The sequence below is a fragment of the Tachypleus tridentatus genome, chromosome 7 (genome assembly GCF_004210375.1).
Source record: "Tachypleus tridentatus isolate NWPU-2018 chromosome 7, ASM421037v1, whole genome shotgun sequence".
Taxonomy (NCBI): Eukaryota; Metazoa; Arthropoda; class Merostomata; order Xiphosura; family Limulidae; genus Tachypleus; species Tachypleus tridentatus.
The window spans coordinates 87,906,472-88,018,137 of NC_134831.1; the positions used below are offsets into that span (position 1 = coordinate 87,906,472).

The window sequence follows — 111,666 nt, forward strand, 5'->3', positions numbered from 1 at the left end:
TATAAATCTATTGTACACAGAGATTCTGTCTCGAGTGGCCTCTATACACTGCTGGCCAAAATCTTAAGGTCAATGAACATAGAGAAAAAAATATGCATTTTTGCGTTGTTAGACTAAACCACTTATTTGAGTACAGCTTCGAAAGATGAAAATAAGAAAAGGGAAAATAAAAAACCTTTTTAGCATTTATTAGGGAATATGTGAACACCATGAAAGTAGCCTAAATACTAGCTGGTCAAAAGTTTCATACCATACTGAAACGAAGCGTTAATCGGTAAACACATAACGAAATTTAGTCACTTATGTTCAAGCATTAGCGTTGTCTCCCACTGGCATCTCCTGTGTTACATTTAGTAAAAACATGGCAAAGGCTAAAACGTTAACAGAGTTTGAATGTGGCAGAATTGTCGAGCTGCAAAGCAAGATCTCTCTCAATGTGCCATCGCTGGTGAGATTGGGTGTAGTAAAACTTCTGTTGCAAATTCTTAAGACCCTAAGGGATACGAAACGAAAATTTCAAGTGATCAGCACAAGAAAATTTTGTCGGCGTTGAGAAGGAGGATTCGATGGGTTGTCCGGCAAGACACCAGTCGATCGTCGAACCAGATTAAAGCCCTTACGGATGCAGAATGCAGCTCAAGAACAATAAGACAGCATCTACGAGAGAAAGGCTTTAAAAACTGTAAATGTCTTCAAAAGCCACACCTCCTTCCACACCACGAAACAGCTCGGTTAAACTTTGCTGAGAAGCAGCAAACATTGGACGCAGAAAAGTAGACGAAGGTTTTGTTTTCTGATGAGAAAAAATTTAATCTTGATGGTTCAGATAACTTCCAACGTTACTGACACGATAAGGATATCCCACCAGAGACATTTTCTACACGACACAGTGAAGAAGGTTCCATCATGATCTGAGGTGCCTTCTCCTTCTAAGGAACAATGGAGCTTCAGATTATACAGGAGCGGCAAACAGTAGCTGGCTACGTTGGCATGTTGGAGAGAGCATCCTTATTGACTGAAGGCCCTCGCTTGTGTGGAAATGACTGGATCTTTCAGCAGGACAACGCTGCAATCCACAATGCCCGTAGGACAAAGGACTTTTTATGGCAAATAACGTGGTTCTTTTGGACCATCCAGCGTGTTCGTCCGAACTGAAACCCATTCAAAATGTTTGTGGGTTGATGGCAAGGGAATTTTATAGAAATGGACGTCAACTCCAAACACTGCATGATCTTCGTGAAGCCATATTCACCACTTGGAATAACATTCCATCCAGCCTTCTGCAAACGCTTATATCGACCATGCCAAAGCAAATGTTTGCAGTTATTCGCAATGACAGCCGTGCAACTTACTACTGAGACCTCTTTTTGGGCATTTACTACCTTGTTTAGGACTTCTTTTGGGTATGGTCTTAAACTTTTGACTAGCTAGTATTTAGACTAATTTCATAGTGTTCACATTTTCCCTATTAAATGCTAAAAGGTTTTTTTTCCTTTCTTATTTTCATCTTTCAAAGCTCTGCTCAAATACGTGGTTGAGTCTAAAAACGCAAAATGTATATTTTTTCTTTATGTTCATTGGCCTTAAGATTTTGGCCAGTAGTGAATGTTGAAAAGCCTAGGGTCAGGCCTGGTATGGCCAGGTGGGTTAAGAGGTTCGACTCGTAATCCGAGGGTCGTGGGTTCAAATCCCCGTCGCACCAAATATGCTCGCCCTTTCAGCAATGGGAGCCTTATAATGTGGTGGTCAATTCCATTATTCGTTGGTAAAAGAGTAGCCCAAGAGTTAGCGGTGGGTGGTGATGACTAGCTGCCTTCCCTCTAGTCTTACAGTGCTAAATTAGGGACGGCTAGAACAGATAGCCCTCGTGTAGCTTTGCGCGAAATTCAAAACAAACAAGCTTAGGGTCAATAAAATCCTTTGTCTGGCCTTGCCCATACTAGGCGGCGTCATTATAATACATTTTTACTTAAAGTGGGTTTCTCGTCATCATGAATTAGTGTTATTTTCTTTCTGGTATTTATTTTTCTATATTTAAAATATCATTTCTTTTTCACAAACTTGACAACAAAGAAAGAAACATTATTTCTAAAATGTATTTTTGTGTTATTGATAATTTCAGTCATTTTCACTTAGAAATTTGTTTTTTGGTTATCAAATACATCACAGCAGGCTATTTGTATCGTGCCCATGGGCATCAAAACATGTTTGTTGTTTTATTTTAATCAGTGTTATAAGTCCTCAGATTTCCAAATGAGTGGGCCACTTAGAAATTTACATAAGTTAAATTAATTATTTTTGTTATATTGAACAGCTCTAAAATTATTTTATTGTTTAGCTTTTCATATGATATCTAGTTTATGTACAGTTTAAGATATGTGATAGTCGGTGAAAAATGGCGATTTTGGTAAACAACAATAAAGCGTTTTTCTTCAATGCTGTTCAAAATCTTGCAAGAGCTCTTGCAAGCTTGTATCCTACTCCAGTTGATAAGGTAAATATATTGTTATAATTTATGCATAGTCTTTAAAAGATGTCAAAAACTTTACTGTTGTAAATTCTTACACTGGTATGTTTTTCTTATCCCAGCACTAGCCTAGGTACTACAGTCCTACACTTTAGTATCACAGTTCGCAGGGCGTGAAGCATAAGCTTTAATTATAAAACAAACACTTGGGAGATACTTTAAAGTTATACTGTATTTCTACTAAATGAACAGTATCAGTACTAATATAACAGTTTTAGTAAAAACTATTCATAATGCTAATATTACTATAAGTGTAATTACAAAAAAATATTTTAATTCTCAGGTCTTCTCCTTACCTATGTCAATGCTGTACATATTTCTTTAAAACTTTTGTCAGTTAATAAAGCAGCAGTAAAACAGATATAGTGGTAGGGACCCTGTGAAAGTAACAGTAATATATTTTCTCTGTGTTTTGAAACATATCAAACAATTTTTGATGAAATGTGATTATTCCATGACCATAATATTTTTAAGTTTCACAAAGGCTTTGTTATATTTTAACAGTGCAGAGTCAGTTTTAAAATGTTATCAAGAAAAAACACTATGTAACAAAATTTTACTTTTTCTTTTCCCTGGGCAGAAAGTGTTGTTTCTCAATTACTTATGTCTAAAATAAATGGAATAGACCTATTTTCTCTTCAAACTTTGCTTTTGTGACCTGGGTAATGAAATTTTCAAATTTATCCATTTTCCAGAACATTCCAGGTAGATTCAGTGAATATTCTCAAACTTACAAGAATTTTCAATAACTTTCTAGAATGTTGTAGAACTTCACTTGTCAAGATGTGCTCTGCTTCTGCCACAATGTATCCAGTCTGTGCGAGACAGTTGGAATTGCCTGTAACCTGAACAAATGGTGCCTCTTCATTGACAGCTTATCTAGAAGTCTCAAAGCTGTGCTGCTCCATAATGGGAATAAGTATCTGTCTCTTCCCCTGGCTCATTTGGTGCACCTCAAAGAGGAATACAATAGTGTCAAGACCTTGCTAAAAGTCTTGAATTATGATGAATGGCTGGGAGGTTATAGGAGACTTCAAAATGGTAGTATTCCTGATGGGTCTCCAAGGAGGCTTTACCAAGTTTCCTTGTTATCTTTGCCTTTGGTACAGCAGGGATACTGCAGTGCACTACAACAGGAAGTACTGGCCACAACGGACCAACTTCTCTCTGGGGAGGCACAATGTCAAGTGTGAGCCACTAGTGGACCTTCAGAAGGTGTTGTTTCCACCATTGTACATAAAATTGGGTCTTATGAAATAATTTGTCACAGCTCTTGATAAGGAGTCTGTATCCTTCGAGTACCTTTGAGCCTTCTTCCCTAAGCTGTCTCAGGCAAAGGTCAAAGCTAGTGTCTTTATTGGACCACAAATAAAGAAGATCCTGGAGTGCACAGAAATTTCCAAGAATTTCAGTAGGAAGGGAAAAAAGCTTGGGGCAGCTTTGTCGCAGTCGTTCAGGGCTTCTTGGACAATCACAAGATCGAAAATCATGTGGAACTGGTTGAAGCTCTGGTGAAGGACTATGACAAAATGAGCTAAAGGATGTTCCTGAAAGTCCATATCCTTGATGCTCATCTTGATAAATTCAAGGAGAACATGGGAGTTTACTCAGAGGAGCAAGGTGAGCAATTCTATCAAGATATGCTGGACTTTGAATGCCACTACTAAGGAGGGAAAAATGAAAAGACAATGGGAGACTTATTTGGGGGCTGATACATGAAAGTGATTTACATTAGTCACAAATCTCAATAAACTACTCACTTCTAAACATTTTTGTATAACTTTAGTATAAATACATGTAAATTTTGATTCATATGTTGTTTTATTCAGACCTCATGCAAATGAAAATGTGCAAATTTGCCCATTTTTACATGGAAAATAGGTTCATTTCTAAATATCATTATCCAGGTCATCAAAACAAAGATTGAAGGGAATAATGGCCATTTTCTGTACTTTTACAATGCAATTGATAAATAACACATACTATCCAGGAACAAAATTTGTGTTACATAGTGTAATCACTAATTAAATGTTACTGCTACTATGAGGCTGCTTGAGTCAACACAATCTGCTTGGGTTATGTGATTTGTTCATCATACTTTCTGTCCATACTGTAGTGACAATTCATGTGTATACTTAGTGATGTCAAGAAAACCCAGTTACACAACCCCTTTCAAACTTGTGATCAGCCTCCGGTCAGTTACCTCTTCCTTTCTTTGTAAACCTGACGATGACTGAAGAAGGTCGAAAACGTTGTTCACTCCTCTACGCAAAATATTTTCTCAACCCAAACGAGTCATTTTTACATATATATGTGTATACTTAGTTCATTAATAAAGTTCATTTATTAGTTATTTTTACCCTATTAAGACATTTTTATTTCTGGAACTTCTTGTTCATATTAAATAGGACACAGTAGATTTACCATTACAAAAATCAGGCAGGCCTGATATGTTAAAGCAGTGGTTTGTAAATGTTACATAACTTGGAAACCATTAAGTTAAAATGTTGTTGACACAAATATATTTTTTATTTATTTTAAAATTGTAATAAAAGTGCTTTATTAGTGTGTGAAGTTTTGTTATATGCTGAGAATCTAGTTGTACCTTTCGTATATACTGAGTTTCAAATGCCTATAAGACTGCTGTAATGAGCTGCATACAATTAAAAACATAGTAACATGAAATTTAAGGATAGCAAGGGACCTTTTGGCCCATTTGTACCATTCCATCTAAATGTAAAAAAATAACAAAAACCGACCAAACCAGCTTGACTGTGATTATGCTAGAGTGTAAAAAGGGACATTGAGAATCTTAATCCATTCATGTGCATCACTGCTTAGATGAGGAAGCATTTGTCTAACATTTATATACATATATATGTTTGTTATAAACAAAAGCTGCAACAAAAATCAAATAAAAAATTGAAAGGATTCTAGGGTACAAGTACTTACTCTATCGGTATTAATATTCTCTTAAAAAAATGTATATATATATATTTTCAACTAAAATAGTTTTGTGGCACAAAGTGAGAGTTGATACATCAGGACTGTAATTCATAGCTCCCAAGTTAGTTTTTATAAGAATTGTATGTTAAATTAACACTCTCATGATCACAAGAAACCTGTTTGAAGTAAAAATTTATTCTAGAGGTGGCTGTTGTGGGTATTAAAACTTTAATTAGAATGAAATACAGAACAACATTTTGATCTGAAAATGACCTCAAAAGTTCAGCTTTTCAGTCCCATCAATTACCATTTAACACTGGTGCAACCCCCAGTGGCACGTTGGCAGGCTCGCACCACTGGAAACCAGGTTTCGATAACCATGGTGGGCAGAGAAGAGATAGCCCATTGTGTAGCTTTGTGCTTAATTCTAAAGTTATTATTGACACTGGTGGATCCTAGCTAGGTGTACTAGTCCTGTAATTGGTCATTATTCTGTGTTAGTTTCCCTTTATCCAAGAAGAGAAAAGGTTCTAATGACTCTAACCATTAGAAGGTACAGGCAAGGCTTAACATCATGACCAGGTTAATCTGATTCATTTAAAAATAACAACTTGAGTAACTTTCTGTATTGTTAGTTATTCCAGTTGCAGTTATTCCCACTCTGTACCCATGTTTAGTTGAACTTCTCCACTTTGACCTTCAGAGCACTAGGCTGAAATCACTGTGGTGTTTTATTTTAAATATGGAGTATGGTTCCTTCATTCTTTGGTGTTTCCAAATTTAAACAACATGGTGATTGCCATGTTAATAAAGTTACAAAAACTATTCCTTTGTGTTTAATGTGCAGCTTATTTTATCAAAAATGTTAAAGAAGTGATAAATATATGAGGAAAACTGTTAAGTGTTCTTAAGTTTCATTGGTTACAGACTTAACCTGGGCTAATATAGGATTTAGTCAAATTTTAGAGATGACTTTGATAGATGTATAGCCCAAACTGAAGATTACATGGAATGTATTTTTTTATGTTTGAAACATAATTACTTTTGAATTTGAAATGTTTTATATTTAGAAATTCTTATAAAATTCCAAGTTTTAATGTTTTCAGAAATGCTTAGTAGATTTTCTCACAGGATATTAGACTTGTACAAGAATCCAAACAAAACTTTGAATTATACTGGAAATAATTTATGATTGTTTAACACGTGTACAGTGTTTGGACTTTAATTATTTAATTTCTTAATAATTTTTGTTAAAACTGAATGTTCAATGTTAAAACATTGTAAAGCCATTTTGCAAAGTATAAAGATTTGATGTTTACAGAATTAGTTGAGTTGTTGAGAATTTCTTTGACTATGAAAGTGACATATTAATGTCTTTGTCAATTGACATAACCTGTTGTAGTGAATGGTAGATATGGTAGGATTATATGAAATTTAGTTGTAAAATCTGGCTACTTAAAAATACTTTAGATAACATTTTGAAGACAGAAGGAGGATTAATTCTATTTCATATGATGAAAGTATGTCTTGGCTTTTTGAGAAATATTTGGTTGTAGGAAAACTAGTTGGTGGAAATCATTCAGGGACATTCTTTTAAGTAATACTTCTAGAAAAATTGAAATTTCAGCTTTGTGATAATGAAATCACTATTTGTAAACAAACCTGATTATCCAATATACCTAAAAGTTTTTGATAAAGGAGATTAGTAGGAAATATTTATAAATAAATGTCAGTGTTTGTGTGTATCTGTCCTTTGTATTTTTCTACATTTCATGATCAATCAACACCAAAATTGACACGGTGATACAGGATGACACGAGGAAGGTCATGAGGGGAGTAGGGGTTGATCTCCCCTTATAATTTCATATCTAATATCAGAAAACTACTAAATCAGCACAAACTTGACAATGATATAAAATGACATGAGGGATGGGGTGGAGTCTCCCATGTAATTTCATAATGATAGAATTCTTGAAAAAGTATGTCTTTATTTTTCAGTTTTGGTACCTGAATGTGTTGTTATTTTACTTTTAATGTTTATTATGTTAAGAAAAAATAAAAGCACAGTCTCCTGTCCTTTAATACAAACAAGATTTTGTTTTACCTATCCAACAGATGGGTACTCCAACTAATGAAGCATAAAAACAAGTGTAGAATATTAAATTTTTGACTTCATTTTAAACATTTTGTGTAAAATTTATTTAGAAACAGGCAGGATAAATTATAGCACTTAACATAAACCACGATAAGGTAAGAACAAACTGAGAAATTAAATTTCTAAATAATCTGTGAAGTGATGAATGAAATTTGCAATTCATAAAAGGTGAAATAAAATTTGGTATTTAAAGCAATAACATATTTTGTAATATAACATTAATTTTAGGAGTAGTAACTAAAAATTTATGAACTATACATCAACTAAGAATTTAGTCCCAATAGCCAGTTGTTTTAGAAATCTGATAATACTGCACAGCCACAGATATCAGGTTACTGTAACAGTGCACATGTTGTTTTGTTCTCTGTTTGTTGTTCAGTTCGGCTAAATAGAACTGCATGAGGGCTTTTCTGGTGATTTTTTTCTGCTTCAATTGCTTTAGATTTAATAGCAACAGGTGAGAGCAAGCAGCTAGTTCATGTTTGGTTTCTACATGGTCATGTGTATAGCTTTATTGATATTATTCCACAGTTCTTAGTGCTTCTGTGCTTATAAGTCTAGCTGTAAGACTTAATTGAAATTTAACTAAATATCACTGTGTAAGTTTATTATAGTGATCTAAAAGTTAGATTGCACACAGAGAATTAAATATCTTTTTATCCAAGTGATTTATTAGTTCATGTATTTCTCTTACCATAGGTGAGTGAATAGTTACAGCCTTAGTGTTAACTGTATCACATTCTTGTCTTGTTTTTATTAGAATATATTTGATAACTGACAATCTGGTTTATCCATTAAGAAATTTAAAAATTGCTTTGATAATATCATACAAGTGTCCTTCTCTCTCAGTAATTACCTTGAATAACAGTATAGAAGAAAACATGAGGCCAACAAAGGTGGTTATACTGAGCTAACAAAGTTAGTTGTATTAGACTAAGAAAGGTGGGTGTATTAGACTAAGAAAGGTGGATGTACTAGACCAACAGAGGTGGGTGTGTTAGGTCAACAAAGGTAGTTGTACTACCCCAACAGATGCAGCTGTACTAGAGCAACAAAGTTGGGTTTTTAGACCGACAAAGGTGAATGTACTAGACTTACCAAGGTAGTTGATCCAAACTAACAAAGGTTGTTATACTAGACCAACAAAGATGGTTATACTAGAACAAAAAACGTAGGTGTATTAGACCAACAAAATTAGTTGTGCTAGAACAAGAAAGGTGTCTTTACTAGACCATAAAGGGCAGGTGTATTAGACCAATAAAGGTAGTTGTACTAGACTCACTAAGGTGGATGTATTAGACTAACAAAGGTAGTTGTACTAGACCCACAAAGGTGGGTGTATTAGACCAATATAGGTGGTTGTAGTATACTTACAAAGATGAATGTATTAGACCAATTCAGATATTTATTTTAATATAAGCTGTGATTTGATAACATTGAACACAGCAGGCCTCAGAGTTAACTTTTAAAGTTGTTATTTACATTTTTTGCATAAGCATATTTGTGACTGCTGTTAGCAACAACATTATTCTTTGAAATTAACCACGTGTTATAATTAATTATTTAATGTGTTAAATGTTAATAAAGATATATACATATTATTTATATTTATACATTTTTCATGCCACATTTCCTTTTCAAATATTCTCTAATATCAAAATTCATCTTAATCACATCTAACAGGGATTTTGTTTTTAAAAAAAACATTTAAAGATGCTAGCCCTGGGAAGAGTCTGGTGTATCTAGGCCACGAGTCCCTGCTGAGATCAATCATACTAAAAAAAAATTGCTTATTTAATAACTTAAGGTTCAGACTGAAGCATTAGAAGCCAATAAACCTAACATTTGTGTTGATCATGGACAAATTAAGAGGATTTTTTAGGGGAAAAAATGATATTGTATGTGCTTTCTATTTTATTATGACTATTGCTGAACATCCACATGAGAATATAATTTATAACTGCACTACTGAGACTGGATGGTGTGAGTTTAGTTGGCTGGCCCATCTATTAATTATTTTAGTAAACAGTGGAATGAATGAAAGCCGTTGTTTTTCAATCCCTATATCTTGATACTTATCCTGTCTGTGCCATGTATCTTTGATGGGGCTACAGAACCAGCATGACACTGACAACTGAAAGAGTCTTGTTAATCACAATTAAGGCAACATTTTATTTTCAGAATCTTACAACATAAATGATTGAAATACATGTATCTTGGATGTATTAATACTTGACAGTAGGAATCTGTGAATCTTTCTTCTGAACTGCATACCTGCAAGTTTTTTCCTAAGTTTTATTAGCAAAACTGCAACACTAACCAGCAATTTGTTGGTTTGCTAATGTTGATTTTAATTCCTTTATACTTGCTTAAAGAATTCAATTCTGTATACTTATTTCTAAACTTCAAACTGGGCTTAATTAATTTTTCTGCACTAAGTATTATGTGCCTTTAGATGTTAAATGCAATCTAATTATATATTTTCTCACTGAATACTATTTCTCCTTAAACATCTGTTTCAATCCTGTCTGTATTTTGCTGCTGCTGTTTATGTGGAGCATAACCATCAAATAACAAAACATTTCATCCCAAGGATTCAGTTAAAAAACAACACATCCTTATAATTTTCCAGTAACAACCATCTACTAAAAATTTCTCAGGTGTATTGTCATTTGAGGCTGAAATAATACTACCATTTAATTTCCTGAGGTTACACTGATGTGCTATATGTATGTATTGATACCTAACAAATAGGAAAAAGTTTCTGAAATTTAACGAAATATTCTGGAAACAAATAAATTGAACATGAACAACAAAGGAAAAAAGAAACAAACACAAGGGAACAAACATATGCAACTTTTATTCATGAATCACCATAATAAATGTTTATATTCAGTGCTAACTGGTCAGCTTCTTAAACTGTGTTGTGATTTTGCTATCTACTGGGGTGAAGAGGAATGCTTTTCAAGTATCTTTATGGGACAAGTAGAGCAAGAACTGCACAGGACTTAGAACAAAGAATCTAATTTAAGTATCCTGTAAGATATGGATCACCTTCAAATATCTTTATGGGACAAGTAGAGCAAGAACTGCACAGGACTTAGAACAAAGAATCTAATTTAAGTATCCTGTAAGATATGGATCACCTTCATCACTAGCTATTCCAAATAACATACTCAAGGGAGAAAACCTTCAGCTCATACCAATTTGTTCAAATATCCATGCCACTTCCTGAGTGTGTGAAGATATAGGGCCAGAGTGATAAAAAGCTTCTCTGAAATAGAAAATGTTGCATATAATTTTTATTTCTGTATAAGGCTCAGAACATTTATGATGTTTTTACTTCTAATTAACATGATTGTAATAACATTGTGTAAAATTGTTACACAAAAATTAAAAAAAAGTATTTAAAGATATATTTTAAACTAGCTATGTAAGGGTGAAACTAAGTTATTCTAACTGTCACACAACATCATTTGTGCTACTATAAATGACATGATTTCAAACAACACCTCTACATTCCAATTGATTACCTTAAAACATTTTCAGAGAATAACATTCCCATGGACCATGTGCTAAACACAAATAAACTTTCATTATCCAAATTGGCCTCTATGTGAACTATACTAATAAAAAAATGCATGATTTTTAATGTCAAGTAGATGATTATTCATAGTGTACTTTTAATATAAGAAATATATGCAAAGTTTAATTTCAGTGGGAAAGTACAATGTGACTAGATAATTATCACCACATTAAAACTGGTGAGAACAAGGACTAATGGTAAACAAAGTTGATTGTTACTTTAATAAAATCCAATAAATTATTTAATATTAAATTGTGATACAAGTTTTATAATTTCACATGATTTAATGATATAACAAGATTTTATACATTAAACAATAAGATGTATGTATGTGTATTCCACTTATTATAAGAATGTTACAAATAAAATGTGGAACAGAAAAGGTACAAAATAAACACTTGATTATTATATTATTATTTACTTTTATTTATTTATAAAATGTTAATTTTGTTGTATACCTCAGTTACGTTATAAAGAAATTTTAAATTTCTTTGATATTAAACATGCCTCGACAAACTTGGACAGTTTTAATTATTGTTTGATTTTGATGATGAATTTTAATGTATCTCAAGTACATCATGTGTTCAATGAGAAATTGTAATATAAAAATACAAGTTTAGTTTTTGTGGCAAAGCATTAATTTTTAAAAAAAAGTTGAATGCATATTTTCAGCTCTTTTCAATAAATTTGATGGATCCTCAGTGAAGAATTTTTTTCACTGTGTAATATATTTCACTTTTTTTTTGTTTTTTTTAACCAGTTGAATCGTTTGTTTGCCTTATGTCCCCAAGAATCACCACAGGGAATTTTTCGCATTGATCAGCGTGCCCAAGATGCAGTAATTGCATTAGGAATTTATTTTTTAAATTCTGGATTTCAGGTGAGATTAGAAATAACAGTCATGTTACAGGTATCAATTGTTGGTTTTAACATATTGTCTGTTTTAGAAATGCTAATGTTTCATGCACTGTTTACTTGTGAAAGTCACCTAAATAATACTTGTCCCCATGCAAATTACAGTTAAGTCTACTGAAACATGAGTGAACATCATTTACATTAAGTTTAAATTTAAAGCCTTTTGTTTACGCATGTATTTGTAGTGATAACCATTAAAAATGTACTGTACATTTCAGTATTATATTACAGGTATGTTTTTGAGACTACATTCAGTCATTTTAGGCTATAGAAATATTATAGAAGAGTTTTTAATATTCCTTGTGAAAAAAATTCTAACTACTAGTACTTTTATCACATCTGTTCATTTTTGGGCATGTTCTAACTGTATAGTGTACTTAGTGTTGGAAAAATATTGTGCAAAGTGTAAAACTCATCACTTTCATGTAAACAAAATATAAAATTACCTTATGTATTCTAAATATGGCTTGTATGGGTATTGAAACTCTAATTAAAATAAAGTACAGAACAATGATTCGACCTTCTTAGGCCATCTTCAGGTCAACAAAGAGAGTTTGCAACTGACCATTGCCAGGCACATCTTACTCTCATCTCAAAGACATGCACCTGGCAACGGTAAGTTGCAAACTCTCTTTGTTAACCTGAAGATGACATAAGGAGGTCAAAACATTGTTCTGTACTTTATTTTAATTAAAGTTTAAATATCCATACTAGCCATTTTGAGAATACATCTTAACAAATATCTTGTTTCTCTGCATGTTATTGAAAATAAGAGTATATGAACCTCTCAAGTTCCATGCACAATTTTTTTATTGTTAGAGCCTAAGATTGCTTGCTTTGTAAAGTGATATATCAGCTTTAGCTGAAATGTAAGATATATAACCCTTAACAAAGTGTGTATTTTTTACAGCATATTGATCTCATACTGCCATATTTGCTGAGGTTACTACGAGGGTTAGCAAAATCCTTATGGGTTGATGAAATCCGTATTTGTGCAACAGACAGTAAGTAAAGATGTACCAAAGATTTTTCCTGATACATTTAAAAGACTTAATCCACTGCTCTCACATCAAACATGCTACTGTAAATTCAGATTTGTGGTATTAAATTATAAAAATGTGCCACTTTACAACGATAGATATTGTGGCAATGAATTTAATGAACATTCATCATTTAAACTTGTGAAATAAAATAGAAAATTTAATTGATTTATTTGGTTGCTTCTCATTTAATCTGTTAAATATATGACCAAGGTCAAAGGTTCCCAAACTGGGGTCACAGGAAAATGTCAGGAGACCATATCAAATATACCAAATTCTCAATACTGCTAAGGAACTCAGTATCCAGAGATCTGTTGGGTGGGGGTTCAGTCAGGATATGGAATATTCTGGTGGTCTTGTGCTGAGAATGTTTGGGAACCCATATCCTTGGTACTTGTAATGTTTCTCCATGTAACTATGAACACACACAGTTGTTTCAAATGTAAGTTGAATGTTTGCCAAAATATCTGTTCTGCAGATTAAACAGTATTTCAGTTTTGTGTGTATGTGTGTTTTTTATTTTTTGTATTCATTAATTAGTCTCTGAGAACTTGCATAAAGTAGGTGTGTTAGAACAGCATTTTATATCTGAAATAGAAACATACAGAAGTAGCAGTCCTAAGTGCTTAACCAAACTGATACTTGTACATATTGTTATTACATCACAGATGTTGTCATTCTGTGTAGGGTGTGTGTGTGTGTGTGTGTGTGTACGTTTCCTTTGTTATAATTATATTAATGTAGCATCCATAAAGCACTTTTGATATTCACTCATTATTGAATAAAAATTGTCTTTAAAATTCATTTAACTTCCCTTTTTATGTTTTATTTACAAAGGGAAGTGATAGAATTAAGCTTTAGAAATTATTGTCCAATTTACCTATTCATACTATGTACAGAATAAAACTATTACTTAAGTGTTTGGGTTTAGAACTTGTCTTCATATACATTTTATTAAAATTTATAATAAAAAAATCAAAACTGCCAATCTTTTATAGAAACAAATAAATTCCCCCCTTGTGTAAATATAACTAGTCAGCATAAAAACATAGCCACAAATCTGTTGTATTTATACATGCTTGCTTCTTAGTTCTAGTCTCAGAAGTTTGAAAACAGTGAATTTTTTAAGTTTATTGTGTTAGAAACTGTAAAATTACTGATACACTTGTTTTTTTAATTATCTTTACAATATTCAAGCATCTACAACCAGCAAAATCATAAATATTTATCTTAAAGCTGTTTTTTTCCTTTCACATTCTGTGTGCCGTAAACTTCCCTTTCTTTTATAGTTATTATAGCTTTGAATAACTTAACTATATCAGTTGTATATTTATTGTCTTGTATGAAGTAATAAAATAATTTTATTGGCAGTTGCTTTTCATTTTACAAAATCTCCCACTGTGGTAATTCAAAACTGCAGAGTTGCAAGGTAGGTTTGGAAACTGGCAGGGTATTTTTCATGTAGCATGTTAAAGAAATGCAAGTGTAACTTTTATAAGTATAATATGGTAAGATAACCAAGTTGTTCATAATATTTAGAAAATGTAGGTTCAAAAACCAGTGGAATAAAAAATTAGAAAGCCCATAATTAAAGAGTATTTGAAAGGTAAACACTTCATTGTGGACAAACATTCCCAGTTTGCCTCTGAGGAAGAAAGATCTACCTTTTAAAATCACAAAGGTTATATAGTTACTTATTTTTATATAATGTTTTATTTGTGTTAGTGTTAGTGTTAGTAATACATGAGAACTGACTTTGAAATCAATGGTACAGATGTATTGGTTACTGGTGTGATATATAGCTATATGACATATTTTGTAATGAAATTCTAAATTTATCTCAAACAATTTAATTTTAGTTTAGAAATATTTAATGATTATCATGGTTGATGTTTGAAGTGTCTCTGTTTCAGTTAATATACTGTTTATGTTACAAGCTTTTGTGAATGCAAATGCAGAAATAGTATAATACTGTGCATAGACTGAATAGGGTTAAGAAAGATCAAACTTTTTGAAGAAAGTGTGTTTAATGACTAATTAGTTCTAAAATAAAATATCTACAGTGTGATATATAATTTTAAATAACAAAATGTGGGAGAACAAAGTCAATATTTACTGTATTTTATATAATGTGTTTTAATCTGAATGGCTCAAGTATTGGTAGTATATATTTCACTCTGATATGCATTCTTATTCTTTAATATTGTATCTGAGGAAATGTGTCGGAAAGTAAAATAGGTTGTTCTTGTGTCGTTGCAGGAATTCCACCTAGTGAGCGATTTAGTTTCTGTTTGAATACTTTACTCTCTGATATTGCATGCTTTTGTGAAGTTGTCAGAGAAGAGGTTAGTATGTTTTTAATGTGTTGAAATATGACATTGAAAAAACAACACACTGCAGGTTGATTTTCTTTGAAAAATATTATAACAGTTTTCCTCCATATGATAGATTATCTCGACACAAGTGGATTTTCTTGGAGTACTGGCAAACCTTTGCCGCAGTTACAAGGATACTCATTCACCTAGAGGAAGTACAGCAAAAGGTTTGTATGATTGTTGTTACAAGGATACTCATTCACCTAGAGGAAGTACAGCAAAAGGTTTGTATGATTGTTGTTACAAGGATACTCATTCACCTAGAGGAAGTACAGCAAAGGTTTGTATGATTGTTGTTACAAGGATACTCATTCACCTAGAGGAAGTACAGCAAAAGGTTTGTATGATTGTTGTTACAAGGATACTCATTCACCTAGAGGAAGTACAGCAAAAGGTTTGTATGATTGTTGTTACAAGGATACTCATTCACCTAGAGGAAGTACAGCAAAAGGTTTGTATGATTGTTGTTACAAGGATACTCATTCACCTAGAGGAAGTACAGCAAAAGGTTTGTATGATTGTTGTTACAAGGATACTCATTCACCTAGAGGAAGTACAGCAAAAGGTTTGTATGATTGTTGTTACAAGGATACTCATTCACCTAGAGGAAGTACAGCAAAAGGTTTGTATGATTGTTGTTACAAGGATACTCATTCACCTAGAGGAAGTACAGCAAAGGTTTGTATGATTGTTGTTACAAGGATACTCATTCACCTAGAGGAAGTACAGCAAAAGGTTTGTATGATTGTTGTTACAAGGATACTCATTCACCTAGAGGAAGTACAGCAAAAGGTTTGTATGATTGTTGTTACAAGGATACTCATTCACCTAGAGGAAGTACAGCAAAAGGTTTGTATGATTGTTGTTACAAGGATACTCATTCACCTAGAGGAAGTACAGCAAAAGGTTTGTATGATTGTTGTTACAAGGATACTCATTCACCTAGAGGAAGTACAGCAAAAGGTTTGTATGATTGTTGTGTTTTTAGTTGTACACAAAGTATAGTTAGCATACTTGGGAAGTTTCTCGAGAACATTACTTTAAACTTTGAAAGTCTTTTCTTTACCTTTTTATGTGGAATGATAAAGATTATATTGTTCTTTTTAAAGTCACGCTTTGCAGGTCAACATTGCCAGTATTAATTGGCATGGCTCGTGCTATGGGTAGAACTACCAAGACCTCACCTCCATTACTGTGCAGAATATTCCCCCCACCATCAACACCGGTTCTCTCATCTACAGATGTCTCACAGAGTGGAACATTGCGAAAACAGCGTACATTCGCTAACTTTAGACCAATCATTCCACGTTCAATGTCTGGGTTGTCAAACAGTTTTACTTCATTGGGACTAACTAGTCAAGATTCAGGAGCAGATCTTATTTCCCTGGCCAGTTCTCGTGAAGTTCAAAGCAAGAGACCTACTTTGCAAAGCCATTCTTCTGTTCCGTATGATTCCACATCTTACTTCTTCCATAAATTTGGGTCTAGTTTTGGGAGAATGCCAGCATTAGGAGTCACAGAATCCGCCAAAGAGGATAATCCATTGTCTTTTTCCATTGTTCACCTTCAGGCTGTATTAGCCATTGTGAGTATTCAATGTATTAAAAATAATGGCGATTTTGTTTTCTTTAACCAACTAACATACACCAAGTAAGCTTTGAATGCACATATTAGTACCACAGGATTAGTTCTATAATATTAAAACTATTAGCTGTCTTAATGTGAAACAATCACTATAGGAGTGGTGAAATTGCTTACTACATCCATTTGGAATAAAATGTAAGTGAGTAAAAAAGCATTTACATAAAAGTACCATAATGAGTATAAGTAAGAACTAAATTTAGTTTTTAACCTCAACTTTCTCATCATAAAACTTAGATGGTGTAACTTGAAAAACTTAGAATTTAGAACCCTAGTGTGAAAAAATAAAACTTACTTTTGATACAGCACATTATCTCCATTCACATAAATAGCTATTCTTATTCATTGTGTCCTCTGTATGCAACAATTTTGTTTTGTGCATGTCACAAACCTTCTACCTCCTCTCCATTGGAAATGACGCATTCCATTGTGTATCTCTTGTAAATTATCATGTGACAACCCTCCATCAAGGAAAGTGCTAGCCACACTTGTTGTGCATGTGACTTCCATTCTACTGGATTATCACTTCTTGTTTGGTGGTACTCGTGTTCTAACTTTTCGTTTGTGCTCTCTTTAAGTGTGTTATTTGATTATTTTTTTTAAGTTTTTGTATTAATTTATCTCCATAAATTTACTTTTTATTAAAGAATAGTGATATTTGTGATTTGTTACATTATTCTAGAGTGGAATTATTTTGTATTTCTATCTGTTTATGGAACTTGTTAGTTTGATAAAAAAAATAAAAACGTTTTATTGTTTTTGCCAACATAGTTATGTTTGGTTATCCATTTTGCATTATGAATTTTCCATTACCACTTTGGAGGTTATTAATAGCACTTTCCACAGGCTCCTGGTTATGATACTCAGCAGCAAGATTTTCAACTTTATTTTGTTGGGAGACTGATTGACCTATGAACTGACCTTTTTTGGATCTCTTATTGAGTTTGGGGCCCACACACCTGCACTACGATTCACTAACTTTGGAAAGATAAGACATTACACTGCTATGGTTTTTGTATTATTTTTATTGTTAATATTATTATCTGTCATTATTTGGATTCCACAACATAAGTTTCATTAGATTGGTTCTTACTCTTAGTTAGGTTCAGGTTAAACTTTAGTTTTAGCTGTATTTTTCTACTATTTCATTTGCTTAAGCTCACCATGGTCTTTATTATGTTAGGACTGCCCATAATTCATCTTGCTGGAACAACTATCATTTATTTCTCTATATTATTTCCCTTCCTATTCACTTGGTTTATGTGGAACTCCTGAACCAGGGTCTAGACAAACTTAGCCCAGTATTGTACATACTTACTCTTGAACTTGAGATGAAGATGGTAACATTCTCATCCTAACCCCCTGGGATTGGGATGAAGTTGGGTTGTTGAATGCATTCCATCACACCCTAGCTTCACTTGATAGCATATCCACTGTTTTTTTTTTTCCATACATTTGAATGCACTCTGCTGTTTTTCCATCCATATATACCTCAACTTTCTCTAATGGATGAAGAGTAAACCTAATTCAGGTGTGGTTTGGTCTCCCCCCATATCAGATCAGTGGATCTGACTCTGTCATCTTAGGTTGTGTCCATTGGATCCTTTTGAAGGATGCTTATTTACTTCTCTTGCACAAATCCTTCTGCCTGTTCAGTGTAGGATTTTAGCTATTCAGGTGAGTGGAGGTAATGCACCATATCAGAAGCTATAATTTTCCAATAGGTACTTATCTCATTCTCACTTCCCATCGACTAAAAACTGGTGCTTCCATATTCTGTTAAATTTCAAAGTGATAATTTGGTAGAACTTAATAGAGGAAGTCATGTGTGTAACAAGAGTGTATGAAACTCTCATTGGTGGATAGAGATTGCATGTAAGACACATTAGAATGAGTCATTTTAATTGGAGGGGAAGAAGAAAACTTGTATGAAAAAAAAATGTTTGTATAAAGAAGACAGAGGTATGTACCTATCAGAAGTACATTTTCAATATAGGAAAATTATGACTTTCATAACCTCCACAAAATTATTAATATTATAATTATTTTAGTCTAAGAAAATTTTGCCCCCCAGTGGCAGAGCGTTATGTCTGCAGACTTACAATGCTAAAAACCAGGTTTTGATACCCGTGGTGGGCAGAGCATAGATAGCCCATTGTGTAGCTTTGTGCTTAATTCAAAACAACAACAGAACTAAGAAAGTTTTATATCTTTTAGCTGTTACGTGTATTTATATATATGTATATATTTGCCTCTTTTTTTTTTCAGGCCAAAAAGTTACTTACAAATGAGTTACTGAAATTCTTTGATGATCAAACACTGGATGTATTTATGGTGAGTTTGGCTTGGGTGTTACTACTATGACCATTTATTATGAAGGGTTTTCAGATACTATATAAATTATTTAAATGTAATTTATTGTATGCTGAGGAACAGTTTTCACCTTAAATCTACTTTAAACTAACATTTTTCATAATCACCATTAAAAAAACTCCTAGTTATTATTTGTTCTTACAACTTTTTGTTCAAAAATCAATTCAAAATACATAGAAAACTAATTTTGACAAAGATATAGGTGCTTTTGAAAAACCATCAGAAGACTAAAGATTAGATTTATATTTAGAAAGAGCTTATTATACATATATAAGACTGTTAAATTTAATATGAGTTATGACTTACATAGTTGTGAAGTGAAAGTGTTAAATTCAGCATTTTTAGAAACAGTAATTTATTGCAAATTTGCTTACACAGTGTTTACAAATCACTTGTTATATAGTTCAGTTGTGAACTGATGTCATATTACTTGAATCTTCTAAGTTTTTCTTGATGTTTCATTGAATAATGTTACATCATAATATTTTATAGTGTGTAGAAAGTTCTAGGCCTCAGTTGGGATATATATACTGCTGGCCAAAGTCTTAAGGTTAATGAACATGAAGAAAAAATATGCATTTTGCATTGTTAGACTCGACCACTTATTTGAGTAAAGCTTCAAAAGATGAAAATAAGAAAAGGGAAAATAAAAATAAAAAACCTTTTTAGCATTTAACAGGCAAAATGTGAACACTATGAAATTAGCCTAAATACTAGATGGTCATAAGTTTAAGACCATACTGAAACGAAATGTTAATCGGTAAACAAGTAACGAAATTTAGTCACTTGTGTTCAAGCATTAGTGTTGTCTCCCACTGGCATCTCCTGTGTTACATTTGGTAAAAACATAGCAAAGCCTAAAACGTTTACAGAGTTTGAATGTGGCAGAATTGTTGAGCTGCAAAGCAAGGTCTCTCTCAACGTGCCATCGCTGGTGAGATTGGGTGTAGTAAAACTGCTGTTGCAAATTCTTAAAAGACCCTAAGGGATACGGAACGAGAATTTCAAGTGATTGGTACAAGAAAAGTTTGCTGGCATTGAGCAGGAGGATTCGATGGGTTGTTGGCAAGACACCAGAAAGGCAGCTAGTCATCATCACCAACTGCCAACTTTTGGGCTGCTCTTTTACCAATGAATAGTGGGATTGACTGTCACATTTAACACCCCCATGGCTGAAAGGGTAAACATGTTTGGTGCAACGGGATTTCAACCCATGATGTTCAGATTATGAGTTGAGTGCCTTAACCACCTGGCCATGCTAGGCCCTGTAACATATGTGAATTTATTAGTGATTGTACTGTGACAACAGAGTAGAGAAGAGACAATTTATTTTATCCATTGGTTTTTAAAGTAACTTAACCAGTCTATGTGGACTAAGATAAAAAATAGAATTTTTTATTGCTCTAAATGCAACTGTCGCAATTAACTATGTGTTGAACATTTGTATATACATTTTACTTTTTTAAGATGCTATTTTAAAACAAGTGAACTGTGTGATGTTTCTTTATTACTGAATTTTATCAACATCAAATCATAGACACTTATTGTAAAGAATTGTGGTTCTTTAAAAACTGACTACCAAGATCCTTGTGTCAGAACTTATAATGGTTAATAATAATTTTATATATTTTTTGTACAAAGTGCACCTTGCTAATAAGAATGTTGATAAGAAAAAAAAAATTGTAACAATAATTTTAGTGATGTGAAAAGAACTTGCTTCATGACAATCAGAAATTCGAGTTATGTTTCCTGAGGAATAGGAAGTGTTGTTTGACAAGGAAGAAGTATTGATGTTGTTTGTAATTAAGCAGAAAGCTAGACAATAGACTATTTGTTCTTTGCTTACTATGGACGTCCAAATCCAGTTTCTAACATTATAAGTTTGCAGACAAACCGTTGTATCACTGAGGGGGAAATGATATTGATAAAGGCCTTTATGTGTATCAATAGAGTAACTAAGATATATTGTAACTGTAATAAATGAAGATTTGATTTTTGTTTTTTTTTATTCTGTAGAGTGGACAGTTAAAGATACATCCTTATGAGACTTACAGTGAAACTGTAAACTTTTTTTTATCCTGTAGAGTAGACAGTTAAAGATATAGGTTTTTATGTGTATCAATAGAGTAACTAAGATATATTGTAACTGTAATAAATGAAGAATTCATTTTTTTTAACCTGCAGAGTGGACAATTAAAGATATATCCTTACAAGACTTACAGTGAAACTGTAAAGCTGGTTCTTGTGACACTGCTACGTGAACTACTACAGCATCAAACAGGTATGTGTTAGTGGTAAGAGAACAAAGGTTTTCTCAACAGTCAGAATGTTAGGTTGAGTAAATGATATGGACATAGCTATAAAATAGCAGTTAAATTCTGCAAGTGATTTCTAAATAGCAACTCTAAACTATTGTTTCTGTGTACATTTATTGATTTAGTGTCATATACTTTCACGTTGTAACCAGAGTAATATATCTTTCAAGGTTACTTCAGTAGATATTGTAAAAAAGCAAACAACTTTTTCTTTCATATGAGGATTTTGTAGTTTTTGATTGATTAATCATTAATATAAGTGTTAAAGTTGTATATCTTTGGTTTGTGATTTTATTCATGCTCTTTAGTATGTTGCAACATAGTTCTAAATGTTTTCATACTTGTTTGAAGTTACGGTAGTAAAATGTTTTTCTTTTCAGTATCTGGAAGTAAGTCTTATTTTGATAACTTTGAATAATTGAGGTTCTTCCTGTCTTTAAGTTTCAGTTATTATTTTATCTTGCATGTGTATACTAATGACTGAATGATGCATTCAACATCTCTAAACTACTTTGATGAGGTTTTTTATTATTTTAATTGGTGAAGAGAGAAGAACTTACAGTACAGTAATTCTTGCTTTAACTTATCAGTTTTTATTAGTGTATTGTAACACTCTCAAATATCCTGTCCTATATTAAATTAATAGATCAAAATGTATGTTTTTAACATTTCATTGGTTTTCCATGTGGATTTCTCTGAATAAGGGTTTTAAAGTAATGATATATTATCATCCCCCTAAACATAAACAAACAACCATTGTGTTTTTTGTGTCCAATAAAGAGCATGACAGACAGACAAAAAATACACTTCATTAATTATGGGCAATTTGTCTATTTAACGATTGGTTATTGTTGAGAAATTAACTTTTTTGTGAGAAAAAATTTCAGCATACCTCAACTGATTATATAATTGTTTCAGATTTACCTATTCCATTCACTAAAGATGTCCAAGAATTCGTAAAAGGACTCTTTCTTTCTGGACAAACAGAACTTCAAAGCAGACATCATGACGCTAGTGAAAGGGAAGATCGTGAATCAAATTTTGCCGCTGTTAATAAGTTTAAAGTTAATGTACAGACCAATGCAGCTTGTGTTGATTTACTTGTGTGGGCAACAGCAGATGAAGCAGGTGAACATAGCTTTACAATAAAAAATAGTTTTAAATTTTAAAGTTGTGCATAGAAGTGAGCTGATGTACAAGTGGTATTTTATTATTATTCATTCTTGTAGCTTAGTAACCAGTTATCTTAGTGTCACAAATTGAAGATTGTGGTTATGAAAGAGAATCTTTTAACCCTCTTTCCCAAAATGAAATTTATTACATTGAAACTAGGTTTATAACCTGATGCCATTAAGGAAAAAGTAAATGAGGATTTGAAGCGTCTGAAGACACACTGGCTTTAATCCATGTATTGTAATCAATGACTGTTTTCATGAGAAGAGTGACTGAAAAAATTGGAATTGCTGCAATTCTGTTTGGCCATGTACTTGCCAAGTACTCTGATTTGTCTTCAATAAACTTTTATGCATTTGGTCTATTTAAACGTAATCTTGGAAACCAACAGTTACTTACAATGAAGGGTGTATAGAACTTGGTCAAGATATAAAGTTTTAGGTTTGATATGTAGTATTTTGCAGAATCTTGTCACTATAAAAATTACAAGAGTCAGAGTCAGGCAATATCTTGTAATAATAGCCATCAAATTAAGCCTAAACTGCAGTGGAAGAAATACAATGAGGACCTAGAACACTATTTTTGTAAAGTGAATTTGACCCTCGGTAATACAGTAAAAACAATGATTATTTGAGTGTTACAAATCATTTTATTCATCCACCCTGTTGGTCTGCCATTTGATCTAAAATACAAATGATTGGTCATTTAGCCCATGCATGTCAGTGAACAATTAGTAGAGATAGCTTTATATTTTTTTACAGTTCATGGAAGTATTATCAATGTAAACAGTAAGGACTGTCTGAAAGTGTGTTGCATATTTAAAAATTAGTGTTGATAAGGTAATGTATCTTACTGAGCACATGGTACACAAGCTAGTCCTGTTTCGAACCTTCTCTACATTGACATAATTCATCTGTGGTTACTGGTGAGTCAAAATTCACAGGTAGCATTTGTTGTCTTTTCCATCTGGATGATGATCTTTTTTATTTAAATGTCTAAGAAACTGTACCTTTGGCTTGGAACTAATTCTTTATTCTCTTTATAGTACATTGAGGAGTTTTTAACAAGTTCATGACAACCTTGTTTTATGTGATTAGTTTCATTCATTTGATTACTTTCAGCATAAATGAAACATCAGAACATTCCCTTGGAGATCTAGTTTGGAGAACTTTAAACACTGTGTTGCTTTTCAGAATAACATCTGAGACAAGATTCTGTGTAAACACTACACAAGATCTAAACTGAATGACAGGCCATTGATGTCATATCGTATGATTGTTTACTGGGCTTCCACGAGAAAAATAACTCTCTTAGCCACTGTGGCTAAACAAAATAATTTTCTTTTAGCCACAGTGATAGTTGTTTAGCCACAATTTTAGGTTGCCAAAAACTGTGTGGGGCATGACTTTTAATATGCATCAATTCCATCCAGTAAAAAATAGTTGTAATTATGTGAAAATCTACAAGACATTAAGTTTTGTACTACTTTTTTATTCCCCAGCAATTTTCCATGCCAAAAAAAACAAAACAAACAAAATAACAAAATAAACATGATAAAGAGGAAAATAAAAGATATACATTTCTCAAAATAACACAGAAACAAAAAAAAAGACTTAAAACTAGAATACGGAAGCAGGACTAGTAAGTAGATAAATCCAATGGCAGCTCTTTAGCCAAATCATTCTCAACATAAGATGTGGTAGAAGTTGACACCTGAGGTTCTGAAGCACATTTCTTCAATAGGGAATTGTACCCACCTCTGTCTTTGTGAGCGACCCAGTATCTGAATGCAGAGTCGAAGTTAAAATGATCTAAAGGTTTGGACTTCATGGATAAGTTCAGTAGCATTTCTGTCTTGGCCACAGACAGACTGCTCCTGGCACCTGTTTTGATGCTGTTGTACCTGCTAATTCCCCGCTCACAGTCAACAGATGTAACTGGAATTATTAATTCGATTGCTGCAAGATGAGACAGATTTGGAAAAGTTTGATGGATCTGGTGGATGTATTTCTCATAGAAACTCTTCATGTTTCTGTTTTTGTGAGCATCTTGTTCCATTATGTTCCTTAGTAGCAGCCATTCAGTCCGTGCTACATCCTCATTGACAAAAGGAGAGAAGTGCTGGATGAGTTTCTTCAGGTCATCCTCATCAGATATTGCTCTGCTGTGATATGGGCTAAATATTGAAAAAAATGACATGATGTTAGTGTCTGGGAATGCTACTTGTAGTCTTGTGACCACCTCTTCAACAAATGACTCAGCAGCTGATCTGTACTTTTCACATTGTTTATCAATATCTTTGATGTCATGGTCTCTGTAAGAAGTGTAACCACTGGCATCAGGAGCTTGTGGGAGTTCCTTCAGTGCAGTCTGTTTGTAAGAACCAGGAATGTGTACCAGCAGCTGAATTGACAGAATTGACCCATCAATAATTGCTTTAGCCTGATCATAAGATAAATCAGCTCTCTGTAGAGATCTTGAAAAAAGTCCAAGAATGCCAACAGCAACAGCCAAAAAGTATGTCATCATGACACAGTTGTAACATGACATTTGCTGGACGAGACCATGTAGCAAGGCTCGGCCTGGAGTACCACGTTCCATTGCTACGACCTGCAGGCAGCTTATCACAGATGCAATACAGTTGACTAGTGCTTGGACGGAATCATTAAAAGAGAGCCATTGTGTGAAGAACGCTTGCTTGATTTTGTTGCTTTGCTCTCTTCCAGAACCAGACACAACTTGTGAGAATATTTCAGGCTTTTTGCAAATTGGTTCAAAACTGAAATATACTTCACAAAGTATGGTACCTGGTTTGCTGTCTTTTCAACTGCCAACTGTAATCTGTGTGCCAAACAATGATTTGTTATTATCCAGGGGCATTTCTCCTTAAATTTTGTAGCAACACCCTTTTTTATTCCCACCATGACATTTGCACCATCAGTTGCAAGTCCAACTAAGTCAACATCAAACAATCCTCGATCTGCTATGACTGAGTGCATTGTGTTGTAGATAGAATCAGCCCCAGTGTTGGTCAACACACTCACAGCAAGGAATCGACTTCTAACCTCACCTAATGAAGAAAGATATAAATTATCAGTATAGAGGTGTTTCGTGCATCAATTGCTTAATCTGCTTCAAGAGCAAAAAATGGGAAAGGAGATGCCCGAAAGTCAGCCTGCATTTCAGTCTGAACTACATGATTTAGGGCACTGGACATATCATCCAGAGACTGGCTGTGGGTGTATATGAAGCTCTCTGTTCCACTTTGTGACTGAGTCTGTAGTTTCTTTAGAGAGGTTACTCCCTGTTAAAAAATGTATTAGAACTTGTGTTTTGAAATAAGACCACTGATTAAAGTAATAAACAAAAATATTTGAAAGAGTTGTCAAGCTACTTAATTTTTGATAGATATTTTCAAATTGTTTCACTTTTAGAAAATTGTCAAATTGCCTTTTGTTTTAAGAAAATACTGTAGAAAACAGAAAGTATTTTATTAATACCAGAATGAAGAATATTCTTACATTGAATACTTGTACTGAAAGGAGGGAATGAAACTTCACAGTTGGGATGGCTTCCTTTGCTTGTACAAGTAATGTGGCCATCTGTGCCTGAATGCCACCTTTACACCCAACATACACATTCACAGCAGCATTTGACATGTCCTTTTTCAAAACTTGTGATGCAACTGCACTGCGATGATGATCTGACCATGCATGCTTCACCAAGTTGTCTTTTTTAGGCTTATTAGCAGTTTTCCCAGTGGTAGCATAAATATTTGTCTTCTTGTTGTCCCTGCATAATTTGCAATGAAATGTATTTTGTTGGGAAACATGTTCCAGCCAAGGAAACTGTGAAAACCAAGTTTTTTTAACAACTCTGTGAAAATTGTGGATATATATTTTTTCACACCAACAGTCTGATCACTGTTGCAAGCTTCAGTTTCTTCAGAGATGTCTTTTCTGTTGGAAGTGGATTTCCCACCATCAGTTGATGTTGTTGCTTCGACCTTCTTTTGAAAAAAACTTGATATATCTAACTGTTTAGACATCTTTTTATCTAATCTAGGAGTTGTCATGATCTCAATTCAAACACATGTCAAACAAAACTTGGGATTTCCACTTTGATACAGACCATATGTTGGTTTGACAAAAGTCAGGTTTTCTCTGATTATTGTTTGTGTACCATGGGTAGAATCAAACATGTAGCATAAGAAATGAAAATAAAATAAATCATTAGCACAGCTGAATAATAATTTTTTTAAAATTTAATTTATTAGTTCTCATATCCCTGAAATCATAAAAATACATATATAAAGAAAATATAGATTACAGTCAGTGATAGTTTTTAAAGACGTTTCTTGTTTCTTCAACTCGCTGAGGGGCACCTCTGGTTATTCGTCATTATTAATGGCATGGATGGTGATAAAAACCACGAAAACTGTTCAAGATTGAAACTTGAGCAGATTGTGCTCAATTGTGCTTTAAATTATTCGTCATCATTAATGGCATGGATGGTGATAAAAACCACGAAAACTGTTCAAGATCGAAACTTGAGCAGAATATATCAAGGAAAACCATCAAAGACTGAAAAATTATTATCGTTTGCCACTGTGGCAAAACCAACACTTGATTTTTTAGCCACTGGCTGTTTCTTTTCACCAGTGGCGATGTGGCTAATGGCAAGAGGAAGCCAAGGTTTATATTTTCATGAACTAAGGGAATAACTTGATGTTATTGTAAAGCATTAGTTTTTCTTTTCATAACTACAATGTAACATATTGTAATTATCCAGTGATTGTTTAGTGGGAATCACTTGTCATAACTACAATGTAACATGTTGTAATCATTCAGTGATTGTTTAGAGAGAGTCCCTTGTCATAACTACAATGTAACATGAAATTATCTATTGATTGTTTAGTGGGAGTCACTTGTCATAACTACAATGTAACACTTTGTAATCATCCAGTGATTGTTTAGAGATAGTCCCTTGTAATTACTACAATGCAACGTAATTATCCATTGATTGTTTAGTGAGAGTCTCTTGTCATAACTACAATGTAACACGTTGTAATTATCCAGTGATTGTTTACTGAGAGTCCCTTGTCATAACTACAATGTAACGTAATTATCCAGTGATTGTTTAGTGGGAGTCCTTTGTCATAACTACAACATAACACGTTATAATCATCCAGTGATTGTGTAGGGGGTATTCTTTCTTTAAACCCATAATTTTTTGCATTCTGCCAGATTTATTTTCATGATTCCATAATAATTACTGCTATACCCTATAAAATTTCATTTTTTTTTTATCTTGTGGGTAAAATGTAGTTTAAATTAGATTTTAGCCAAAGATAGATAGACATTATCAGATGTTGTCACCATCCTATGGGTAAGTGGGGGATGCTTTCTGTATTCTGGCAGCACTTGCTTAGGTTTAAAGAGTTAAGCTTTGGTTAAGTCACACACTTTATCTTCAACCAGGCTATGTTGATGGAAGCTGTAGCTTTCAGGTGAATAAGGTTTCAGTTTTGTTTACTATTCTGTTGTAATATAGTTGTTACATACGTACAACTATAGCATTCAGAGCATTAAAAGAGTACCTGCTATAAATCTTGAAAGTTAGCAAATAAAATAATGCACCCAGTGTGTATGCTTAGATAAGTATTGCTACAATTTGTAGATATAATAGTAGAAAGAACTTAACCGTGTTTGAGAATACTTTACAGATGCTGTGAACAACATATTTTTCCAGTTTTAGTATCATAAGTAGACTGAACTTATTTTTTATTGTTGCTACAAGTACATATATGTTTATCTTATGACAGTAGCTATGTCTTGAAAATCTGTCATTATAACTGCACATTTTGAGTTGCCTCTACAAATGAATCAAGTATATAACATGTGAATTGAGGAACAGAAAATATAAGGTTTTTAATATGCTTTATGTTTTTGTTTTGTTTTTTCTGTTACAAGTTATGGAGAACCAAAAACTATAACATGTAATGATGATGTTAGATCAGTTTTATTTTTAATTTATATTAAATTACTTTTTATTCTTTCATTTATTTTTGTCTTCCCATCATACTTGTTAAAGTAGACAGTATTATAAGTTTTGGAAAGCCAAGATAAATAAAAAGTTAAAACAAGTTTTGTATATCTCAAGGAACTATAATTTTTAAATGAAGGTACTACCCACCCCTAATTTTGTATATTTCAAGGAACTATAATTTTTAAATGAAGGTACTACCCAGCCCTAATTTTGTATTTCTTAAGAAACTATAATTTTTAAATGTAAAAATTGCCCAGTCCTAAATTTCAACAATTTTCTGTTTACAGGTGCTGATAGCCTTTGTGGCCGCTTAACAGAAAAAATAAATTCTTCGCATGGACACAAGTTAGCCTTTGCTCATATGCCTTTAATTATAGTTTGTTTGGAGGTAAGTTGTTCCTAAAATGAAATCTAATGCCTTTGCTTTTCTTTAATAACATAGGATACACACACATGGGAATAATGCTATGGATATTGTATAAATACACGAAAATCTATTTAATTATCTACATGTGCATACATACAAACATGGCCCTTGAGTCATGCAACCTCAATGACATATTCATTTTATCTCTTTTTTTCCTACTACCCTTGAGGTCGATTTCTGTACATGGGGAGGGGACCTCCCAAAGAAGTTTCTGTATTTTCAGTTTACCTCCTCTGGGATCTTAATATACCCCTATGTGTTTGCTGTGCATAGTGATCCATGGAGGGGGGAGAGGATCCTGGTGGCTGAAGGGTTTAGCCTTGAATTCCTGTGGATGGGCAACCTTGGGTTGGTCCACCCAGGATCAGTCAGCTGGTCCATTTGGGCAAGGTTTAACAGAGTACTAGTGTTGGACGTTCTCAGCAGGTGTTTTGGACATCTGATGTTGGTACGTAGGTATAATACTCTTGAAACCATGGTGTCGCTGCAGTGTCCTTTTTTTGGCATTGCAGTTTGCCCCCTCTTAGGGCTTTATGTAGGATGGAGACAGTGAGAACTAAAATGTATTGTATGTATTATGGATATCCCATCCATGGAAAAAAAAAGAAGAAAAACGAATATTGGGAAATGACCACTCATGGATGACTGTCACACAATCACCTTCATATTCCAATTCCATACCTCAATTTCTCATTATACATTCATTGTCTGAGAAATCCTGAGAGCAGATGTCTTTCTTTTTCATTCAGAAGGGTTTAGAGGGGCTTGCAGCTCCCCCAAGTCAGTGAGGACACTGCAATCAGGAGACGTTTTGCTATAAACATCTTCACAACAATGCACAAAACACCTTTTGAAATCGAAGGCCATGGGGACTATACCCATTGAGGTTACTACCCATACTACTTTGAATTCCTCACGAGGAGATATTGTTGAGAAGGACCTAAAGAACATTCCCAAATCAGAGGTCTTTGATAGTTTCTCCATCCAAGGTATTTCTACAGTGTGCTGAATCTCCACTCGTGGAGATGGAATTTTGCTGCCTAACATTGTTCTGGTTTTGATGTTTACATTACCACATCCACCTACTACCAATAAGGCAAATTCTCTGAACTGTAAGATATGGCCTTATATTCCTAACTCTCTCATATGTATTGTCACAGATCTTTAATGTGTGCTTGTTGTGGTGGCAAAGACCATGATGTTTACAAGTGCAAACTGGAACAACACAGTATTAACTGTAGTAGTTCACACCCCTCATACTTTCCATCTTGCTCTAAGTGGGTGGAGGAGAAGGAGGTTCGATGTTTGAATATTGTGAACAATATCTCCTACTCAGAAGCTTGGAAGTTACTGTCTCCCACTCCATCTTGGACATATGCTGCTGCACTCTTTTCCACTGTGACAAATATCTCTGTGCCTCCAAGAGAATCATTTTCAAACCAAGTGAAGAGTATTTTGCCCTCCATGGTTATGAGAGTTGGTGAGTCAACATCAACACCTCTCTCTATCCCCTTCATTCCTTCCAGTGGCTCCCCAGATCAACTTTCTTTGGCTCCAGCTTCTGGCATTTCCTCAGGTGCATCTTCTTTGTCATTGAGATGCAGAGCAATTATTCTTTCATGCCCTCAGTAACTGGAATCTTTGTCCATTGACAGAGTTCTACCTGCTCAACCCAGGACAGGATCCATGGAGGTTGAAAGACCTAATATAGAGAAATGATGTGGTCATAAACTGAAGGGTTGTTGACCCAGTTCTCCATCGAATTAGAAATGACCACAGTGATACAGTGGAACTGTCAAGGTTTCTGTTCTAATATAGATAACAGTAGAGATTTGATTGATTCTCATCATCCTTTGTGTCTTTCCATACAGGAAATGTTTCTGAAACCTGTAAATACAGTCACATTTCAGCAGTCTTCTTTTTACTAAAATGACAAATTGTGTGATGGATGAATGCATGGAGGTATGGCACTGCTGATCGACCAGCACATGCCCACCATTTCTTTGAAACTCGATACACCCTTGGAGGCCACAGCCGTCTTTGTTTACTTGGATCATACCATCACTCTTTGTTCTCTCTATCTGTTCCTGGACAGACCTATGATTAATCAATCTTGATGCTGTCATCAAACAGTTACCATCTCCCTTTTTTAATATTGGGGGGCTTTAATGGACATAATCTTCTCTGGGGTGATGCTGATATTGTTGGGAGAGGTCGTTCTATAGAGTGAATACTCTCAGATCACAATCTTTCTCTGTTCAGTACTGGTTCTTATGCTTATTTTCATGCACATAGTCAGTCTTTTACTGTTATTGATTTCTCTGTCTGCTCCCCTTCATTTTTCTTTTACTTTTCTTGGAGGGTTGACAACTCACAAGGTAGTGATAGTTTTCCTGTCATTTGAGAAAGGCTGGCCGTGGTTGATGCCACTTGAACCTTGTGCCTCAGTGTAAGCTGTACCAGGCCTATAGGTCTTCTTTGACTGCTTTCTCGAAATTTGATCTTGCTGTCGTGTGGAAGCCATCAAAAGGTGACTGCATGGCAGCAGTGATTGACTATATTCTCCAGGCAGCTGCTAAATCTGTTCCTAAAACCTTGATATGTTTTCCCAGTATCCTCATTCATGATGGAATCCTGCCTGCAACATGGTGCAGAAGGCTCAAAAACTACTATATCTTTCTTAGGAATCCCACACTCTCGAACAATATTGCTTTTCAGTGGGCCCGTGCACACACTTGACAGGTAAGATGTCAAGGCCAGAAGGAATCTTGGATCAATTTCACAACCAGCATCTTATCTACTGCTTTTTCCAAAATCACATGGGAAAAGGTTTGGAAAGTCAGTGAGCCTTACACTTCTGGTCCCATCTTGCTGTCAAATGGCCAGGAAGTTGTCAATGCCCTGAACATCACCAATACTCTTGGTAAAAGCTTTACTTGTATATCTAGTATTTCTGTTTCATCTCTCATCAGATCCCAGGCAGAGTGATCAACTCTTTCCTTTTGGACTGATTGTCTCTGTGACTATAATTGCCCTTTTACACTGGTGGAACTCAAGCTTGCTCTTCGTCAATCTGGCAGTACGTCAGTTGGACCTAATTATATTCAATACGAGATGCTGTGCCATCTCCATCCTGTTTCTCTTGCTATTCTTCTGATTGATTTTTAACTGGATCTAGTAAAAGAATGCTTTTGTTGATGCTTGGTGCCATACTATTGTCCTCCCTTTCTCTAAGCCTGGAGAGGATCTCAAGATTTCTTCACTCTATCATCTAATTGTTTTGACAAGCTGTCTCTGTAAGATCATAGAGAGGATGGTTAACACTTGTCTTGTTTGATTCCTCAAATCAGATAACCTCTTCTTGCCCACCTATTGTGGATTCCAATGATAGCACTCCACTGTGGACCACCTGCTTTGACTTGAAAGGTTATTCAGAGAAACCTTTCCCAAGTGACAACATCTTGTATCAGAATTATTTTACCTTGAGAAGGCTTATGATACTACATAGAGATATGACATTTTGCTAGACTTCTACTCATATGGTTTGTATGGCCATTTGCCCATTTTTATTTAAACACTTTTTATGGACTGGCAATTCCAAATCTGTGCAAGCTCAATACTTTCTCAATCTTTCAAACAAGAATTTGGTGTACCTCAAGGCTCTGTCTTGAGTGTCACACTTTTCAGATTGAAGATTAATTGCCATTACTAGACAAATCTCTCCTACTGTTGTAAACGAGCTCTGTTGATGCCTTCCACATCTCGTGTTAGTCATCAAGCATGAGGTTTATCGAGCAGCAGCTTCAGACTGCCTTAATCATTTGTTGAAGTTTACCATAGCAAATAGTTTCTCTAAAACTGTTTGCATGCACTTTTGCCACCAATGGGGTGTCCACCTTTACATTGGTGAAGTTGTGCTTCCCATGTCCTGAGGCAAAGCTCTTGGGGCGTATCCATGACTGTAAGCTGACCTTTACTCCACAAATCAAGCAACTATGAATCACGCACATAAGAGCACTGAACATCCTCCAGGTCCTCCTTTCCATCTATTGGGGAGCAGATCAGTGTTTTGTGCAAAAGATCTATCGAACCCTCATTTGATCACAACTAGACTGTAGGTTTGTGGTCTGTGGTTCTGCCAGAAACTCAGCCTTGAAGATATTGGACCCTATCCAGGACAGAGTTTGTACACCAATTCTCATGAACATCCTCTACACCTCTGCTGTTTGCAACTTTCCTTGCTGTATGTTTCAGAGCTTTTATCTGTACCACAGTATCCCACTTGGGGTTGTGTTTTCCTTCCTCAGTGAGCCATGCTTTTTCAGAACAGATGGTCTGCTCTTATTTTTTTTGGCCTTCATATCCAGGCCCAACTGGCTGAATTGGGTCTGTCCTTGAATGGCATTGCTGTCTCCACTCATCAGCTCATCCCACCATGGTTTTATTCCTGTCTCCAAATGTGATCTTTCTTTGAGTTTTCTGAGAAAAGCGGATGGATACTCCCGATTGGAAGCACCGTCTTCTATATGCTAAACATCTATCGAACCATCCCTTCATTCTCATCTATACAGAAGGTTTGAAATCAGATGCTCTGTGGGATCTCTTCTACAGTTTCTGTGTTCACTACTGAATTGTATGCCATTTCTCTTGCCTGGATCACATAGAAGCTATGCAGTATTATTTATTCTGACTCACTTCACTCTATTGGCCCTTGAATGCCTTTGTGTTAGTTCTTATTCTTGTCTTGTCAATATTCAAAATCAGCTGACTCATTTTCCTTATCATCCATTTCTATCCAGATGTAAGCATTGCTTCACTCCGGGACTTTCTAGTTAATCCTTCACTCGTATTACTAAAACTTCATAAACAGTAGGCCATGCTGGTATTTGCAGGAATGAGCTTACTGCCACTGCAGCTACAGAAAGTGTTCGTACTCCTGCGTCTCAAGTGGTTTTTTGCTCATAACTTAAAAAATATCATGATTAGGCTAATAGAAGTATAATATATTACTAGCACACATCTACATAAATTTTTATGTAAATTAAATGACAAATAAACTGTTTATAAACAAATAACCAAAACTAGGAGTAGCAGAAAGTGTTCGTACATTTCAGAACGTGTGAAAAAACTGATATTCCTGTAAATATTTTGACACTCAAGTCACAATAGCCCACTTCTTACTGTCATGCCTTCATCATGTCTCTCAATGACAGCACCATTTTAGACATGTTTTAACCATGGTTTTACCTCTGATGCTGGACAGTGCCATTGGCGATGGTGACACTGTCCATCTTATGTTTTTAACTTTTTAAGAGCCACTGGCCTTTTTAACTCTACGTTTTTATCAGCTGTCTGAAGTTTGTTTAGTTTTTACTTTAATTCCTTTTTACATTTTACAGTGATCTAACTTTTTATTTAATTGGTTGTTTGGTGCAGATAGCCTAGTTGCTTTATGACAATAAATACCAAGCAACCAACCAACCTCTTTCTTCCTATTTAAAGCATAGTGATAATATGTGTTATTACATGTTCTATTAAATAATGTATCCGAGAAAAGTACTTTACAACTTAGTAGACTTTTGGATGGGTATAATTCTGTATATCTTTTTTATTTCATAATTTCTGAAAGAAAGGGGATTTTTGTTTATTCAGGGCCTTGGAAAACTAGCCGAAAAGTTTCCCAGCATAGCAGATGTAAGCATTGCTTCACTCCGGGACTTTCTGGTTAATCCGTCACCTGTATTACTAAAACTTCATAAACAGCAGACCCCTCAGAACACCCATTCAGGCCCACTTTGTATCATGGTGACAGATAGCTCCACATCAACATTGAAATCGGGCACTGTCTCTTGCTCTTTCAATGCTTTCGAAAAGCTGCGAGATATTGCCATAGATAACTTATGCAGGTGACTTACTACTTATCTAAGTGGAGTTTGAAGCTTATAATTAAAAGATAGTATTAATGTTTAAGTTTTTTTAAAGGTTTTATCATGCAGTTTTTTAAACTGAGCAAAATAAGTATTTCTCATGTACAGTAAAATTTGTAATGTGCATTGTACTATTTTTATAAAAAAATACACACTTCTATCATAGACATGTGCCTATATCTATGTATATTATATATTAGTACTGAAGAAAATAAAACCAGTGGTTTTTAAAATGACTTAAAAAGTCTTTTATGTTTTTGAAGTTAACTCCTTAAATCTGAGTGGATTCTCTTACCATCTGGCTGAAAATCCAGATTTACCCATCAGACAGTGACCGTGTCAAATGATATTCATGTCTCTTTGTCTGAAAACTAATCCAAACCATGTTGTTATTCACATAATTAAGAAAATTAAAATTTTTTAGGGGATGGTGATTATTAGGAAATCATGAAACTAATTCTGCTGAAATGTGCAAAAAATTATAGATTTAAAAGGGTTAGAAGCGTGAAGTAAAATTGTGAGTATTTTGAAATAAAATCAATAGAGAGGACATTTCATTCCACAAATTAGAATTTTTTTATTGTTATCATTTTGTTTACTATGTTAAATAGAACATAAGTTTCTCATTATTTTAAGTTATAATTTCTGTCAAGAGGTCATGTACTCTTTTATGTGTGTGTGTGTGTTTATGTATGTATGTATTATGTATTTGTTTTATGATTTTGGATACTTAGGGCTCTTAGAGCAGGACTGGCAGAAGATCCAACATGTGTTCAAGCTTTCTTAGCTTCTGTCTCCAATCGGCTGTATCAGGCAGAGAAGAGTGACATGTGAGTTTTAAATTTTGATTCACACATCACAAGATTTACTGATGTCCATTAATGTATGACATAGGGTGTTTATGGCTATTGTGCTACTGCTAAATATTTCAGTGTTTTTGTTTTAAGTAAATTTTTGTTAAATTGTTAGGATGCCCATGAAATCCAGTGATCTTGTTATTCTTCTGCTGAGTTTTTGTTGTGATTTAAGAAAACACAGGACATGTGGTTTCATTCTATTGTACTTTGTACTGAGCTAAAAATAGAAAAATTGGTAAATTTATTGTAATGTGAAGTGATTATGTGACTTTCTAGTATTTTAACTGTGTTCATTTGGCAAATAGTTAAGTTATTTCTGTATAGGCTTTAACTTTATCCACGATTTTTATACTAGTAGCCTGTCTACAGGCAAGATCTGTGATATACTTCTTAAAATGAATTTAACTGTTTGAAAGAATGTGAAATAAATAACTTTTACACAAAATGTAAACACTTACATTAACTTTTACATGTATGTCAGATTGGAAAGCATGTTTACCAATGCCTGTTCATAGGTTCATCTCTTGTATAGTTGTATAAAGAGTTTATTCTCAGATCAGCCTTCTTGATATGATATTGAAGGAGGAACAAGATTTCAAGCTTAATAGAACTATTACAGTTCAAATTTCCATTAGGATTATTATTAAATTGGACAGAGGTTGATAAATTTACTGCACTGTCTATCTTGAGGAGGAACTATCCATGAGTATGTTTTATTCTAAATAAGTGTGAAATTTTTCTGAGATCAAAGTAACTTTATGGTGTTATGGAAAGTAGATGAGTATGAATGGTGTATCCAAACAATGGAATAATTTGATTTCGATGCTGTTCTTTATTAGGGAGTCTACTCTTGTATCTACAAACACTATTGTTTCTCTGGGCCACATTGCTGTGAATTTGAAGGATACACCAAGAACTATGGAGTTTATTCTGCAGTTCTTTCAGCAGAGGTTCTGCAGACCTCCTTCTCCTTTGGATTCTCTTATTGTTGACCAACTAGGCTGTATGGTGATTGCTAAAGGAGATGTTAGTTCTTGTTTTTTTACTTTGTTTCATTTTCAGGATTTAACTTTAATATTTATTCGTCTTTTCAATCTACCATGATGAAAACTAAGTAAATATAATTGTTGGAGGTATCCTACGCTGTGCAAAATATTAAACCAGCTAAAATGAGATAGAAAAAATGCAATGTATAAAAATGTTTCATCACTGTTAAATTGGCATCATTACCTGATGATTTGTTCCTTAATGTTTGATGATTTCTTACATCTTTTCATGCCTATATTCCTGAAAAAGTGTTGAAGATGTTTCAGATTCTGATGCTGCCCATTTTTTAATAGCCTGTCTTATATTTATTCAGGTATATGTGTATGAGGAAGTTATGAAAATGTTTACCATGATTACCGTAGAGTCGAGTTCTGCTTACAACATAGGAAGTGCTGTTGATCGCAAACAAGGATATAGGTATTATCATGTGTATATTGTATCCATTTGTGTAACAAGTTCTTCTGCATAACTACATATTTGTTTATGTTTTAGCATCTCATGAATTAGCTTAATTTTTCTAAATAAATTATGGTGTTTTTAGGTTTGTATTTGTGGTTTGTTCCCATAATTTTGTAAATGAGCACAGTTGAATGACCTTTCAGCTGTAAAGCGTTATAATGTGACTGTCAATCCAACTATTCATTGGTAAAAGAGTAGCCCTAGAGTTGGCAGTGGGTGGTGATAACAAGCTGCCTTCCCTCTAATTTTACACTGCTAAATTAGGGATGGCTAGCGCAGGTAACCCTCGTGTAGTTTTGTGCAAAATTCAAAACAAACCAAACCAAAAACACTTAAGAATAAAAAACTATATTTATAAAATGAAGTCTGATTTCACCCTTAGAGTTTGAGAATTAGTGGATAAAGAGAGCATGTGTTGTTTATACCTGTAACCTGTAATGTCTTTATGTATTACTGATTTGATAAAACTAGCTTTCTGTAAAGTATGCACAAACAGAAATAAGAGAGAGAACTGGACAGATATATACTTTTGATATTAAATATTTGGCAACTTTCACAAAATATGAGATTTCAATAAGATATCAGTATTATCCAGCACCTGTTTGTCATATATTGTAAAAATCATCAAATTTTAAATACGTTAGTTTTATTTTAATAAAAATAAACGTTTGAATTGAGAAAAAATATTTCAGTTTATCTGATGTTCAGAATTATTTTAAATTAATGTAATTGTATCTTGTTGGAAAAATTTGCACTTCTGCCAATGCATTAGTTGAGGAAATTATATGTATCACCTTTCTTAAGATTGTTGTTTGAAACATTTCCCTATTTTCCCCATTTAGATCTTTATATCTGAGGTTGGTGTAGCAAACAACCTAACACTGTTACTGAAGGTTTGTTCTAAGAGAAGCTTGTTTGTGTGTTGTTTGTCCTCTTATTCCTCTTAGGTTTTTCCATGTGGATATATCAAATATGGTCTAATTAATTAAGAGAAGTTCACAACATGTCAAGATAACATTTTTGTTTTAAAATTCATAGATTTCACAGTTCCAAAGCTGGCTAAATGTAGATCAGCCACCAGGGATTTCTCCAGTTTCCTCTTTCATTATATAGGATATATACGTGTATAAATTGTGTGTGTAAATATATGTAAATACACACACACAAACAGTATATGTAGTTTCAATCATTACTGGCAAATTTAGCACAAAAACAGAAACACTATTTGTATTTGTAACTTGTAAAATATTAATTTTACAATAACATTTGGGTGACTTCTCTGTCATACATTGTTTATATGTACTTTGAAGACAGACAAGCTTATATTAAATGAGATGTTTTTAAGTCACATGTTGCTTATTTATTTTTGGAAGAAAGAAAAGTAAAAATAACTAAAATAGAAAGAAAGTAAAATATTATTTGAGTAATCAAGCCCAGTGCATATGAAGAGTTTTATTTTCATGTACCTTCAGTTTTTATTACACCAATGGAATGTTTTGTTAAAAAAAAACTTTTAAAAATCTTTCAATATGCATTGCACAGATATGTCTACTAGCTGTTTTTACTTATCCGTTAAAAGCTGTGGCCCGGCATGGCCAGGTGGGTTAAGGTGCTTGACTCGTAATTTGAGAGTCACTGATTAGAATCCCCATCATGCCAAACGTGCTCATCCTTTCATCCATGGTGGCATTATAATGTTATGGTCAATCCCACTGTTCATTGGTAAAAGAGTAGCCCAAGGGTTGGCAGTGGTTGGTGGTGACTAGCTACCTTCTCTCTAGTCTTACACTTCTAAATTAGGGATGGCTAGTGCAGATAGCTCTCGTGTAGCTTTGCACAAAATTCAAAAACAAACAATTAAAAGCTGTAATTTTAAACACGCGAGCAAGTCTTTGATACCTCTAAAAAGAAGTACAAAACAAAATAATTGACATTCATTCTTGACTTCTCTTTTTTGAAATCTTTACATATGATAATCTTTGCTTTTCATAACTTACTGAATAATACAAACCTAATTATTCTTGGCTTGTAATCTTTAATTTATTGTGCTAGCTAGAACCACAAATTATAGTGTAGTCATCGTTGCACATACCTTATTCAGTAACTATGAGAATTGCTCAGCATTTTTACAGTGTATACTTATTTTACTTTGTTTCTTTTTTTAGACATGTCTCACTATCTGTTATCAATGCTTTGGCAAATATAGCAGCAAATCTTCAGGGAGAAACAGAACAGTTGGAACTATTAGTTAGACTATTAGAGCTTTTTGTACAGCTAGGATTGGAAGGAAAGAGAGTTTCTGAGAGACAGCCTGCAGCTTTTAAAGTAAGAGTTTATGTGAGTCTTTAATGTTACTCAGTTTTAAAAATAGTACTGTAGTGTTTGTACATTAGCAGAAAACTGAAAATAGTTGAGAAGGAACAGATAGAAATATTTGAGTATTTTGTCACTTTATGTTTATGTGATTTTATTCTGTATTAATGTCTGCAGTTAAAGGATGATTAGTTGTGTAGTTTTATGTTATTGATCCTAAAGTTTTTGTATCGATAATTTAAGTCACAAGATTCCCAAACTGTGATGGTTCTCAAACTATCTTCATGCATTTTGAAGGCAAGATGATGTTTTAATATGAAGTTTCTTCAAAACCCATTATCAACTATTGTAATCAATGTTTGATTGATTCTTTACAGGCCTCTGGTAGTGCTGGAAATTTAGGTGTGTTGATCCCAGTAATAGCTTTGGTAAGTTATCTTATAATATTTGTAAACGTTTTTGTGAGTTATAACTTTTTGTTTGTGTTTTAAATGTACAGAAGGTCAAACATTTTCAATGTTTTTCGTGGACATCGTATCAGTACAGTACAAAAAGCTATTTGCATCTATATATACATATATGTACATCTCAAGAGAACTTAGATAAACTTTGCCAGTGAGTTAAGGCAGCTAGTTATATTCAGTGAAAGTATACTGGAAACCGCATTCTTTCTTAAAGCTGGTTCAGACACTTCTGAAGATTTCACTTGCACAATAAATTGTACAATGTTTAAGGTATGAGACATTTTATTTAAATATCAAAGTTTATTTCTTTCCAAAAGGTAAACACCGAAACTGCTGCTCAAATGAAAAAAACAACTTCTGAAAGCTATAGCAGCACTATGAACACTGAAGATGTACCATTGGATTGTGTAATAAAATGTGCAGTAATTCACCCAAGTCACATGAATGTTGAACTACAGTTGTTAGTGTTTGTGTGTGTACAGATGGTGTAATTGTGAGTACCTTTGTCTTGCTTGTTGTACAACCATTGATGGTGTTTTCTGTGGTTACCCTGTTGATGAACTGCTACTTTGAATACAGTTTTAATTCTAGGAGGATTGTTTTACAATACACTAAGGTTAGTTTGAATACAGTTTTAATTCTAGGAGGATTGTTTTACAATACACTAAGGTTAGTTTTCTCTGTCTTTTCATTCTTTGTGTACTTTCTAAATTATCTCAGTTGTGCATGGACAACAACTTCTATGGTTATTCTTGAGCAACCCAAAGACACAGAAATCCATAGAAGATAGTTGCAACTGATATATCATGCATTCTGTTTTGTACTTGCATATTTATTTAGACATGTGGCAACATGCCTTATCTTAATGGAACCATACCTTATTGGCTGTATGTGAAGATTATATTTTATAATGGTATAGTGATGTCAGCATGTTAGTCTCATAGTATACTAAGTTATATTTATATGTTTTTTTTAGTTTCTGGATGTTTAAGTTGATCATGAAGGATGTTACCTAGAACTATCATATGTCCTCTTGGGAAATGTTTACAACATACCTTATTCCATTTTTGACATGTATCAGAGATAGGATTATAGTGGATTGCCCTGACTTTTGCAGCCATCTGAGTAAACACATTATTCATATCTCTGTCACATGCCAAATACCAGTATATTAATCTTTGGTTTTATTTCAGTTATGTATTTAGGTAGAAATGTATGAACACAATTCTGGTGTTGCTTTTTGTATACCTATGTGATTTATCTGCTTGAGAAGGTTTTTAGTTTAGTTACAATAGATTGCTGTGGTTTTGATTTGACTTCCATTGAGTTTCAAGGTTTATAACACATTTTGTGGAGTTGGAACATATCTTTGTCCTCCCACCCAACTGGGATAAATGTTTTCCATCATCGATACTGTTTACTGCTGACTCCACGTTTATCATCTTGACTATCATCACTAGATAGAGGGCTAGCGACCTCATCTCATTGCCTCTTCATCATAACACATTTGAACACCATTTGACTCACTTTTACTATCTTCTAAGCTATCTAAGTTAAGTGCATCAAATCATGCATCCATAGTAATTACAGCTACTAATTGCAGCTCTAGTGATGTGGGCATGGTCAGCATGCATTTCTTGTACATACTACTTAGGTATCTTGTTGGTTGCTGAAGGACCGAGTGGCAAACATTGAATCAAACCGTATATCAACGTTAGGTGAAATACCAATAAATACTTTACAACTAATTTTACTCCCACTCACCATGCATGGCAGTTTTGAATGATCATGGGAAACATTTGTCCTGACATCAGTGAAAAGATTAACCTTCTTCACTGTGTCCAACTGAGAGTCTTGTTTTTAATTAACCTGTTCCACATCTTTTAGAATCAGTTCTTCACTTACTTTATTGATATGGTTTGAAACTGCAGAATTCCTTTTCTTTGAAATAGTGAAATTTCATGCCTTACATGTTTTAATAATTTGAAATAGGAAAACAATGAATCAGAATGTCTGATAATGTAACACTCTACAGAAGGGGTTGGTTTTAGACTCTATCTGTGTTTTCAAATCACACACTTCAACTGAATTGTTTTAAGAGCTTTTAACTTACATGGTCACAGACTGAGGGAATGACCAGGGTATGTAGATTATTATTACAACTATCTGTATGTATGCTACCAAGGACCATTTTGTATAACTGTTTTAGAATTTGTTGGTGTGTTCATAAATGAAATTTTTTATTTGTTTTACATCAACTGCATTAAAACATTTGACCTGAATAACATTTTGTTTCATATCAAACATTTGTTGCTGTTTTTTCCCCATGCACCATGTTGAGTCTAAAAGGATATTTTGGTATAATTCAACATTTAAAATTAAGTTAGTCATGAAAAATTGGAATATTGGGATATTAATGAACTCACTCTAATGGCCTGACATGATCTGGTAGTTAGAGTGCTCAACTTGCAATTTTTGGTTCATGGGATTGAACCCTATAGTATAACATTAAAGGGCAAAAAGGGATTTTTTTATTTATTTAGATAAATTAAATTTGAAGCCAGTTTTTATCGTTAAAATATTTATTAAACTTTCTCTTAAACCCTCTTAAATTAACTGCATTTACCACATCTGAAAGCAACTCATTCAAAAGACCAACCACTCTGTTAGAAGAATAAAACTGACTCACCATTAAATATGACAAGAAATGATGCATCAGTGCTATCAGTTTTTTTAAGAATCTTAAACACCTCGACCTCACCATCTCTAAATCTTCTTTTATCAAAAGAAAAGTTCAGAGATTATGAATTACCTTTGTATAACAACCTTTCTATTCCCAGTATCACCTCAGTAGCTCTCTTCTGAAGTTTTCCCCACAATTCAGTTCTCTTTCTAAGGCATGGAAGGTGAAAACTGAACATAGCACCTAAAATGTGGCCTGACAAATAATCTACATAATGGCATTATAATCTCTTCAGACTTGTATTCCATAAAAAAAAAAATTTCCTTTCACTTGCTACAGCATGTTGCTTCGATATCTTACGAGACTGATGAACCAGAACACGTTTTTAACTGTTAGGGCATTGTTATGTGATGATCAATCCCACTGTTCATTTGTAAAGAGTAACTCAAGAGTTGGCAGTTGGTAATGCTGATTAGCTGTTTTTCCATTAATCTAACATTTTAAAAGTAGGAATGACTGACAATATACAAGATTGTATTTCATTTATCACATTGTGGGTAAAATTACTTGTTTAGATGTTTTAACTTGTACCCATTTTTTTCTTTAAAAAATGATCAACTTGAACAATGAAGAGTTTTTGCAGTATTTTTTGTACAGATTGACAAAGACCGTGTCAAGTTTTGCTCATAAATATATGTTAATAAAGAAAACTTCTTTATTCTAAAACTAAGCATTTTATATTTCAGAGAATAGATATTACTAGGAAGAGCATAAAATACATCTTTTATTAGTCCTGCCAAACTGACATTTAATTGGAAATTATATAATATTTTAAATTATTCATTTAATTGCAAAAGAAGTGGTGTTTAAATAATGTTGTATTTGTGTATCCTATCCATCCTTAAGAGCTCAGAATTGAGAGAAATGTGTCATCAGTGGACAAAACAAATATAGTGTTGTTGGAATGTTATTGTCATACACTCTTCTAATTTTTGGAAACCTCTAACAGATTAGATTAAGTATGTGTTGTATAAAAATGTAATAGGCCTAATACTAATGTCTTGTAACAATTAAATATGTAAAAACCGATAGCTATATAATTTTTATTTCAGGTGTCTTGCTTGTATTTTATTGTATTGTTTCTGATTTATTTATTCACTTTGTTTCTTTAGTTAATCAAACGACTTCCATTGATAAGTAACCCTAAACCTCGGCTCTTGAAACTTTTTCGAGATTTCTGGTTGTACTGTGTTGTTATGGGGTTCACCACAGAATCTGGTGAGAGATGTTATTTTCCTTGCTTTTTTCTTAAACAAAACACTAAGTTCTAAACAGTTCAGGAGTGTCTTATCTGATATGATATTTCATGTTTGTTTATGATTTCTGATAAAAAGAAAACAAAAAATCTAAACATTTACAGAATTTGATCCGTGTCATTAACATTTCAATTGGGAATAATAAGTGACAACAATTTGGTAAATTAAAACCAAGTACTGTTTGTCAAATTTATATTTTACCTTAGTTTGTACTCTGGCTTATTATTAACACAAATTAAAACCAAGTGCTGTTTGTCAAATTTATATTTTACCTTAGTTTGTAGTCTGGCTTATTATTAACACAAATTAAAACCAAGTGCTGTTTGTCAAATTTATATTTTACCTTAGTTTGTACTCTGGCTTATCATTAACACAAATTAAAACCAAGTACTGTTTGTCAAATTTATATTTTACCTTAGTTTGTACTCTGGCTTATCATTAACACAAATTAAAACCAAGTACTGTTTGTCAAATTTATATTTTACCTTAGTTTGTACTCTGGCTTATTATTAACACAAATTAAAACCAAGTACTGTTTGTCAAATTTATATTTTACCTTAGTTTGTACTCTGGCTTATTATTAACACAAATTAAAACCAAGTGCTGTTTGTCAAATTTATATTTTACCTTAGTTTGTATTCTGCCTTATTATTAACACAAATTAAAACCAAGTACTGTTTGTCAAATTTATATTTTACCTTAGTTTGTACTCTGGCTTATCATTAACACAAATTAAAACCAAGTACTGTTTGTCAAATTTATATTTTACCTTAGTTTGTACTCTGGCTTATCATTAATACAAATTAAAACCAAGTACTGTTTGTCAAATGTATATTTTACCTTAGTTTGTACTCTGGCTTATCATTAACACAAATTAAAACTAAGTACTGTTTGTCAAATTTATATTTTACCTTAGTTTGTACTCTGGCTTATTATTAACACAAATTAAAACCAAGTACTGTTTGTCAAATTTATATTTTACCTTAGTTTGTACTCTGGCTTATTATTAACACAAATTAAAACCAAGTACTGTTTGTCAAATTTATATTTTACCTTAGTTTGTACTCTGGCTTATCATTAACACAAATTAAAACCAAGTACTGTTTGTCAAATTTATATTTTACCTTAGTTTGTACTCTGGCTTATTATTAACACAAATTAAAACCAAGTACTGTTTGTCAAATTTATATTTTACCTTAGTTTGTATTCTGGCTTATTATTAACACAAATTAAAACCAAGTACTGTTTGTCAAATTTATATTTTACCTTAGTTTGTACTCTGGCTTATCATTAACACAAATTAAAACCAAGTACTGTTTGTCAAATTTATATTTTACCTTAGTTTGTACTCTGGCTTATCATTAACACAAATTAAAACCAAGTACTGTTTGTCAAATTTATATTTTACCTTAGTTTGTACTCTGGCTTATTATTAACACAAATTAAAACCAAGTACTGTTTGTCAAATTTATATTTTACCTTAGTTTGTACTCTGGCTTATCATTAACACAAATTAAAACCAAGTACTGTTTGTCAAATTTATATTTTACCTTAGTTTGTAGTCTGGCTTATCATTAACACAAATTAAAACCAAGTACTGTTTGTCAAATTTATATTTTACCTTAGTTTGTACTCTGGCTTATTATTAACACAAATTAAAACCAAGTACTGTTTGTCAAATTTATATTTTACCTTAGTTTGTACTCTGGCTTATCATTAACACAAATTAAAACCAAGTACTGTTTGTCAAATTTATATTTTACCTTAGTTTGTATTCTGGCTTATTATTAACACAAATTAAAACCAAGTACTGTTTGTCAAATTTATATTTTACCTTAGTTTGTACTCTGGCTTATCATTAACACAAATTAAAACCAAGTACTGTTTGTCAAATTTATATTTTACCTTAGTTTGTACTCTGGCTTATCATTAACACAAATTAAAACCAAGTACTGTTTGTCAAATTTATATTTTACCTTAGTTTGTACTCTGGCTTATTATTAACACAAATTAAAACCAAGTACTGTTTGTCAAATTTATATTTTACCTTAGTTTGTACTCTGGCTTATCATTAACACAAATTAAAACCAAGTACTGTTTGTCAAATTTACCTTAGTTTGTACTCTTTATTAAACACAAATTAAAACCAAGTAGTTTGTCAAATTTATATTTTACCTTAGTTTGTACTCTGGCTTATCATTAACACAAATTAAAACCAAGTACTGTTTGTCAAATTTATATTTTACCTTAGTTTGTACTCTGGCTTATCATTAACACAAATTAAAACCAAGTACTGTTTGTCAAATTTATATTTTACCTTAGTTTGTACTCTGGCTTATTATTAACACAAATTAAAACCAAGTACTGTTTGTCAAATTTATATTTTACCTTAGTTTGTACTCTGGCTTATCATTAACACAAATTAAAACCAAGTACTGTTTGTCAAATTTATATTTTACCTTAGTTTGTACTCTGGCTTATCATTAACACAAATTAAAACCAAGTACTGTTTGTCAAATTTATATTTTACCTTAGTTTGTACTCTGGCTTATCATTAACACAAATTAAAACCAAGTACTGTTTGTCAAATTTATATTTTACCTTAGTTTGTACTCTGGCTTATTATTAACACAAATTAAAACCAAGTACTGTTTGTCAAATTTATATTTTACCTTAGTTTGTACTCTGGCTTATCATTAACACAAATTAAAACCAAGTACTGTTTGTCAAATTTATATTTTACCTTAGTTTGTACTCTGGCTTATCATTAACACAAATTAAAACCAAGTACTGTTTGTCAAATTTATATTTTACCTTAGTTTGTACTCTGGCTTATCATTAACACAAATTAAAACCAAGTACTGTTTGTCAAATTTATATTTTACCTTAGTTTGTACTCTGGCTTATCATTAACACAAATTAAAACCAAGTACTGTTTGTCAAATTTATATTTTACCTTAGTTTGTACTCTGGCTTATCATTAACACAAATTAAAACCAAGTACTGTTTGTCAAATTTATATTTTACCTTAGTTTGTACTCTGGCTTATCATTAACACAAATTAAAACCAAGTACTGTTTGTCAAATTTATATTTTACCTTAGTTTGTACTCTGGCTTATCATTAACACAAATTAAAACCAAGTACTGTTTGTCAAATTTATATTTTACCTTAGTTTGTACTCTGGCTTATCATTAACACAAATTAAAACCAAGTACTGTTTGTCAAATTTATATTTTACCTTAGTTTGTACTCTGGCTTATTATTAACACAAATTAAAACCAAGTACTGTTTGTCAAATTTATATTTTACCTTAGTTTGTACTCTGGCTTATCATTAACACAAATTAAAACCAAGTACTGTTTGTCAAATTTATATTTTACCTTAGTTTGTACTCTGGCTTATCATTAACACAAATTAAAACCAAGTACTGTTTGTCAAATTTATATTTTACCTTAGTTTGTACTCTGGCTTATCATTAACACAAATTAAAACCAAGTACTGTTTGTCAAATTTATATTTTACCTTAGTTTGTACTCTGGCTTATTATTAACACAAATTAAAACCAAGTACTGTTTGTCAAATTTATATTTTACCTTAGTTTGTACTCTGGCTTATCATTAACACAAATTAAAACCAAGTACTGTTTGTCAAATTTATATTTTACCTTAGTTTGTACTCTGGCTTATTATTAACACAAATTAAAACCAAGTACTGTTTGTCAAATTTATATTTTACCTTAGTTTGTACTCTGGCTTATATTAACACAAATTAAAACCAAGTACAAATTAAAACCAAGTACTCTGTTTGTCAAATTAAAACCAAGTATATTTTACCTTAGTTTGTACTCTGGCTTATTATTAACACAAATTAAAACCAAGTACTGTTTGTCAAATTTATATTTTACCTTAGTTTGTACTCTGGCTTATTATTAACACAAATTAAAACCAAGTACTGTTTGTCAAATTTATATTTTACCTTAGTTTGTACTCTGGCTTATTATTAACACAAATTAAAACCAAGTACTGTTTGTCAAATTTATATTTTACCTTAGTTTGTACTCTGGCTTATTATTAACACAAATTAAAACCAAGTACTGTTTGTCAAATTTATATTTTACCTTAGTTTGTACTCTGGCTTATTATTAACACAAATTAAAACCAAGTACTGTTTGTCAAATTTATATTTTACCTTAGTTTGTACTCTGGCTTATTATTAACACAAATTAAAACCAAGTACTGTTTGTCAAATTTATATTTTACCTTAGTTTGTACTCTGGCTTATTATTAACACAAATTAAAACCAAGTACTGTTTGTCAAATTTATATTTTACCTTAGTTTGTACTCTGGCTTATTATTAACACAAATTAAAACCAAGTACTGTTTGTCAAATTTATATTTTACCTTAGTTTGTACTCTGGCTTATTATTAACACAAATTAAAACCAAGTACTGTTTGTCAAATTTATATTTTACCTTAGTTTGTACTCTGGCTTATCAAATTTATATTAACACAAATTAAAACCAAGTACTGTTTGTCAAATTTATATTTTACCTTAGTTTGTACTCTGGCTTATTATTAACACAAATTAAAACCAAGTACTGTTTGTCAAATTTATATTTTACCTTAGTTTGTACTCTGGCTTATCATTAACACAAATTAAAACCAAGTACTGTTTGTCAAATTTATATTTTACCTTAGTTTGTACTCTGGCTTATTATTAACACAAATTAAAACCAAGTACTGTTTGTCAAATTTATATTTTACCTTAGTTTGTACTCTGGCTTATCATTAACACAAATTAAAACCAAGTACTGTTTGTCAAATTTATATTTTACCTTAGTTTGTACTCTGGCTTATCATTAACACAAATTAAAACCAAGTACTGTTTGTCAAATTTATATTTTACCTTAGTTTGTACTCTGGCTTATTATTAACACAAATTAAAACCAAGTACTGTTTGTCAAATTTATATTTTACCTTAGTTTGTACTCTGGCTTATTATTAACACAAATTAAAACCAAGTACTGTTTGTCAAATTTATATTTTACCTTAGTTTGTACTCTGGCTTATCATTAACACAAATTAAAACCAAGTACTGTTTGTCATTTATATTTTTTATATTTTAACACAAATTAAAACCAAGTAGTTTGTCAAATTTATATTTTACCTTAGTTTGTACTCTGGCTTATTATTAACACAAATTAAAACCAAGTACTGTTTGTCAAATTTATATTTTACCTTAGTTTGTACTCTGGCTTATCATTAACACAAATTAAAACCAAGTACTGTTTGTCAAATTTATATTTTACCTTAGTTTGTACTCTGGCTTATTATTAACACAAATTAAAACCAAGTACTGTTTGTCAAATTTATATTTTACCTTAGTTTGTAGTACTGTTTGTCAAATTTATATTTTACCTTAGTTTGCTTATCATTAATACAAATTAAAACCAAGTACTGTTTGTCAAATTTATATTTTACCTTAGTTTGTATTCTGGCTTATTATTAACACAAATTAAAACCAAGTGCTGTTTGTCAAATTTATATTTTACCTTAGTTTGTACTCTGGCTTATCATTAACACAAATTAAAACCAAGTGCTGTTTGTCAAATTTATATTTTACCTTAGTTTGTATTCTGCCTTATTATTAACACAAATTAAAACCAAGTACTAAACCCAAAACATGCTTAAGAACTTGTCGTAATTTAAAACTGTCTTGAGAAGGATGCTTAATACCAGTGTGTCAGCATGTAGCACCTGGTAAGTAATCCTACCAATATTAATCTTTGAACATCCATAGCAAGAGCAGGTTTTGCATTATAAAATGGAAAACATCCACTGTACTTCATGTCAATATTATTAATTCCTGGATATTTTCATCATTGGTATTGACTTGTTAAATAAAAGCATATGTAAGGCACACTAAACTGTTTATGGTTCTTATTTTATTATTAGAAAAATTATTTGAAAAGAAAGATTTTAAAAGATTCTAGTCTTTGAGAAGCAAATTGTCTGTGGTAAAACACATTGTTATTATTCTTAAATGTATAGCTAACAGGAAGTTAAATGGGAATAACAGTTGTATCTTGCATTTTAAATAGCCATTTTAAAGTTGCCGTCTCAGTTGTGTCTTCAGAATTATGAATGTTACTTCATTATTTTCAGGGCTATGGCTACCTGTTTTTTGATTGTAAGTTTTTTATTTTCAGGTCTATGGCCACAGGAATGGTACGAGGGAGTGAAGGAAATTGCTGCTAAGTCTCCATTATTAGTGTCTCGAGAACATCTGAGATCAGAATTACAGTATAACTCTGCCATCAGAGCTGAAGCTGTTTCTTGGGCGAGTTAATTTGTGACTATAATTAGAAATCCTCAGAATAAGATCCAATAATTGCTTTACTTAGTATTGAAAACAAATAATGTTAAATCTACATTGTTGGTGTTTTTGTTATTTAGAACATCTTTGTTTTAGAATTGAAGTCATTTCTTTTTCATTTCACACATTAGTTAATGTCAGAAAATTAACATAAAAGGTTCACATACCTATTTTTATAAACCTAATGTACAAAAAAGTAACTTGGTAATTCATAATTTGATAGTATTCATTTAGGATAATTTTTAACAAAACAACTCTTTCAGTCAGGTTAAATGAAATGAACTGTTGTATGGCATATACATGTCACAATGTACACTTAATTTTAATAGGTTTTTACTAAATATGGAAATTGTGTCTTTATGTTGTGTTGTCATTGTGTTAGGACAGCAGACTACCCCTGTTCAAGTAACTTATTTTGACAATTTAAAATCATTTTAATAATACAATGTACTCTTTACACATGAATAAGAAACTCTGAAATACAGTAATTCACTTCACAAAGCTATATTTTTGAAATTTTTGAAGTGTCATTGTTTTTAAGGAATATATATGTACACACACAACCTTGTAAAAGATATAATATTTTGTTATAAGTAATTTTTTTTCTTACTAAGCCTTGAGAATTAGAAATACAGATTGCACTAGTTATAATTTAAATTTTACTGTTATAAAAATGTACAGGTGTGGAATTGCTGGGGTAAGTTGGCTCTTTTATCCATATCTGTAATTTCATGAGTATAAATCATTTATAATATCCTTGTTGTTTCTGAGCTCTGAATAAAACATTTGATGGGCTGCTATTGTTGTTTTAGGCAGAATTACAGGAACTAAGAAACCAGCTGTTAAATCACTTGGACCATCCAACAGAAGTGACTCCACTAATCAACAAGATGGGTTTTCCACAGTGCACATACTTACTGTCTGTGTACAAAATAGAAACTTTGAGGTCAGTTTTGTTTAGTGCAGGTCCTACTTTAACTCTTAGTTGTACATACATACATAGATGTTTTAAACTTTGAGGTTAGTTTTTTTCACTGCTAGTTCTACGTTTACTTTTAGTTGTAGACAAGTACATAGTTTTGCTTACTGTTGGTTCTGCCTTAACTCCTAGTAATAGGTATGTACATAGATGTTTTAAAGTGGCATTAGTTTTGTTCAATGCAAGTCCCACCTTAATTTTTAGTTGAAGATATCTACATAGATGTTTTAAAGCATAAGGTTAGTTTCATTCAGTGCAAGTCCTACCTCTGTTGTTAGCTGTTTATTATCAAGGATAAAGTCTGGTATAAATAAATTCTACAATTGTCTGTTAAATAATTAAAATGAAAGACTTCATATTCCAAAGTCACTTTTAAAATATATAAATTTGACTTGTTGTTCCATTTTAAATATAACAGCATTGAAAATGAATGAAATATTTTATGTATTTGATGGCATTTGTCTACTGTAGAGCCCAACAGTCCTATGGTAACATTCCTTCTCATCCAATGATGCAGTATTTGGAGGATCCAACAATCCAAAAAGACAAGGCTGGAATGTGGCAGTGTATACTTGCTATTGCAGACAAGGTTTTCTTAGCATTTCTGGGTGTCATGTCTAACAAAGTAAGTTTCAGATGGTACATCCAAATAAGCAGTTGTACAAAGTCTTGTTAAAGCCCATTCATGTTTGAAGTGTTGTTAAAGCTTGTATAGCTTTGTAATTTCATGCTTTTTGAATGAATCTATAGTTGTGCAACAGCTCAAATCCTCAAGCTCTATATGCAAATGAGGCATTACATTAGCAGCATTCGCACTTGGAGATTTACTCCAAGACATTACTGAAGTTACATTCCTCTTTTACTTGTTAAGCTGTTGTAAAGATATTGTGGATTATTAAAATCTTTGATGCATTTTCATTATATTTATAAGCAAAACATTCAATAAATTTGTAAAAATTTTGAAGAGAAAGTTATTCTTACATTTTCTGTATTGCTTTAAATTGAAATTTTTATCATAAACAAATTTTATGTATCATTGTTATTTCTGATAAAACTATAAACAAGAATGGAAAGTAAATTTGATTAGTTGAAACTGAAGTCACAAGTTAGTTAAAAGTGCAAATTTTACATTTAAAACGTTGTTTAATGACTTTGTTTACAGTTAGGCTTAATCAAATGTATTTAAAATATCAGTATAAATTAAAATATAAGTTTTAAACATCATATATCATGTCAAAAATTGTGTAAAGTCATCATTTTTGTTACTATCTCTAGTTATAGTGTTTCTGCATTAAACCCTTTACTTTTTACAGGGTTTGGTCTTCTTAGGAGATTTATATCAGTTAGGCCTAAATTATAAAAAAAAAAATTTATGCCATTCATTATTTTGCAAGTGGTATTGTTTTTACTAGTTCATAAACTGAGATTAAAAAAAATCTAATCTTTATAAATGAAGAGTACTCCCAGTGGCTCTTAAATTTGTAAAATTTATTAATTTTTTTAATCCTTTCTGAAAAAAACTAAAAATTTTCCAAAATCCACTAAAATTGAAAAGAAAATTATTTTTGTCATGTTGGAATGCTGATCTGATGATGTCAACCTTGACCTGATGTAAATGATAGGTTGTTGTATGGATACAGTGAAAGTGAGAATTCATTTAGATAAGGGGCCTGGCATGGCCTAGTGCGTTAGGGCGTGCGCTTCGTAATCTGAGTCGAGCCAAACATGCTCGCCCTCCCAGCTGTGGGGGTGTTGTAATGTGACGGTCAATCCCACTATTCGTTGGTAAAAGAGTAGCCCAAGAGTTGGCAGTGGGTGGTGATGACTAGCTGCCTTCCCTCTAGTCTTACACTGCTAAATTAGGGACGGCTAGCACAGATAGCCCTCGAGTAGCTTTGTGTGAAATTCCAAAACAAACAATCATTCTGATAAGGTTTATATTTTTAATACTGAAATTTCAGAAAACCAATAGATGCAAAGTTAAAATGTCATCATTGGTGTATGTATCTCCAGAAATATGATAACTGCTCTGGTCTAATGGGGCATTTAAGAAAAAAGTCTGTTGTGATTGAGTGTGTTGTCATGACATTGTTGAATACTGGCAACTTATTGTTTTAAATGTTTTGTGTTTTTTTTGTTGATTTTATGCGAGTATGAGTCAGCATGTTGAACTGAATGTTTCCCAAACTTTCAGTAATCTGTTTTTTGGAAAAATTTCAAACTTTTACCTACCAGCCTTTCTCTAAGTTTATCCCTAAAAAGTAGTTTTTTTTATAAAAGCTTGACATTGTGAAATATTAACACACATACATTGTTTATATATAAAGTAATCAACCTCTAATTTTATTATGTATAGAAGTATTTTTTTTAAATAAAATCAATTTACTTAATCGAATCCTGGCAGCCGAAAAATGACAAGAGAGACCAAGAACTGGAACAACATGCAACTTTTCTTTTGATGAAGTTTAATCATCCACATAAACAAATACGGAGGGTGGCAGACAAATATCTGTCAGGATTAGTTGACAGGTAGGGGTGGAAAAATAAAGTTTTGTTCAGTCACTATTTATATAGTGTGAAGAATTTCACACAATCTGTGTATGGACAAGCATAAAGATTATTGGGAAATACATTTAATTACAATTAATTATTTGTAAAAAAAAATAGTTGTATAATTTCTAATGAAACATACATGGTGTTAGGTATACTTAAGTCCTTTGCCAGTGTAAGGCAAAGTGTGTGTATATATATAGATACACAGTACAGTACACACACACACACACACACACACTCCTACATATATTTATTTCCTATCTAAAAAAAACTTCTTAATTCTGAAGCTGTATTTTAGGATTTGCTACATAAAGTTTAGGCTATGTGCTAAATTTAGTCCCAAGTGTTAAAAGGTGTTACTTTCATTGTTGCTAGTCCTGTTAATAAATTTATTTACTGTTTCATGGAATAGCTGTATTGTGTCTTACATTGCCTTGTGTATGTAGGTCTGTTTTATGACTGTCACATTTTTTTAATCTTAATTTCTTCTTTTTAAACTTTAGACATTCAGGATAAATACACATGAAACAGTAGATGAATTGTATTTAGTGGTTTTTGTATCAACATTCCATACAGCCAAATCTTTAAACCTCCTGGTATGCAGAGGTAGAGGGAGGGGTAGTTCACCTAGGTCTTATTCTTTGTCTAAACCAGGATTACCAAACTAGCATTTCTCATGCATATGTCAACATTATGGAGATGCAGCCAAAATTCATCAATAATTGCACATTATTAGATATGTTTCAAAAGTGAATAGCTTTTTCCAATTACACTTCAAGAGTAAGCAGTAAATGTAACAGTAGTTATCAAACATCTGATTAGTTGTCATGGTGTAGTGAGATAACATTACACTATAGTTGTATATTGTGTAGTGAGAGAACATTACACTATTGTTGTATATTGTGTAGTGAGATAACATTACACTATAGTTGTATATTGTGTAGTGAGAGAACATTACACTATTGTTGTATATTGTGTAGTGAGATAACATTACACTATAGTTATCATGGTGTAGTGAGATAACATTACACTATAGTTGTATATTGTGTAGTGAGATAACATTACACTATAGTTGTATATGGTGTAGTGAGATAACATTACACTATAGATAACATTACACTATAGTTGTATTGTGCAGTGAGATAACATTACACTATAGTTGTATATTGTGCATACTATAGTTGTATATTGTGTAGTGAGATAACATTACACTATAGTTGTATAGTTGTAGTTGTATATGGTGTAGTGAGATAACATTACACTATAGTTGTATATGTTGTGTGCAGTGAGATAACATTACACTATAGTTGTGAGATAACATTACACTATAGTTGTATATTGTATTGTGTAACATTACACTATAGTTGTATAGTGAGATAACATTACACTATAGTTGTATATTGTGTAGTGAGATAACATTACACTATAGTTGTATATTGTGTAGTGAGATAACATTACACTATAGTTGTATATTGTGTAGTGAGATAACATTACACTATAGTTGTATATTGTGTAGTGAGATAACATTACACTATAGTTGTCATAGTTGTCATGGTGTATAGTTGTCATGGTGTAGTGAGATAACATTACACTATAGTTGTCATGGTGTAGTGAGATAACATTACACTATAGTTGTATATTGTGTAGTGAGATAACATTACACTATAGTTGTATATTGTGTAGTGAGATAACATTACACTATAGTTGTATATTGTGTAGTGAGATAACATTACACTATAGTTGTCATGGTGTAGTGAGATAACATTACACTATAGTTGTCATGGTGTAGTGAGATAACATTACACTATAGTTGTCATGGTGTAGTGAGATAACATTACACTACAGTTGTATATTGTGTAGTGAGATAACATTACACTATAGTTGTATATTGTGTAGTGAGATAACATTGCACTATAGTTGTATATGAACAATAATTGAACACATCTACATACATTCTTACAGTTATCACACAAGATATAAATTTGTTGCTAGTTATTAACTAATGCTTACCAAAATTATATTGGCAACACCCAAGTTTAAACTAAAGATTATCAGACATGATGCATGCATTCTTGTTTCAGATATATTTCTCCATCACTGGATTACCCTGGATCTTATTGTAAAGTCAAGGAACTTGAAGGGAGGGTGTTCTTGGCTGTTACAAACTATGAGCTTGTTTCTATCAAACTAAATACAGTAGATAGAACCAGGCTCTTTACTGTATTTCTGATCTTACAGATATGGTTTTGTACCTGAAGGCTGATCTTTTATCAACACCTACTCTTGATTTGATGGGAATTGCTGTTTCCTCAGATTGTTGTTTGTTTACATGTCATGTTTTATTACTTTATAGAAAAGACTGTCTTTGATAGTGTGTAGGTGTTTATCAGATGTAAATGTTGACTAAAATAAAGTGTTTTATTTCATATGACACCATTAGTGTGCACTGTTAATGGCGTTAAGACTGTTAATCATCTACAGTATCAATTTATCTTGAGTTTGTTGTTGTTTTTTTTAGCCTTATTTGATATTTAGCAGTAAGTGAGTTTTAATAAAATGTTGTGTATGGTTTTTAAATGTTTATTCATGTACTCAGCTAAATTGACCAACCCTGGAATTTGTGAAGACAAACATACATATTTTTACTTTAACTTCAGATGTACTAAGTTGGATTTCATTATATTTGGTGGAGTTTTTGTACAAGCACAAAGTTTTCAGTAAAGTGTTTCTAATAAATATTTGTCTTTATTTTTCCAAAGCCTTTACTAAATAAAAGGGGACCTTTTGTGCTAAGAATAAAAAGACTTATTTTCGTCCTACAGTTTTTATATGTTGTTTCAGTTTCCTCTAGATTTATTTGAATAATCTCCTGGATGATCATCTATTTTTCTTATTGTTGGTAAAACAATATTTTATCTGCTATTTTCTCTATCTTAATACTTTGTGGAGAAATATTAATGTAGAGTAAAATAAAAATTTTTATATCTTAATTACCATTGCAAAAACATGTATAATAATGAATAAAATATTTTGGTAAAAAACAAGGATTTTTAGTTTTTATTGTATAACAGAATGTTTTTTTGTACCACTAAATGTGACACTGTAAAGAGGCGTTACATACCCAGTAGAGTTTGATCTGACTGTCAAGGGTTAATTTCACAAAATTGTTAGTGTTATTAAGGTTTATGATTACTTATTTGTGATGGCATTTATTGAAGATTTTATTACAGTTTCTTGGTGAAATACAAAGCATATGTTTCAAGAACCATGTTTTTGGGATTACTGCTTTGAGGTTTGTGAAGTAAAGAGTGCATGCTTTGATGCTATATTGTCATAGTTCTTCAGTAAATGTGCCATATTAATTATTTCTGTGGAACAGAAGTTGAAATTCGTATAATCCATATGTAGTTGGATTGCTTTGATCTTTTGAATATTACTCTATAATCAGTCTTGGAATTTAATTTGTATATATTAAAACTATCCTACCTACCTGAGCAAATAGAAGTCTGTTGGACTTTCATGTTAACTCCTTATTCAACTGTTATGAGCAATTCTATGAGCATTTTGAAATATCTAGAATTAAAGTTCATAGAATTCAGTATGTGTTTGGAAAATAGTGCATAAAGAGATTAAAGAAAGAAAATTAATTTGAAGAGAAGAATTAGAAATATTTTATACACTGGAAATGTTTTTATTTGGCATTTGAACTAATATTAAATTTAGCTGATTTGAGATTCGTGTGAGCTTATGAATTATGTATTGTTAAGAGAAAAATTCACAAACTTTAGAATAAAATTCACCCTCAAAAAACAGCTGTAAATATAACATGTATATTAGAATGAAAATAAAATGGAACAAATTCATAACCATCATCAAAAATCATTGTACACAGATTTAAATCAACAACAGTAAAATCACTCTTTGAATTGTTAAGCTTGTTGTAAAATAAGTTAAAATCATACAGCATTACTTAGTAATCTTGACTAAAAGCAGTAACATTGGTAGTTGTTCAGTGTTTTTATTGATTCAGTTCTATCTAACAATATGAGATCTTAAATCAGGCTACCCAGTAACAGTTCCTCTTGACATAATGTGGTGTTTCTTAACTAGGTTTCCTCACTTGCTGTGGAGTGGTAAGGTGCTGAGAACAATGTTAGATATTCTTCATGTGTTAGCCACATCCCTTAAACTGGTGAGCTTAACTACTTAAATCTCTGAATTATCATAAAGATCATAACACCTAGATAATGAAGAATTGATTTTCTCAAAATGTTGCTTGTGTGTTTTCTTGCATGCTAAATAAATCACAGTTTCATGAAAATTGTTTAATAAGTACATGCAGAAGATTAACATGACATTCAAGCTGTTTAATCATGAATGTTTCATATAAATATGCATATATCTTTGTATATATGACTTGTATATGAATTACTTACAGACATTATCAATTATACTTTCAGCATTGTTTCAGTCTTTATTTTTGGTTGTAAATTGTTTTAATATTTGTTATCAAGGTTTAGTTGACTTGAATCACTTAGAGAGTTTAGAATTACTTTGTAATTTTCTTTTTAGGATGCCAATAAAGAAAATCCTGAACTCCAAGTTATAAACACAAACTACACACTGAGATTGACCGATACCTTGGAAGCTCGAGAGGTAAAATATACTTTCAGCAAATATTTATACCTTGGTATCATGTATCACTGAAGAACTAGGATTATTATTTTCATTTCTTATATTAGTTTCAGGTATCACTAAGTAACTAAAGAGGTAAATAAATTATTTATTTGTCTGCCCTGTTTTGCCATTAACCCTGTTATGGAGTTTAGTATTTGTGAGGGCTTAGATTAACTTTCTTTCAAATGCACTAATTTCTTTCAGAATAAATATCGTTGAATATTTAAATATTAATAAATATGTATTTTTATATAAAATATTTTGAGTGGCATTAGAAGTGAAAATACTTTTGTATATCAGAACAGCTGGTATGGATATTAACACTTTTATTTTGATAAGAAGAGAACGTTTCAACCTTCCTAGGTCATCTTTGGGTCAAGAAAATATGAAAATACTTTTATTGACTTTTTTTTTAAACAAATAATGTGTAAAGTTTACTGATATATATATATATATATACACACACACACACACACACACTTGTGTTTGAGGGTATCTAGTTTGATTGTTAGAATTAACATGCAGGCTGAGTTTACTTTGTTACAAACCATACTTAGAAAAATCTTTATCAGCCATTACAATCAAGTATGTTTACAAAAGTAACAAGAGGTATTTTAGTTTTCTTTTGTTGATTACTTCTGTATATAAATATGGCTATTTGTTGGAAAGGTAACTTTTTTGTATTAAACTTTGTTACTTATTCACTGTGACTGGTACATATACGGCATCTAAATGTCTTTTTCTGTTCACTGCATCATATCATCAGAGTTGGAGCTATCTAGTAAATTTATAAAGTAATCTGGGACCTTCCTGGATTTGATGACACTTGCTGCCAGAATAATTGTTGCTCAGGTCTGTAACAGCTTGAGGCAGAAATTATTGATGTACTCTCTAACAACATATATTGGAATATCAATAGACAACAAAAATTTATAATCAAACAACTGAGACAAGAATGCTAAAAGCAAGAATTCATATGTGTACCAAGTACAATAATGTAAAACTCCTAGAGACCATGTACTTCATATGTGTACCAAGTACAATAAAGTAAAACTCCTAGAGACCGTGTACTTCATATGTGCACCAACTACAATAAAGAAAGTAAAATTCTTAGAGACCATGTACTTCATTTGTGTACCAAGTACAATAAAGTAAAACTCCTAGAGACCGTGTACTTCATTTGTGTACCAAGTACAATAAAGTAAAACTCCTAGAGACCCTGTACTTCATTTGTGTACCAAGTACAATAAAGTAAAACTCTTAGAGACCAAGTACTTCATATGTGTACCAAGTACAATAAAGAAAGTAAAACTCCTAGAGACCATGTATGTACCAGCCACAGTAAAGAAGTTAAAAGTGTAATTCTTGAATCATTTGTAGATATTAAGTCATATTTAGAATATTTTTCACTTGTTATATGTGTACAGTATAGGGTAAATATTTTGTTTGCTTTTGTAGCAAGGTTTCTTCCATCCAAGTTAGTAGATTTGGTTAATTTATACAATTTTTATTTTCAAAATACAAAGATCTAATGACTGAAACACTTTATTTCAATGTTTAATTTGTTCCAATTTTCATTTCAGAGCATTGTTCGTGATTTTGCTGCCAGATGTCAAGGTATTATTCAAGAAGCTGTGAAGTGGGCACCACAAGCTACGCGATCTCACTTGGAAGTAGGTTCAAAGATATCAAAATTATTTTGTTGACATTGCAGATATTTTGTTAGCATATTGAATGACTAACAGTTGATTGCAACAGTTTGTCCAACTTACTGTGCACTCTTAAAGTTTTCTGTTTTTCTCTGTAATAAATGTGCAACTTGTTTAATAGTTTTGCTGTGAAACATGTTTTTCCTGTTTGAATTTATAGTTTTAAATTATAAACAAGTGTCATTAATAGATGCAAGTCTTATGTTTTTATGATGATTGTATGAGGTTTTTCTAAGACCTTTATTGTTAGTAGTGTACTCATATAATCAAATGCTCTTTAAAATTTTGAATAGCTATAGATTAGCTGCCTTTCTTCTATTCTATGACTTAAAAAATTGGGAGTGCCTAATGCTGGTAGTTCTTGTGTAATTTTATATGAAATCCAACAAGTTAGTTGTTTTTAAAGTAAATATTTCAGTAACTAAACCGTTGGCCGGGTGGTTAGGACAATTGACTTGCAATCTGAGGGTTGCAGGTTCAAGTCCCTGTACTACTAAACATGCTTGCCCTTTCAGCTGTAGGGGCATTATAATGTGATGGTCAATGCCACTATTAATTGGTAAAAGAGTAGCCCAAGATTTGGCAGATGGGTGGTAAAGATTAGTTACCTTACCTCTAGTCTTTCTCTTCTAAATTAGGGATGGATAGTGTAGGTGGTCCTCATGTAGCTTTTCCTGAAATTCAAAGCAAACTGATAAACAAATATATGTATGAATATTTTATAGTTAAATAATGTGTAATCCTTTTTTAAAAATTTACGAGCAGTTTATTAGATGTTTCTTGTAGCATTTACTTCAAAAGTAGTAGTTCTTCAATAGCGAATAATGAATCTGGCCAATTTTTATATCATGACATTCAGTTATACGTTTATATGGAAGCAACAGATTTAAGTATATATTTGCATTTCGAAAAACACATCATGTATAAAAGTTTTTGTTATTAAAGAACCAAATTTATTACTTAAGTGGAAAAATATCTTAATAGAATTCATTGTTTTTAAGCCAGAGTTAAAGAAACGTATATTTCTTGTTGTTTTTTGAGTAATACTTTAAAAACATATTTTCACTGACAAAATTTTACAGTGGATAAAAAATCAGCAAAAACTGAACTGAGGTTGTTTTTAGATGTATGTTTTCATAATAACCTTGTGTGTTTTTTATAGCCAATGAATTCTTTCTGCTAGTTTTGCCAAATAAATCTTTAAAAATAATAGTTTAAAAAATATTTAGCTTACCGAGTATTCTGAACTGTAACGCAGCATGCAGTATTAAACACTTGTACGTTTCCTGTATTTTGCTTAATATACTTGTTTTGTGGTACATTAATGTTTTGTTTTTCTTTTTATCATAAAGCAATACATCTCCAACTTCCACTACACATTTGATGGATTAACTCTTCACTCTGGTCTGGCCCTAGCAGTAGAAAGTATTGTACAGTTTGCTGGTCTTAATGTTATCTCGCATACTTTACCGGTAAGCAGTCTGTTTCTTAAAACTTTCTTGAACCTTTTTCTTATCACACACATTAGTGCATAACGGAAACCAAAATGGACACTTTTTTTTTACTCTTGTATCACTTGTTAGTAAAAATATAATCTATTTTACAATGTGTTTTTGTGGTTAATCTCACACTTTATAAAGAGATATTGATGTATTGGGACATTTATGCGGTTTCTGTTTTCTGTGTCCCTTGTGTTCTGTATTTGGATGTTTTTGTGAAAATATTTTGTTATTTCATAATTTTATACACCAGTTTTTATGAATTCTGACTCAGTCAATTTTGAGTTTTGAAAAAAATAAAATAATTTATAAGTTTTGGCAGTACTACCAAAAATTGTTTGTCTAAATTCTTGACTACGATTCTACATACGTGAATATTTTGACCCTTTAGACCTTGAGTTATATAATGGCAACATTTGTATTAACTATGGATCAGAACATTTTCTCACTTTTTACTTTAATTCATTCCAAACCTTATCTAATACCTTGTGAATGTTTAATTTGTCAAGAGAACATGATCCTTGAAACCTTTTTTCATGCATATATTTTTTATATATATGTATGTATATGTGTGTATAAATCTTTTTCATCAAATCAAGATGGTAAAGCTATACACTTGGAACCTTCCATAAAGAGTAATCCTGATGTCAGGTTAATAGGAACTTCCTCTCACATTCTAACAGCAAATAAATCACAAAGCACCTGAAGTTGCACAATTAATTATCAGTGCTGTTAATTGATTAATTAATTAATAGTGTTTCACATACCATGGTGTATATAGGCAAAAAAAAAAAACCTTTGTATCAGACACTGATAGTCAGTTGCCTTCTGTGTAGTCAACAGTTCAAGAGAGTAACATAAGGGAAATGAACTAAAAAAAGAAGTTGGTGACTGTTGTTGCCGATGTGTTGCCTTCTCTTTATTCAACAGTTCAAGCTTAATGAAAGATTGCCTTAAAGGTGTGAAAGTTTGATGACAATGGAAATTGAACCCAAAGAAGTGAAATAATTGAAAACAAGAACAATTAGAAACCATGATTTCACTTAGTTGGTTCCTTTTTTTTTTAACAGACGTTCAGGTGTAATTTAATTAATCATTTACTTAAACAATTCAAAGTGGTTATACTCTGATACATTAATTTTTTATTAATCATAATTTATCGACTAATTTATTTGACAGTAATCAGTGTAGTTGTTGCTTGAATATAATCAGTTATATTGATAAATTACTCTACTTTAAAAATATCCAAAGTAATCAATGGATATGCTTATTAAACTTTTTTTTTCTATTAATCACAGATTTTGATTTCCTAACTGAAAGTTGATAGAACTAATTGTAGAATGTATAAGGTTTACTTAAATATATCTTAATTCTATGAAAGAGTTCCTCTGTATGTTTGACAAGGGAGACGAGTTGAATAGAAAGAAGCATCATTATTAGAAATTATTTAAAAATATATATAAAAATATTGATAATACATTACTTTGCAAAAGTAGAGATTACAGGTGCTGGAAGTATGGAAAAACCAGTATATGAAATTGATGCTACACATGAGGTCATTCAGGACTAGGAATTTTGCAGTAAATTACCCACAAAATACTCAGGTCAACCAATAAAGTGATTATGGGATTATAGATTCTTTTGTTGAAATTGTGAAAAGTGCCACAGTTCATTTTTGGCTCTATGATTTTCCTTGTGTTTGCATGTAAACAGGTATCCTGTATGAGATTGTGGACTATGTTATTAATGATTGTGGCCACTTTAGAGCAGGTATTCCAAGCAACAGTATATCAACTGCAAGAACATTTGACACCATTATGATTGATATCTTGTTGAGTGGAGATGAAAAGTGGTTTATCCAGTTTCAAAGTATTGAATGAATCTGGGTGTAGATTGGCTCACAGTTTCATTGTCATTGTTCTTCAAGTGTTTGTATACTCACAGGTTAAAAAAAATATTTTTAAATGAACATGATTATGGCGGAGAGTGTCGCATCATAAGCTGAAATCTTTTTCGTTGAGATAATGCTTCTCACCACATTTTAGAACTAATCTGAGAAAATTGTATGTTTCACAGAATAGAAGTGGGTAAATAGTTGTAAGTGATGTGGCACCACATTAGGGTTACATTCACAAGTTCTGAATGCCCATGACCTGTACCATGATACATTTGTCAGGACATAAAATGTGGTTTGAATTTCTTTAATACTACAAACCTAATATTTTGTGCACTACCAATTTCCATTGTTAATTTTGTATTACTATTTTATACAGATTTTCATGTTACTGTTTTTGTTGGTTTTTTTTTGTTTTTTTTACCCAGACTGCTATAATTGATAAGTGGCCAAGCTGTGTAAAGAACAATTCTTCAGACTTCATTTCTACCGTAGGATTAAGGTGTCGATTTACTGGTGAGGTAAGCACAGTGGAACAATGTATGTCATCAAATTTTTATCAGTGTATCCACTGCTAAAGTAACCTTTCCAATTGGCTAGATATATCTTTCTCTCTTTTTTTTCTTTATAAAAATAAACACCCACTGCTTAGATTTTGAAAAATTAATATATTTTTATCGCCCATTCTCATTGCTGGTTTTCAGCAAATCATAGTTAGAAATACTCTGAAATGAAAATCAAAGTTTAAAAATGTTCAGAGTTCATTACAATAAAATACTTTTAAAGTTCCAAAATTAGGAATAACATTTTGAAAACTTGTACATTCATAACCATAGTATTTATTTTGTAAATAGTTTTTAATTTTTATATTACAGATTTTTGTATATCTTGTTCATTTTTGGTAGGTTTTATATTTTGTTTCCTTTTGAGCAGTTTTATGTTTTTGTCTGTTACAACATTTGTTGTGAAAAACTTACCAAAGTATCAGGATGTAATAATTCATTTTTTTATATGAAATACACTAGCACTAATTAATGAAATTAGTTGTAATATTGAAAGCTTTTGTGTGTTTTGTTTACAGTTTTTTGTGTGTATTGTACAGTACTAGGAAACCTATAACTAACAGTCATGAACCTTCAAGCAGTTTGGTGGATAAATAGCTTAGAAACATTTGTTTAAAAAAACCAGTTGATTCATATGAACTACCATTAATAATTCTATGGTCAATAAAAAGTAAATATTGTTTGCAAAGTATTAAAAAGTTAGGAAAACCTCTTGATTACTTATTTGGTTGCTCAGTTGTAAAAGATTTTGTTCAGAGAAAGTATGATCTGTTTCAATTACCAAGTTTTTTTGTATATGTGTTGTATGATTCCTGTACTATGACAGGTAAGCATATCAATTTAGAATTGTCCTGGATCATGAATATTTTTTTTATAGATTGAGGGACTGCTTCGAAGAGCAAAAGATTCAGATCTAGCAAGAAAAGAGTTGACCAAACAGTTGCTAGAAGAATTGAAAGCTAGTTGTCAACTGAGAAATAAATCAGGTGCTTTTCCAGATGTGAATATTAGTAAAAATGAAAGGATTGAAATCTCAAATCAATATTTGGTCAGTAGTGAGAAAAAACTGATCGGTTTTTAAGCGTGATGTTTGTCAGTTGGATATTGAGTTGAATAACTTGCAGAGATTATACATATATTAGGAGAGTTCTAAGTTACGATAACTGCATTTGATCTTGATCTCTCTACACTATTTGAACCTCAAATTCTTTGAAATTCATAAAATAACAGCAGACAAAAATTCTGTTTTGTCTTCAGAAACTTGGGTACAAGAATTGTTAAGTAGTTTTAATATTATTCAAACAGAGTTGATGAGCAAACCATAAGTGGCCTTATCACAGAGAGTATAAATGTGGATAGAGATTTTCAGTTATAAAAATAGACTCCTTTTGACATCTAATTATAACTTGTACATATAGTTTTTAAAATTAACTTTTGTACCTAGTATAACTTCTCTTTTTACATCTGGTTTATAACTTTCACTGTAATTTCAAAATAATACTGTTCATGAAAGTGACAGTTGGTTCTATTAACATAACAATTAACAGTGTAATAAGATTAACAGAAATGTGATTATAGGTGTTTTGTCAGATACTTAAGATACTCTTAGATTTATGTTCTTACTAACATGTTTTTCCATAATGGGTTTAATGATGTTATTTTTCTTGTTCACTACTGTTTTGTTTCATAAATGATTGTTTTTACTCTTTGATGTTTTTGTAATAAATACTCAGTCTTGTTGTTGTTTCACAGTCTTTATTTTTCATTTTTGTATTTAGATTCAACTGCTTACAAGGAGGCAGTCTTCCGTATCTGTGCTCTTCTCATTGCTACAAAGGGTAAGTTTTTGTATCTGTCTTCATTAGTAACTGTAGTGCTCAACTGTGTGAAATAAGAAAGTTGTTTCTATAGATGCTATGATTATGATATATTATAGTTTTACTACATTATTTTATTTGTATTTCTTAAATATTTCAAAAATAAAAATACGCGTGTGTGTGTATATGTATACTCCATATAATAATGAATATTATTTTTTATATATTGAATTATGTGCAAAAGTCTAAGAATAATAGAAAGTAAATCTTTTAGAGGGAAAAAAAGTCCTTAATTGTCAATATCAGTTCAGTGTCAGAGACCTCTGTTGTGTGAAGTAGAAACATTTTATGTAAATTATTTTTAAACAAATTGAAATATTCTCTGAAGAATTAGGATATTAACTTATGAAAACATATTGTGTTAGTTAATAGAATTAACAGTTTTTCTTTTAAAATATTATGAAACTTAAAGTTTCCAAAAGAATCTAGTTTTTAAAGTGTTAAAACTTCTAGATGTTCATAGAAGTAATGAGTACTTGTAATTTTGAAGTTTTTAATACATAATTTAAAATCATTTCTCGCTACATTAGTGTTTAACATTATGACTAAGTTTACTTTTAGGTTAGTAGATGTTAATTTATATCAATCGAACAGTAGTTTGTAAAACATTTATTTTCCTTTGATTTAGCATAAAAGTTTTAGTAAGCATCTTGTAACTGCTAATTTTTGTGTGTGAAAATGGTTGTTTATGTCTTTTTATCAGAATGTTATTTTTTATATACAGTGTACTAATTTCAGTGCCTGTATTTATAAACTATCCATGTTCATACGTGTTCTACATATCATAAAATAAATAAGTTGTACTGATGTTTATTCAATCTTCTCATTGGACAAAAAGTTAACTAAAGACTAGTATAATCATTGTTATCTAATGTTCATAAAAAGTGTGTATTCTGATTTTTTACTCATATTTATGATGATATTTTGGGGGGTTATTTGAATGATGTTGGAATGGTGATCTTTGTGCGACATGGTATTGAATGAGTTAAAACCATTTGATATTTTTGAATAATGATAATTCCATCATTAAGTTCTATCCATTGTGCTCTTACAGGAATAAATCGGCACTTGCTTCATGCTTTGTGTTGGTCAATAACAGACATGTTTACAGATGAGGCCATGAGAAGTTTAGTGGCTTGTTGGCAGTGGTTACTTGCTGCTAGGCCAGATATGGAACTTAAGGTATATTGTTAAACTATTATTTAAAGGCTCATTTCTAGACTCGATTTTGTTCCTCTTTTGTTGTTTCTATTTGAATAATTTCCAGATTAATTAATATTAAACACATTTTACATGTAATACCCTTAAAATATATTTTTCTTCTTTTACATCATGATGGTTAGGTTTCAAGCTAAGGATACTTGCAGCTTAATCAAGAAAAGCCTTGGAAGTTTTATTTCTTTTTTACTAATCAAATCCTAGGTACCAAATAATCACTTTCACAGCAGCTTCTGGTAATAATAATTTATTTATAAGTGTTTCTGCATGGCCCAGTTGTTTGGGTGCCAAAAATGGTCCTCTTTTAAGCCATAGAGTGTTATAATATTTGCATCAGTAATGGTATTCATTGATAAAGTGTAGTCAAGGAGCCAGCTGAACAGTTGCTTTCCCTCTGGCCTGTGATTAAAATTAGGGACTGCAGCTGATAGTCTTAGTAATTTATTTACAAAAAAACTATCTTTATAAAAGTTGTGTCAGTTTTTAACAGAATAGAAATAGTATTGTAATATTAGAATATTAACTTCTATATTTATGACCTCAGAGCAAGGGCTTGTACATAAAAAATGTATTCCATGTTTTTGTTTGTTTTCTCAAGATGAAAGTTTATGTTAATAAACCCACATGATAAACTGTTTACATTAAACTTACTTAATTGGTATCATTCCTTCCAGTGGTATAAGCAGTAAACCTGCAGACTTAGAAAGGAATAAATTGGGTTTTGATATCCATTACGGGCACAGCACAGACAGTCCATTGTGTAGTTTTGTGTTTAACAACAAACCTATAATCATAATCAGAATTTTTGTAAAACAAAACTTATTTATTATTTCTGTTTAGCTTTTATGCTCATGTTGTAAAATATTAAGTATATCGAACATCAGAGAAAAAGCTTAGTTAATTAGTTTTCATCTACAGTTCCTAGAAGAAATGGCCTTGGCTTGGCACATGACTATTGACAAGCAGATGGGTCTTTTGCCAATGACCCATTTCAAGTAGACCCACTTGCAGCTCATGAAGGATGTGTTCTGGCACCAAACCCTCCTTACATAGGTCCTCATGCTATTTGGGTAAAGGTATGTTTGTAAAACGATTATAAATGTTTGTATTTAGTGTGTGTGCTCGGTATCCATGCGTTTTTTGTTTATCATAACAGTTTGGTTGTTACAGTTGACATCTGAACTCTGAAAAGTGCTACATCACAAACAGTTCATGTATTTTATAGAAATTTTGCTGCAATATTACCAGTGTGCATGTTCCAAATATTTTGTTGGAAGACATGAGTGAACTGTACTTACTTTTAGTCTTACCGTTTTTATTGCAGTACTTAAATCTGTCGTATAGTAAAGATTTATGTGGTCAAATTCTGCATTTGATACAGATTTAGTAAAATAGTTTATTTTATTTTTTGTGAATAATTATCTAATTGTGGACCTGAATACTATTGAGTTGGTTGTTTAGTGTGGTATATCTGTCTTCTTTGTGTCATTTTATATTGGATAATTTCATTTGTTGGTTTTATGGAGTTTTTTAATTATTCAAATTGCAAAAGAAACTAATTAGTGATTATATAGTTTATTAATATAAAGTGTAATTTCTATGTTAAATTTTGAGTGGTTCTCAACAATTTGAGTAATACTGATTTCATAGAGATTGAATACTTTGTCTTCAGTTAGTAATCAATGAAAATGTCGTTGTCATCATTTCCTCTCTCGCAACCTTAAAGTAGACTTTTTTTTTTAACTATGTGATTTAACAGAATCACAGACTCTGTTGTTACCCAGTCTCAGTTAATGGAAAGTGTTCCAAGATGGATCCATTGAAACATAGACCCATAAGGTCTCATGGTGTTAACTAATCCTAGTTAATGGAAAGTTTTCCAAGAGTGGTCAACAGAAGGACGGCCATATAGGATTCCTTGATGTTAACCGATCCCAGTTAATGGAAAGTTTTCCAAGATGAGACAATAGAAAGATAGACATGTAGGATCTCTTGAAGCTAATTAATCCTAGTTGGTAGAAAGTTTTTCCAAGATAGGTCAATAGAAATGCATGTAGGATCCCTTGATGTTAAAACCAATCCCATTTAATGGAAAGTTTTACAATATGAATCCCTAGAAACATAGACTCATAAGGTCTTACGATGCTAACAAATTCTACTCGATGGAAAGTTTTCAAAGATGGATCAGTAGAAAGATAGACATATAAGATCTATTGATGCTAACCAATCCTAGTTGGTGGAAAGTTTTGACAACTAGTTAGTAAAAGGATAGATTTGTAGAGTTCAAAGTATGGTACATTTAACACTTGATTATTTAAGACATAAAATCCAGTGTTAATCATTTTTTAGTTGAAAGTTTATTTATATTAAAATTACATAGAATTTGGTGAACATTTACTCTAAATGATGATAAAACATGACTGAATATCTGACTTTAAACACAATTGGAACAAATCTTATGAGCTTAAAAACATTCTTTTTAGGAATGGATACTGAGTGATGTAATGGCATGTATTTACTTCTGAAGAGAAAGACCATCTGGTTTACTGAGAGCTTACATTTTGCACTTTTCTCTCCACTAGTTACCTTTTGGAACCTAATTTGTTTCTGCTGTCTCTTTTTCTTGTAGTGTGGCATTACTTCACTGTTTTTTACTCTAATATTATAAATTATAAGAAAGTATTGTCAAGCTTCAACTGAAATAAGGAAATAGCATAAATAGGTCTTACTATTTTAATTATCACTGAAATGCAAATATTAAGCCTAATAAAGGATACTAAATAAATTTGAACCTTGTTCTCTACATTCAGGCTTTTGGTGTTTAATTTTAAAATGTCTGTCAGCTGCTCCTAAAAAAATGTAAACCTTTTTTGAGGAATCACCTGTAACTTTTAATGAAAATTATAGAAAGTTGATGGATGTAAAAACAAAAGAAAGTCCTCGATAGTCATGGTACCCGAAATTATTTTAGGCAGGATTAAAGTAAATTAATCTACAATAACTTTTTGTTAGCTATTTTTTTGTGTGCCAACAACACCAAGTGTGGAGCATGCACATACCTGACGTGATTTTTCACATTTATCACTACCTCTACCAGCCTATTCTGGAATTAAAATTATTTTAGCTAAGATTTGAGTAAATTAGTCTACACGAACTTGGACATTTTAAATACTTCAAACAAAAGTGTTTGACCCTCTGAATCCAAAATTGTAATTAGATTTCAGAAGAGTTGATGGAGCTATGAACCAAACTTATGTATTTGAAAAACAACTTGAAGCCATTCCATGAGCTGCTATGTCGTGACGGCTAAAAACAAAACTGCCATTAAATAAAATTTACAGCAAGAGTTTTTTGTTTCTGTTTTTTAACTTTCATTTATTTTGTTCAAGTGAGATGTTTAATTTTATCTTGCTCTAAGTTCAAAACAATATTTTTATCTTGAGCACTAGACAATGTCTAATATGATAGATGGTTATGATTGTTTTACAGTAGATAAAGAAGTTAATTATGACATTACTATTTGTATTTTGTACTTAAAGTAAGATGTTTTTGGAATATATCTTCAAGAATATCGCATGGAAGGTCATGTGTCTGTTCCATGAAATTACAACGAGCATTATTTTCTGTAGTTCTTAGTTGAAAGAATTGAAATAGCTAGGTATTGTAGTCTGGATCAGGTGGAAATCTTCTCCAGCATGCTACATCGATCTTTCACCGTCTCTGTGGGCCGAAGTAATCACAGATGTAGACATATTGCTACCATTGGCACCCGATTTAGGTAGATCTTGATTTTTTTTTAAGGTTTATATTTACAGAACATCATAGCATACAGAAGTGTTTGGGTTCATAATCTTTCACCATGAGTTTACACAAGTCCTTGGAAAACTTTGGGATGTTAAACCTTAAATAATCAATTGTAAATGATAATGTATGGGTCACTAAGGAATAATTACCCAACATAGTTAAAATAATCTTCTGGGTTTGTAACAGTGAAATATTTTTGAAGTATAAATGTAGAAATAAAATTGAGGCAGTCTTTAGGTTTATACACAGAAGCAGAAATTTTTTTGTTTATGTAATTTACTTTTTTGACTTTCTGTTTACTGACTTTATGTTCTTACTTGCTGATGAAGTCCACATGTTAAACAGTCTTATGTTTTTGTCTCTTACAAGCCTCATTATAAATAAATAACCCACAACAATTGAATAGAATCATTTATTTTGTATATAAAATATATAAAAATAGTGTTTTATTCTACTTGAAATGGTTAACTAGTGGTTTGCGTCTACTTCAAAGATAATCTACCCTCCAATAGTGTTTTATTCTGTTTTAGAGTGTTGATTAGTGGTTTGACTCCATTTCTAGATAATTTGTTTAATAATAGTGTTTTATCTTTTTGACTCATTGCTTGTTTCTGTGTGAATGGGTCTTTACTACACAATAGTATGTTATTCTATTTCAGGCTGTTGGCTAGTGGTTTGTCTCTTCTTCAAGGAGATATTCTGCCTAGAAGTATTAGTAAAAGTGTTCTAAGAGAACGTATCTATTCAGCTGCTTTAGACTATTTTTGGTAAGTTTCATGTGGTTAGCAAACCATTCAGAAAAAAATATTTAAACACAAAATAACAACTATAAGGTAGAACTAAAGCTCCTGCTTTTATTTTAAAATTTAAGTAAATCGTACTCTATACAGAAATATATTGTAATTCATGTTAAGTATTTTAGTGATTCTACCCCATCCTCAACACATTCTGTCCTAGTTGTACTCCTGCCACAACAGTGAATAAAATGAATCTAAGACATTTGTAAGACATGGTAATTACCATACTAAACTTGCAATCTACAACCATATAATATGATGGTCAATCCTACTGTTTGTTGGTAAAGAGTACTTCATGAGTTGTTGGTGTTGACTTGTTGATTTTCTTGTAGTCAAGTACTTTAAAATTAGGGAAGGTAAGTTTAGATAGCCATCAAGTAACTTTTTATAAAATCTGATAAAGTACAGATGTTAGTTATGGAAAGAAACCATTTAATATTTACAGCAACAGAACATGTACTCTCTCCTGTTATTACTTTAGTTGGTATGCTTAAATACTGAGTTATTGTATTTTGTATATATGTTGTTTCTCTGTTAGAATTGTATTTAGATGAGGAAAGTTAAAACTTTTCATAGATAATACAATAATTGTTAACCTTAAGCACTAGATGTTTAGCAACAATCATCTCGAGCTTATAAAAAAAAATGGAAAGTAAAAACAAATTTCAAGTGTCAGATGACAGGAAGACTTCAAGTATATTAAAGAAGTTTCTGAACAAAAGTTAAAGGTGTCAAGATAGAGGATAATTTTTAGTTAAAACTTTATACATTATTGTGTATTATCAGGTTGCAGGAAGTTTTAGATTAAAGGTAACCATTCTTTTTGTTCAGTTCTCAATTCTTTAGGATATTTGAGGGAAGTATCAAGGTGTTCAAGGAGGTTTTCATTTTTTGTATTAAGTTACAGATTTACTTATTTAAATATCTTTGTGTTAAGGATTATGTGAGGAAAGCAACATTATGCCTGTGAATTAAGTAGCATGTTATCAGCTAAGTATGAAAGGTTTTAATTTTGTTCAGTATATTACAGTTTTGTTAGTTGTTTTTAAACTCATGATGCAGCTAAAGGTTGAAGAAGGTTTAGTACATTATGTTAAAATTATTTTAAAGCCTCACCACATCATTACAGTATATATCACCTCATCTTGTCATCTTCAGTTTAATAACAGAAACTATACTGCAGGGCTATTATGTCCACAATACATTATTCATGCTTTCCATAATCCATCTAGTATGCAAGAATAGTGGTTTCTCAGTGCTTATTTCAACCCTCATGTTGCACAGAAATCGGTAGGTTCTTTATCCAGGGTCTTGACTAATATATCTTTATATGGAATAGCATTAATACCTTTGTCATTCTCCAAATGCTTGAGGTGTACAACAGTTAAACTGAAGGTATTGTATTGGTGAACCTTGTTTGTTTTGTTTCCAGACAGGACACAGAACCTTTTGGTTATGTTACATAATGTTGCCTTGAATTTATAGATAGCTTTTGCCATGGACCTAAGTGTTTACATATTCCCACCTGTTTAATCAGGGTTGAATATTTTTTGTTGATCAGAACTTTTTTTTTTGGCATTCTGTTGGCCATTCACAAAATTATTGTAAATCCAGTGAGAGAGAATTTGCAATATTAAAGGATGGGGTTAAGTAGGATGTTGAAAACAATATTTCACAAATAAACACTGGAGTCTGAAGATCTGTTTTACCAGTGACAAGCAGTCTTTCTAAGTCAGGCTTGGCACTGACTGAAGGGTTGGTGTCATATAAGAACTAGCATGTGTATGTTGTGATTGCATTTATTTCAATAAGAAATGCTGCAGAAAGTCCAAGACAAAAATGTACAAAAAGTAAGCCTTAAAATGATGTACACAGTGAGCAGTTTTTTTCTCAAAAGAATGATGTCCTTGAAATGTCCTGTTCCAGGTATTTATATTAATTTTTTTTATCAGTGTAAGAATGTAGGAGATACACAATATAGAAGCAATAATGTTAATATTCATTGTGAATTAATATCTGAATGTAAAGAAATGTATTAGGTTATCTCTGAAAATAACCAGTTTTCTACTGTCTTTCACTCTTCCCTCTAGACTGTAGCAATGATCATGGACTCTGCTATGGTTGCCTTTAACCTCCATATATTTTCAGCCTGATCTTTTCTCATCTTTATTACACGATGAGGTACTTTGTTCACCACAGCTAGGGTAAAACTTGTGGATGTATTTTTTGGATGATCCATATTTCTTTGATTCCCAATCTCATTGTGTTTATGGGATATTCTTGTCTTTGAACTTTTAAATCTGAACATTTTTTTGTTGTTGGAAAGGACTGTTACCTACCTTTCCCAAAAGCAATCAGTTTTGTTTTTTTTTGGTGGCAAAGAATGTCAGATGTAGATTTGATATATTCTGTTCCACCATAACTTTATGCCAGCTGTGGTTTTCATATAATTGCTGATTCACGTATTCAAAAGTGTTTTAAGATAATATATTCAAGTTATGTATATATGTAGTTGGTTAAGGCCATTTTTTATGCAAACTTTAGATTTTAAGTACATGAGCCTACCAGTGAAAAGTATTTATTCCACAATGTATTGAGCCTAAAAGAGATAATTGTCTAAAACTATACAAGGGAAAAAATAGATTTTTCCTTATTCCATTGAACAACACTTGTATAACCAATATTTTTTAAATGTTTTCTAACATAAAAAAGTTTAAGGATGTCAAGCACAAATTGTCAGATTTGTTTTAAAATGAATTTTACTATAATTTATGCATAAATATAAACATAATTAAGTCTTTTCATTGCAAAAATGTTACTTGTTATAACAAATCTTTTCAATGAACAAACCGTGTTTATTGGCATTTTAATGACATGATTACTAAAATAACTTTTTTTCTTTCATGTGTACAAAAGAAACATTTGAAAGCAACACTGTTGAAATTGATAATGCATCCTTGTCCATTTTGTAAGCTGAAAATCTGCTCAACCATTAATGGAAGGGTAAAATTATTATGTACACAGGTGTATAATGTATTTCCCAGTTCTAATTAATGTTGGTCTTGTTTTTAAACCAGTGGACCTCAGATGTGTCCAACTCAACAAGGTGCAGAGTTGCGAGAAGACATTTTGGCTGTGATTAAGTTTTGGCAGCATCTTCATACTGATAAGAAATATCTAAAAGCTAACATGATGACAGGTACCTTCTTACTTTGATCTTACCACATCTTTAAATGTGTCTTATTATTTTTTTATTTCTTTTTAACTCAATTAGAATTATACTACCAATTTGTTTTTTTGTTCTTACTTAATGTAAAAACTGTAACTCAATATTTTACTAAGAACCAGTAGTTAATCAGGAAAGCATAATTTTGATAATTATACCATGTTGTTTTGCCAAATCATATATGTTTTACCCTTCTTTTTCTAATTCATATTTCTTTTGATGTATCATGAATCAGCTGAATCGTGCTTACGTATGTTTACTCACAAAAAGTTAGTAGACTGGCGACAGATTTGTAACTCATCAAATTTAATAATCTGTTCGTTTTTGGTTAATATCAAAAAGTAAATATAATTTCCAGTTTTTTAGTAGATACTTCTGTCTTATAGTTTTTCTTAAATAATTAAGTAATTTAACTTAACAAATATATTAAGGTCAGAGGTATTTGTTAATCAATGAATTGACAGGCCTATTAATTGATCAGTGTACACCCTTACAGCCTTCCCTCTGACAAGCAAACACAGAATGAGTGCATTCTTAACTTGTTACACAACTTCATTATTATTATTACATTGCATCAATTTTCATATTTTAATTCACTTATTGTTTTTTTAAAATAATTTTCTCACTGCCTTTGATTTCATGTTGTAGACCTCTTCTAAAGGTCACCATCTGCACATTTTGCAAAACATAAGTTTTTTTGTATTATATTTACTATAGTTAATTATGGTAAAGATATTTTTATTTACAACATATCACAATTACAGTTGTAGCCAGTTTAAGAAGCTAAGTTGGTCAATATGTTTATGTCAATTGTTTGAACAGGATAAACATAAAAGCAATATTCAGTAAAAACTTAATATCTCAGAATATTTGTCATCACCTCCCATGCCAAGTAAGTAGTAAACTTGTTTGATTTGATGATTTTTTTATTTTATTTAGTAAGCTTAATAAATAAACTTCATTTTAACAAATATTGCAAGTCAATAAAACCATAATATATTTATTATAAAGTAAAACAAACAAACGAACAAAACAATACTTTAAACAAATAGCCCAAAAACAACAATAATGTACTGTTGTTAAGCCTGAAGCAGTTTGCAGTCTCATAACTTCTTTGTTTCATATTGTATACACACACATATATTCCTGGGTCTAAGTAAACTGCTTGAACTGATGGTAATGAATTATTCTCCAAACATCATACATTTGTTAATGTATTAAACTTTTAATAAAGTTTTTTGTTTCCCATTCAATCCATTTTTGAATCATATAAATTTACCTTATCTCAAGTTACTGATGTCTTCTAATTGAAGAAAATTTCTGTAGTTTTTAAACGTATATATTAACACACAAATACTTCCACAGTTTACATACAAATTGAACTAAATGGAATGTTTAGGTTAACTATCAAAACAAAGAAAGTAAATCCAGTGCTTCAGATAAAGGGCATGCTGGTGTAATTTCTGACCAAAAATTCATAATTTACAGCCTTCAAAATTTATTGAGAAGTTGTCTTACTTCCACAGATAAATGAAAACAGTCCTTGCAGCATTAATCATAATACAATAATTAATGGCTGCATTTTTGTAGTTTTCTGTAACTCTGCACAAGATCTGTACAGTTAACACAGCAGAGTTAAAAAAAAACTATCATTCTCTAACTGCCAGAAGTTTCTGTTGGTGCACTCATATTTGATCTGTTTATTTCGTAACCAACTACTGTCAAGTTTATGTGAAAATAATAATAGGCCCTTCCTCTTTTGTGTATCATTTTAAATATTAGAAATACAAAAAAACATCTTTCTCCAGAGAACAATAAATTCTAAACAATGAAAAATAAGTTCTGTAACAAATCTATATTGTAAGAGCTGCAGGTGTTCTAAACAGTACGAACTATGATGAAAACAAATCTATATTGTAGGAGCTGCAGGTGTTCTAAACAGTACGAACTATGATGAAAACAAATCTATATTGTAAGAGCTGCAGGTGTTCTAAACAGTACGAACTATGATGAAAACAAATCTATATTGTAAGAGCTGCAGGTGTTCTAAACAGTACGAACTATGATGAAAACAAATCTATATTGTATGAGCTGCAGGTGTTCTAAACAGTACGAACTATGATGAAAACAAATCTATATTGTATGAGCTGCAGGTGTTCTAAACAGTACGAACTATGATGAAAACAAATCTATATTGTAAGAGCTGCAGGTGTTCTAAACAGTACGAACTATGATGAAAACAAATCTATATTGTAAGAGCTGCAGGTGTTCTAAACAGTACGAACTATGATGAAAACAAATCTATATTGTAAGAGCTGCAGGTGTTCTAAACAGTACGAACTATGATGAAAACAAATCTATATTGTAAGAGCTACAGGTGTTCTAAACAGTATGAACTATGATGAAAACAAATCTATATTGTAAGAGCTGCAGGTGTTCTAAACAGTATGAACTATGATGAAAACAAATCTATATTGTAAGAGCTACAGGTGTTCTAAACAGTATGAACTATGATGAAAACAAATCTATATTGTAAGAGCTACAGGTGTTCTAAACAGTATGAACTATGATGAAAACAAATCTATATTGTAAGAGCTGCAGGTGTTCTAAACAGTACGAACTATGATGAAAACAAATCTATATTGTAAGAGCTGCAGGTGTTCTAAACAGTACAGAACTATGATGAAAACAAATCTATATTGTAGGAGCTACAGGTGTTCTAAACAGTATGAACTATGATGAAAACAAATCTATATTGTAAGAGCTGCAGGTGTTCTAAACAGTACGAACTATGATGAAAACAAATCTATATTGTAGGAGCTACAGGTGTTCTAAACAGTATGAACTATGATGAAAACAAATCTATATTGTAAGAGCTGCAGGTGTTCTAAACAGTACGAACTATGATGAAAACAAATCTATATTGTAAGAGCTGCAGGTGTTCTAAACAGTACGAACTATGATGAAAACAAATCTATATTGTAAGAGCTGCAGGTGTTCTAAACAGTACAAACTATGATGAAAACAAATCTATATTGTAAGAGCTGCAGGTGTTCTAAACAGTACGAACTATGATGAAAACAAATCTATATTGTAAGAGCTGCAGGTGTTCTAAACAGTATGAACTATGATGAAAACAAATCTATATTGTATGAGCTGCAGGTGTTCTAAACAGTACAGAACTATGATGAAAACAAATCTATATTGTATGAGCTGCAGGTGTTCTAAACAGTACGAACTATGATGAAAACAAATCTATATTGTATGAGCTGCAGGTGTTCTAAACAGTACGAACTATGATGAAAACAAATCTATATTGTAAGAGCTGCAGGTGTTCTAAACAGTACGAACTATGATGAAAACAAATCTATATTGTATGAGCTGCAGGTGTTCTAAACAGTACGAACTATGATGAAAACAAATCTATATTGTATGAGCTGCAGGTGTTCTAAACAGTACGAACTATGATGAAAACAAATCTATATTGTATGAGCTGCAGGTGTTCTAAACAGTACGAACTATGATGAAAACAAATCTATATTGTATGAGCTGCAGGTGTTCTAAACAGTACCGAACTATGATGAAAACAAATCTATATTGTAAGAGCTGAAGGTGTTCTAAACAGTACGAACTATGATGAAAACAAATCTATATTGTATGAGCTGCAGGTGTTCTAAACAGTACGAACTATGATGAAAACAAATCTATATTGTAAGAGCTGCAGGTGTTCTAAACAGTACAAACTATGATGAAAACAAATCTATATTGTAAGAGCTGAAGGTGTTCTAAACAGTACGAACTATGATGAAAACAAATCTATATTGTAAGAGCTGCAGGTGTTCTAAACAGTACGAACTATGATGAAAACAAATCTATATTGTATGAGCTGCAGGTGTTCTAAACAGTACGAACTATGATGAAAACAAATCTATATTGTATGAGCTGCAGGTGTTCTAAACAGTACGAACTATGATGAAAACAAATCTATATTGTAAGAGCTGAAGGTGTTCTAAACAGTACGAACTATGATGAAAACAAATCTATATTGTATGAGCTGCAGGTGTTCTAAACAGTACGAACTATGATGAAAACAAATCTATATTGTATGAGCTGCAGGTGTTCTAAACAGTACGAACTATGATGAAAACAAATCTATATTGTATGAGCTGCAGGTGTTCTAAACAGTACGAACTATGATGAAAACAAATCTATATTGTAAGAGCTGAAGGTGTTCTAAACAGTACGAACTATGATGAAAACAAATCTATATTGTATGAGCTGCAGGTGTTCTAAACAGTACGAACTATGATGAAAACAAATCTATATTGTAAGAGCTGCAGGTGTTCTAAACAGTACAAACTATGATGAAAACAAATCTATATTGTAAGAGCTGAAGGTGTTCTAAACAGTACGAACTATGATGAAAACAAATCTATATTGTATGAGCTGCAGGTGTTCTAAACAGTACGAACTATGATGAAAACAAATCTATATTGTAAGAGCTGAAGGTGTTCTAAACAGTACGAACTATGATGAAAACAAATCTATATTGTATGAGCTGCAGGTGTTCTAAACAGTACGAACTATGATGAAAACAAATCTATATTGTAAGAGCTGCAGGTGTTCTAAACAGTACAAACTATGATGAAAACAAATCTATATTGTAAGAGCTGAAGGTGTTCTAAACAGTACGAACTATGATGAAAACAAATCTATATTGTAAGAGCTGCAGGTGTTCTAAACAGTACGAACTATGATGAAAACAAATCTATATTGTAAGAGCTGCAGGTGTTCTAAACAGTACAAACTATGATGAAAACAAATCTATATTGTATGAGCTGCAGGTGTTCTAAACAGTACGAACTATGATGAAAACAAATCTATATTGTATGAGCTGCAGGTGTTCTAAACAGTACGAACTATGATGAAAACAAATCTATATTGTAGGAGCTGCAGGTGTTCTAAACAGTACGAACTATGATGAAAACAAATCTATATTGTAAGAGCTGCAGGTGTTCTAAACAGTACGAACTTTGATGAAAACAAATCTATATTGTAGGAGCTGCAGGTGTTCTAAACAGTACGAACTATGATGAAAACAAATCTATATTGTAAGAGCTACAGGTGTTCTAAACAGTACAAACTATGATGAAAACAAATCTATATTGTAAGAGCTGCAGGTGTTCTAAACAGTACGAACTATGATGAAAACAAATCTATATTGTATGAGCTGCAGGTGTTCTAAACAGTACGAACTATGATGAAAACAAATCTATATTGTATGAGCTGCAGGTGTTCTAAACAGTACGAACTATGATGAAAACAAATCTATATTGTATGAGCTGCAGGTGTTCTAAACAGTACGAACTATGATGAAAACAAATCTATATTGTAAGAGCTGCAGGTGTTCTAAACAGTACGAACTATGATGAAAACAAATCTATATTGTATGAGCTGCAGGTGTTCTAAACAGTACGAACTATGATGAAAACAAATCTATATTGTATGAGCTGCAGGTGTTCTAAACAGTACGAACTATGATGAAAACAAATCTATATTGTAAGAGCTGCAGGTGTTCTAAACAGTACGAACTATGATGAAAACAAATCTATATTGTATGAGCTGCAGGTGTTCTAAACAGTACGAACTATGATGAAAACAAATCTATATTGTATGAGCTGCAGGTGTTCTAAACAGTACAAACTATGATGAAAACAAATCTATATTGTAAGAGCTGCAGGTGTTCTAAACAGTACGAACTATGATGAAAACAAATCTATATTGTATGAGCTGCAGGTGTTCTAAACAGTACGAACTATGATGAAAACAAATCTATATTGTAAGAGCTGCAGGTGTTCTAAACAGTACGAACTATGATGAAAACAAATCTATATTGTAAGAGCTGCAGGTGTTTTAAACAGTACGAACTATGATGAAAACAAATCTATATTGTAAGAGCTGCAGGTGTTCTAAACAGTATGAACTATGATGAAAACAAATCTATATTGTAAGAGCTGCAGGTGTTTTAAACAGTACAGAACTATGATGAAAACAAATCTATATTGTAAGAGCTGCAGGTGTTCTAAACAGTACGAACTATGATGAAAACAAATCTATATTGTAAGAGCTGCAGGTGTTCTAAACAGTACAGAACTATGATGAAAACAAATCTATATTGTAAGAGCTGCAGGTGTTCTAAACAGTACGAACTATGATGAAAACAAATCTATATTGTAAGAGCTGCAGGTGTTCTAAACAGTACGAACTATGATGAAAACAAATCTATATTGTATGAGCTGCAGGTGTTCTAAACAGTACAGAACTATGATGAAAACAAATCTATATTGTATGAGCTGCAGGTGTTCTAAACAGTACGAACTATGATGAAAACAAATCTATATTGTATGAGCTGCAGGTGTTCTAAACAGTACGAACTATGATGAAAACAAATCTATATTGTAAGAGCTGCAGGTGTTCTAAACAGTACGAACTATGATGAAAACAAATCTATATTGTAAGAGCTGCAGGTGTTCTAAACAGTACGAACTATGATGAAAACAAATCTATATTGTATGAGCTGCAGGTGTTCTAAACAGTACGAACTATGATGAAAACAAATCTATATTGTATGAGCTGCAGGTGTTCTAAACAGTACGAACTATGATGAAAACAAATCTATATTGTAAGAGCTGCAGGTGTTCTAAACAGTACCGAACTATGATGAAAACAAATCTATATTGTAAGAGCTGCAGGTGTTCTAAACAGTACGAACTATGATGAAAACAAATCTATATTGTATGAGCTGCAGGTGTTCTAAACAGTACGAACTATGATGAAAACAAATCTATATTGTAAGAGCTGCAGGTGTTCTAAACAGTACGAACTATGATGAAAACAAATCTATATTGTAAGAGCTACAGGTGTTTTAAACAGTACGAACTATGATGAAAACAAATCTATATTGTAAGAGCTGCAGGTGTTCTAAACAGTACGAACTATGATGAAAACAAATCTATATTGTAAGAGCTGCAGGTGTTCTAAACAGTACAAACTATGATGAAAACAAATCTATATTGTAAGAGCTGCAGGTGTTCTAAACAGTACAAACTATGATGAAAACAAATCTATATTGTATGAGCTGCAGGTGTTCTAAACAGTACGAACTATGATGAAAACAAATCTATATTGTAAGAGCTGCAGGTGTTCTAAACAGTACAAACTATGATGAAAACAAATGTCTAAAGCCTACACATATTGTTAGAGTATCTGAATAAAACAAACACATGAAACATAACAATGTTTAAATAACATTTATACATGTTGTATCAGCCTTGAAATAATTGCTTATTGGCTGAAGCCTCAACTGGATTGCTGAGGAACTTAAAAAAAAAACTACCTTTTTTTTGGTAATTAATAACCCAGTCAAATAAAAACAGAGAAAACTAATATTTCTTATTGTTACTATATTGAAAAATAGGGATACCTTGCAGTTTTTATCAGTTAATTATTACAAATGATAATTCAGTTATTCTGAGAAATCTCAAAATGGGATTCAACCTCTCCCTCTACTACTAGATCCTTGCCTGTTCATACAACTTGAAAGATTACAGTTATTAATTCCTGAAAAACAATGAAGGGAGATCCAGACCCCTCAGATCCTCCCTTTATACAACATTAAAGGATACAATTACCCAATTATGGATTAGAAATATAACACAAAAGAGCTGTAAGTTTACCCTTTATTTAACTTAAATAGCCAGAGAGTCGATAGTGGGTGCTACCAGCCACTTGCTTTCTTTCTTGTCAGGAATTCAAAATTAGTAACAATGGGAGATGCCACAGTATCTTTGGAATAACAAAGACAGGGTAAGCAAGTTTAGTGGCAGAGAAAATCAAATCCAAGACGGTTATATCATGAGGACTCTCCCCAGTTATGCAACTTTGTGTTTAACAACAGACAAACATAATGGCAATATTTAAATTACTTGGATAGCTGTTATAACTGAAATGAGTAAATAATTTGAAACCCTGATTTTGATGTCTGGATTATTTTCATGCAGTCAATTTAAGCATAGTTTTAATTTATTGAGTTTTGAAATAATTGTTAATAGTAACAATTGAAAACACTAATTTGGATTGGTTTATAATTTTTGTAACATTAATCAGTCAAATTACTGCTAATAGATAACCGATTAGGCTGGTTAGGGTGGTGTCTTTTTATCTGTAATTTAGCTCTTTCAACATTCATGCTATTTTATCTGTTATCCACTTTTTTTTTTGTAGCTAAAAGGAAATTTTTTTTATTTTTGTTTAATTACAGACATGTGGGATACTGCAAATACCAACAGTCTAGTTTTAGGCCTAAGTTCCGAACTCAGAGGTAGCATGGAACTCTCCCAGAGCCGAGGAGCTCCCACAGGATGGATTAACACAGTTCCACTTAGCAGTAATATGTCAACCATCTCTCGTCGTTCTTCCGGCGGTCGAGGATCTAATCGTCGTGATTTGAATGCAGAGGTCTTTGTCAAAGACTATATGAGAAAACGAAATCTAATACTTGGATTGTTGGTGAGTGACCATGTGGATCAACTGTAAAGATTAAATTCTACATTTCATGAGTTAGCTGTTGTCATGTATTCTAATGTGTTCAAAATCTTATTGTTTAAGTTCTTAGAAATGACACAAACACATTCTGAAAAATGTAACTATCATTTCAACTTAGATAATGTTTTTATATATTTTATCACAGCGTATTGTGGGGTTAAATAATATTGCTCACCTTTCCGTTTTGTTCAGAGCTCGACTCATAATCTGAGTGTCATGGGTTGAAGTCCCTGTCACGAAATATACTCACCCTGTCAATTGTGGGGGCATTATAATGTGCTCATCAATCTCATTTATTGGTAAAGGAGTAGCCCAAGAGGTGGCAGAAGATGGTGATGCCTAGCTGTCTTCCCTCTAGTCTCACACTACTAAATTAAGAACAGCTAGCACAGATAGCCTTTATGTATTTTTGTGCAAAATCGAAACAAAAAAAAAAGTTCCACCTAATATGTGTGTGTGTATTATAACCATAAAATTTTCAAGCCATAAACCAAAACACATTAACATGAAATAAAATACACTGCATATTTTTTAAAAAAAGGATCCCAATGTGTTTTGGTTTATGGCTTGAAAACTATATGGTTATAAAATAATTAATCAGAGGTTGGGATTTGCTGTTCTTAATGCAGTACTTCCTCATGATTTTGTTTATTCATTTAGCTTCATTTGGATGTAATTGTTTAATTTCACTAAAATGTAAAAATATATATATATATATGTAAATATATATTTACACATAATGAAATTCCTTAATAACCTTGATCGAGCAAATAGTGTTAGCATATTAAATGTTTTTTTATATATCTGTCTGATGTACATCTTACTCCAGGCAGCAGAAATAGAATTTCTCATCACATGGCATAACCCAATGGCCTTGCCTGAAAACCATGTTCCTTCTGAGGAAACTATTTCTGCATGGCACAGCCAACCTGTAACAGAGCGAATGTGGAGAGATACAGCACGTTTGACATGGGATATTTCTCCTTCCTTGGCTGTATTTATTCCTTGTCGGTAATATTTTATTCATATTTATTTAACCAACATGAGATCATGTGAGAAAGGTTTAGAATTTTTTGGATTGTCAACATGGTTTTATCAAGGAAAAACATTGTCTTCAATATATTTTGACACTTAAAATGCTTACTGTTTATGTAGATGAGGGTAAGAGTGTAGGTTTAGTGTAACTTTATTTTCTTAAAGCTTTTGATATAAAAAGTTTGAGGAATAAGTTGGCAACTTGGATAGAAGCAAGCAGAGTGCTGTTACAAATGGGGTGGGTACCTCAGGGGTCAGTTTTAGTACCTTTGATCTTTTTAATTTACATCAGTGACACAAATGAAGGAATAGTCAATAAATTATTTAAATTTACAGATGATATTAATGCATGTGGGTTATCATAATTTGAATTATGAGTTTAATTTGGATAGGAATAACTTTAATAAGGTTATGAAAGAAAGGGGTTGTGGTGTAATGGTTATTCAATCTGTTCAGCCAACGAAACAGTATGCTGTTGCTTGTGGTAGGTCAAATCTACAAAAGTATTGAATACAAGTCTAATGAGGTTATAATTTCATTGTACAAGTCACTGGATAGGCTACATCTAGAGTATTGTGTTGGGCTCTTTACTTTAGGAAGGACATTTGTTTGTTGGAAAGGGTTCAAAGAAAGGTTACTAAGATGGTACCTGGAATGGAGGGGTTGTAATACAAAGAAAGACTGAAATTTCTCAAACTGTTTTTTCTCAGAAAAAAGAAGAGTTAGAGAGGATTTGAGTGACATGTTTAAGATTGTTGGTATTGATTCATCATCTTATCTTTATTTCATACTTAACAGTGAGAATGGTAGTACTGGAAGACACAAATATAAATTTTGGTAGGGCAGGAGCCATCTTCAGCTGAGGCAGTTTCAATTTTCTAAAAGGGTGGTTAGCCTTTGGAATGGGTTGTCTTTGGATGTTGTAGAAGCAGCAAGTTTAAGTGTGGTTAAGAAAAAACTTGATAAATATGTGAATGATGAGGGTTAGCTCTAAGGTTTTAAAAGAAAATTAATTAATAGTTTAGTTTAGAGGATGAAACATCATGTTATGATAAGCATCCACGTTATTTATAGTTTTTTTGGTACAAATGGCAGTGATGCGTAACAGAGAAACCTTCAGAAATATGGTACACTTTATTAATTTATTTTAAAAAAGTAAATACAGTATTAGAACAACAAATAAGTTTGTCTCAGAACTGTAAAATAGTGTATTTACTTTTAAATGACATTTGTGAATAACTTATTAAAATAATTAGTTAGTTGCATAAAAGATTATAATCGTGAGAGTTCATTCCAATTACCACAGTCTAACTACTAGTTACTCAAAGAAAACCAGTTGTTTTCAGATTATTTCTTTTATTCTTTAAATTGCACATTTTTTAGCTTTCTTTTAATTCAACTTGTCTCCTGGAAATGTTTTTGTATTTATATCATCTACCAGTTTTAGGACATTTCAGATCTTTTATATTTTTAACCATCTGTTTACATTTTAGTTCTTATCTGTTAGTTGTATCTCACTTGATTTACTGCTAGTAGAAATGAAAGTGTTTTCAACTGATGCAAGAACTGTAAAAGTTTTTACTTGTAATTAAAAATGGTAGATTTTAAAGTTTTAGGACCAAAATATCAGAAGTTTGTGAACTGATGTAACTACTTTACAGGTTTAAGAGCTCTGAAGTTCTAGCTAACGAAGTTTCTCGTCTGGTGAGACTTCATCCTGAAACAGTTAGCCATATACCAGAAGCTCTGAAGTTTCTTACTACCCCAGACAGTGTTCTCTGTGACTCTCCTGAGGTCAGTTATGATTTAACAAAAACACCTTATTTTCAGATCAACATACAAGAATCAAACTTCTTAATCTGAAGGATTTTTGTGTGATTAAAACTACCATTGTGATGTATTAATACATTGTTCCCAGTCAGTGTTCATTGTACTTGTTATCCTTTGTTTTTGACTGCCAAATTTGTCTTTCATACTTGTTTTGTCTTTCTAACGTAGCTGTTTTCTGCAGGAATAATTTATTACAAATACAAGAAGATAACCTTTGAATTCAGAGATTATTTTTGTATATTTATTCTCTGTGAAAAAGGTTGAAAGTCAGTAGTTAATGTGTTATTTCTTTCTTTCTTGGCATTACAGTAGATTTATAGTTTTGTGTTCTTGATAAATGTTATACATTTTATCATGCAAACTGGTAGTTTTTGTAATCTCTTTATAAAACATTTAAGTTTTATATTCTTATGGATGTGCTATTTCAATAGGCAATGAAACAGGAAATAGTTGCTTCAAGATTTTAAAAATTAAATATAAACCACTGACACTTAAAATTTTATGAAAACATCATTGGCATTAAGTGTCATTAGCTAATTGAATTTTTTTTGTAACATAAACTGTGGAACCAAAATACTTTCATAAAAAATAGATAAAACTAGAAAGTAAATATTAAGATGTGCAGTATTGTATAGGTTGTCTGAGCAACACTACAATAGTTGATATTAAGACAGCAGGATAGTGCTTCAGATGTCTTATAATAACTATTTCTATATTTATAGTATTTCTTTGGAATTTTTTAACCTATTTATAGCATAGAAAGCAAGATACATTTCGTTAGTTTTCAGGTTTCTAATTTCTGATATATTTTGTGTTAGGTGCATAAAAAATTTTATTTCTTCTTTTAACTTTCATTGTGTAAAGAACATTTCTGTGTCATGTCTGGCCTTTTCTTCAGCTGACCCAAATGCTGACCTGGGCACAAGTATCTCCTGATAAAGCTCTTGCATACTTCTCGAGACAGTTTCCTCCACATCCAATCACAGCACAATATGCTGTGCGGGCATTAGCATCCTATCCTCCTGTAAGTATGTGAATCTTTACAAAATGGTATTTAAACTTTAAAGAAGTTTCAGGTGCATATATATGTCTGAAGTGTTTATATTCGAATCATTGTTGCATATTTCAGTTTCACTTTACATAAAAATAAAAGAAGTGCATGTTTGTGATTTTTGTGTTCCTTCCTGCTAAAACCATTTTCAATATGGAACCTAAATGAGACTTTTCATCTGTTATTGTTAGTAATGTATAAAAGTATAGTAAATATAATGCTATTCATAATTTCATATATTTTTTAACTCTCAATTTATAACTGGATGAAGTATTTAGAAATAACCAAGGGTACTGGTGTTTAATATATGATTTCTTGTACATTTATTTATGTTGAAACTTCGTAGAATGGATGACAACTGCCTGTTGTGGAGACACAAGTGTAAAGGAAGACAAAAGTCTTCCACCTTTCTTCTTCAAGTCAGTGTGTGTGTAGGTGCTGACGGTCTTTTATAGTGTCCTGGTGGATTGTGGATAGCATGTTGTGATTGGTTGGATTATCACTGTTTCTGATTGTAGGAGAGATTTCCTGTAGATTCAACCAATGGCAGCCACAGGTTACTCACCTCTAATCCAGAATCTCTACTAAGTGAAGGTTTAATAGTGTTAATATAAAATTCTTCCAATCATAAACAGCAATAATAAAACCAACCACAACATGCTCACCATAATCCACCAGGACACCATAAAAGATCGTTAGCACCTTCACACACACACTGACTTGAAGACAAAAGGCAGAAGGCTTTCGATACAACATTCTCTACACTTGTGTCCCCATGACAGGCAGTTGTTATCCATTCTATGAAGTTTTATCATGAATACTCTGCCTAAACAATCAATCAAAGAATTCCTTTGTTATTGCTAATTTTGGAGAAATTAAATAGAAAATGCTCAATGCTTTAAGAAACAGTCTTCAGTACTGCATAGATATACATATAATAGTTGTTTAAATATTTAAAAATGTGTGTAATGTTTTTCTAGACACACAACTAATTTTTAAGAGAAAATTATTTTTCATGTCACCTGCAGTTCAGGAGGAGACAGTTTGTTTTAAGCTGTTAATGTTTACAAATTGACACTCAAAATCTTGTGTTATTTGCAGTATAAATTCTGATTTTTATGTTCCCAAAGTAAATAACAATAAAATAATTTTCAACTCTTAAAGTTTATGAAGTTTTAAGTAAATTTATCAAAATGAATTTCACTTTTCACAAAGCCTTATCCAAGCCCATAATGATTAGATAGTTTGCATGCCTAAAACACAGTGTTTGGCACAGTCGATATTGTATGGGATTAAAGAAAGATAAAATAAAAATACATGTCCAAGATAGCTTAAACTTAAGTAGAGAAAGTATTGGTTTGTGTTGCATTGACACAGCAACAGTTTAACATCAAACAGACTAAGTTATATCAAAAGTAGTTTACAGATAGCCAAGTCATCAGTTAAATAAGGTAGATCCATGTGTAAACTCACTTTATCTCATATAAGAATGTATAATAAAGTTGTGGCTTCAGAAGTGTGAATTAATGTTGCAGAGAAGTATTGAACATTATGTTAAAAATGTTGATTCTTATATTTAATTTGAATTTATATTTATTTAGGATGTCATCTTGTTCTATATTCCTCAGTTAGTACAGGCAATACGGTATGATTCAGTAAGTGAATATACTTCATTTATTTACTATAGTTTCAGTCCTGGAGGTCTGGCATAGCTTGGTGCTTAGGGTATTTGACTCACAAACTGTAGAACTTAAGTTTGAATCCTATCACCTAATGTGCTTTCAGCTTGGGGGAGGGGGGATTATAAATGTGATGGTCAATTCCATTATTTATTGATAAAGAGTAATCCAATAGTTGTCAGTGGGCAGTATTGACTAGTTGCTTTTATTCTATTCTGTCTCCTAAATTTTGTCTTACTGGTAGAAGTAACCTTCAAGTTGTTTTGCATGAAATTCAACAGCATAAACAACTTAGTTCTGTAATCTATGATTGTTTATTGGTGTATACTTGAGACTGCTAACATAATATCCAACTTACCTCTTCTTGATTCATATCTTTTGTTATATCTTTAAAGTTATTAACTCTCAACATGTGCTCAGTCACATGACTTCTTTGTACTCATTTAGAGTACATAAATTTGATATTTTCAATATAGTATGTATATCCTAATGAAATATGGTGGTATTTCAGTTAAATTTTAAGTCTTTCACTTATAAAAAATCATATTTTAATGAAGCATTTTTCATGAACTAAAATAAAGATTTGTCCATGAATATATTGCATATTTGTCTGTGTGCAAAGTAATTTTCATGTTAAAATTAAAGTATATTTTTCACATAAAAAATCTCAAATTTTCTTTATGTAATCTTTTAAACCTAAATATACTTAAAACTTTTTTTCAGTTAAAATTTATATTTTATCTGTTTTCTTTACTCCAACTCGAAACAGGAATGGTCAATTGGACCAACCTCATAACCACCAGAAAAAAATTGAAATAAATCTAAATTACCCTTTTATTCTCACTAGAATGATTTCAGATTGTAACATGAAATTAGGTTCATTTATCCTAAGTAACATTAAACTCGTAACAGTATGCATCTATTTCTATTTGTAATTAAGTGTTATTTTTTTATTGTCGTTTGAACCATGTCTGAGTACTGTCTGTAAATCACTCGGAGCACATGCAACTCGCGTTACGCTGTTGAATTACATTACCTATCTTCTGCTCGTGTGTGTGCCTCATGAAACATTATATTATTATTTATTTTACCTTTAAAATGATTCCTAATTTTACATTTTATTGTAACAACAAAGAAATAATAAACATGAAAACAAGAAATAAAGTACTCAATCTCCTTTAATGGTGTGATAGTGATGCACAAAGTAATTTTTATTTACCCGAATAATGCACCAAAGAACATAGGCTAGTAACATGCAAAAAGTAGACAGTTTTCCTTAAGTCTCCTTATTTTTCTGACTTTCTAACTGTACGAGACCTTACAAATTCATCTAAGTGTGTCATTAAGTTTCTCCAAGAACATTGCTTATACTCTGAGTGAAATTATTCAGAACACAACATCATACAACATGAAAACTTTGATTTTTATTGGTCAGAGAGAACTATTAACAAATCCTGAAAGATAGGATATATTAACAAATCCTGAAAGATAGTGGATATGACAAGAATAGTGTGATTTTCTATTTGACAAGAATAGTGTGATTTTCTATTTGACAAGAATAGTGTGATTTTCTATTTGACAAGAATAGTGTGATTTTCTATTTGATAGCTCTGTAACCAAACAAAATTGAAGGCTATAAAAATGATGGTTTGTCTGAGCAATGACAATTTTATAGTGAGTAATGTATGTTTAATTTCATACTTTTTTAAGGGATGGTGAATAAAATAGAAGAGAGAAAAAAAAATATATCGAGGCACATCATACGAGGGGAAATTCATATATGTCATACGAGGGGAAATTCATATATCACAAGTATGAGGGAAATTCATATATCACGTCATCGTCAGGGAAATTCATATGACGAGGGGAAATTCATATATCACACGTCATACGAGGGGAAATTCATATATCGCACGTCATACGAGGGGAAATTCATATATTGCAGGTCATAAGAGGGGATATTCAGAGTATTTTAAAGTATTTATTTTTAGAATTTGTGGCTTAAAACTTTTATACTTACAAAATATGGATTATTAGTTTTGATTTTATACTATACTAATTGGTATAAGATAAATAAAGAGTAGTTTAATAAAATTTTGAATGTAAGACAAACTTTCTGTTATGTGTAGTAAAAGATACCCAGGGAGAAAGGATTGTTATTGTCACTCTATTTCTGCTGTTAATGACATATTTGGTCACAGGTTTATTAGTGATATCAGTTTCTCCTTCTTGTCCTTAAAGCCTTTCAATACAGTTCATGGAACATCATGGAAAACTGAGATTAATTTTTTTTACTTGTTTTTTTTCAACTAGTACTTGGTTTGGTTTGTTTTGAATCTCATGCTAAGCTACATGAGGGCTATCTGCACTTGCTGTCTCTAATTTAGCAGTGTAAGGCTAGAAGAAAGGCAGCTAGTCATCACCACTCACTGACAACTCTTGGGCTACTCTTTTACCAATAAATAGTGGGATTGACTGTCACATTATAATGCCCCCACAGTTGAAAAGGTGAGCACATTCGGTGTGACAGGGATTCGTACCCATGACCCTCAGATTGCAAGTAGAGTGCCTTAACCACCTGGCCATGCCTAGCTAACTAATGCTTTTAGATGAGACTATATCTTTTTTTTTTTTATTATTATGTTTGTCTCTTCTTAATCAGCATGTGTATGAGATTAAATCTATTTTTGCATTCTCTTTGTATCATGTTAACCCTGTACTTGTGAGTGGATCAAAGTGTACCTATCATGAGGTTTTGTAAAGTTACGTTAAAATTTATTTAAACAATTTTATAAGCAACATGTGTCATTAAACTTGTTATCAAAATGTAGTTTCTGAATTAAAGTTTTATATTATTTAAGTTTTAATTATCAGTCTATACTACCTAATGTCTGAATGTAAAATGTGAACCCTCTGTATTCTCAACTTGCTGAGAGATAAATAAGTTTGTTTAACTTTGGAGTGAAGCTTATCCTGTTTCTCATAGTTTTGTATAAGGCTATCTAAGCTGTATCCTTATTTTAAAGACATGTTTATAACCAGTAAAAAAACAAGTTAAATGCATTAATTTATTTGTCTTAGGTAATCAAATGCAGCAGTTTGCAGAAAAGTTTTCTTTTATGGTCAATGAAGTTATTGTTCTGAGCAGTAATGGAATTTTTAAAAACCTGTTTACAGCCTAATTAGAAAGTAAAATAAATTTTAGTAATTTTCAAATTTTATATCCCATTATCTGTTTTGTTCAATGTTTAAAAGCTACAAGAATGATTTCTTGGTCAACCAACATAACAAGAATCAAGTAGGTTTATTAAACCATAGCACCCAAGTGCAAATAGCCTGAAGGCTAGATAAGTGTAAATTTGTTCTTTTATATGTATATTTTTAATAAGCACACAGAGTAACTAAAATTAAAAGACTAGACACTTGTTATGTTAAATAACATAAAATTTTATGTGATGCTTCCAAACAGTGCTTAATGTAATGTGATCATTTATATGCCATAAATTATTCCCCTGTAAGACTTTCACGTGTGAAAGGAGGTTCAAAGTACAGTAAAACTGTAATGTAAAATTGGAGTAGATTCTAATTGTCTGTTACAATCTGCAGTCATTATAAGGAAAGAAAAAGGTAGTTTTTATTTTATTTTACATTTCTGAACTTTTTATTTTACTATTTGTTTATAGTTTCACTACATTTAGTGTCAGGACTAAGAGAATAAGAGATTAAATGTTTTACCCAAAAGAAATGTGGTATTCATTTAAGAGGTTTTAAAGGTTTTGAAAATGAGATATAAATTGAAAGATGACAAAATAAAAGATTTTTATTCTTAGAATGTAAATTACCTTTTACTCAGACTGACTCAGTATACAGACTGACTCAGTATAGGCTCTTTAAATTCACAGACAAATCTTTAGTAAAAAATTTTTGTTTGAAAAAAAATTTTTTTTTTTGTTAAATGCACATCAGATATCACAAAGAGGAACTTAACACATTTATTGCCATAGTACGTGTAGTTTCCTGGTTATATAGTTGATCAAAATGACCAATCCCATATGCATAGGATTAACTGGAACATTTAAAGTGGATGAATTCTTTTTTGTATGTTTGTCATTTCAATATTTAGTATGCACAATATTAGCCTTGTATAGTTGTTCGAATATCAAAGTTTTTGTGGATTAATTTGTTAACTATACATAATTAATGATAAATATATCATTACACGCTATTCCATTCGCTTTGGTTTAGGTGTAGCATGCTACAGTTTCAGGTTTTATTTAATGAAAATGAACTTTTTAACACTTGTTAAACTAGTTGTTTATATGTTGACAGATGGGTTACGTGACAGAGTTTATAAAAACTGCTAGTAGCCGTTCTCAGCTTTTGGCCCACCAACTGATTTGGAACATGAAAACCAACATGTTTGTTGATGAGGACTGTCAAGAACAAGATGGTGAGGCTTATGTTTGGTTAACTGTTACTCTGTGCATTTAAATGTAATAGAAGTAAGAAAATGAACTCTTTATTGTGTTCTAAGATGTTATTAATGTTTCATACAATCAACAGTAAACTTAAAAACAAACACTCAATTATAAGTTTCATACGTTTCATATTTAAAGTATAAAATGAATTATATGTTGATATAATGTTAGTGACAATAACAGTTTAATGTAATGTCTTTACTTTACAGAACTCTATGAGCCCCTGGAACATCTAATTACCAGCATTACTAACTCACTTAGTGGTTCTGCCAAACAGTTCTATGAAAGAGAGTTTGACTTTTTCAATAAAATAACATCCATTTCAGGAGAAATTAGGTAATAACCATCTTATTAAAACACATCTATTGAGAAGCAAAGATATTTTTGGTTTACTCCTGATTAGAATATGCTAGTACAGTATGTGACTTAAGCAGTAAGACTAGTAGCTTCAGAGAGTTTGTCTTTCATCTGATTAGATTTGACAGATTTCAGTGAAATAATTTTAAATATTGTTTCTCTGTACTTGACTGTATTTGACTTACTTGTATTAATTGCTGTTATCTATAAATAAATATTTTTTTATTTAAAGGGTGAAATTGATTTAGATATTAAACTTTGTTACTAATGTAGCTATGTAGCTCGCTCATTATATTTTGTGTCTTATATGTTTTACCTTTTCCAACAGCATTAATTTCTGATTACCTTAATTAAGCCACAGACTTATTTGAATTTAGAATTATCTTCAACAACATTGGTTTTAACTTCTTAATCTTAGAAGACATTTACAGCATAAGGAAACTTGCTTGTTTTCACTTACATGAGTAGCTTTCTTTAATTTTGTTTGAAAAATTGATAAATATTAAAATATCTGTAAGTAAATGTTTTTACTTTTGCTTGAACAACATTCACAACTAATAAAATATCTTTATATCCTCTTTGGATTAAATTTGTTTATTAAGATAGAATGTGCAGATATTAAAGTGGCTCATTAACCTCAAAATCTTATTGGTATGGTTTTCTTCAAGTTGGAGGGGATAAAAATCTTAGTAAATTTAATCTTTATAAGTGTTAAATTATTTTCTATTTTGTACAGAATCTACAGTAAAGTACTTCTTACTTTAAATATGTCCAGGAATCAGTTATTTTCAATAAGTATTTCCATCCACTCACACTTCCCTCCTTTCCTTCCCACTCATTTCCATTGCTTTTTTCATCTGTCAAACTTTGAAGTGATAGTTTGGTAGAGGTGCATAGAAGGAGTCCCATGCATCACATAAGTATACTATGCTTCTATTGGTGGAGAAGTGATACATGATAATTTACTTGAGAGACACATTGGAGTTCAGTGGAGGGGGTGTGTACAGAAAGCTTGTGGCATGCATAATAAAAACGTTTGCATATAGGGGGCAGCACCAAATGGGAATAGCTGATCATGTAAAGAGAGGGAAATATCTGTTGAAAATTATAACCTTGAATGTTGTCTTTTCTTCTACTTTTTAATATGATTGAAACTTTTGTTTAACTTCTAACACTAAGAAAACTTTTCCAACAATAGCTAAGTGAAACATTGAACTGTGATGCAATTAGATCTAAGCATTTATTGAAATTTAAGTTTTTAAAGCTTTTGAAACAGTGTTTAGTCAGAACTTAACAAATCCAGTTCTTTAAATTAACACTGATGTTGTTATTCATTTATGTGCAACGACAGATCATATCCTAAAGGTCCAGAAAGGAAGCAAGGATGTTTAAATGCCCTGAGTAAAATACAAGTTCAGCCTGGTTGTTACCTACCTTCCAATCCAGAGGCTATTGTTGTGGATATTGATTACAAATCTGGTACACCCATGCAAAGGTAAGGAATGGTGAATGTTGTATCTAGTAGAGGTTGAAAACTTACAATACCAAATGTTTTATCTTATGTGATAAAAAGTATTTTTTGCTTTCTCAGATATTTAAGTTAAGGAAGATTTTTAAAGCAATGTGTGAACTGTTTTTGCAAATATCCTATGAAGGACAATAACTGTTACCCTTAACATTCCAACAAACAACAAGTAAAGATAAATACTTCTACACACACACATACGCTTTCAAATGAACATATAATCACTTTTATAACCCAGCTTGGGCTATGAATACAAGACAAAGTGTATGAAGTACTCGCTCATAAGATTCAGCTGTTAACCTTTTGAGCCAGAAGGGTCAGGCTTATCTTACATTAGTCTTTCCATTTCTGAAAAGGGATCTGACTTTAAAACAAAAGATGTTGAGAGAAAATGTTTTTCTTTTACATCTGGTGCAATAATTCTCAAGTATACAAGTTTAAGAGAATGATCACACCAGTGATTATAATGTCATACCAATTATAAATATAGATCTTACTTCCTGTGAAAGATGTAACATGTAATAAAATGTACAAAATCAGTAAGTAAAGTCACAACAAAACTGTTAAGAGAAAATATTGTTACTTTGGGATGGTTGGTTGTTTTTTTTTTTAACTTGTAGTGTTTGTGGAGAGCTGTAATGAAATTTTTCAGTAAAATATCTGTTTAAGTTTTAAACTGTTTATGCTAAACCTGAGTGGATAATATTTTATGAATATTTTACTTTGGTTGGTCTCTTTTACTCTAATTCAGATTATGCCTTTGTAGAATTTACTTGAGAATGATTTTTAAACCCATTTACGTGTGTTTTTTTTCTTCTGGTTAACAAAGATTAAACACATAATATCAAACTCTTCTTCTTTAAAAATTATTCAAAGGCTTTTAGGCAACAGTTTTTAAAATGAACTATCAGTAATATTGGATACAAATCTTTACCATTGTTTCAAATTATTAATAATTTCCATGTTTTCTTAAACTATGCAATCAATGCATTTTTTTTAAAATGTATATTTTAATAGGGGAAACCATTTTCATTTTCCTCTTCAATGCTTCTTGGACAATGTGATTTATTCCTCTTGTTTTAGATCTAAAAGATCTATACTAGTTATATTCACATCATGAATCTTATTATCTCTTTTGTTTCAAGTTGCTTGGTTTTTTTTTATTCTCTATCTCAACTTGAAGATCTATAAACATATTTTTATGTTTTATTACTTCTTTGCCGTTATTTGCAATGAATAATTTACTGTGTAATTAATATTTTTTTAGACTCTTGTGTCAAAAACCCAAAATTGTCCAATCAGAAATAGTCTTAAATTCATGGCCACATTTGTGTTTATGCAATTATAAATCTAATAAACCCGTACAAATGGATTTGAGGTTTCTGTCAAGTTTGGGACAGTATTTTGACTAGTGTTCTCTATAAAGAATTATAAAACAGCTTTTTTCATTTGGTGATTCAAGGATTTAACACTTATCTACAGATAACAGTACTTTTTATTTATCCTGTAACCTCTCTCTGTGACTCAATACATTATCATTAGTTATTTTGTCTAATATTTTGACATAAGTTGTTTTTGTTTATTTTTTAACTTAAATTATGTCTCCTGCAGTAGTCACACTATTGTTGTTGTTCAAAAGCTTACATATCTTACATTTTAGAAATGATTCTGTGTTATAAAGACTGCAATATTATTGTTCTTTTCATGATCCTTTTAACTTGCACATTTCAGACTCAAACTCACAGGCACCTACAAATAATATTTCAGGCTTACCTTCTTTTTGGCATGTAAACCACAAGTCTTCAGCTTAGAATTTTTGACAATTTTTTGTTTTTCATCATTCAGCCTAACTTATAAGGTTTCACAATGAGCAAAAGGTTTCTTGGCAGCGAGTTGTAGAAGACACAAAATACATCTGAAATTCTATTTTTATTTGCATCTGGTTTTGAATCAAACATCGACAAATTAAGAAGAAAAAAGATGTCAAAAAGTTTTACAATTAACATGGTTTATTTCACAAATTTTAGGCCTATTTTTATAACTATTTGCAACATTTTGACATTCATACTGTAACTTTAAAACAAATTGTTCTAGATTCATGGGTTTGTGGCTCTTAACTTTGTCTCTACTTATGTGTTCCTGTGTTTACAGTTCAATTTTTAATACAGAAAAAAGTGTTTAAAAGTCTTTCTGGCCTCTGTTGTTTTTTGGTTATAAATCCTACTTTTACAAAATATTTCTGTAACATTTTAGTGATTATTTTAAGTAGGCATTCTGTTTTATTTATATAAAAACTGTATTGGAAATAGGTAGTGTTTCAATATTTATTTTCATTATTTTTAAAATTCAGTTCTAACTTTGTACATCACAAATAATGTACATCTTTATTTTCCTGAAATGATGGGAAGTTAAGATTGCCAAGTTTAGATTTTCTATTTAAAAAACAAATTATGGAATTTGAGTTAAAATTTGTGCACATTTTGATAAAGACTCCCTTTTTTTTAAAAATGGTATTTTAATTCAAAAATATAATAACAGCAACTTTTGCAGCAGTCAATTTGTAATTTTAATGATAAAGCATCTCCTATAAATTTGTAATCAAGTAAGAGTTGTACCTAACAGTAACTCAATTTTATGGGATTAAACATTTTAATCATTAAAATCAGAACATGCCTGCTGTTACAGACGTTTTTTTTTAAATTAATTAGTCAGTTTGCTACCAAATAGTATCTTATCTGAGTGCAGTACATTATCACTGCTGTTTTTCTACATCTGTATATTTTATATCCTTAAGTAAACAAATGTTGATAAGTTTGTTTTTGCTATATCCTTCAGTTTTTAAACAAATGTTGATAAGTATGTTTTTAATGCTATATCCTGCTCAGTTTTTCAGTGTAACATGCTTCTTCTCTAAACCAATTCTGTGAAGATACTGGAGAGAAACATTTGACATTTGAAGGCATGACTCACACAGTTTTCTTTGTTGCTGTTTTGGAGAGAACGTGCTGTCTAAGTTGATGAAAATATTTTTGATTGATGGTTTAAAATAGGGATGAATATTAGTATATAAGAAAGTACAAAGTTTGATATAATTATTGTGTGTGTGCATGCTAACACAAGTTATGTATAATTTTGGATTGTAGGAAAAAAAGCTATTGTTTTGATAATTTTACTTTTTTTTTCCCCTCAATCATTTTTCAGTGCAGCTAAAGCTCCATTCTTGGCTCGATTTAAAGTTCGGCACACTGGCATCAAGGAACTGGAGAATCAGGCATTGAATGTCAGTCAGAACAACACGGTCGTCACTAACTCGGGAGTGGGTAATGAGTACTGGCAGGCTGCAATTTTTAAAGTTGGAGACGATGTTCGGCAAGTAGGTCTAATTTTAGAATTCGTTTTTTATTGTCGTCATGTGAGTCTTAAGGCATTCTTTAGGATTTGCTCTTGTTGTATTTTACTTCTGTTTTGTTTTTTAACTTTTAAAATCAGCCAGTTGTTCATATTTTAGAGTATATATTCATGGTTTTTAAGATCAAATATTAAAACTTGCAGAATTTAAGGGTGATAATTGTCAGAGAAAACATTATATAAAATGTTGGATGATTCACTAAATTTTTTGGACGTTTTTCTGTATCTTTTAGAGAGTGTTTATCTTTTTGTATTTAATGCTGAAATTATTTTAAACTTGAACTATATTTTATAACATATATTGTACAATACTGTTTTAAGTTCTGTGTTTGGTTGAATTGTGATATCTTTCAAAATTCTATGAATGAATGTAGCAGATATCTAATTTATAGATTCTGTTCAGTGTGTCTTAACCAAGTTGTTATTGGTTAATTGGCAAATGATTCACAGGCTAGTTGATAACTATATCATCGTGGTGTATTATGAAAGAGAAACAAAAAAAAAACTGTTAAGATACTGTACAATCAAATGTACAGTAGCTTCTAGTTCCAACACAATAATATACTGAGTTGTTGAGTATTTTTCTATGAGTGTAAAACAAATATACTAGTAATCCATTACAATGCATTTGTAATTGTAAAATAAGCCCATTCTCATGGTAGTTATGAAGCTGAAACCATAGATATGTCTGAAGCCAAGGGCATCTCATCATTTACCAGGCCTAAATAGTGACAGGTATCGATAAAAATTCAAAAAAGACATTTCACTTTGTTGAGTTTCTAATTATGTGATTCTATCAAATCTAAAATAATCTCATAGATTAAAGCTTCCTCCCCAACAATTAACATTAAACATCCAAAATAAGGTTGTTTCATACATTTCATTTTGAAAATCTTTGTTTCATGTTCATCCTAGGACATGCTAGCTCTTCAGGTCATTGCTGTTTTCCAGAATATATTCCAGCAAGTAGGTCTGGACCTCTATCTCTTCCCCTACAGAGTGGTGGCCACAGCTCCTGGAGTAAGTTTCCATATCTCATGAAAAATGTCTTGTACTTAAACAGTTCATTATATTTCTGATATTCAAGCCTCATGATTGCTGTTGGTGTTTTCCATCCAAAATGTGAAGTAACTTAAATATATAGTTGCAAATATAAGTCTCACTTGAAGTAATTTGTATAAAGGAAAAATTATCTTTTATTTTCTAAAAATTTAATATTTCTAATTCAAATGATTTGCACAGGAGACTGTGATCTAACATTCCAGTATGATCTCTGTTTACGAGAATAATTCACACTTACTTTCTCTGTGTGTATAAGAGAAACAGTATAAAAATATTTTCTACTGTTTCATTTTTATTAATCACTTCAATGAGCAAAATATAATTGATTCCTTGTAGTTATATACATAATTTTGAATTTCTGAAATTTAAAAATTCTGAACATATTCTAAATTTATATTTGTTTTTAATTTGTTAGTGTGGGGTGATAGAGTGTGTTCCAAATGCTAAATCCCGGGACCAGCTAGGACGACAGACGGACATAGGAATGTACGAGTACTTTATCAAGAAGTATGGGGATGAGTCCACTCAGCAGTTTCAGGAAGTAAGGGTTAATATGTGAATGCTCTGACTATAAACCCTTGGTTTAAATGTCTTACAGCAGTTTCAAGAAGTAAGGCTTAATATGTGAATGCTCTGACTATAAACCCTTGGTTTAAATCTCTTACAGCAGTTTCAGGAAGTAAGGGTTAATATGTGAATGCTCGAACTATAACCCCTTGGTTTAAATGTCTTACAGCAGTTTCAGGAAGTATCCATATTAACCATATGTGAATGCTCTGACTATACACCTTTGGATATTGAATTTAAGTGATACAAAATATTAGTTGCAATCTTCAAAAAATTTTGAAATTGTATCTATTACCAAATGTAGCGAAAAATACAAAAATAGGTGGAATTTCCTTTTATAAATTCCAAATAATCATTTAAAAAAAAAATCTGTCAATAATTTCTGTTTAAATATTTGAACATTGTTAGCAATCATAGTAAATTAATATCAAATAATTTTATACATTTTTGTTAAATAGACAACTACGAATGTACTTTATGATATTTTATTAAAAGAAGAATCTAACATAAACCACTATTCTTTCATATATCCACGTTATTAATTACATTTTTTTAATGTAGAAAAGCATCTCCAGGTGTTTATATAAGTATGAGATCTTATAATACAAAACATTTGGTTTTGATACCTGTTGTTGTGATAACCCATTGTGCTTAAAAGTAAGCAAAATAATTGAGAAGTCGAATTTTAATAGATTTATTGGAACACAAGTCTTTTATGTTAGACTTGTTTATTATGATTGGTCTATAAATATTTGTGTTTGGTGCAGTGGAGGATATAGGATCTGTGTGTGTTTTTGTAGCATGAGATATTTATAGGGTTAAACAAGCCACGTTATTCCTCTCTCTTATAGGCTAGACGAAATTTTGTGAAGAGCATGGCTGCTTATAGTGTAATAGGTTTCTTGCTGCAGATTAAAGATCGTCACAATGGAAACATCATGCTAGATGTGGATGGTCATATAATCCACATTGGTGAGTGTTTTAAAAATAATGGACAGTCCACATCTTTGTTATACCCTTCATTTATTTCATAAAGTCAAAAATACTTCAAAGTGTGTGTGGTATTCAGTTGTTGAGTTAGCTTTTATTGACAAATAAAAAGAGCTCTCTAAATCCAACAAAAACCTAAAACAGGTTTGTAAATACAAACAATAACACTGATTTTCTTTTTTTAAAAATGGTTTTGTCCAAAATATGAGTAATGTTGTAATATTTCATTTGTAAAATTCTTGGGACTCATAAAGTTGAAAACTCATAATTGTATCACTGCTGATTTATTCAATTAGAAGTAAATCCTTTATAAGACTTTGACATGAAATATTTCAGAACCAAATTATCAAAACTTTGGCTTTTCAGATTTTGGTTTTATGTTTGAGAGTTCTCCTGGTGGCAACTTAGGATTTGAACCTGACATCAAGCTTACCGATGAGATGGTGATGATTATGGGTGGGAAAATGGAGGCTGCACCTTTCCGCTGGTTCATGGAACTGTGTGTACAGGCATATCTTGCCGTGAGGCATGTGAAGCACAATTTATCCATACTTAAAGATTAATATTCCATGTTTACTTACACTGGAGAATGCCATACAATCAGATAAAGTGGTGTAATTGAATTCAATTTTAAATAACTAGTAATATATAATACAATACAAAAGTTCCACTTTATTTTATTTTTAAATAGGTGTTTGACTAATTAAGATTTAAGTATTAAAAACTATTAGTTATTATGTTTATAATGCTGTATCTTAAAAGCTTTTATGCTCTACTAATTTTGATATTGTTGTGATAAAAACATAAATCCATACTAGTCATCATGTTTGTAACACTTCAAACCTTAAAAACTTTTAACATTATGTGTTTTTGTTATACTGTATAAATTTATACAATATGGCCAAGCAGCCCATGTGATATTTTCTGGTGAAAAAACTAATATAGCTATCAGATTGGTAAATCCAGATTAGGTCAAGAAATAAGAATAGTAATTATGGATCAGATCACTTACCTAAGTCTTTCTAGTTTATGTAAATTAGATAAACTGGACAAAGTTGGTAAAAATAACTATATTTATTACTTGAGAAGCAAGAAAGAAAATGCATCGCGTACTCATTACTTGTACGCTAGGCTATGCTTTGCCCTACAGCTTTCTCCATCTTAGGATTCATCTGTAGAACTAAACACAATAACCTTCATGTAAATCCTTACTCAGTGGTTGCATAGATATTTAGCTTAAGAAATCATGTCTGATTTCAATAGGTTGGCTCAGTTTCTTTGTCCAGTCAACAGCATCACCTTACCATCTCTGTTACTTTGCATATTGTTAACCATTATACACAAGTAACATCACCTTGACCATTAAAGGATAATGTTGAGCTAAGTTTTCAATGCAGATGATTTGTTACTAAAATATTCTTACAGGGAGAATAGACACTATCTATAGAAGGAAAGAAAGAAGCAAACAACTAGAACAAGATAGTCTCAGTGACTTTCTGGATCATGTGTTCATGCTAAAACTGCATAGAGTTTGAATAACAAAAAATTGTAGAAAATTTCTATCTTATAATGGAGCTTGTGATGTATACCTCCAAAATTTGGGTCTCATAAGCTGTTGCACCAGTCATCACCAATCATAACTAGGTAGAAGTTTTATAACTAGACAGTGTTTTTATAACTGAGCAGTAAATAGAACAATTGAAATTTCAACAGTAAAAATTCCAAATAAAAAGGGTAAGTTTCAAATATAATCAAACACTAACTTAAAAAAAAAATATTTGTTCTACTTTAGTGAAAATCTCATGAGTGATGCAACAGAAAAGCAAGGCACTTTCGTTGACAACTGCATCTACAAATTAAAAACTACTCTGTGATGTATTGTTGGGAAGATTTTTCATTTTTAAATTAAAATTTCAATAAAACCATTTTTCTTATGGATGGTGTGCATTATTGAATGTCATGTGTGAGAACTCTCAGATAATTCTAGAAAGGACTGCAGGTTCAGTAGCCTTCCACAGGAACTAACAATCACACCTAACCAGAGAGTGGGTATTTCAGATGGTATCATTGAAAGAGGTAGAAAACATAATGTGCCTTTGTATCACACTCTGATACTTCCAATAATAATTGAGCACTGTTGTAAGAAAGAGAAGGTAAAATGCTGATTTTGTATAATTCTCACAGGAAGCCTACTTTATTCATAGAATAGTTTTGTTTTTCACTTCAGCCTGTTTAAATTACATCAGACTGACAAATATTTATGCCATATGTATGTCCATTTACATGTTCTTATCAACATGTCACAATCTTCCCTACCAAGGGAGGCTAAAATACCCTTGTAAGGCACCTAGATATTATGAGGGTATTTAAGTCTGAACCCAAATGTGAGATAAGTTTCTTTGTTCCTTACCCCACCCTCTGCCCCAGGGATACTGAAAATGTCATTTTTGAAACTGTGTTCATACCCTGAATCACAAGCTAGCAGGATCAAACTTGGCACATATGCTCTGGTGTTGCAAAGAAGTGTCCTAATGTATTGTTGTTGCTGTGGGTAACAATATAGGTAATTGAAGATAGTGAAGGAGTTTGATCAGTATATTGGAGAATCGTTTGAATCCCACAGTACGATATCAGGTACTTTAGTACTTTATGTTAGTATGTTACAACTGTTTATGGACACATTGTTGAGTAATTTGAAATAAATTGTCAGTTGTTGTTTTTAGATAAATAATTAAAATTAATTAAATTAAGTTTTTTTTCTTAATATTTCAACTTATTTACTTTGTTGCTTTAACATACTGAACATGGTTGAAACAAAGTTTTTTATATTTAACTTAAAGTTTTTCCTTTGTTAGGCCTTACAGAGATTCCTTGATTTCATTGGTCACTCTGATGCTGGATACACGTCTTCCCTGCTTTCGTGGACAGACTATCAAGCAGTTGTACACCAGGTTCCAACCAGATGCAAGTGAGAAAGATGCTGCCCAATACATGACAAAGATCATCCGGGATTCTTTTCTTAACTTCCGAACTCGTACTTACGATATGATCCAGTATTACCAGAATCAGATCCCTTACTGAAAACATCTGTAATAAAAAGTATTATGCCTGTAACAAGAGCTGAATTGACATGTCTTAACCAGAAACCTTATAGAATTGTTTAATGACCATTTTTAGCATATCTGCTATCTTGCTGAACATATACTATAATATTAATCAGTACTATACACAATACAATACCTTGATTTGTTTGTTTTGTAAAATATGGTCTAGTTTTGTAAGTTTTCTCTTGCCATTGCGATAATTTTACTATGCTGATGTAATCAGAATCAGAACTCTATAGGTTTAAAACCAAACATTCTTATAGATTATTACCTTAACTTTTATTGAGGTCTTTACTGCACCTGACACTTCAGATATCTGTACGTTGCTGAACCCATAACCTAATATTATAAGAAACTGATTATTTTACACTAATAATGAACCATCATTAAATTTTGAAGGTATCTTTACTTGATATTACATTTTTAATCTCCAACAGCTGTAAAATTGTTTGTGTATGTACTTGTGATATTATTAAGGATGGCTATCTAGTTTAAACAGTGAAATTAATGGTTTCCCTATAGATATGTCTTCCTTCCTATGATGTTGTTTTTGCTGTATGTGTGGTGTAATAATACACATCATGTCAGCAATCTCAGAATCTTATTTTTACTCATTTCACAGATGTTTATTATTGTATATAATTTGTAGAGACCTGTATACATGTAGTATTTGTTAATGGTTAAATTCACTGTCATTGCTACCTCTACTACTCATGTTAAATTCTATACTTCGTTATACATGTGAGAACTTTGGTCTTTTAAAATATAACAAGCTAATTCAAGTTGGCATTAATTGTTGTTGGGTACAGCAAGCTGTATTAAGAAACAGCTTGCTACTTTTTTAGATATCAGTTCTTTATCTAGTCGATGAGCATATGTACATATATATATATATATATATATATTAGAAAACAATTACTTATTGTTTATTGTCCATATAAAAAAAGTGTAATATCTAAATTATAAAATTAGTAAACTGCTGCTGGCCAGTAATGTATCTAACATTCAGATCAGTCAATAAAATTATCTCATTCAAGATATCTGTATTTGTACGTTTTCACATTTCTCTTTGTATTAATGAACTCAACATATTAAGGATAGAAAGTGAATTTAGTTTTTGGAAAAGGATCTAATTCCACAGTGTAAATATTTTATCCTAAAATCATCTTTTTGAATATCACAGAATTAACAGATACACTAGGATAAATAACTGAATATTACAGAATTAACAGATACACTAGGATAAATAACTGAATATTACAGAATTAACAGATACACTAGGATAAATAACTGAATATTACAGAATTAACAGATACACTAGGATAAATAACTGAATATTACAGAATTAACGGATACACTAGGATAAATAACTGAATATTACAAAATTAACGGATACACTAGGATAAATAACTGAATATTACAGAATTAACGGACACACTAGGATAAATAACTGAATATTACAGAATTAACGGACACACTAGGATAAATATCTGAATATTACAGAATTAACGGATACACTAGGATAAATATCTGAATATTACAGAATTAACAGATACACTAGGATAAATAACTGAATATTACAGAATTAACAGATACACTAGGATAAATATCTGAATATTACAGAATTAACATAAACTAGGATAAATAACTGAATATTACAGAATTAATGGATACACTAGGATAAATTGCTGAATATTACAGAATTAACGGATACACTAGGATAAATTGCTGAATATTACAGAATTAACAGATACACTAGGATAAATAACAATATTACAGAATTAACAGACATGCTAGGATAAATAACAATATTACACAACAGATACTAGTATAAATAACAATATTAAGAATTAACAGATACACTAGGATAAATAACTTAATATTATAGAACTAACAGATACACTAGAATAAATAACTGAATATTACAGAATTAACAGACACACTAGGATAAATAACTGAATATTACAGAATTAACAGATACACTAGAATTAGTAAATTGAATATTACAAAACAGATACACTAGGATAAATAACTGAATATTACAGAATTAACAGATACACTGATAAATAACTGAATATTACAGAATTAACAGATACACTAGGATAAATAACTGAATATTACAGAATTAACAGATACACTAGGATAAATAACAATATTACAGAATTAACAGATACACTAGGATAAATAACTTAATATTATAGAACTAACAGATACACTAGAATAAATAACTGAATATTACAGAATTAACAGATACACTAGAATAAGTAAATTGAATATTACAAAACAGATACACTAGGATAAATAACTGAATATTACAGAATTAACAGATACACTATGATAAATAACTGAATATTACAGAATTAACAGATACACTGTAATAAATAACTGAATATTACACAATTAACAGATACTAGGATAAATAACTAAATATTACAGAATTAACAGACACACTAGGATAAGTAACTGAATATTACAGAATTAACAGAAACACTATAAAAAATAACTGAATATTACAGAATTAACAGACACACTAGAATAAATAACTGAATATTACAGAATTAACAGATACACTAGGATAAAAAACTGAATATTACAGAATTAACAGAAACACTAGTATAAATCGCTGAATATTACAGAATTAACAGACACACTAAGTTAAATAACTGAATATTACAGAATTAAAAGACACACTAGGATAAATAACTAAATATTACAGAATTAACAGATACACTAGGATAAATAACTGAATATTACAGAATTAACAGATACACTAGGATAAATAACTAAATATTACAGAATTAACAGATACACTAGGATAAATAATATGTAATGGAAACATTTCCACTACCATCAGTTGTGTACTCCTACACTAGCTAACTACTAGTAGTTAATGTCTATCTTACAAGTAACATAACATGAACGTTTTATGATACAAATTAGGCCCCAGCATGGCCAGGTGGTTTAAGGTGTTCGACTCATAATCTGAGGATCGCGAGTTTGAATTCCCATCGCACCAAACATGCTCGCCCTTTCAGCCATGAGGGCGTTATAATGTGAAGGTCAGTCTTACTATTCATAGATTAAAGAGTTGGCGGTGGGTGGTGATGACTAGCTGCTTTCTTTGTAGTCTTACACTACCAAATTAGGGATGGCTAGCACAGATAGCCCTCGAGTAGCTTTGCACGAAATTCAAAAACAAACAAAAGCATCATTTTTATATATTTTAATAGAATGTTCTGGCGTATTTATATATATATGTGTGTGATTTGCTTTTTAATCTGTATAAGGGTTTATTTTAAAGATCATATGATTGTCTCACTTATTACAAGATGGATTATGCTGATACTCTTGTCATGAGTTAAGTATTTTACTGATTGTAGTTTGATTGATCTGAATGCTTTGACACTTTTGCTTTAGGTTTTTGTTGTGTATTTCATGTTTCATTGAGTAAAAGGTTTTAAATTTGTTAATTTTACATTTCTGTGTAAACTATCCTCTTATAAAGCAGAAGATATTATCTTTGTTATTCTGGAATGAATTTTGTTACGCAAGAGGTGAGAAGTAAACTTGGGTAAATTGTATAATATATAAAAATAAACGTCAATATATCTGTATATCTGTTCCATATACGTTTCCACATTTCTTGATCACTCAGTATCAAACCCGACACAGTGATAGAGAATAACATGAGGAAGTACATGGGGGTTTGGAATCCCCGCATACAACGCCATATTTCAGAAAAACTACCATTGTTGTATATTTCTCAACATCAGAATGACCTAAGTAACCACTATTGTTGGAATGTTTTAAAACAGTGTGACTTTATTTTCAGTATTGATGCCTTTATGTACCTTCAGTGTATTTTTACTATTTATTATGTTAAGAAAAACAAATAGAAGCACAGTTCCCTATTCTTTGTTAGAAACGAGTTTTTATCTCACCCATCCAACAAACAGGTACCCCAGCTTATAACGAATAAATTCACACTTCTAAATGAAAATTTATTTCAGTACATTTTGTACGATGTTTCAAGTAGACGCCCTTTGTAAGATAGTAAAATATGCTTATGTTTATTATAGTAAAGCCAGTGGCAGATTTAAGGTTGTGTGGGCCCAAGGGCTGATAATTTTTGTGGGCCCTACATCCTATGTAATTTCACATAGAATAAAATTATCAGTGGACCACCATTAAGACCATGGCCCCTGAGGGGGAGCCCCCTTTAGCCCCTACCTAAATACTTCACTGCGTAAATCCATATTTGGATATCTCCTGTGCCCACCAAAGGAATTCGAATCCCTCATTTGAGAATTGTAAATCTATAGACTTACCATTAAAGGCCGTGTTACAATGCAATAAACTATAAAACGGTTTTGTTTACATATGTCAATGTTTCGTTTATTATAATTTATCGAAATTAATCTCTGTTATTGCTTTTTTATTGTATGTCATCAATATTAATGTTTTTATTTTTTTGATACGTATGTCTTAATGGTTGTTAAAGGGTATGTTGTTTTTAATAATGTATACTTACACATTGTGTGTACTTTGTTAATTAAAGAGTGTTGATTTATCTGTTATTAAAGGAATGTTCTTGTTTCTTTGTTTGTTTTTGAATTTCGCACAAAGTTACTCGAGGGCTATCTGTGCTAGCCGTCCCCAATTTAGCAGTGTGAGACAAGAGGGAAGGCAACTAGTCATCACCACCCACCGCTAATTCTTGGGCTACTCTTTTACCAACAAATAGTGGGATTGACCGTACATTATAACGCACCCACGCCTGAAAAGGCGAGCATGTTTGGTGCGACGGGGATGCGAACCCGCGCCCCTCAAATTACGTGTCGCACGCCTTAACGCGCTTGGCCATGCCGGGCCGTAGGAATGTTCTAAATATTAAATAATGTAAATTCGAATTAAATGATTTTGTTAGAATGGACTGAAGGTCAGTTTCCTATTTTTGTTAAAATATTTTCTATGTCTAATTTTAAAGCATTGTTAAAAGGGTGTATATTGTAGTTAAGCCTATTTGAATTCATTGTTAAAAGTGCTTCAGTTTCTATTACTGACTAAGTGAAGTTCATTGTTAAATCATTATGTCATCTGTGTGTTGTGTACGTGTTTTTAGGGACAGAGGAAAGTCTACATGCTCTTTGACTAAGTAGTGCGGTTTAAAGTTGAATTTGATTGTAGGTTTGAGGGCAAGCGTGAAACAAGAGAGTGTGCTATAGGAATACGTAAGCTTTCTGTCTGCTTTAATTACATAAAAAACATAACAAAACTTTAGTTTATTTTGTATGTTGTTTTAGCATATCACGTGATCCAGAGAGTTGTTGAGAGTGGCTTGTTCTAGTCGCTTTGATCTGTACAGTAGATAATGTCTGTTATACCCAAGAGGAAGTTGTAGTAATGTATATCATTTGTGTTAAAAGAATTAGCGACTATAATATCTTTTGTTGGTCAACGCAAAATTGTCTAGCTGTTACAATATCTAATCTATTCAGTTATACTCGGCATTCATTGTGAGTAGTTTAATAGTGATTCATCTTAAACGAGATATTCAGTGATCCAGTTGAAGCGATCATCCACTTGTATACGTAACCATAGTTGTTTTTGTTATTTCTAAATAGAAATTGTATTCTCTGTTCACTAGACGTGCCCAATCTGTTTATTTCTCACGAATCATAAAGCTCAGACAAATTATCAAACAGATTATTCTCTGTATTTCCTGATCGAATCGGCCGTTACTAGCGGATCCAAGTACATGATACTTGAAGGAAAACCAGTTTATCTAAAAGTGCAACATCTGTTTTTAGTTATGTATGGAGTATTTAAGTATTTTGTTCATTAAGTTTCTATGCCGTTTTTGCATAAACACGTGGTTCAGAAAGTAGTTGAGGTTGTCTTGTTTCAATTTTTAATTTCGTTAGTATAGTAGATATAGTATATTTTTTTTTGCCCGAAGGAATATAGCAGTAGCATACAGCATCCATATTGAAAGGCTCAGCAACTGTAATATCCTTTGCTGGCCAAATTTATAATATCTGCATGCTGCAGACGACCATTGCTCTGAGAGATCAAAGGTTACGACGTGATATTGTCGAGTGAACTAAGAAAAGAAATTATATGTAGAACTGAAGCATGTTTTCTTGTTTCAATTCTACTTGAATATCACCAAGCAAAGACGTTATTTTGAGGTCGTGATGTTTTGGGTATAACAG

The 111,666-nt window shown here is 31.6% G+C and overlaps 1 protein-coding gene across 1 annotated transcript; it reads left to right on the forward strand.

The window, feature by feature from the left end:
* Window positions 1-2,345: 2,345 nt before the first annotated feature.
* Window positions 2,346-106,493, forward strand: Pi4KIIIalpha (phosphatidylinositol 4-kinase III alpha). Its single transcript, XM_076512915.1, is given in 48 exon segments — window positions 2,346-2,494; window positions 11,975-12,094; window positions 13,040-13,133; window positions 15,429-15,514; window positions 15,618-15,711; window positions 16,654-17,129; window positions 19,454-19,519; window positions 21,743-21,839; window positions 22,792-23,001; window positions 29,382-29,482; window positions 35,174-35,427; window positions 36,183-36,278; window positions 37,145-37,331; window positions 37,666-37,769; window positions 39,977-40,136; window positions 40,502-40,552; window positions 44,444-44,549; window positions 50,799-50,933; window positions 51,782-51,911; window positions 52,416-52,569; window positions 54,349-54,473; window positions 58,608-58,689; window positions 59,070-59,153; window positions 60,758-60,847; window positions 62,236-62,355; window positions 64,705-64,797; window positions 65,717-65,825; window positions 66,618-66,677; window positions 67,771-67,898; window positions 68,853-68,904; window positions 68,907-69,010; window positions 71,564-71,712; window positions 72,398-72,505; window positions 75,613-75,734; window positions 84,082-84,329; window positions 85,195-85,376; window positions 87,062-87,194; window positions 88,129-88,254; window positions 89,883-89,936; window positions 94,290-94,410; window positions 94,648-94,774; window positions 96,147-96,290; window positions 99,522-99,693; window positions 100,644-100,748; window positions 101,206-101,331; window positions 102,209-102,329; window positions 102,714-102,873; window positions 105,203-106,493. Coding segments are annotated over 48 exon segments (6,291 nt in total). The 5' UTR covers window positions 2,346-2,395; the 3' UTR covers window positions 105,429-106,493.
* The last annotated feature ends 5,173 nt before the right edge of the window (window positions 106,494-111,666 follow it).